The following is a 144179-nucleotide window of genomic DNA, read 5'->3' as shown; positions in this document are numbered from 1 at the left end:
TCCTTGCATCTTCACTACACTCTCATCCCCGTTCTCACTGATGCACATGTATTCCGTTTTGCTCCTGCTCACCTTCGTTCCAATGCAGGGGCGTAGCTGACACTGACTGGCAGCCTGAGTACATACCCACAGGTTTGTAAATGAAAAAATACATTGAGTACATTTGAGAAAATCATGCGGTCTTTGCATCATTCTTTCATCTCATGTTGCGAGCTGTTGAGATGTCGGACAATGATTAGGCCAAATCAGCTTAATCCGGCAGTGTATGGATAGCGGCTCGACATATTACCCTAGTCAACCGATGCAGATCTCTCTATTCTTGTTGTCTTACTGCTCATCGGCCAAAATGTTTCTCAGTAAAAGGCGTCGTGGATGACGAATAGCAAAGATGTCAACGATCTTGTCAATGTCGATCGCTCTGCCATAGTGTATTCTTCCACGTTTTCTTGATGATGTGTTCTAGAAACGGCACTAAAACTTAGCTTCGAAGCCACAAAATGCAACTTTAATGGAAAAAAATATTTTATAAATTGCTTACCTCTCTTCACGTCGAAAGGAGGAAAATTTCACTTGTTTTGACATGGCGAATTATTAACACAAGAGGAAATACTCGTAATTCGCAACTAAAAAGACGGCAGCTACACTGGCAGCTTGAACATGCTTTCTAGTGCGATCGTGTTGCGCTTGCGCAGAACTGGGTTTTCGCGCCCAAACCACATGAAGTCCATACAAGGTTATAGAAACCCTAATGTCAACGATCTTCAAATGTCGCACTGGGGTCTATGACGTTCCAATCAAGAAATATATCAAGGAGAAAACAAGCAGACCTACGCGAATTTATTCTGCCTTGGACCTTCAGACTCCTCAGTGTCGCACTAAACTCTTTCAGACAAGTTACTTTAACCGGAATCCAAAATTGTGGAACAACCTGCCAACTACAATCCGCTCTTCTACTTCAGTCAATCAGTTCAAGAATTATGTTATGCAACATTACTCCTCTGCTGTGGACGAGTATTTTGATGTCAACAACGTTATCATATGGAAGTCTATCTGCCCCAAGTGCTGCTCAACATGTGATATTTTCTGTCACAAACTTTGTTGTTTCTAATTTAATTACCATACTGTATCCAGTATACTTTGAAAAACAATGAACCTTCGTGAACTACTAGGTTTTTTGGTTTTTTTAAATCCTTTTGTATACTCACATTCTTACTTATAAACTGCTATAAATGAAATACAGTCATATAATTTTAGATATATCAAACTATTTCTTAGTTATCGGCCTTTAGTGTATGTTAGTTAATGTTATTCAACCGTTTAAACATATATCATGACTTCATTTTTCTATCTATCCGAAATTATCATAATAATAATAATAATAATAATAATAATAAGTTACATTTATATAGCGCCTTTCAAGAAACCCAGGGACGCTTTACAATTATAGACAAGGAAAAAAAGTCAATAAATAAAAAATAACAAAAAAAATTAAAAAATAATAAATAAATAAATAAATAAATAAATAAAAGTAAAAAGTCCACCAAGTAGGGGTCAGGATGTAAATCCAGTGGTGTAGCAGCCACAGTCCCACCAAAAGGTGCATGAAAACGAGTCCCACATCTCCAGCACTGCCGCCGTGACGCCGTCAGCAACATCGCTCGAACACCACGCCATGGATCCACAAAGCGAGCAGAGAACCTCCGCCATGCAAAGCGCTGGTATGTCCAAACCGCCTGCACAGCCGCCGCGACACCACCGAGCAACATTGCTCAGAACATCACGCCAAGCATTAAAGCACAGAGCGCTGGACAACCACGATGTAAAATGAGCAACGAGCTCACTGCAGTCCACAACTGGGAGCACAGGCATCACCCACGGCGAACCAAGGCCTGGAGGGAACCGACGCCCAAAACTGGGTCCGGAGCTACACCACAACCGGTGGACAAAACACTCAAACAAACATCAAACTACACAAACACACAGAAAAAATAAATAAATAAAATGAAAATAGAAAAAGAAAGAAAAATAAAAATAAAATAAAAAAGCTCTGGTGAGAAGCGGCAGCCAGAACGCGCACGACGTACTCTCAACCGGAAACGAAAAAAAAAACTTTTATCATTTATAATTCTAATGATCGATTTACATGTTATTTGTTTGTTTTTATTTTTGTTTTATTTTGTTAGGGTGCACTTAATTTGGAGCCAAGCTCTGTTGTGCTAACCCTTTCTATGTTAGTTTTATATATGCTATGGATAAAGTCATGTAAAATAATAATAATAATAATAATAATAATAATAATAATAATAATAATAATGAGGCTGAGGTGACAATCTAGTTTAAAAAAAATGTTTGAAAAATTACAGTGGCCGCTTTTCTAATATTCTTATGCGGCTATTGAAAAAATGTATGGTCCGACGGGGGGGGTCACGGACACCCCAGGACCCCTCCCCTAGCTACGTCCCTGCAATGCATACCTCCATCTCTCCAAACCCAGCTCAACCTCCTTTCTACTTTCACCACGTATCACAATATCATCCGCAAATATCATGTTCCATGGTGGCTCTTGCCTCACTTCATCTGTCATCACTATGGCAAACAAGAAAGGACTCAAAGCAGATCCTTGATGAAGTCCCACCTTCACCTTGAACCACCAACTGCCGGAGCCAAATTCCTTGGCCAACAAACATGATTCTGATTCTGATTCTGTTTGTATTGAGTAGTGGTGATGAGATGACCAAGTTTAAAGCTCATAGGCAACGGTTTTAATTTTATGCACATTTGAAACTTTATATGTTAAAAAACCCTCTGTAATTTTCTTCTGGTCCCAAGAAGTATTGTTAATAATTAATAATTAAAATAAGTTAACGCGGATTGCGGCGAATTCCTGTTCGGCTATTTTCGTGACCACTCGACGCGTGACGTCATTTAAGCCAAACAAACCGCTTGAGTTGAGTCCACTTCCGGTTACTTACATTGCCGTTCGGCTTGAGTGCAGACGTGCATGCGGGAATTTCCAAAGAAAAACCATGCCTTATTGTTGTGCAGTGAACTGTAACAACAGGACCGGTTCAGGAAGACGTTTTTACCTTTTACAGAGAGAGGAGAAGAGGCGGAGCGAGTGGGTTGGCTTTTTCCGAAAGAGGAGAAGAGGTGGAGCAAGAGGGTTGGCTTTTTCCGAAAAAGGAGAAGAGGCAGAGCAAGAGGATTGGCTTTTTCCAAAAAAGGAGAAGAGGCGGAGCGAGAGGGTTGGCTTTTTCCGAAAGAGGAGACGAGGCGGAGAGTGTGGATTGTGCGCGTGAAACAAAATCAAGCAGTCAAAGAAGAAATGGAGCAGCAACGCTCAAGCAAAAAGGAGAAGATTGGAGGTAAACATTTTTACTTTTGCTTGCAATTGACAAGTCAAGAATCCTGAGGGTTCCTGTACAATCATAGTGGAAATGAGACAAAGGGATATTTCCTCGCTTAGAGTCGGCTATAAATAGTATAATGCCGCGGATGGCAGGCTAATGTGGCCTACCGGCGCACTGTCCAGTAATCGTTACCTATATCCACTAGGGAGGGCGGTTTAATTATTCTTCAAAACGGCTCTTATTTAGTATTATGACGAAAGTAAGAATTTATCATAACTACCAGGATAAATCGTTTGGGTGCGAGTCTTGTTGAGGTCCGGCGTCACCGCGATCAGAGTCGGCCGAGTCGCTGTCCGATTCCGAGGCTGCACGGTCAAACCAGTGAGCCACATTCACCGACTGCTTCGCAACGTCCATAGGTTCATACATATATGGTTTCACCTCTCGATATTCAATTTGGAGAGTTCCTACTTCAAAATCGCTATCGCTTTCAGACATTTTACACAACCTCTCACGACCAAAGTCCGTACATGTGTGCTCGGTTCGCAATTAAACACAGAGCTGCTCCCAGTCTGTTTGGCTTAAATGACGTCACAACGACGGTCCCCTGGCGGTAAAAGTGCGCAATAAGTGAAAGAAAGAAAGCACAACTTTATTCATCACACACTTGTGAAATTTCCTTTCTGCATTTAACCCATCTGAAGCAGTGAACACACACACATACCCAGAGCAGTGGGCAGCCATGCTAACAGCGCCCGGGGAGCAGTTGGGAGTTAGGCGCCTCGCTCAAGGCCGTCCCATATTAACCTAACCACATGTCTTTGGACTGTGGGGGACATCGGAGCAAACCCACGCAGACATGAGGAGAACTTGCTGTGAGGCGACGGTGCTGCCAAGTACGATGTAAACAAACCTTCAGAAATTGGGCAAAAACCAGTATATTTTAACCGCTGTATTCAGTTTTAGGGTGCAATTTAGACACCAGGAAGACTGAATTCACTTTTTGGGTCGTTCTTCTAGACAATAAATTTGATATTCTACGTTTCACCCCCAACCCTTGCCGATGACCTTTAAAGAATGTCCTGGTTTTTCCAAGTTGTACACAAAAACAAGTTGTGAAGACAGGAAGTATGTTAATGAACTTTGTCTTGTACAGGAGCCAGATGGGAAGTGTGTCTCTCAGCAAGCTGTAGTGCAGTCTCACAGTGTAAAAACTGTCTTCTGGGTTGTTTTACAATCAGGGTACGCAAGCTAAAAATCACATTTAACACTTATTATCTTCAATATCAAAAGGCTTGACTAAATAAACTTGGTTGTTTATTGTAGCCCTGTGATGGCTCTATTTACCATGCAAAAAAACATTTGGTGATAACGTTATTTTTGGTGAATGTATGGCAATATATGTCACATTTAGCAAAATTACTCGTGTCATTTGGAAAAAGTGCTTTTTTGACCATAGGTAGCTCCAAAAGGGATGCACTTACATCATTCTTTATACCAGAAAACTAATATTTGGTTCCATATCATTGGAAACATAGTTAAGTTTTAATGTTGAATGCCAGTAAGTTTTCAGACTATTTCAGACTGTTTAGTATGTAATTGTGTCAAAAAAAAGTCCTCTCCGAGACAGCTAATTTTTCAACATAAAATAACATATCTAAAATGATTATTTTCATCCTAAAATGTGGTCAAGATATTGGGACATAAATATTAGAGACAACTAACACAAAGCTTACAGCCTTATATTTAAAAGCGCTATGGAAGTAGTGGATTCTGAATTGTCAAAAAAAAAAGTCCTCTCCGAGAATCACTTCATTTGTTTCTCCCAGCCCTGCTTAAAGCTACACTTAATTTACTTAGAAAAAAAAAAACTAAATAGTTCATGAACATGCTATAACATTAGGTGAATATTATGGACTACTAACAATTTCTTAACTGTTGGAATTTTATTTCTAAGGGACTGTTAAACATCCCCACAGTATTTACTCTTGAGGGAAATGAAATAGAGGTGGTCCACTCGTATAAATATCTTGGTATCCTGCTTGATGACACCCTGACATTCAAAGCCCACATTGAAAATCTTGTTAAGAAACTTAAACTGAAGCTGGGTTTTTTATTTAGAAATAAATTTGTTAGGCCGTTCACATTACCAATTACATGAGACTTGTATGCGATCTCCAATATGAACGGAAAACGACCCAAAAGTGTCCCGCATGCGCAAATTGACACGTAATAAGCACATCTACGTAATACGTAAACAAACAAACAAAAAAAGCGCACTCTTCATGTTTAATGATTTCTTTTTTTTGTTTGTTTGTTTAATTATCTGGTTAGTGTTAAAGTGTGAGGTCTCGTGTGTGTTTTTGTTTCTGAACTGAAATGAAAACGTGTAGCCTGGTAACGAGGGTTGACTCCTAAATGTCTCTCTAATTTCTATATAAGTGCACTACATGTTACTAGGAAGTAATGGATTTTTAAACTCTATATAGTGCACTCGAGCTTCAGTAGGCAGTCATTTGGGATACGGCCGCTGTATTACCAAACTCTTAATTCAGGCTTAATAATTTGCACATATTTATTTCGTCATATTAATAAACTTTTTCTACATTTTTATAAATATTTATTTAGATTGTTTATAGCCAGCTGAATTCTGCAACTTCTCTCAGCGCTGGCTCAAGGTGCAGAAACACCAGTGCAGTTTGCGATGGAGATGAGGCGAGACCTGGCGATGTGGTTTTTGTGGCGGCGGCGGAACTCACACAATAATCTGATTAATGTGGGCAGCAGACTAATGAGACCGAAGGTGTCAAATTACTGGAAATTTCCAGAACAATTTTATAATCTTGTAATACAGGATGGTTTAAGTTATAAATCAGTTATAGAAACTGTTTTATTTAATCAGGCTAACAGATCAACATCCAGGTCCCTACCAAATCCACCATTAGCTTGATCAATTCTATAAAAGTCTATTTAAATTCTGAAAACTGTACAAATGTTGTTGTTTTCCACCAAAGAGGCGGGATTAGCCAACGCAGAATAGTGACATTTGTCTCTTGTTGATGACGTGTAGGTCGCATGAATGCGACCTGTCCGGTCAGACTGCAGTCGCATGTGAAAATATCGGATATGCATCGGATTTAGGAGCACATATCCAAGCGGCCTGGGTCGCATGTGAAAAAATCGGATCTGTGTCGTTCAGATTGTCAATAACAAATCGGATACAGGTCGCATATGGGCAAAAAAATCGGATATGGGTCGTTTCAGGGTGCAGTCTGAACGTAGTTTTAGACTATGGAGACTTGTTGTACATGAATGCTTCAGCTCAATGCCTGAGTAAGATTGACTCTGTGTATCATGTTGCCCTGAGGTTCATCACTAATTGTAGGGCCTTGACCCATCACTGTGAACTATATTCCCGAGTCGGATGGCCGTCACTGTCTACCAGGAGGCTGACTCACTGGTATACCTTTATATACAAGACAATACTTGGACTACTGCCACCCTACATCAGTAATCTAATCACACTGAGGAACTTTGACTCTTATGGCCTGCGCTCCAATGATCATTTGCTGCTCTCTGTTCCATCCGTCCGCACAGGGAAAAAGAGCTTTTTGCTGTGTTCACACTTATACCGGTACGAAAGTGGTATAACTGTATCGATACAAAGTATACCGGTACAGTTATAATAATAATAATCTCATCTCATTATCTCTAGCCGCTTTATCCTTCTACAGGGTCGCAGGCAAGCTGGAGCCTATCCCAGCTGACTACGGGCGAAAGGCGGGGTACACCCTGGACAAGTCGCCAGGTCATCACAGGGCTGACACATAGACACAGACAACCATTCACACTCACATTCACACCTATGCTCAATTTAGAGTCACCAGTTAACCTAACCTGCATGTCTTTGGACTGTGGGGGAAACCGGAGCACCCAGAGGAAACCCACGCGGACACGGGGAGAACATGCAAACTCCGCACAGAAAGGCCCTCGCCGGACCCGGGGCTCGAACCCAGGACCTTCTTGCTGTGAGGCGACAGCGCTAACCACTACACCACTGTGCCACCCATAATAATAATAATAATAATAATAATAATAAATTTTATTTAAAGCGCCTTTCAGGGTACTCAAGGACACTTAACAATAAAAGTGTAAAGATAAAATCAAGCAATTATAAACAATTAGAAATAATAAAAAATAAGATGAATAAACGAAGCAAGACAGGAATATATAACAAGTAAACTATCAATAAAAAAAAAAACAATAAAATAGCTGGACCATTCTGACACTAAAATAATAAAACCGATTAAAAAAATATCTATTAAAAGGGAAAAGCAAGAGTAAAAAGATGGGTTTTTAATTGTGCCTTAAAAGAAGAGAGAGAGGTACACTGCCGCAATGAGAGGGGGAGAGAATTCCAGAGTTTAGGCCCAGCTACACTGAAAGCCCTGTCACCCATGGAATGAAGACGAGTAGAGGGGGTGACAAGGAGGTGTGTGTCAGTGGAGCGTAGGGTGCGTATGGGCTGGTATGGGGAGAGGAGATGAGTGAGATAAGGGGGTGCTAGATTATGCTGTGCCTTAAAGACGAGTAGGAGGATTTTTAATTGAATGCGTGACTGAACAGGAAGCCAGTGGAGTTGGTGAAGGACAGGCGTGATGTGTTGCCATGGTCTGGTGTGGGTAAGAAGTCTTGCTGCAGAGTTCTGGATATGTTGTAATCTGTTTACTGATTTGGCTGGAAGACCAGTAAGGAGGGCATTGCAATAGTCCAGTCTTGAGGTTATGAAAGCATGGATGAGAGTTTCTGCAGTGGCAAGGGTGAGAGAAGATCGGAGTTTAGAGATGGTTTTCAGATGGAAAAATGCTGTTTTTGTGACCTGTTTTATGTGGGATTCAAAAAAAAGTGATGAGTCAATAATGACACCAAGGTTCTTCACTTCAGATGAAGTGGTGGTAAAGTAGCCTGGGATGGAGAACTGAGAGTGGTTTATCTTTTTAAGGAGGGTGGGAGTGGCAATGAGTATGGCTTCTGTCTTATCATGGTTGAGTTTAAGAAAGTTACAAGTCATCCAATTGCTGATATCATGAAGGCAGGCAGCCAGGTCAGAAAGTGGGAGTGGATGTGAGGGCTTGGTGTGGATGTAAATTTGTGTATCATCAGCATAACTGTGGAAATGAAGATTATGCTGGCGGAGGATATGGCCAAGGGGGAGAGTATAAATAGTGAAGAGCAGGGGGCCAAGGACAGAACCTTGTGGTACACCATGAGCAAGGGGCAAACTATGGGACCGGAAATCACCAATAGTAACAAACTGTTCCCTACCCGTGAGATATGACCTAAACCAAGAAAGTGCAGTGCCCGTAATACCCAAAAGTGTCTCAAATCGAGTGAGCAGTGTATTATGACAAACCGTGTCAAACGCAGCTGTCAGGTCCAGTAATAAAAGAATGCTAAAATGGCCAGAGTCTGCAGCAATAAGTAGGTCATTAACCACTTTGACCAAGGCTGTTTCAGTACTATGCTTCACTCTAAAACCAGACTGAAACTCTTCCCACAAGCCACATGATGTAAGGTGGTCTTGGAGCTGCAGGGCCACTATACGCTCAAGAATCTTAGAAATAAAAGGCAAATTAGAGATGGGCCGGTAGTTTTTAAAATCATCAAAAGCAGCTCCTGGTTTCTTAAGGACTGGTGTGATGGCAGCAGTTTTCAAGGAGCAAGGGACGATGCCAGAGACAAGAGATGAGTTTATGATGTTGACAAGGAGAGGGCAAAGAGCAGGCAAACAGGCCTTCACAAGAGGGGTGGGCATGGGATCCAGGAGACAAGTGGTGGGCCTAGCCTTGGTGACTAGGTCGTAAATTGTAGTGTCATCAACAGGGGAGAAAGATGAGAGTGACATGGCAGGTGTGGTCAGAGATGGAATGTCACACTGGGTAGTTGGTAATGACTGGAGTTTCTTGTAGATGGTGCAAATTTTGTTGTCAAAAAAGTCCAGAAACTCACAGCAGAGATCATCAGTTTAGTGCACATCAGAGATCAGCAGTTTAGTGCATCTGTCCACACTAGCGAGAAATGTTTGCGGTTTTCTTTCACGGTAGTTGAAATGCGCGTGTGCGAAATGTTTCCATGGTTACCGAGTAACTTCCTTCTGAGAATATGGCGGATGAAACAACGTGTGTGTGCTTTTTGTTGTCAATGTACAGTCTGTATTTCTGATGGTCATTTATTCAGCCGAATCGTATAAAACGCGCGAGGCAGTTGAGAAAGAAACAAAGAAAATGAATCTCCCTTTCTCCCTCTTTCCTCCTCTTCCCCTCTTCCTCCCTCTTTCCCCCTCCCCCTTTCTTTGCTCCATGTAGCTCCACGGTCGTTTCATTTTTGCATGCGCATTATATTTGTATCGATACAGAGCTGCTTCATCTGTCCACACTACAGCGAAGCGCTACAGTACCGATACTGTACCGGTACAAAACCCATACATTTGTGGGTTTCGTACCGATACAGTTATACCGCTACAGTACCGGTATAGTTGCTAGTGTGGACAGGTGTTGCGGTACGAAAGTAGTTTCGTATCGGTACAAAATCCCTAGTGTGGACAGGGTAATAGTTTTCTCTGCCCCTACCACCTGGAACAAGCTGCAAAAGGACTTAAAAATAAAAGAACTTATTCCATTGAGCGATTTTAACTCCAGACTGAGAGCACTTGAGACGGTGTCCCTGATTTGTAACTGTTTTAAATGATTTTTTTTTTAAATCAGACTCCTGTAAATTGTCATTTTAATTTTGTAACCTGTGCTGCCTCTTGGCCAGGACGCCCTTGTAACAGAGATTATTAATCTCAATGGGTCTTCTTTCCTGGTAAAATAAAGGTTAAATAAAAAAAAAAATCAGCTATTTTTTGACAAGGAGTCTTTGATAACATTTTTGCTACTTTTCTTTATCTTATAGCAGATTACACAAAACTACCATACACATATGTCAAAAAATTACCTGAACTCTGTTCTTTAACTTGTCCTTCACTTAAAAACTGGTACAAGAACCAGTTTGAATCAATTTGAATTTTGGACCCCTGTGACACAAACTTTGTACCCTGATTGTACAACCCCGATTCCAAAAAAGTTGGGACAAAGTACAAATTGTAAATAAAAACGGAATGCAATAATTTACAAATCTCAAAAACTGATACTGTATTCACAATAGAACATAGACAACATATCAAATGTCAAAAGTGAGACATTTTGAAATTTCATGCCAAATATTGGCTCATTTGAAATTTCATGACAGCAACACATCTCAAAAAAGTTGGGACAGGGGCAATAAGAGGCTGGAAAAGTTAAAGGTACAAAAAAGGAACAGCTGGAGGACCAAATTGCAACTCATCTCATCTCATTATCTCTAGCCGCTTTATCCTGTTCTACAGGGTCGCAGGCAAGCTGGAGCCTATCCCAGCTGACTACGGGCGAAAGGCGGGGTACACCCTGGACAAGTCACCAGGTCATCACAGGGCTGACACAGACACAGACAACCATTCACACTCACATTCACACCTACGCTCAATTTAGAGTCACCAGTTAACCTAACCTGCATGTCTTTGGACTGTGGGGGAAACCGGAGCACCCGGAGGAAACCCACGCGGACACGGGGAGAACATGCAAACTCCGCACAGAAAGGCCCTCGCCGGCCACGGGGCTCAAACCCGGACCTTCCTGCTGTGAGGCGACAGTGCTAACCACTACACCACCGTGCCGGCCCCAAATTGCAACTCATTAGGTCATTAACATGACTGGGTATAAAAAGAGCATCTTGGAGTGGCAGCGGCTCTCAGAAGTAAAGATGGGAAGAGGATCACCAATCCCCCTAATTCTGCACCAACAAATAGTGGAGCAATATCAGAAAGGAGTTCGACAGTTAAAACTGCAAAGAGTTTGAACATATCATCATCTACAGTGCATAATATCATCAAAAGATTCAGAGAATCTGGAAGAATCTCTGTGCGTAAGGGTCAAGGCTGGAAAACCATACTGGGTGCCCGTGATCTTCGGGCCCTTAGACGGCACTGCATCACATACAGGCATGCTTCTGTATTGGAAATCACAAAATGGGCTCAGGAATATTTCCAGAGAACATTATCTGTGAACACAATTCACCGTGCCATCCGCCGTTGCCAGCTAAAACTCTATAGTTCAAAGAAGAAGCCGTATCTAAACATGATCCAGAAGCGCAGACGTCTTCTCTGGGCCAAGGCTCATTTAAAATGGACTCTGGCAAAGTGGAAAACTGTTCTGTGGTCAGACGAATCAAAATTTGAAGTTCTTTATGGAAATCAGGGACGCCGTGTCATTCGGACTAAAGAGGAGAAGGACGACCCAAGTTGTTATCAGCGCTCAGTTCAGAAGCCTGCATCTCTGATGGTATGGGGTTGCATTAGTGTGTGTAGCATGGGCAGCTTACACATCTGGAAAGACACCATCAATGCTGAAAGGTATATCCAGGTTCTAGAGCAACATATGCTCCCATCCAGACGACGTCTCTTTCAGGGAAGACCTTGCATTTTCCAACATGACAATGCCAAACCACATACTGCATCAATTACAGCATCATGGCTGCGTAGAAGAAGGGTCCGGGTACTGAACTGGCCAGCCTGCAGTCCAGATCTTTCACCCACAGAAAACATTTGGCGCATCATAAAACGGAAGATACGACAAAAAAGACCTAAGAGAGTTGAGCAACTAGAATCCTACATTAGACAAGAATGGGTTAACATTCCTATCCCTAAACTTGAGCAACTTGTCTCCTCAGTCCCCAGACGTTTACAGACTGTTGTAAAGAGAAAAGGGGATGTCTCACAGTGGGAAACATGGCCTTGTCCTAACTTTTTTTGAGATGTGTTGCTGTCATGAAATTTAAAATCACCTCATGTTTCTCTTTAAATGATACATTTTCTCAGTTTAAACATTTGATATGTCATCTATGTTCTGTTCTGAATAAAATATGGAATTTTGAAACTTCCACATCATTGCATTCTGTTTTTATTTACAATTTGTACTTTGTCCCAACTTTTTTGGAATCGGGGTTGTAAAAGAGCCCTTCTTCGATACTGAAGAAACTTCCTGAGTTTGGTCTCGGAGCTGCACTGCGTCATTCGGGGCGTGTATTGGTTTCTATATTACTCACAGCGACGGGTTTGACTGCAAGAGATGTCAGGCTGATATGATGGCGGTGATGACAGGGTGAGTTTAGTGGATGGGGAGGGCTCAGGTAACACAGCAGGCTTTAAAAAGCCTTCTCTTGCTTCATCTCACTTCTTCAGCCATGTGGATGGAGGAGGGAACGCACTGCTCCTGAGTGTTGTGGCCAAACAAAACTTCCTGCAAAGACACTCTTTCTTCTTTGCTACACAGGAAACAAACATTTTCTTCTTCTGCTCCAGGAAGACTTTACTTTAAATAGCTTTTCCTGAGGATTCTCTCTATTTATAGTGACCATGGAGAGGTGTACTGGACCCTCCCCGACCTACAAACATCCTCACCCGTTTGTTCATGAAGTAAAACTGACCACGGCTCAAAAAATTCAGGTATGAAATATATATATATTTTTTAAATGAAATTGCGAGGGTTTTAAAAATAATGTCGTGGTTGGGAGGGAGGGAGTGTTTATGTAGTAAAGGTCGGCTCGCGCGTATTCTTTGCTTCATGGAGTTCGTGCGCCACCTTTTGCGCATAATTTGCGCAGGATGCTCAAGGCCGAGGTTTCTCCTTTTAAAGTGTAATAATTGCAGATGTTTCACTAACAAACGTTCTTTCACGACGGCGATGAGGATGGCTGGATGGATGGCTGGATAGACATGGCTCGGGTGTCCGTGTTTGTGAGGCGTGTCAGTCCGAAAATGGTGCAGATGTTGTAGGAAGTCTGCGTTAATGTAGCGCATCTTGTGTGCACGCGAACATGCCTTCATGCAAGATGGATAGATAGGAAACAGTACAGTTCTCTTGGAACATTAATAATAGCAACATGTTGTTTTTGGACGACATGTCTCGCTATTGAGCAAATACAGTGCTGAGCGTAAATGAGTGCACCCCCTTTGAAAAGGACCATTTTAAACGATATCTCAGTGAACACAAACAATTTCCAAAATGTTGACAAGTTTAATATAACTTAGATTACACATTTTTCAGTTTCCCTCAAATTAGGGTGGTGCAAAAATGAGTACACCCCACAACAAAAACTCCTACATCTAGTACTTTGTATGGCCTCCATGATTTTTAATGACAGCACCAAGTCTTCTAGGCATGGAATGAACAAGTTGGCGACATTTTGCAACATCAATCTTTTTCCATTCTTCAACAACGACCTCTTTTAGTGACTGGGTACTGGATGGACAGTGATGCTCAACTTGTCTCTTCAGAATTCCCCAAAGAAAACAATTTCTTTCCACCACAAAGGTGAAGGCTACAAGAAGATCAGCAAAGCTTTACTTCTCAGTCAGAATACTGTAGCAAAAATGGAAAGATGGAACTGCAACCATCTCGCATGCCGCTTTTCCACCAAATCAGTTCCAGGGCTGGTTCGGGGCCAGTGCTTAGTTTGGAACCGGGTTTTCTGTTTCCACTGACAAAGAACTGGCTCTGAGGCCAGAAAAACCGGTTCCAGGCTAGCACCAGCTCTCTGCAGGGCCAGAGGAAAGAACTGCTTACGTCAGCGGGGGGGGGAGTTGTTAAGACCAACAACAATTGCAAGACCGCAAAAGGTCGCCATTTTTAAGCGACGAGAAGCAGCAGCTGTACAAACGCGAAGTCATCCATTATGTTGTTGCTGCTTCTTCTGTGTTGTTGCTGCGTCGATATTCATGCCAAGGTTTATGCAAACGCAGCGACGTAACTGACGTATACAGCGACATAATGACGTGGCTCCCCTTAGCACCACAAGCTATGGAAAAGCAAACTGGTTCTCAACTGGCTCGCAAGTTGAACAAGTTGTGAACCAGCACTGGCTCCGAACCAGTCCTGGAACTGATTTGGTGGAAAAGGGGTAACAGAGACGTCCAGGTCGTCCACGGAAGTTAACACCTCGACAGGAGCGTCTTCTGATGAGAAGGGTTGAAGAAAATCGGCATGCAAGTTCACTGCAGTTATCTAAAGAAGTAGAAAGCCAAACTGGGGTGACTATTTCCCGTGACACAACACGGCGTACACTGCAGAGGAATGGCGTGCATGGATGCCGTCCACGAAAGAAGCCTCTCCTAAAGCCCAGGCACAAAAAAAGAGATTTATTTGTCACATGCACACTTCAAGCACAGTGAAATTCATCCTCTGCATTTAACCCATCTGAAGCAGTGAACACACGTGCACACACCCAGAGCAGTGGGCAGCCACACACAGTGCCTGGGGAGCAGTCAGGGGTTAGGCACCTTGCTCAAGGGCACCTCAGCCCAAGGCCGCCCCATGTCAACCTAACTACATGTCTTTTTGTATTGTGAGGGAAACCAGAGGAAACCCATGCAGACATGGGGAGAACATGCAAACTCCCCGAAGAAAGGCCCTCGCTGGCCACTGGGTTCGAACCTTCTTGTTATGAGGCAACAGTGCTAACCACTACACCACCGTGCCGCCGAGAGTTTGCCAGGGCCCATGCTGACAAAGATGAAGACTACTGGGACTCTATACTCTGGAGTGATGAGACCAAGATAAATGTTTTTGGAACTGATGGCTTCAAAACTGTATGGCGTCGCAAAGGTGAGGAATACAAAGAAAAACGCCTGGTGCCTACAGTGAAACATGGTGGTGGCAGTGTCCTTATGTGGGGCTGCATGAGTGCTGCTGGTGTCGGGGACCTGCATTTCATTGATGGCATCATGAATTCACAGATGTATTGCTCTATACTGAAAGAGATGATGCTACCATCACTCCATGCCCTTGGTCGTCGTACACTTTTCCAACATGACTAAAAACACATCTAAGGCCACTGTTGGATTTCTGAAGAACAGGGTGAAAGTGATTCAATGGCCGAGTACGTCTCCTGATCTGAACCCAATCGAACACCTATGGGGAATTCTGAAGAGACCAGTTGAGCATCACTCTCCATCCAGCATCCAGTCACTAAAAGAGGTCATTGTTGAAGAATGGAAAAAGATTGATGTTGCAAAATGTCGCCAACTTGTTCATTCCATGCCTAGAAGACTTGGTGCTGCCATTAAAAATCATGGAGGCCATACAAAGTACTAGATGTAGTAGTTTTTGTTGTGGCGTGTACTCATTTTTGCACCACCCTAATTTGATGGAAACTGAAAAAATGTGTAATCTAAGTTTTTATATTATTAACCTTACTTTCATGCTATAAGTTAAACAGATGTTATATTAAACTTTGTCTTGTCAACATTTTGGAAATTGTTTGTGTTCATTGAGATATTGTTTAAAATGTTACTTTTCAAAGGGGGTGTACTCATTTACGCTAAGCACTGTAAATGCTATGTGATGTTAATAATGGCTGTATTCTAAACAACACGTCGTCTTTAGAGTTTGTTAGAACATTAAACACTGTTCATTTCAGTCAAGTTGAGCTTTCTGAGCATGACTTGGTTCAAGCATGTCATTATGAAGTATGTAGATAAGCTGGAGTTTAATTTCCCTAGCCACATTTGGATGTAAAATACAAAAAAAAGTTATCTCCACAGTATTAGTGCTCAGTCTAGGCCCATTTGGTGTAAAAAGTTTTCCTTCAGTGCTGAAGAAAATTTGTAAACCAGCCATCAAAAAAAAAGTGAAATCCTTGCTGTGTGTAAATCCACAAACATCTCCTCTTTTCTCCTTCCAGAGGATCATACTGGGCTGTGTCCTGGTCCCCGTTCGTGTAACTCTTGCCACCCTTTTCTTCCTGCTCATGTGGCCCATTGCTCGGCTCCGGCTAGCTGGTCTGTCGCAGGAGGAAAGGGTGAAACCGGTCCAAGGCTGGAGGCGATGGGTTTTTCATCCCATCATAGTACTCCTGAGTCGATCCGTGTTCTTCTCCATAGGCTTCGTCTGGATAAAAGTCAAAGGTCAGCAGGCGACCCAGAAAGAGGCACCCGTGCTGGCTGTGGCACCCCACAGTGGCTTTCTGGACATGCTGGTACTCAGTGTAGCGGGACTGCCCACAGTGGTGTCGCGCTCTGAGAACGCCAATTTGCCAGTTATCGGAGGTAAGAGATTCACCAAACACTGGGAGAGTTTATGATTTTATTTATATATGAGTGATTCCACGCTTATGGGTACTGAAATGGGGACATGAACTTATTCACCTAAAATCATTTCTTTTTTTACCATCAGGTCACAAAACATGTAATCTTTAATGAATGATATGTTAAAAGAGAACTTTAATTTTCTGAGATGTAATAAAAACATTTATATGCCAAAGTCAAGCCTATGAGTTCCAAAATGTTACATTACTTCTGTTACGATTGTCCATCTCGTGTCTGTTACAAATTAATTACAATCTAGCTCTATACCATGTTAATCTTATTGAAAGAATGTGTATGTTTATTCTACTACACATGTTTGTTAATTATATTTGCTAAAACATCACCTTCCTATGTTTCAAAAAGTAATTCTACATTGTTAAAATTGAGAATATATATGTCCACAACACTTCTGTTTACGTTCTGACTTTGGCATATAAATGTTTTTATTACATCTCAGAAAATTAGTTATCTTTTAACATATCATTCATTAAAGATTACATGTTTTGTGACCTGATGGTAAAAAAAAAAAAAGAAATGGTTTTAGGCGAATTTTTAAAAATAAGTTCATGTCCCCATTTCAGTACCCATAAGCGTGGAATCACTCATATATATGAGAATGTGTGTTCTTCCTTTCTCTCTCAGCGCTTTTGGAGTTTAACCAGTCCGTGTTGGTGAGCCGGAAGGATCCGGAGTCGAGGAGGAAGTGCGTGTCTCAAATCAAAGAAAGGCTCACTTCCAATGGTTACTGGCCTCAGGTATGACGTGAGGTCAAGTCATCCGGGAGTCCTTGACTGGCAGCAGGCACTCTTGCAATGATTTGCTGAGCTGTTTCATGTGTGTGACTATGACCACCTGTTCACACACTATCTGTGTTTCTGCAGATGCTAATGTTCCCTGAAGGAACCACCACAAATGGTCGAGTCCTCATCAAATTCAAGCCTGGTAAGTGGCGATGGTAAAGTAACGTGAGTAAAGGATATTGAGCACAACTGGAACACTGGATTCTTACTTGATTTTCATCGTCTCTTTGTCTCTCAGGTGCTTTCTTGGCCGGCGTGCCAGTTCAGCCAGTCTTGCTTCACTACCCTAATAAAATAGTAAGCAAGAAATGTAACACAATGCCATGTGTATATAATTGGGCAGTTGAAAGCCTGTCCTCTTTGAGTAGATTTCCAAGCTGGACATGCATTTGAAAAGGCCATAAAGTGATTTTTTTTTTTTTAAATCACATTTTCCAACATAAAGGGGCAAATTTAGACATGTATCTGTAGCATTTTAAACAGTAAAATGACAATGAGGTGACAAATGCACGCCTCAATAAGCAGACGTTAACAGACAAACTTCCTAAACTGGTATTAAACAGTGCATAATAAAATCATAACCATCATTTTTAAATCCACATACTTTAGCTTTTTCTTTTTATACAAGTAAATTTGTTACTTCTATCTGGATGCATGTTAATAGACTAGTTGTGGGGTATTCATTTCAAAGTCTTTTTTTTTTTTTGCAGGACACTGTGCGTTGGACTTGGAAAGGGACTTCATGGTAAGTACAGTATATAATATTTGAGAGAGATGGATAGATGTACAGTACCAGTCAAAACTTTGGACACCTTCAAATTCAATGTGAGGGGGTGTTTTTTTTTTTTTTTTTTTTCTCCTTTTTTTGGGGGGGGGGGTTAAATTCATTAGTCATGAAAGTGTTCTGGATTTTCCCGGAATTCAGGATTTTTAGATTTTCCTCCGGATTTTTTTCTGCTAATGACCCGGAAATCCGGATATTTGACAAAACTCTTGAAAATCTCCGGTTTTCCGAATGGAGTAGTGTTGCCACCTGTCCCGGTTTTTCCTGATTGTCCCGGATTTTCATGGTCTGTCCCGGAAAAAAAAAATAAAAATCCGGGACACTGAATGTCCCGGTTTTTTGTACATGATGGGCAAAATGTGTATTTCAACTTGCAAGCCAGCTGAGAACCAGTTTGCTTTTCCGTAGCTCGCTGTGCTAAGCGGAGCCACGTCATTACGTCGCTGAATACGTCACTTACGTCGCTGTATACGTCACTTACGTCGCTGTATACGTCAGTTACGGCGCCACGTTTACATAAACCTTGGCGCGAATGTCGAAGCAAAAACAACACGGAAGAAGCAACAGCAATAATAATAATGGATGACTTCCCGTTTGTACAGCTGCTGCTTCTCGGCGCTTAAAAATGGCGATCTTTCGCGGTCTTGCTATTGTTGGTCTTAACAACTCCGCCCCCCCCGCTGACGTAAGCGGTTCTTTCCTCTGGCCCAGCAGAGAGTTGGTGCTAGCCTGGAACCGGCTTGGACTGATAAAAGAAACAGACTCTCTGTTGCAGTGGTGAAGGCTGAGCTTCAAGTCAGGCTAAACTTTCAGTTGTCCTGTACTGAGTTCAAGACATTCATTGAAAATCAGCCAGGACTCACAGCAGCAGCAAAGAAAAACACCAAATATAAATGGAAGATTAGGTAAGGTTTTAGTGAATTAAATGATATAGTGTAGTACAGGGGTTTTCAAAGTGTGGGAGAGTCAGCCCCCCCTCAGAGAGCAAATAAACAGCAGCGCCCACCCTCTCAATTTTTGTTGTTGCTATACTTAATGTTCCATTCTTATTTAAAAAAATGGTTGTACACTTTTTTTATTTTACACATTTTAAACATCTGTGCTGTTTGAAAACATCTTTTTTTACACATTTAAAACATCTGTGCTTTTTAAAACATTTTTTTTTACACATTTTAAACACCTGTGCTTTTTAAAAAAATCTTGTTTTACACATTTTAAACATCTCATAGCATCATTAGCTAGCACCTCTTGGCAGACAACACACTGTGGCAGTGGAGCATCTTCAGATCCAGTCCATGAAAATCCAAACTTTTAAATAATCGTGGTCAGACTTCCTTCTTTTTTTGCTTGGCCCAGACTCTGTCTCCTCACTCACTGTAGCTTTAGGTACTAAAAATCGATCCATTTTGTCTCTGGCAAAGGCTAGCTGAAGTTCGCTAAATGTCCGTAATAATAACTTATTCTGGTTTATTTTTCCTCATGTTGCGCCCCCCCCTGAAGAACTCTGGCGCGCCCCACACTTTGAAAAGCCCTGGTGTAGTACATACTCCTGTATGTACTGTATGTGCCCAGTTATATCAGTTACATGTCCTCCTATGTATTTGTTTAGCCAAGAGCAGCAAGCAGCAGAGGCACAGGCAAAGCACACACCACACTCTAAGCAATCAGGTAAGCTGTTTGACACTACACCTTACATTGTTACATTCAGGTATTCTTAGATACAATGAAAAATTAGACTATTTATTTTTATTCCACATAAGCAAACAAACAGAACTTAATTATGTATTCCCCTTTTACCTGTGCCCACTACTGCCCCCAGGTGTCCACAACCAAAAACTGTTGGAAATAAACCAAAATAATGAAGACCTGCTATATTATGTAAAGCAATTAACTAAATAAATAACTAGCAAAAGCGTCATTTTTACTAATTAGAGCAATACAATTTCAGCGTAGAAGGACGATTTTTGTCTTGGGTTAGATGTGCGAAGGGCGCCGTTGCTTACAAGCAAAAAGGTCAATTGGATGATCGAAATGTCCAGGATTTTTGTCAGACACAGGTGGCAACCCTAGAATGGAGACATTTTATTTTTCTGATTTTTCGCGTTCCTAGATGTGGTGTAATACTTCGCATCATCCTTGCATGGGCGCAGTCCTTAAATAGCCCAAACATAGTTAATTGATTAGACAGGTGTTCTTTGTTAACGGCGTATGTGCTGGAGCTTGTTAGGCACGCGCGCCTTCGCAGGACTGACACCATTCTGCGCAAGCGCAACAATCGCACTAGAAAGCATGTTCAAGCTGCCAGTGTAGCTGCAGTCTTTTTAGTTGCGAATTACAAGCATTTCCTCTTGTTAATAATTCGCCATGTCAAAACAAGCAAAACTTTCCTCCTTCTTTTGACGTGAAGAGAGGTAAGCAATATATATATATATATATATATATATATCTCAAAGTTGCATTTTGTGGCTTCAAAGCCAAGTTTTAGTGCCGTTTCTAGAACACATCAAGAAAACGTGGAAGAAACAGCAATAATGGAAGAGCCAGTTTCTAAGCTGCCTAAAACTAGCGATGGTAATTTTATTTTTTTGTTACATAATGCACTCAGGCTGCCAGTCAGTGTGACACCCCCCCCACCCAAAAAAAAATCCTAGCTATGCCCCTGATTTACATGAGAAATTTGGTATTCATTGGTGTGTTTAAATTTACAGATAATACGAACTAATGTAAACAATTGGCTTCAACTCGCATAAATCTGAATTGGAAAGTTTTTAGTTCACTTTAGCTTCTGCAAACGCACAACTCTACTAAAAGATTGATAAACGAGGCTCAATGTCCCCAACATTGAAACCTGAAAGCTTTAGAAACTCTAACAGACCTTTACTTTTTAACAGGACTGTTTTGGGATTTTGCTGACTTTACCTTCAACTGTCTGATTTTTTTTCAAAGTAATGAACTGTGTAGCAGGAAAATCGCCGCGTTTTCTAAATGCACTCCTGAAAATTACTCATTAACTCGGGGAATTAAATGTGATATTATTGACATGTTAATCATTAATGTACATGAAAGAAAAAGGCTTGAGTTATAACTTGTTTTAGTGAAAATAAGTACTAAAAAGGCACTAGAATGCAGGGTTTTGCATGTTGTTATTAAAATATTTTCGGGCGACGCTGCCCCGCTCCCCATATTTCAGGGTTTTTTCCCTTTGCTCCACTTTCACCTCTAATTCATTAAAAGGCGCTTCATGTCTTAAAGTAATGATGGCTGTTGTTTCTCTTTACTTAGTTGAGCGGTTCTTGACATAATATGGATTATTACAGTTGTGGAATAGGGCTATTTACTGTATTTATATTTACTGTTTGATCTCAAACGCATTAAGAAGGCAAAAAAATTGCACTAATTACCTTTTGACAAGGCACCTGTTCATTGAAAAGCGTTCAAGGTGACTACCTCATGAAGCTGGTTAAGATAATGCCAACAGTGTGCAAAGCGTCAAGGTAAACACTGGATACTTTGAACAATCTAAAACGTCAAACATTTTTGTTTATTGTATAATTTCATACATGTTCCATGTGTTATTTCATAGTTTTGATGTCTTAAGTATTATTCTACAATCTAGGAAATCATCAAAATACAGAAAAGCCTAATGAATGAGTAGGGGTGTCCAAACTTTTGACTGGTACTTATTTGAAGTGTAAGCAAGTTTTTGTGGCTCCAGTAATCAAGGACTTCATACAAAACGATTAGTCCACGTCACGCTTCTTAGTGATGCTAGGGACGAATATCCACCACTGACTCCTGATAATGATGATTAATATTGTGTAATGGCTGCAGAAGAAGTTGGTTCTTATCTTGTTCTAGTAGCTAGAAACAGACTTTCTCTCCCCAGCCTCTCTCTTGTCCTTTCTCTTGAAATTAATAAGGCACAAAAAAAGCTTGTCTTGTTCCCAAAAATCAGTTCTGGAGTGTCCGTTTCTCATCTCTGAAAGCTTAACCTTTGACTGGTGCAAAGCCCTGATGTTGGAGACTCTTTCCAAATGTACCAAATTATAATCCTGTAATACACGAGAAATGTATTTATGTAGTGTGTCTGCTGTACAAGTCCCTTTCTAATTGGTTTCTGCAGAAACCATTGTGCACTAGAACGAGCGTGTTAATATAAACCTGTCAGAACTGCCGTTTTACAAAACGACTTCGGAGTAATCAGGATTTGAGAATTCAACGATGCTGTGGTCTAATTTTATAGCAATTATGATCTTGTTCTCGTGTCCCATAACCTGAGGGTTTATCAGCTGAATCAGGAGTAAATCCATGATTGATTGTACGTTGATGTTAAAGATGTCTCAGGCATTCTTTACGTTGCAGGATTGCTAGTCTCTGGTACACTGCCTCTCAGTTCTACAGCAACGTTACAGTGGAGGTATGGGCTTCTGTGACTGCCGTCTCTCTACAACCGTCATCTTGACTCCACCAAAAGCAATAAAATGCGTATTAATTCTTTCACTGTAGTTCCTACCAGTTTACACACCCTCCCAGCAGGAAAAGGAGAACCCGGAGTTATTTGCAGATAACGTTCAGAAACTCATGGCTGAGTAAGTCACATGATGCATGCAACATTTCGAGATGCTGTTTAAATATGCTGTGTATAAATGATATGCTTTTTATGGAATGGATTTTCTGATGTGCAGCATTATTAGGGGCTCGTTGCCTGAACATTTTGTTTGTTTTGTGTTTCAGAGTCCTGGGAGTTCCCGCCACAGACTATGTGATGGAGGGGCGTTTTCCTGTTACAAAGTTAGGCGGCCTCTCTCTTCCACTTGAGTCTCCTTCCAAGGAAACCCTGAAAATGCTCAAATGTCAAGGGTAAGCTGTGTTTGTGCGTGTACACCCGTATACCTAACGGGTCCTGGAAATCAAGTATTAATGTGGAATGCAGTTGCGTACTTGATATTCATATCAAACCACAAAATGGGGGGGGCTGACTTCTGTGATTTGACAATGGTATGGTTGTTGGTACTAGATCAGCTGGTTTTTCAGGTGTTTCAGAAACTGCTGATTTCCCGGGCTTTTCATACCCATCAGTCTGTAAAGGTTACACAGGACGGTGTGGAAGAACCAACAAAAACGGCTGTTGAGCATCAGTTCTGTGGACAGAAGCTCCTTTTAATGAGAATGGCCAGACTGACGGGTAACTCAAATAACCACTCTTTACAACCGTGCTGAACAGAAAAGCATCTCCGAAAGCAGAGTGTCGAACCTTGAGGCAGGTGGGTTACTGTAGGCCACGTCAGATTACATAGCAATCAGCCAAGAATAGGAATCCGAGGCGATGCTAGGCACAGAATTCATCGCTTCATTGATGAATGTCCAGTTTCTGTAAGCCTGTACCACTGTAGCTGCAGATTCTCCAATCTGTTCTTGGTTGACAGGAGTGGAACCTGCCACTAATGCTCCTTTTCCACCAAATCAGTTCCAGGGCTGGTTTGGGGCCAGTGCTTAGTTTGGAACCGGGTTTTCTGTTTCCACTGACAGAACTGGCTCTGGGGCCAGAAAAACCGGTTCCAGGCGAGCACCAACTCTCTGCTGGGCCAGAAGAAAGAACTGCTTATGTCAGCGGGGGGGTGGCAGAGTTGTTAAGACCAACAGCAATAGCAAGACCGCGAAAGGCCGCCATTTTTAAGTGACGAGAAGCAGCAGCTGTACAAATGCGAAGTCATCCATTATTGTTGTTGTTGCTTCTTTACTGTGTTGTTGCTTCGATGTTCGCGCCAAGGTTTATGCAAACGCAGCGACGTAACTGACGTATACAGCGACGTAATGACGTGGCTCCCCTTAGCACCCCGAGCTATGGAAAAGCAAACTGGTTCTCAGCTGGCTCGCAAGTTGAACGAGTTGTGAACCAGCACTGGCTCCGAACCAGCCCTGGAACTGATTTGGTGGAAAAGGGGTATCAGTGACTGGCTTCAGTGCATTGGGTTTTTGTTTTTGCGCATCATTCTCAGACGCGTCCAGGAGATCTGCAGATTCTGAAATACTCAAACCAGCTTGTCTGGCACCATCAACCATGCCAAAGTCATGATCACTGAGATCATATTTTCCCCCTCTTACGATATTTAACACTTAACTAAAGCTCTTGATCGGTAAGGAGTGGGTGGGTTTTTTGTTTGGATTTTTTTTTTTTTGTAATAAAAGGATTATCGGTTTGTAATTGCATAAATGATCAGGTCCACACATGTTCCTGTGTGTGTGCACTAATCAAATGTTTCAACATTTGTAGAACAAGACTCAATACATCAACATATGGAACATGTATGGAATTATGCGGTAAACATAAATTTTTCATATTTTAGTTTCCACGTATCCAGCGTTTCCCTTGACACTTTGTACACTATGGAGCACTTGCATGTGACGTCACAGCCGATCCAGATTGTGACAGACGCCATCGTGTCGGTCAAACGCCATATTCCGCCTTCTACTTCTACCTTTTCTTCTGGAAAACCCTACTATATACAATTCTACTACAACGGCTGCGGCTACAAGCTCTCCCTACCTGTGCACGTTTTTTATGTTTTTTGTGTGTATTTTTGCGTGTTGTTCGTCTGTACCGGACTTCAATATCCACTACAACCGTATGGACTTGCTGGACATTGGTTTCCAGCAGAAAATGACGGTTTGTAGTGATTTCCATCGCATGCACAACATTCCGGACGAGGAGAAAAAAAAAACATTCCGGGCGAGACCAGCGGGGTCTCCGTGGATTGTTATCAGAAGCAAAGCGAAGGAGGCGGCGCCGGGAGCAAAAGCGAGGCTGCAGAGCCGGCCTGTTGACTAAGCTCAGAAAACAGCCACTCAAATCTCCACTGCCAAGCCTCTACCTCTCCAACGCCAGATCCATGTAAACAACACGGACGATTTGGAATTACCTTATTCTATAATCGGCTGGTCAGTGCTATACTCAATACTTAAGTGACTTACCCATCCAGTGAGGATTATTTTCTTGTTTACAAGATGCCACATCTGAGTCGCTGACAAATCCTGAATTTCTATAAAGAAAACTGTCCAGAGATTTATAAGCACACAGTGCTTCACCACTGAACAGCGAGGGAAAGTTAATGAGGTAATATACACGTCCGGGTATTCCGCTGGCAGTTCAAAATCCGGTCGTGAAAACTCCGTCCGGTAAGCCATAAGGGTCACAAATCTGTAGATCGTTTATTTTAGACATGTATCTAGTTATCTGTTCATTAGAAAAATGAGCCGTGTAGTCCATCGGTTGAAATTGATCCATTCTGTACACAAGTGCAGCAGTATTCAGCGGTGTTTTTGACCGACAAGATGGCGGTTGTGTACTTTCCGGTCACGTGACTGCAAGATCTCTATTGGCATCATCTTAACCAGCTTCATGAGGTAGTCACCTGGAATGTGTTTCAGTTAACAGGTGCGTCTTGTCCAAAGTTAATTAATGCGATTTCTTGCTGCCTGAAGGCATTTGAGATCAAATGATTTAAAAAAAAAAATTGTCAATAGCCCTATTCCGCGATTGTAGTAATCCATATGTCAAGAACTGCTCAACTAAGCAAAGAGAAATGACATTGTTACTTTAATACACGAAACATTTAATTAGGTGTCAAAACTTTTGACTTGGATTGCCTGTTATTAGTGAACAAAATGACTGCGGTTGTTACAGTATTTCAAAACAGCTATATTTACTTTTTTTTAAGTAAAATATAATCCTAAATTTAGTACTTGGATTCTTTCAACTTGAATGAAAAATCAAACAAGTTACTGGAGTGCTTTCCAAAAATTACAGTAGCACCCATAATTGTAAGTGTGGTAGGGGATTTCATTTTTCTTTTGTTTTGTGTTGTTTTACCCTTGAAAACCTCCACTTTTGAAACAAGGCAGTGGCTATTCTTATGATGAGTTGTAAGAAATTTTCCCTATTCTTATAACATGGCGCATACGCAAATCAGTATCGCCTGTTCTTGCGCCTCACCCCGACGTCAGGGTCGTAAGAATTATGCTTACAGCATTGGGCATAAAAATATTTTTAGTGTTAGCTAGCACATATGACAAAAATTACCCATTTCAATAAAAACGAGCAAATAAAATAGAAATGGGAAGTGATGTCATTGCCTCCTGAAGGAGTTGAAAGCTTGGGTATGTCCAAGAATTTTGTGCAGTAAAAGTTTTATAACTTTTTTTTTTTTTTTTTTTTTTAATGGAATTGATTGCTGTGTAAGTGAAAATCTTCAACATAAAATAGAAATGATTTGCTACTTTTGGCTTTGCCTTTATGGGCAACATGGTTTCTTTGCCTGGTTTATTTTCTCTAAAGCTTCAGTGGCTGCCCATACTTTAAAGATACATGGCAACTATAGAAGAAATAATTTCCTTATCCATTTTATTTTGGTACCTAATGTCGGTATCTGTTTTCATAATATGGCATTTTATTATTTTTTCCTAGTAGGACATAAACAGGTTGACTTTACACCACGTAGCCCAGGCAGACTGGTCAATATGAATAAGAATATTATCAAGGACCGCTCCCACCCTGGCTTTGATCTGTTCGACCTGTTGCCCTCAGGGAGGCGCTACAGGTGCATCAGGACAAAGACAAATCGGTTAAAAAACAGCTTCTTTCCAAAAGCCATAACTGCCCTGAACTCGGATATGCTCTGACTTTATAGTCCATTTTATTTTACTAATTTATAATGTGCAGTACTTTTATAAGATGACTGTCTATGCAATACTTTTATAATGTGCAATACCACACTCCATAATGTGAAACGCAACACATTCACCTCAGGACTGTGCACCTTACACACAATACATACACCTCAAGCCTGTGCACCTTGCCTTACAATAATTCATAATGTGTAATATTTTATCTTGTGTGACTCTCTTGTGCAATAATTTATAATGTGACTGTCTCTGTGCAATACTTTGTGTAATACCTCACTCCATAATGTGTAACACAACACATACACCTCAGACTGTGCACCTTACTCCCCCCCCCACACACACACGCTGTTTGCACTGTTATTGGAGATGCTTTAATCTCGTTGTACATGTGTATAGTGACAATAAAGGCATTCTATTCTATGACAAAAATGCAAATTGTACTAGCCTGGGCCCGCCCATCCTAAGCGTGACACAACACGAGGGCCTGTTGCGAGCTTAGTCTGGCCAGGCCAAGCTATCTCCAGCTCTTCCAAGCTCCTGAAAAATCGGGAGCCAATCAACTTTGAGCATCTCCAACGGCCCTGGGTAGAGGCGTGTTCAAGGCAGTGACGTAGTAGAACTGCGACCGGAAGCCATAGATTGTTTACAGAATCTATGCCGGAAGCGCTTCATTCACTAGAAACATTACGAACATGGAGCAGCGGCAAGCCTTTGACACAGCGGTAGATGCTGTATTGAAAGCGTTCAACGGGAAGTTCTCGTTGAAAACGGAGCAAAGAGCAGCCCTGGAGGTATTTATCTTCCTGTTACTCAAGCAGTTTCCGTCGCATCACATGCGTCAGAGGAAAGAGTGATGTGATTGGTTTAAGCTTCGTCACAGCCTTTTCTGGCTTCGACCAGTAGCAAACAGGCATTTCAGGGAGGCGGGTCAACCACACCTTTGGGAAACGGTTGGGCTTAATATCTTTGCCAGACCAAATGCTCGCAGAGCTTTGAAGTCGCGTTAGCCAGACTAAAATTGTACTACTTCGGCCTTGCATCTACTTTTTTGGTGTCTTGCTATCGGTTTCCTGCACCGAGCTGCTGGTTTCTTCAGCCATTTGCACGTGCGCTACCGGAACTTGCGTTCATGTCATAAGAATGGGGAAAAGATTATTCGCCACTGCCTTGAAACAAAATGGAGAAAATGGCATATTTTTGACTATCTCAGTGTCTGTGCATCAGTTACTTTTTTTTGTAATTTTGTTTGACTCCGATGTTTACATACTGTCATTCTATCTCCTAGCTGCCAAATTTCAACCGGTCTCATTGAAATCGGTATGTGAACATGTAAAAGATGCATGTCTACAAGTTTCTCTTGCATTTCTCTCTCTCTCACTGTCCTCCATTTACTGTGTCTCTTTCTCCAGATTACATAAGGCCCAAGTGGAGACTTTGATAAACAAAATGATTGACAGGTGTCACTCAGGACAGGTATCGATCACTGCTGATCACTTGACTTCCTTGTTGGGCCTCGCAGATGGACGGACATCGGCACAAATCTTTTCCCTCTACTCCAAGGTAGTGTGTGTGGCACTGCACACGTATGCAAATATCAATTCCACAACTTGTGTGTAAAATATAATATATAAAGTAGACTTTTGTATGCCATTTACACTAATGAAATTGTGTGGGGTGTCTTTTTTTTTTTTTTTTTTTTTTTTTTAAAAAGGGTGACTCATTGGATCTGAGGCAGCTTTGTTTGAGCTTGTGTACGGCTGCAGGACTTAGGACGCCAGAGTCTCTCCTTCACACTGCATTCATGGTGTGTGTGGTTTTAAATACATGTTCAAGAGCTGTAATGGATCCTTTTGTATTGGTGACAAAAGGGCCTGTGGCTGCCGTGCTGGAATTTCTACACCTTTTATCAGGTTGCATGTAGATAATACCTTCAGAAACCACAATACCCACAATACAACCATCGCAATGGCTTAGTTATTGGCTTAACCACACAACAAATATAACTTAATATTTTTCGCTTGGAGGAACTCCACAGTCGGTGGAATTGTTTGCATTTTATCAAGTCTATAAATTTAGTCTGTTACATCTGTGTATATACAGTTCCCTCAAAGCATTGGCACAAGGCCAATCGTTTTGTTATTGCTATACACTGAAGATATTTAGTTTTGATATCAAAAGATGAATGAGACAGTAGATCAGAATTTCAGCTATCCATTTCCATCCATTATCCATAACCGCTTATCCTGTACAGGGTCGCAGGCAAGCTGGAGCCTATCCCAGCTGACTATGGGCGAGAAGCAGGGTACACCCTGGACAAGACACCAGGTCATCACAGGGCTGACACATCGAGACACACAACCATTCACACCTACGGTCAATTTAGAGCCACCAATTAACCTAACCTGCATGTCTTTGGACTGTGGGGGAAACCGGAACACCCGGAGGAAACCCACGCAGATACGGGGAGATCATGCAAACTCCACACAGAAAGGCCCTCATCGGCCACTGAGCTCGAACCCAGAACCTTCTTGCTGTGCAGCAACAGCGCTAACCACTACACCACCGTGCCACCCATTGCATATCCTTTGTGATATTTCTCCAGGCTTGTACTGCACCTTGTTTCAGGGACTTTTTTGGGGGGGGTTCTCCCTTCAGCCTCGTCTTCAGGAGATGAAATGTACGCTCACTTGAGTTATAACCTGGTGATTATCTTGTCCAATTCCATATTTCCCCCTGAATTTAACTGTATGCTAAGTCAGAATATTTCTGTACTCGTCTGAATTCACTCTGCTGCTACCATCATGAGTTACATCATTTCTAAAGATTAGTGAACCTGTTCCAGAAGCAGCTATGCAAGCCCAAGCCATGACGCTACGCCTACCATACTTGGATGATATATTCTAATGCTTTGAATCGTGAGCAGATCCTTTTTCTCCACACTTTGGCCTTTCTGTCACTTTGGTACAGAGTAATCTTGGTTCCAGAACTTTTGTAGCTCATTTCTGTGCAAAGTTCAAGCTGTCCTGATTCATACTGTGGTATCTTGTGGTATGGGCCCTGTATTTCTGCTTCTGATGCCTTTCATGGACTGATAGATTGTGAGCCCTTCACCCCTGCCCTGTGGAGGTTATTGGTGAGGTCACTCACTGTTTTTGGTGTGTGTGTGTGTGTGTGTGTGGCCTTTTTAAGTTTATTTTCTCAGCTTCAGAATGGTTTACATTTCTCCCATAGACAGCTTTCTGGTCTTCATGTTGGTTTATCCTTTTTAACAAATGCAGGCAAAACCCAGGACTCAAACCATGACTAGACATACAGAGCTGCTAATTGTTTTAACAAACTAACAGGGCGCACATGGGCAACGAGAAACACTGGTCAGTCACGTGTTGCAGTATTTTTAATCATTTGAATCATGGGTAGGTTCAAACAAAATTTGTCATGTTTTAACACCTCTAGATATAAACATCAGGAAGTGAAAGCTGAAATTCTGATCCATCATTTCATTGGTCTTTTGATCTCCTAAACTGAAGACATTGGAGTTTAGCAAAAAAAAAAAAATTGTCCTTGATGTACCAGTACTTTTAGAGGGGACTGTACATGCATCTCGATGCACATGTAAAGAGATTTCAGCCTGTCAAACTCTGCATGGATGTCAAAATCCAATCCTGTAAAGTGTTTTCCGAGGTGGTCATGCATCAGTTACCTGACTAGCTGAACATGTGTATTTTATGCTTGCTGTCAAGCAAGCAATTGGGGCCAGAATGTGTACTTGTACTGGTGTATTCATGTGCATTGTCATGTATGTAAAGATTTTGGTAACTAGCTCATGAACATGGGAGCAATGAGCCCTTTCCATTGTGATTTTGTTTGGAATAGTACATGGAGTCTTTAACAGTTGATGCTCCTCTACCAGCATTTTATTTATACCTCCAGGTGGCACAGTGGTGTAGTGGTTAGCACTGTCGCTTCACAGCAAGAAGGTTCTGGGTTCAAACCCAGTGGCTGACGGGGGCCTTTCTGTGTGGAGTTTGCATGATCTCCCCGTGTCTGTATGGGTTTCCTCCGGGTGCTCCGGTTTCCCCCACAGTCCAAAGACATGCAGGTTAGGTTAATTGGTGGCTCTAAATTGACCGTAGGTGTGAATGGTTGTCTGTGTCAGCCCTGCAATGACCTGGTGACTTGTCCAGGGTGTACCCTGCCTCTCGCCCATAGTCAGCTGGGATAGGCTCCAGCTTACCTGCAACCCTGCACAGGATAAGTGGTTATGGATAATGGATGGATGGATGGATTAGACCTCCTTCCACTGTTTTCAGTTAAATCTTCATGTGATTGTGCTCAAATTAAATCTGTGCCTTGAGTATACTGGAAAAAGTGTGTGTGTGCGTGCAGCTGTACGACAGTAATGGTGATGGTTTGCTAAGTGCAGAGGACCTCTCTGGCCTGATGGCGGCACTGGTGGGAGCTGCTCAATACAACATTGCAGAGATGTACTCGGAGTTGACTAATCGAGGACCACCAGCAGAGGGTGAGTACAAAGACATGCAACTTATCCTGTTCAAAAATCTACAAAGATTTAATGACTCCTACAAAAACCTGGAGACTTGTTCCATAAATGTTTAAACAAAAAACTTGACCATAAAAATTATGCATTTTCTTTGTTCCATAGCATGTTTGGGCTGTGGGGTCCCCCACCCAAGTTTGTTGAGTCTTCCATACCCTGTGAATGAACTGTTAATACAACCCTGATTCCAAAAAAGTTGGGACAAAGTACAAATTGTAAATAAAAACAGAATGCAATGATGTGGAAGTTTCAAAATTCCATATTTTATTCAGAATAGAACATAGATGACGTATCAAATGTTTAAACTGAGAAAATGTATCATTTAAAGAGAAAAATTAGGTGATTTTAAATTTCATGACAACACCACATCTCAAAGTTGGGACAAGGCCATGTTTACCACTGTGAGACATCCCCTTTTCTCTTTACAACAGTCTGTAAACGTCTGGGGACTGAAGAGACAAGTTGCTCAAGTTTAGGGATAGGAATGTTAACCCATTCTTGTCTAATGTAGGATTCTAGTTGCTCAACTGTCTTGGGTCTTTTTTTTGTCGTATCTTCGTTTTATGATGCGCCAAATGTTTTCTATGGGTGAAAGATCTGGACTGCAGGCTGGCCAGTTCAGGAACCGGCCCCTTCTACGCAGCCATGATGCTGTAATTGATGCAGTACGTGGTTTGGCATTGTCATGTTGGAAAATGCAAGGTCTTCCCTGAAAGAGACGTCGTCTGGATGGGAGCATATGTTGCTCTAGAACCTGGATATACCTTTCAGCATTGATGGTGTCTTTCCAGATGTGTAAGCTGCCCATGCCACATGCACTAATGCAACCCCATACCATCAGAGATGCAGGCTTCTGAACTGAGCGCTGATAACAACTTGGGTCGTCCTTCTCCTCTTTAGTCCGAATGACACGGCGTCCCTGATTTCCATAAAGAACTTCAAATTTTGATTCGTCTGACCACAGAACAGTTTTCCACTTTGCCACAGTCCATTTTAAATGAGCCTTGGCCCAGAGAAGACGTCTGCGCTTCTGGATCATGTTTAGATACGGCTTCTTCTTTGAACTGTAGAGTTTTAGCTGGCAACGGCGGATGGCACGGTGAATTGTGTTCACAGATAATGTTCTCTGGAAATATTCCTGAGCCCATTTTGTGATTTCCAATACAGAAGCATGCCTGTATGTGATGCAGTGCCGTCTAAGGGCCCGAAGATCACGGGCACCCAGTATGGTTTTCCGGCCTTGACCCTTATGCACAGAGGTTCTTCCAGATTCTCTGAATCTTTTGATATTATGCACTGTAGATGATATGTTCAAACTCTTTGCAATTTTACACTGTCTAACTCCTTTCTGATATTGCTCCACTATTTGTCGGTGCAGAATTAGGGGGATTGGTGATCCTCTTCCCATCTTTACTTCTGAGAGCCGCTGCCACTCCAAGATGCTCTTTTTATACCCAGTCATGTTAATGACCTATTGCCAATTGACCTAATGAGTTGCAATTTGGTCCTCCAGCTGTTCCTTTTTTGTACCTTTAACTTTTCCAGCCTCTTATTGCCCCTGTCCCAACTTTTTTGAGATGTGTTGCTGTCATGAAATTTCAAAATGTCTCACTTTCGACATTTGGTATGCTGTCTATGTTCTATTGTGAATACAATATCAGTTTCTGAGATTTGTAAATTATTGCATTCCGTTTTTATTTACAATTTGTACTTTGTCCCAACTTTGGAATCGGGGTTGTACATAAATTGTAACGTTTTTAGAACCAGTATCAATTTAAACGTCGGCTCTAAATTCTAGCTGGCAGTACTGTCCGAGTCGTGCTATTGTCACAAATGTAGTTATTCAACACCAATATTCTGACCAGATTTGAGAATTCGATAGCACTGTGGAACAATGTTTGATCACTTCCCCTCTCCCCTCTTAGGTGCATTGTATGACTTGCTAACAACTCACCCAACGTATCAGAAGCTCTTCAAAGAATACTTTGAGCATGAAGAACTCGGTCTCATAAAAGATGGACATCACGACGACATAAATAGAAAGACCAGTTGCAATAACAATGCCATTCATAACAGAAAAGGACTGAACAAAAAGTGATGGAAGGACTATTTCTTTCAAAGTAAATGCTGTATTTTAAGAAGACAACTTGGACATTTTATTAAGTGTACAGTGTCCACATGGCAATGGATTTTAATAAGGACTGGGTTTGTTACTTTGCGAAAAGTGTTTTGGTATACATTTAATGTTTACAGGTCTGTGTGATGGACTCTTTGTGGGTTTGTTTTAGTTTCTTTTTGTATTCATTGGAACCCAAAGTCATTAGTACACTGAAAAAAAAAAAAAAACAGTACCTTATCAGAACCTTCGTGCCTTTATTTATTATCTTTTTTACCAACTTGCTGTTTTTTTTTTTTTTAAAGTGAGCTGAAGGATTTTGTACTTGTGTGTGGGTTTTTAATGTATGTAAATTAATCGCTCTATTTGAGCCTAAGGACTTTCGTATCAAGAATACTGTCAAACTATTGCATTTTAAAATATAAATGTTGTAAATATAAATAAAACAGTTCATAAGTGATTAATTGTTCCGTCTCCGTGCTGCTTTTCCCCTTCCACTGTGTGCGTGCATGCGTGACTCCTGACCCCTCAGAACTGGGGAGTGAAATATTTTGGGGTTGTACAACTTGACTAGCAGGTGCGAGATCATTCTGCTTTAGCCCATCAAGGAGCTCAGACTGTCTGTGATCTTGAGTAGGACATTCAAGAGTAGGATGTGGTGTTCAAGTGTCCCATAACTTTTATCTGTGTGTACAGGTGGCGCTTTGAATGAAAGAAACTGATCTAGTCAGTGAGCTCACTTGTCTTTCCATGATATGCCAGAGAAAAGTATAAGCAAATTCTGGTGTATCCACTAGTGTTAAATCACTTTCTTTTGGCTGTGAAGAAATTGTTTTTAGACCATTAATACTGGGTGGAATTACAGCAAGGATGTGATTTTTCCGCGAATTCGCGGAATTCCGCTTTTTTCACCTCAAAATTAAAAAAAAAATTTCCGATTTTTCGCTCAAAAATCCGCATTCCTATCCCATTCGTTCCGACTTTCAGTAATTCCGTCATTGAGATGAAACGAGGTACGTGATTGGCCCATCGCTCTGTAACAACCAATGAACGCGCTTGTTAGATAGCTGTACGTAAGCTCGCTTCAAACAAAGAGTTGAAAGATGGCAGCCTCCGTGATCGAGCGTAAAGATGCACCTGATCATCAGTTTGGTGTGTGTGTGTGTGTGTGTGTGTTTAAAGTAAATAAACATGGGGAAGAAGAAAAAACAACCCAGCTCATTGCTTTCCCCATATTAAACCTGTGAGTGGTGATGGTGTCACTGCACGTGCGACGGAGTGACGAAGGTTGCCGTGGCAACGGGGCCTCGCGCCATCTGTTGCTTCCTGGATGCGCATGTGCACGCTATGAAGGCTGTGGTGAAAAGGTTAGCATCGGAGGCTAAACCTTCTGAGGAGAAAAGACTCTAGGAGAAATCACGGCTCTAGTTTACAAATCAAAATGGTTACTCAGTGAAAACAAAGCAAAAGCTCGAGAGAGGGGGAGCGGTGTAGAGAGAGGGGGAGTGGTGGGAGTTTAACCCGGGAAAGTGAGTCTGTGAGGCGGCAGTGATGCTTGACCCCTCCCGCCTCCTCTCACTTTACCTCAGAGTCTCTGCCAGCTTCATCAGATTCACATCACACATCACATTATCTCTAGCCGCTTTATCCTTCTACAGGGTCGCAGGCAAGCTGGAGCCTATCCCAGCTGACTACGGGCGAAAGGCGGGGTACACCCTGGACAAGTCGCCAGGTCATCACAGGGCTGACACATAGACACAGACAACCATTCACACTCACATTCACACCTACGCTCAATTTAGAGTCACCAGTTAACCTAACCTGCATGTCTTTGGACTGTGGGGGAAACCGGAGCACCCGGAGGAAACCCACGGGGAGAACATGCAAACTCCGCACAGAAAGGCCCTCGCCGGCCACGGGGCTCGAACCCAGGACCTTCTTGCTGTGAGGCGACAGCGCTAACCACTACACCACCGTGCCGCCCTCATCACAGATTATTTCACCTTTTTCACTCCAAGTTAGTTTTAATTTTCGCTCAAAACTTTTCCCACAGCATGGATGTAAGGTAATTATACACAATTTTTTGATTTGTTTATTCAATATTAAAATGTTAGTGCAAATAATACATACTTGCCAACTTTTCAAAATTCTCATGAGGGAGAAAAGTGCATGAAAGACATTTTCAGTTGGCCGAGGGTCTGATGCGCGGTTGAAATGATAAACAGTGGATCCCAATTAATTGCAAACACATTTTTTGTGAATGTTGTTTAGTGAAAAAGTGATTTTTATTCTTGCATATGAAAATCCTCAAGTGAGTGAACACTGTACAGTTCTGTATATGAGTCAATTTCACAGAAAACGTATTTTTTTTTTTTTTTTGTCCGGACGTGTTTTGTTTACATTTTGAGATTTCTAAAACCTTTTTATGGTCTCATATGATAAAACATCAGTTCTACCTTGCATTTCAAAATTTGACTACTTTGGTTTATAAATGTGCATTTTGTAGCAAATTTTAGGGTCGAAAATGAGCAAAAATGGCTGTTCCACTGAAAAGAGACCTTTTTTTCAGACATGATTCTTAATGTTGGACAAAGGTGGAATTGAAACTTTTTCATGTTCAATGACAAGACTGTGGAAACCACAATGGACATATGATGTCACAAATTGAAAATGCCATTAAGAAAAGAGATTTTTCGATTTTTTTGTTAATTTTTTTGTACCTGTCCCAGAGGTTTGTGTCAGTTCTGTTACCGTGATTAATCACATAACAAAAATAAATGCTCCCAAAAGCTATTATTGAAATTATTTGTTGCCAAGGATCTACATATTCTCACCTTTTATATGGATGGCAGAATGAACTGAATCTGAGAATATTTACTTAAAAATTTCAGTTTTGATAAGTAGTCTATGCTAGGGATGACGAAAACTAAAAAAAATCTTGACCGACCACCGAGCCTCATTAGCCGGTTAAGTGCCCTGTCACACTACGACATTCTCACCAGCGTTCGAGTAACGTGTTGCGAAACGCAGAGGAACGTCGAGAACGTTAGAAAAAAAGTTACAAGAAAGTTAGACGAGCGTCGGCAAACGTTGGGGAACGTCGAGGGATGTCGGCGAACGCTGAGGGTGAAAAATAGTTTTGGGTGTGCACAAAAATTCAGGACGTTCTATCAAAACGCTACTTACACGTTAGAGGAACGTTACACGAAAGTTTGCGGGCGTTACTCGAACGTTACTCGAAAGTCAGGACGTTCCCTGGACGCTAGGCGGACGCCGGCCCATCAGGGTCGAGTGTCCAGCGCGTGCCTAGCGCTTGGGTAACGCTTGCCTAACGCCTGTGTAACGTCCATCGAACGTCTGTCCAGCGTGTCGCCAACGTTTTTCAGCGTTCGTCAGCGTTCGCCGAGCGTTCTTAATGCTCATGTAACGCTCTTTCAACATCTTTCTAACGTCTGTCAGCGTTCTGAATTTTTCCAGCGTCTGTGTAACGTCCAGAACATTACCTGGACGCAAGGCAGACGCTACCCAAACGCTATGATAACGCTATCAAAGCGCTGTGGACGCTATGAGAACGCTAGGTTTTGCTGCTATTTTGGACCACAAATGTCGCCTGACACTGAGGGAACGTTGGCTGAGAGTTACCCAAGCGTTACAAGACATCGTTGACCTAGAAACTTAATTTGAAGAACGTCGACGTTCCCCGGCGTTTCTCAAATTTTTAAAAACGCAACCAAACGTCGAACAAAACGCTATAGTGTGACAGGGCCATAAAGTCGGTTAACCTGTGAGTTTATTACAGGGATGCAAACGGCGCGCCTTTTTCACGGCTCGTGCAGATTCGATTTTTTTTTTTTTTGGGGGGGGGGGGGGGGCGTTGGAGTGTCTGAATAATTTCATCAGAGTAAATTCTGTATTAAAATTACTACATAAGCAAATGCCGTTACAGTCCATGAAAAAGCCGTGAAAAAGTTGGCATCTGCGCCTTTAGCTTGTGTGGAGAGATATGATCTGCAATAACATGCATTGTTGGCTACAGACCGAAACACACTTTCAGAATGCACTGGCCAAGGCAGGACTAAACTCCATGTGTCTTCTAATAATAATTAAAAAAAACAGAATAGTAATTTGTAAGCTAAAAAGCCTGTGTCTACACTTTTTTCTTTAGCCGAGTGGCAGCTGTGTTCAACTGGGGCGGGACATGACTGAATGGGTGTTTCTGATTTGTCAGCTGTCTTTAACTGGGGCGGGACATGACTGAATGGGTGTTTCTGATTTGTCAGCTGTCGTCCTTACACCGCATGGCGTGCCCCAAGCGTTTACAACACAGAATTCCAGGTTCTCCGCTCCAAAATCGGCAGCTTCAAAACGATTGATTTTTTTTTTCACCGACAACCAAAAAAAATTAACCGGTTGACGTTGATTCGGTCAACCACCGGTCAAACGGTCATCGGTTAACATCCCTAGTCTATGCATGACTAATTTTTTTGTGTCAATCCTGTTACCCTGTCTAAACGGGGTGTGCAGTAACCTAATCAAATATTAGAAGTTGCCATACATAAGAAGCAAACCGGGAGACTACCAGGAGCAATAGAGTTTAATAAATAATGGTGAATGAATTCTTATGTTGCATCATGTTTGTTTGAAAAGGCACATTTAGGTATGTTCAACTTCTACAGTAATTGAAAGTAGAAATTTTGTTTTTCCTTATACAATTTTCTCTTTATTCTAATGCAGATGATTTAATTTAGAATGACATTTTTAGGTTTCATGTTTTGGCTTTTTGTCAGTTAAGAATCATTGAATTTACTATAGGGGCTCAGAGTTGCATGTTGACCATTAAATTGGCTTGAATTTGTTAATCATGACAAGTTTTTTCTTGTGTGTTTGCTTGCCATTTTAGTACAATTTTTAAGTCAGAAAACCCCAGAACCCAGGAGCTTCGGGGGGCTTCGCCCTCCCTTGTCCCCCCACCAGGGCACTGCCCTGGACCAGCTGGGGGCCTGTGGCCCCCAGACCCCCGGCTAAAATTTTCAGATAATTTCACCAGCCCTAAATCACATCCCTGTTACAGGTTTTATTTTACTTTTACAAGGTACTGCTAACATTAGAAGTGTAACAGGGTCTTCTGGGGTTGTTTTGTTTTCATTATCAAAAGAGGAAGGAGAGAGATGGATGATTTCAGGACCAGGTATGGGCCCTTGTCAATTATCTCTTCCATCTCAGATGATCTTGCATTTAGATTTGGAGAATCCTCTTGGCTCCGTTGACTCCCAGCACTTTGTTTGTGGCTGAGTTTGTTCAGCACTGCCTCTTCTTTTTTTTTTAAGTATGGATGACTTCGGAAATTGTCTCTTTCGTCAGTGAGGAGCTTTTGAGAGGCAATAGTTCATTCAAGCCAAGAAGCTGCTGTCACACTTGCACTTTAAAGGCATATTCTGGACCTTTTTTTTTTTTAAATATGAATGTATGTCCCTTTACACACTCATCCAGAAGGGTAATTGTGCACAAGGCCATCTGTCTACAGCAGAAAAAAATAAAATGACAAAACCCATCTAGAAAAATCCCAAGGGAGTCTGGAGCCAGAATCATGATGTTACCTGCGGAAGAGCCAGCAGGCTGCGAGAGCTTGCACAGTTTCAGTGCACAGCCTGTGTAGACCAAGCGTGCCCATTTCTCTCTCATTGTCCGGTCTTTTGGAAAACGATGAGTACTAATCCCATTAGTACTCATCTAGAGTGCTAATGGAGAGGGCGGCACGGTGGTGTAGTGGTTAGCGCTGTCACCTTACAGCAAGAAGGTCCGGGTTCGAGCCCCGTGGCCAGCGAGGGCCTTTCTGTGCAGAGTTTGCATGTTCTCCCCATGTCCGCGTGGGTTTCCTCCGGGTGCTCCGGTTTCCCCCACAGTCCAAAGACATGCAGGTTAGGTTAACTGGTGACTCTAAATTGACCGTAGGTGTGAGTGTGAATGGTTGTCTGTGTCTATGTGTCAGCCCTGTGATGACCTGGCGACTTGTCCAGGGTGTACCCCGCCTTTCGCCCGTAGTCAGCTGGGATAGGCTCCAGCTTGCCTGCGACCCTGTAGAACAGGATAAAGCGGCGAGAGATAATGAGATGAGATGGGGGGGAAGGAAAGGGGGGCAGCAGGAGATATATTGCACATTGTCCGGTATTGCTTATTGTTAGGCTAGGCTACTGCTCCTTCTCGTCCTCTGTCCTCCTGTTCCCCCTCCTCCCCCCCCAGAGAGGAGTTGTACAGTCTGATGGCGTGAGGGACAAAGGAGTTTTTGTGTCTGTTCGTCCTGCACTTGGGAAGGAGCATTCTGTCACTGAACAGGCTCCTCTGGTTGCTGATGACGGTGTGCAGAAGGTGACTGGCATTGTCCATGATGTTCAATAGTTTGTCCATAGACCTCTGCCACCATCACCAGAGTCCAGCTTCATGCTGACCACAGAGCCGGTCTGCCTGATCAGTTTGTCCAGCCTGGATGTGTCCTCCTTGGATGTGCTGCCCCCCAGCACACCACAGTGTAAAACAGGACACTGGCGACCACAGACTGATAGAACATCCACAGGAGTTTCCTGCAGATGTTAAAGGACCGCAGCCTCCTAAGGAAGTATAGCCTGCTCTGTCCCTTCATGTACAAGTGATTGGTGTTGCAAGTCCAGTCCAGCTTGCTGTCCAGCCACAGCCCGAGGTACTTGTAGGAATCCACAGCCTCCACCTCGACTCCCTCGATCAGAACTGGTCGTGAACTTGGTCTGGACCTCCCAAAGTCAATGACCAGCTCCTTGGTCTTCGAGGTGCTGAGCTGCAGATGGTTCCTGTTGCACCACAGAGCAAAGTCCCTCACCAGGCTCCTATACTCCTCTTCTCTGTAGTCACTGATGCACCCAACGATGGCTGTGTCATCGGCAAACTTCTGAATGTGACACAGCTCCGAGTTGTAGCAGAAGTCCGCGGTGTACAGGGTGAAGAGAAGAGGGGCCAGCACCGTGCCCTGGGGTGCTCCGGTGCTGCTAATCACAGTGTCAGACGTGATGTCCTTCAGCCTGATGTACTGCGGCCTGTCAGTGAGGTAGCTGGAGATCCAGGTGACCAGGCAGGGGTCCGCTCGCATCCTGTTCAGTTTGTCCTGAAGCAAAAGGGGGCTGGATGGTGTTGAAGGCACTCGAGAAGTCCAAGAAGAGGATCCTCACTGTGCCATTTCCCTTATCCAGATGCGAGTGGGCTCGGTGTAGCAGGTAGAGGATGGCGTCTTCCACACCAACACCTGCCCGGTACGCAACCTGCAGACAGTCCTGGGCATGTTGTACCTGGGGTCTGAGGAGGCTGAGGAAGAGCCGCTCCAATGTCTTCATCAGATGTGAAGTGAGTGCCACCGGTCGGAAGTCATTCAGCTCGCTGGGCCGATTCATTTTGGGAACTGGAACGATAGATGATGTCTTCCAGAGGGTGGGCACTCTCCCCAGCTGCAGGCTGAGGTTGAAGATGCATTGGAGTGGTTCACCCAGTTCAGCAGCGCAGGTCTTCAGTAGTCAGGGACACACCTTGTCGGGGCCTGCTGCTTTCCTGGGGTGAAGCTTCCTCAGTTGACCTCTGACCTGGTCTGCAGTAATGCATGGAGGAGTCTGTGTTGAGGAGGGGGCTGCTGTGATGACTGGGGGGAGGTGTGTTGAGGGAAGAAGGAGAGATGGCTGCAATGAGGGGGAGGGTGGTGTGTGTGTGGGCTGGTTGAAGAAGTCATTCAACTCGTTCGCCCTCTCCACTGTCCCCTCAACAACTCTGGTCTTTGTATTGTGGCCTGTGATGGTTTTCACACCTTCCCAGACCTCCCTCATGCTGTTCTCCTTCAGCTTCTGCTCCACCTTTCTCCTGTAGCTGTCCTTAGCTTCCCTCACACAGCGTTTCACCTCCTGCTGTGCTGCTTTCATCGCCTCCCTATCCCTGCTCCTGTTAACCATTTTAATAATTACGTGATAACGTTAAAATTTGCAGAAAACCACCAGGTCGTTTTCTCATAAACAAACCAGCACTGATGTAGGATTCAGAAGGAGGCGTCCTGCATATGACATCACGAAAATCAGTGTTTCCCGGGAAATTCAAATGCAGTTTTTTCAGAGGCGGACCAATTCACCTCAAATGGCTTGATTTCAACTGAATTTTTCTGGTATCGGGCAAGGTAAAAAAAAATTGCAGAGAATGCAGAATGTTACAGATATTTGACCAAAGTTTCATATAAAATAGAATTACATTGATCTTGCTCCTGAATTTACCCGTGGTATGCCCTTTAAGCACAACTGCATTTAACCCATCGGAAGCAGTGAACACACACAAGTGAGCAATGAGTGTGTACCCAGAGCAGTGGACAGCTTATGCTACAGTGCCTGGGGAGCAGTTAGGGGTGAGGTGCCTTGCTGAAGTGCCCTTGACCCCAAGGCCGCCCCATGTTAACCTAACCGCACGTCTTTGGACTGTGGGGGGGAAACTGGTGCAACCAGAGGAAACCCATGCAGACACGGGGAGAACATGCAAACTCCCTACAGAAAGGCCCCCATTGGCTGCTGGGCTCAAACCCAGAACCTTCTTGCTGTTAGGTGACAGTGCTAACCACTACACCACCATGTGGCCCAGTAAGTTCCTGGAGCCAGTGAGGGATAAGTTCAGGGTCCATGTGCAAGTCTTTTAGCTTTATACTCTTGGAGAACAAACTTATCTACAAAAAAAATGGACATGATTAGATGCCAGTCACAGAAAATGTAAGGATTTACATTTGCTGGCCACTTTATTAGGGACACCCATCCACCTGCTGTTTTATGCAGTTCTCTAATCAGCCAATCCCTTGACAGCAGCACAATGTATAAAATCCTGCAGATACACATCAAGAGCTTTGGTTAATGCTCACTTCAAACATCAGAATGGGAAAAATTGTGATCTTAAAAGTGTGACACTCACTGTGGACTGGTTTGAGTATTTCAGAAACTGCTGATCTCCTGGGGTCTTCACACACAACAGTCTCTAGAGTTTACACAGAATGGTGTGAAAAACAAAAAACACTGGGTGAGCGACAGTTCTGTGGGTGGAAACAAATGCCTTGTTGATAAGAGAGGTCAGAGGGAAATGGCCAGATTGATTCGAGCTGCCCAAAAGGGTCTGTGCCATAAACCATTATTTCATGTCCAAAATGGCGGGCGCGTTTACGAAAGTCACGTGAGTGGGAAGGGTCTATAGAGGTTTTCTCCTCTCAACCATTCACACACACATTCACACTTCTGGACAATTTAGAGTAGCCAGTTAACCTAACCGCATGTCTTTAGACTGTGGGGGAAACTGGAGCACCCGGAGGAAACCCATACAGACACAGGGAGAACATGCAAACTCCACATAGAAGGGCCCCCATCGGCCGCTGGGCTCAAACCTAGAACCTTCTTGCTGTGAGGCGACAGTGCTAACCACTACACCACCATGCTGCCCCATACTTGCCAAGCCTCCCGATCGTATTTGTTAAAAACTGGATAATCTCCTGGTTTTGGGAAATCCCTATCAAGTTAAAAATACTCCCGATTATGTCCAATCAGAATCGTATGAGAAACACTGCTGACGTCAACTGATTTTTAACCAATCAACAAACAGAACGACAGTCACTTCTGTAATGTAGGATTCACCCAGGCTGTCCAACATTTTTTACAAGCAGTCATTCATCATGGCCACGAAACCCAATACCAAACGGCAAAAATATGAATGTAAATACCAGGTTGCATGGGAGAATGAATTTTCCATGGATAAGCAAATGTTCAACCAGCCAGTTACACATTTTAAGGTAAAGATACCTTAAATCAGAATATAATGGACATTTGAGTGTGAAATTAAACTAGTCTTCCGTACCATTTCAGAAACAAACTGTACAACTTCTGAAGTGTTTAGTGAAATTTTGCATGACAGAGAATTTGTTTGGTGAGTGTATTTGAGTAGTGTGGTAGTGGTAGTGCTATTTTGAATTTATGTTTGAAAGTTTTAAGTGACGGCGGCACGGTGGTGTAGTGGTTAGCGCTGTCGCCTCACAGCAAGAAGGTTCTGGGTTCGAGCCCCGTGGCCGGCAAGGGCCTTTCTGTGCGGAGTTTGCATGTTCTCCCCGTGTCCGCGTGGGTTTCCTCCGGGTGCTCCGGTTTCCCCCACAGTCCAAAGACATGCAGGTTAGGTTAACTGGTGACTCTAAATTGAGCGTAGGTGTGAATGTGAGTGTGAATGGTTGTCTGTGTCTATGTGTCAGCCCTGTGATGACCTGGCGACTTGTCCAGGGTGTACCCCGCCTTTCGCCCGTAGTCAGCTGGGATAGGCTCCAGCTTGCCTGCGACCCTGTAGAACAGGATAAAGCGGCTAGAGATAATGAGATGAGATGAGATGAGTTTTAAGTGACAGTTTACAAGTGAATTATCTGGAAAGTGATTGATTTTGATAGTTTTGAGGTTTTAAGTGAAAGATTACTACTGAGTGTATTTTGGTCGTACTAAAATTTTGCATTTGAGTGAATTTCTTTGGAGTATATTTTGATAGTATGGTAGTATTTATAGTGCCATTTTTATATTTTGTTTGAAAACTTTCAGTCAAAGTTTGCAAATGAGCAAATTCCTTTGATGCATTCTGATAGGATTTTGATAGCATTTCTAGTGCTTTTTAAAAATTCTGTTGGAAAGTGTTTAGTGAGAGAGATGCATTTTAGTTGTACTAAGACAGTGCAGTATTTATTTGAGTTGTTACTATTTTGGTTAAATCTTATTAAAATTTTATTTAATTTACAGTTAGGTCCATAAATATTTGGACAGAGGCAACATTTTTCTAATTTTGGTTCTGTACATTACCATAATGAATTGTGAACAAAACAATTCAGATGCAGTTGAAGTTCAGACTTTCAGCTTTAATTCAGTGGGTTGAACAAAATGATTGCATAAAAATGTGAGGAACTAAATCATTTTTTAAACACAATCCCTTCATTTCAGGGGCTCAAAAGTAATTGGACAAATTCAATAATTGTAAATAAAATGTTCATTTCTAATACTTGGTTGAAAACCCTTTGTTGGCAATGACTGCCTGAAGTCTTGAACTCATGGACATCACCAGACGCTGTGTTTCCTCCTTTTTAATGCTCTGCCAGGCCTTTACTGCAGCGGTTTTCAGTTGCTGTTTGTTTGTGGGCCTTTCTGTCTGAAGTTTAGTCTTTAACAAGTGAAATGCATGCTCAATTGGGTTGAGATCAGGTGACTGACTTGGCCATTCAAGAATATTCCACTTCTTTGCTTTAATAAACTCCTGGGTTGCTTTGGCTTTATGTTTTGGGTCATTGTCCATCTGTATTATGAAACGCCGACCAATCAGTTTGGCTGCATTTGAGCACACAATATGTCTCTGAATACCTCAGAATTCATCCGGCTGCTTCTGTCCTGTGTCACATCATCAATAAACACTAGTGATCCAGTGCCACTGGCAGCCATGCATGCCCAAGCCATCACACTGCCTCCGCCGTGTTTTACAGATGATGTGGTATGCTTTGGATCATGAGCTGTACCATGCCTTCGCCATACTTTTTTCTTTCCATCATTCTGGTAGAGGTTGATCTTGGTTTCATCTGTCCAAAGAATGTTCTTCCAGAACTGTGCTGGCTTTTTTTAGATGTTTTTTAGCAAATCTAGCCTTTTTATTCTTAAGGCTTATGAGTGGCTTGCACCGTGCAGTGAACCCTCTGTATTTACTTTCATGCAGTCTTCTCTTTATGGTAGATTTGGATATTGATATGCTTACCTTCTGGAGAGTGTTGTTCACTTGGTTGGCTGTTGTGAAGGGGTTTCTCTTCACCATGGAAATTATTCTGCGATCATCCACCACCGTTGTCTTCTGTGGGCGTCCAGGTCTTTTTGCATTGATGAGTTCACCAGTGCTTTCTTTCTTTCTCAGGATGTACCAAACTGTAGATTTTGCCACTCCTAATATTGTAGCAATTTCTCGGATGGGTGTTTTCTGTTTTCGCAGCTTAAGGATGGCTTGTTTCACCTGCATGAAGAGCTCCTTTGACCGCATGTTTTCTTCACAGCAAAATCTTCCAAATGCGAGCACCACACCTCAAATCAACTCCAGGCCTTTTATCTGCTTAATTGAGAATGACATAACGAAGGAATTTCCCACACCTGCCCATGAAATACGAGTAGCCTTTGAATCAATTGTCCAATTACTTTTGGTCCCTTTAAAAACAGGGTGGCACATGTTAAGGAGCTGAAACTCCTAAACCCTTCATCCAATTTTAATGTGGATTCCCTCAAATGAAAGCTGAAAGTCTGGACTTTATGTCCATGTCCATTATATAACTATAACTTAAATATGTTTCAGTAAACAGGTAAAAAAAACTAAATTTGTGTCAGTGTCCAAATATATATGGACCTAACTGTATATATGATATTATAGTTCTCTGTATTTTTACATGAGCTTACAGGAGGAAAACACACACATCACACACATTATCTCTAGCCGCTTTATCCTTCTACAGGGTTGCAGGCAAGCTGGAGCCCATCCCAGCTGACTATGGGCGAAAGGCGGGGTACACCCTGGACAAGTCGCCAGGTCATCACAGGGCTGACACATAGACACAGACAACCATTCACACTCACATTCACACCTACGGTCAATTTAGAGTCACCAGTTAACCTAACCTGCATGTCTTTGGACTGTGGGGGAAACCGGAGCACCCGGAGGAAACCCACACGGACACGGGGAGAACATGCAAACTCCACACAGAAAGGCCCTTGCCGGCCCCGGGGCTCGAACCCAGGACCTTCTTGCTGTGAGGCGACAGCGCTAACCACTACACCACCGTGCCGCCCGGAGGAAAACACATTTGATGCAATCCAATAATACTTTCATTCACTGTGACTATTTGAATAAACTATAAACATTCTTCTAAAGCATCACTTGTGTTATTTTCTGTGGGTCTTTGTATGTATACAATATTCAGGCATGAGATTTTTCAGCTAAAAATCTGATATAAGACTTCCCTTTCATTGTTATTGTATTAAAATTCAAGACAAGAGTATTATTTCAGATTTTTCACTCTGGGCTCTCTCATGCCTGATGCATGAATCCCATAACCTATAGTAATTGATAGAACAATATCAACAATTCAAAAACTCTAATTGTATAAATTTCAAATGGTTTGCAATTAATTGGAATCCACTGTTTTTATCGTTTCAACCGCGCATCATACCCTCGTCCAATTGAAAATGTCGTTCACGCACTTTTCTCCCCCATGAGAATTTTGAAAAGTTGGCAAGTATGCTGCCCCCATAAATTTGTGGCTTAATATAATTTAAACTGTTGAATGATATAAAAATTCACCTCCTGTAGAGTTGTCGTGAAGGGGGAAACTAGCTATAGAGACCAAAACCATTTGTTGTACCAGGCTGTAAACATGTTTGTTTTTGCTGTCAAGTTGGACATTTTAACATGGGGGTCGATGGGAATTGACTTGCTTTTGGAGCCAGCCTCAAGTGGCCATTTGAGGAGCTGCAGATTTTAGCACTTCCGCATTGGCTTCACTTTTCAAGACCGGAGGTTTCCGCTTGGCTTTTTGCCAGTGTTTCTGTATTGTCACATTAAAACCAGTGTTTCTCAACCACTGGGCCATGGACCATTAGTGGGCCGTGAAGCGCCAACTAGTGAGCCATGATTTTTTTTTCAAGTTGAAGCGCTAATTTTTACTCAGAGTAGGGTACAATTGCTGGATTGCATCTGACGTCACATCTGCCTCATGAAGCTACGATCACACTACAGCTCACAATGCTTTGTGATGGGTTATCGATGAAAATGAGGCATTTTGATGGCAATGCTTGGCGATATACACGAGCTAAAAGTTGTGGTCACGCAGCAGGTGAACACTTGACTGTCACGCCTTTGCATGTTTGAGTCTGGCGCAGCTCAAGCGACCACGCTCGCTCATGGAGCGTCTTGTGCGCGTGCTTGGGACCCAGTCATTATGGGAAACACCTGATACTGATTTGAGCGCAATCAGCACGCACAGAAACAGACTCTGTTTTCACACAGATTTTGCAAAGTATTATCACTGTCACGTTTGTTTCTAGCCATGTTTATAATGCTGTTTAAATATTCTGCTTTATGATCCTGCTTTCTGTTTTGCTTTCGTTTTTGTAAATGTCACGCCTGCTAATAAACACTCTTCCTGCACTCAGATCTGTTGACCACATCTATCCTGTAGTGTCCTGATCCCCAGATTTTTAACCCAGCCAGATATAAAATGTTGTACTCATCCATGCTCTTCCAGGTTTCCATGTGTTTGTCCGTGTAGAACGATGTCTGCAGCACCAGGTAATCTGAGATGTCGGTGAACTCAACGGATGGATAATTTTCAACTCGTAGAAAAATCCTTCTTTGTTAGCGTGTAAGGATCTATCCCATTGAGTGGTTTCTATATCCACTTCTTTTGATGGCAATAAGTTCTTGTGTTAATGGACCAGACTCCACTTTTGGATCATTAATCCCTTTTGGCTGAGAACGCCCTGTATGCAGGGGCGCAGATAGGATTTTTGAACTGGGGGGGGACTGAGCTGTCAGCAAATGATTCCATTTTGTGTATGCATGTATGTGTGTGTGTATATATATATATATATATATATATATATATATATATATACACACACACACACTACCGTTCAAAAGTTTGGGGTCACTTTGAAATGTCCTTATTTTTGAAAGAAAAGCACTGTTCTTTTCAATGAAGATCACTTTAAACTAATCAGAAATCCACTCTATACATTGCTAATGTGGTAAATGACTATTCTAGCTGCAAATGTCTGGTTTTTGGTGCAATATCTCCATAGGTGTATAGAGGCCCATTTCCAGCAACTCTCACTCCAGTGTTCTAATGGTACAATGTGTTTGCTCATTGCCTCAGAAGGCTAATGGATGATTAGAAAACCCTTGTACAATCATGTTAGCACAGCTGAAAACAGTTGAGCTCTTTAGAGAAGCTATAAAACTGACCTTCCTTTGAGCAGATTGAGTTTCTGGAGCATCACATTTGTGGGGTCGATTAAATGCTCAAAATGGTCAGAAAAATGTCTTGACTATATTTTCTATTCATTTTACAACTTATGGTGGTAAATAAAAGTGTGACTTTTCATGGAAAACACAAAATTGTCTGGGTGACCCCAAACTTTTGAACGGTAGTGTGTATACATGTTATTTCACCTCCCTCACTGCCATCACCAGGAACTACCTGCAGGCCAGGACAATGATAACATTTTAACATAGCCTATGGAAATCCAAAGTTTACACATTATCATCACGCACAGAAATTGCAAAACTGCAAAACTAGTTTTAAAACCGCTAAGTTCCAACTGTTAAACATAGCGAGAGGCTGGGCTACGTGTGTGTGTAAAGTGTAAACCAGTGCATCCTGACTTTCTAACTATGCCTGTGTGTTGCGTGAGCGGCAGTCAGTCAACAACTCTTCGCAAAGTTTCCTTATGAAACAATACGCTCGCTGAAATTATGGCAGGGAATGCCAGATTAAACATTAAAACTGCCTTCTGAGCACTGTATCTACAGGCTACCACCGAAAGAAGGAGGCTACCAGAAAGGCATCTCTACTCCGTACGATTTTACTTTCACTACGACATTACTTTGAACAGACTATCAAAAAATTGCAAGGTGATATGATAAAGTAAGGCACAGTTTACTTACAGTCATTTTTTTTTTTTTTGAAAAAACGATGCAATCGTTTTCTGCCTTTTGGCACCCTTCATCATGCCGTGTTGGGGTCCTGAACTAGGAGGCGCTGTCCCCGATATGCCTGTCAAACTTGTTGTGGGTAACCATAGCAACCAAGCTCGAGCTCGCAACCTGTGCAGTCTGCGCAGTTGCAACTATGTATGTACTGCTGTGCACCTCAATAAACCGAATGGTAATTAGTCTTTTGATTTTTCCGTGAGGTTTGCCTTATGCAAAGAAAGACAGCATAGACTTTTTTTCCTCCCTATAAGTGGGGCGGACCAAACGAGGTGAATTTAAATCTGGGTGGGACGAATCCCCCCCCCCCCCCCCCCGTCCCCCCCTCTATCTGCGCCCGTGCCTGTATGCATGGTTTTATGTTGCCTTCTGGCACATCCATACAGTTTTAAATACAATACCTACAATTAAACAGTTTGTTTTCATTGCACTTATTTAATTCCTGGGCTCCCATCTGTAATAGGGAGTGATGTTGCATCTCATTAATACACTTGACAGTAGATTATTAGATTCTAACAGAATAGATGAGGCAAAATAATTGGGGATCTTTTTTAATGGGCCCCGACTCATTACAAGTATGAACAGGTGGGCCTTAAAATAGAAAAGGCTGAGAACCCTTGATTAAAACAACAACATTTATTTATGCAAATGAGGCTTCATCTAATGAAATACTATCTGAAAAATCACATACAGTGGTACCTTGGGTTACGAACTTAATTCGTTCTTTGACTCAGTTCGTGAACCGAATTAATTTTTCCCATTGAAATTAATGTAAATCCAATGAATCCGTTCACCGGCCCCAGAAATATAGTTTTTTTTGTAACTTTTTATGGGTTTGTGTGGAAAAAAATACAAAGGAATTAAAGATAACCTTAATTATAGAAAAATACAGTAATACTAAAACCATAATTGTACAGTACACTTTACCTTTGTGGTTCATAGTTGCTGGGATACATGGATGAAGAAGGAGCACTAACACTTTTCACTTTCTTGGGAGCCATAATGAGGGTTAATTTAATGCAAAAAGCAAAAAAGAAATCGTATCAACACAACACAATGACGAACAATGTTCACAGTGCGCCACCTTGAGTACAACTGATGCTGCCGCACGCCTCACGTGGTGTGGAAGCCCGCCAGTTTGTGCGTTCGTGCATCGAAGCATCGTTCGCGAATCGAAGCAAAATTTGTTCGGAAATGGTGTTCGTAGCCCGATTTGTTCGTGAATACATGGATTAAAGCAAAAAAAATGTATTTGACTGAAAATTTACGGGGGGGGGGTTATGGGTGGATTTCGATGAAATTCTACGGGGGGTTATGGATGGATTTCGATGAAATTCTACAGGGGGGGTTATGGGTGGATTTCGATGAAATTCTACAGGGGGGGTTATGGGTGGATTTCGATTAAATTCTACAGGGGGGGTTATGGGTGGATTTCGATTAAATTCTACGGGGGGTTATGGGTGGATTTCGATGAAATTCTACAGGGGGGGGTATGGGTGGATTTCGATTAAATTCTACGGGGGGTTATGGGTGGATTTCGATGAAATTCTACAGGGGGGGGTATGGGTGGATTTCGATTAAATTCTACGGGGGGTTATGGGTGGATTTCGATGAAATTCTACAGGGGTGGTTTATGGGTGGATTTCGATGAAATTCTACGGGAGGTTATGGATGGATTTCGATGAAATTCTACAGGGGGGGTTATGGGTGGATTTCGATTAAATTCTACGGGGGTTTATGGGTGGATTTCGATGAAATTCTACAGGGGGGGTTATGGGTGGATTTCGATTAAATTCTACGGGGGGTTATGGGTGGATTTCGATGAAATTCTACAGGGGGGGTTATGGATGGATTTCGATGAAATTCTGAGAATGGTTAACTTAGAACTGATAACTTTATCAATTAATTAATGGACTAACATATTCAATGTATTGTTGAGTGATTCTTCACCATTGTTCGTTTTTGAGATATTCATTTTTGTTTGCAGCTTCATAGACAATTCTTTTTTGAATTGTGCAGCAATGCCATGCGTGCACAAATATGAGGCATGAGCATTTGACAGTGACAACCTAGAGAGGGCGCTCCTGTCTTCCGAGACCGATCGCATCAAATCAACCAATGGCTGCGATACGGTCAACGGCAGGTCATGCTGCGCTATAAAAGCACAGACACATATTTTCTGTGCACAGACGCGATCAGCCATAGATGGACTGACTTCCGTTGAGGTGAGACTTGCTCCTGGTAAAGAAGAGGTGTGCTGAAGACCCCTTACATTGGCCTTGTGGCTGGCTTCCGGTTGATGGCGCGACAGCACTTTCTGTCCATTGCTTCCGTATATTATTTTTTTTGTGGCAAACCACACAGATGCAAGCGCCTGGAATGTTTAGTTTTTTGCACCATGAACTAAGCCCATGTTTACATTAGACCGTATCAGCGGATCATCAGATTAACATTTTTAAAACGATTAGCGTGCACACAGCAACACCAATACACGGATACACTCGGCTCCGCAGGCATCCTGCGCTCCAAATCACTCCGCCCTGAACAGCGAGTGCCCTCTGGAGGGTGCGCACTCCGGCCCTGCGCAGCTCACAGAGCGCGCGAGTGAAGTGCACAAGCAGTGATTCGGGACTGAGCCGCTGTGTGTGTGATCCCAGCGCATATCACTTACTACTTGCAAGTGGAAGGATGGCAAGCCTAAAGACAATCATAACTACACAATGGGCAGTATTTGCATCAGTATTTGCAGCATTTTCATACTTTTATACTCTTTAATGAAAGGTGATACAAGGCGGAAGTCCGCGCCGTTTTTCAGCAGTCGCGTCACATGACCAACGCCAGCGAATCAGGAAGGTGGATGTCACAGTGACGTTGTCCAATGAGACGCCAGCTAGAGCTCAGCACAGCGTATCCGCGTATCTCAATGTTTACACAGCACCGGACCAGACACGATCTGGATTGAATACGTGGACGCTGGCGGATTCCCGTTTCCCGGCGTTTTAATGTAAACGGACAGTGCATCCGCGAAGAAAACGAGACAGATACGGTCTAATGTAAACTTGGCCTAAATGGCTTTCCGTTTTCACCTATTTCGTACAGCCAAGCCCACCTCCACTTGTTTTTTACACCTTTATCGATGGCAGACACATCAGTGCCTTCTTTCATGTAAAGCGCATCCATGCTGCCGAAACCGAAAGCAGAATGACATGCTCCTCTGTGCTCGACGTCAATATAGAAAAAAGTTTGGATCTTCGCTTAAATTAAAATTGGGGTTTGACCTTACTTTGTGTTGAATACGACTTCAAAAACAATTCAAGATTTTATTAAGAGAAATATTGTGGCCAAATATTGTGTTAAGTTCCCTAAAAGATCGCGTGAAGTTGGCTGCTATCTACTTTGCGTTCGTTCTCATTTTCCTCCATCATTTCATAGGCCAGAAACAGATGTTTTGACGTAATTTAACTTAGTAGGCTATGATTATTATTTAACCGTAGTCTTCTAGACATGTTGACTGTTTGGGGCATTGAACGCTGGTGTATGATTTTCAGGGAATAAAGTTTAGCGCATGGCGGAACATCATTGCGCTCGCAGCCTCCAACTCCTCAAACGTCCTTTAAATTGTGATATAACGTAGGCTATAAGGCACAGTTCTAACATACCTTACACACTGGCCTAACGAAAATAATAATTGTTGGGGCGTCTGCTGATTTGTTAGCTATAAATTTAGGTCTAATTACTTCTGACAGTCTGCAAGCATTGCACCGTCGGGTCTTCAAGTCTGGCTGAAGCAGAGGAGCGGGCTTTCCGGGGTTCATTTTTTCGGGTTTTTTTTAACATGCTCTATTTCTATATATATATATATATATTCTATATTTCTATCTTAGACTTATGAACATCAATATTATTAACAAAACGTTTGAAAAACTCAGTTTCCCAGCAGACCTGTGTTGTGACGTTGCCGGATATCCGGTTATTGAACGTGTGGAAGACAAAGCGCGTGCTCAAAAAAAAAAACCATCTCTGCTTGGTCAAAATTATTTGCTCGAATCGGTGTAAACATATAAAACTCCCCGAGACACGAAACATTTTGGAATATTCCGGAGGAGTCTGTTGAAAAACCGCCGCCATGTTTCTGCAGTTTTATCTCAACGAGGACGGAGAGAGAGTTTATACACTGAAGGTGAGCCATTTTATTCATTTCTCTGTAATAATCCCTGACTGCTGTTACTATAGCAACTCGCTCTCCAGACACGTGGAGTCTTCTTGTTTGTATCTTGTCCTGATGATGACTTTGTTTTCAAGGTAGCTATAATTTATTCCCCCCCTACAGAAGGTGGATCCAGAGGGCCGCCCGACCAGCTCTGCCCACCCGGCTCGCTTCTCGCCTGACGACAAGTTCTCCAGACACCGAGTGACCGTGAAGAAGCGCTTCGGGTTACTGCTCACCCAACAGCCACGACCTGTCCTGTGAAGTGCAAAGACGACAAAAAAAAAAAGGACGTTCATTGTGGCACTCAATTATGTATTCTAATAGCAAAATGTGCAATTTTTTGTTTTGAAGAAATGCCTGACGTTGAATAAAAAGACTATTTGTAGTACGGTTTGCCTGTCTTCCTGTGGATGATGTTGGAAAGACTCGGTTACCCATGATGCACTGCGGCACGGTAAGCGAAAGGGGAGGAGTGGAGGAGGGCGCGCGCCGGAGTTCAGTTGACGCTGTCAGAGTTGACACGGAGAATGAAAAGGGATAACAGGCGCGCGACTGATTTTACAGTTTATTGTTCTAATAAAATATATATATTTTTAAATAAATTTCTCACGGACTTCCTGGAGCGCTAGGCATGAAGGTAAAAAAAAATGTAGTATATGTTTGTGTGTAAATATGAGCGTGTTTGCCGGCCGTGTGCTCGCTAATGGGGCGAACAATCACTTCAGTACTTTACTGACTCTCTCAGCAATTCCGGGATTGTATGACTAACTTTCAGGCGAGTGTAAATGAAGCGGAGGAAGAAGCCGCGGTGCTGCAGGCTGTGTTGGAGCTAGCCTGCGGGCTAAGCGGCCACTCTGCCTTTTATTCCCGTTTCAAAGAATTTACCTGCTAATGACGTCGTGCACACGCGCCATCTTCCGTATTTGTTAGTCCTCGTGCGCTGTTGTTGTGGTGGTGTTTGTTTCCTCCAAATGAATCGATGAATTAAAGCGATCGAGAGAGAGAGAGAGACCGGTCTGAGCTGGAGTGATAATTGGCTTAATGGATGCTGGCTACACGGTTAGGCTTCAGCAGGGTTTCTCGCTCACTCATACATGAGTCGGCTCTCTTTCTTTCTTTCTTTAGGAGCCGATTCATGACTCGTCTGTGAGGGAGACTAGTCATGAGTCGACTCTTTTCTTTCGGAGCCGACCCTCGGGTGAGCTTGAGAGGCTAGTCATGAGTCGACTCTTTTTTTCTTTCTTTAGGAGCCGACTCATGACTCGTATGTAGGTGAGAGACTAGTCACGAGTCGGCTCCTTTCTTTCTTTCTTTCTTTCTTTCTTTCTTTAAGAAGCCGATTCATGACTCGTATGTGAGAGAGACTAGTCGTGAGTCGGCTCCTTTCTTTCTTTAAGAAGCCGACTCATGACTCGTATGTGAAAGAGAGACTAGTCGTGAGTCGGCTCCTTTCTTTTTCTTTTTTCTTTAAGAAGCCAACTCATGACTTATAATTATGAGAGAGAGAGACTAGTCATGAGTCGACTCTTTTTCTTTCTTTAGGAGCCGACTCATGACTCATATGTAGGTGAGACTAGTCACGAGTCGACTCTTTTATTTATTTCTTTAGGAGCCGATTCATGACTCGTATGTGAGAGAGAGACTAGTCATGAGTTGGCTCCTTTCTTTCTTTTTCTTTTTTCTTTAATAAGCCAACTCATGACTTATAATTATGAGAGAGAGAGAGAGAGAGACTAGTCATGAGTCGACTCTTTTTCTTTCTTTAGGAGCCGACTCATGACTCGTATGTAGGTGAGACTAGTCACGAGTCGACTCTTTTATTTATTTCTTTAGGAGCCGATTCATGACTCGTATGTGAGAGAGAGACTAGTCATGAGTTGGCTCCTTTCTTTCTTTTTCTTTTTTCTTTAATAAGCCAACTCATGACTTATAATTATGAGAGAGAGAGAGAGAGAGAGAGAGACTAGTCATGAGTCGACTCTTTTTCTTTCTTTAGGAGCCGACTCATGACTCGTATGTAGGTGAGACTAGTCACGAGTCGACTCCTTTTATTTATTTCTTTAGGAGCCGATTCATGACTCGTATGTGAGAGACTAGTCATGAGTCGGCTCCTTTCTTTCTTTTTCTTTTTTCTTTAAGAAGCCAACTCATGACTTATAATTATGAGAGAGAGAGACTAGTCATGAGTCGACTCTTTTTCTTTCTTTAGGAGCCGACTCATGACTCGTATGTAGGTGAGACTAGTCACGAGTCGACTCTTTTATTTCTTTCTTTAGGAGCCGATTCATGACTCGTATGTGAGAGAGAGACTAGTCATGAGTCGGCTTCTTTCTTTCTTTAAGAAGCCGATTCATGACTCGTATGAGAGAGAGAGGCTAGTCATGAGTCGGCTCTTTTCTTTCTTTAGGAGTCGATTCATGACTCGTATGAGAGAGAGAGACTAGTCATGAGTCGGCTCTTTCTTTCTTGAAGCCGATTCATGACTCGTATGTGAGAGACTAGTAATGAGTCGGCTCTTTTCTTTCTTTAGGAGCCGACTTATGACACACGTGTGTGTGTGTGTGTGAGAGAGAGACTAGTCATGAGTCGGCTCTTTTCTTTCTTTCAGAGCCGACTCGCATGTATGATCCGGATTGGTTTTTTTTAAATGTCCTCATTTTATTATGGCGTTTCACTGAAGGGTTATTTAATTAAGACATTTCGCAGAGTCCCTGAAAGAGTCGGCTCCTAAGTTTGAGCCGAGCCAAATGATTCGACTCGGCGAAAAGAACCGAAATTCCCATCACTATCACACACAACACGGAGTTTGAACCGCCGCATCAGCATCGTTTACTGGACGCTGTGAACTTTCTAAACATTCAGAGTGACTTGAGACGTGGAAGAAATCCGCATTGTGTCGTGTGATTTGTTAAGTATGCGGTTTGTCCCCTTCAGGCCTGAATCTCTCACACTGCTCAGTAAACTCACGCTGATGTCTCTGCTGTAAGCTCGGCACTCTTTTGTTTTGTTGTTGCTTGTGTTTTGGTAATTGAGTTGTAACAGCCGGCAGCAGGTCTGCAACACACATCTGTCTGTCTGGTCGAATAAAATACAAATAATCCTCAAAATAAAATGACAGGTTTTCTGTGGTAGAACGGCAGTGTTTATTTCTCTGTCAGTGCGCATGCTCAGTTTCAGCCGGTTTGAACCGCTTCAGTGTAAAAGCTGAATTGTCCAGAGCAGAGCGCGGCGCGTCTGACCCGGTTCGGCCCGGTTCGCCTCACAGACACAGCCGCGCACATCCAACAGCAGCAAATTCTTACCTTTTGGCAGGGGTGGACAGGAATGAAGTACATTTACTTGAGTATTTTTTTTTTTTTTGGAAACTTATGACTTTAACTTCACTACATTGGAAAGAAAAATATCGTGTTTTTCACTCCACTGCATTAATATCAAGCTCCTCGTTGCTATGGAGCAGCTTTGAAAATGGATGTTTTTTCTTTTCTAAAACGTGGTGGTTGTTTTTCCCAGGTGACAGTTGCCCCTTTTCCACCAAAGCAGTTCCAGGGCTGGTTCGGGGCCAGTGCTTAGTTTGGAACCGGGTTTTCTGTTTCCACTGACAAAGAACTGGCTCTGGGGCCAGAAAAACCTAGCCTGGGAAATCCCATGCTGCTTTGCACAATCGTTCCGATCTGAAAAGACAGCATGGAAACTATGGTCTAAAGGCTCGCCTGAGTTAGGCTACGTTTACATTAGACCGTATCTGTCTCGTTTTCTTCGCGGATGCACTGTCCGTTTACATTAAACCGCCGGGAAACGGGAATCCGCCAGCTTCCACGTATTCAATCCAGATCGTGTCAGCTCCAGTGCTGTGTAAACATTCAGAATACGCGGATACGCTGTGCTGAGCTCTAGCTGGCGTCGTCATTGGACAACGTCACTGTGACATCCACCTTCCTGATTCGCTGGCGTTGGTCATGTGACGCGACTGCTGAAAAACGGCGCGGACTTCCGCCTTGTATCACCTTTCATTAAAGAGTATAAAAGTATGAAAATACTGCAAATACTGATGCAAATACTGCCCATTGTGTAGTTATGATGGTCTTTAGGCTTGCCATCCTTCCACTTGCAAGTGGTAAGTGATATGCGCTGGGATCACACACACAGCGGCTCAGTCCCGAATCACTGCTTGTTCGCTTCACTCGCGTGCTCTGTGAGCTGCGCAGGGCCGGAGTGCGCACCCTCCAGAGGGCACTCGCTGTTCAGGGCGGAGTGATTTGGAGCGCAGGATGCCTGCGGAGCCGAGCGTATCCGTGTATTGGCGTTGCTATGTGCACGCAAATCGTGTATTGGTGTTGCTGTGTGCACACTAATCGTTTTAAAAACGTTAATCTGATGATCCGCTGATACGGTCTAATGTAAACATGGGCTTAGGGAGCCAATCAGAGAGTGGGGAGGGGTGGAAAGACAGTGATGCGTACTACTCGACAAACGGAAGCTTGTAGTTTATTTGGGACTGTTTACGGATCACATTTAACATGGCGGCAAGCGATACGAACCAAACTTTTGATCCAGCTTTGTCTTGCACAAACAGCAGTAATCGTTCAGTGCCATTGTTTTCCTATTTTTGTTTTGCCTTCTCTTTCTCCTTCCTTCTCTTCTTCGCCTCTTCGTCGCTCTAACTCCGTCACCGGGTACAACTGCCATGATTGGCCATGGGCTACGTATACGCCAAATGATAGACATTCGCAACGTCCAATAAATGGCCGTTGACAATCGTAAACCACACCTCTCCTACGAGAAATTCAATAGGCGGATTCCAGACCATATTTCACTTGTGATATGGTCTGGTGTTAACCAGACTAAGAAAAACCGGTTCCAGGCTAGCACCAACTCTCTGCAGGGCCAGAGGAAAGAACCGCTTACGTCAGCAGGGGGGGCGGAGTTGTTAAGACCAACAACAATAACAAGACCGCGAAAGGTCGCTATTTTTAAGCAACGACAAGCAGCAGCTGTACAAACGCGAAGTCATCCATTATTATTGTTGTTGTTGCTGCTGCTGCTTCTTCTTCATGTTGTTGTTGCTACGATGTTTGCGCCAAGGTTTATACAAACGCAGCGACGTAATGATGTGGCTCTGCTTAGCACCGCGAGCTATGGAAAAGCAAACTGGTTCTCAGCTGGCTCGCAAGTTGAACGAGTTGTGAGCCAGCACCAGCACTGGAACTGATTTGGTGGAAAAGGGGTAACTGAGACAGCCTATCAGTAATCACTCTGGTCACATCACATCCACAGACCGTATAAAATCAAGCTAAATGATTTCTCCGCAGTGTTATTTAAACACGATCAGTTGATGGCAGAATGGAAGGAGGTGGTTCTTCTGGGGAACGCACACACTCATGGCCCATGAGCCCATGTTTCAGTTTTCTAAAAGGATTAAAGATTCGTTTCGTTTTAAATGTTTGCTTTGTTTGCCGAAAATGAACCGCATCACGGCCTACAAAAACTTCCCATCCAAAGCGCGGAAACGTATCGTGGTAGATAAACCATTTTATTCCAAGAGAAAGCTTACAACGCAGTTGTGTGCGCTTTTAAAGCTAGCAGTAACGTTGCAGTAGCTATGCAGTCTGGTTAGTCAAATGACTTTCTACGGATTTGCCCGCCAAGTTGCCGTAGCCTTGTCCACGGTTAACGTTTACACATAGCTAGTTAACTTGGACACTGTTAGTCAGCATGTAAAAACGGAGTTACGCTAACATGAATAGAGTTAACTTATCTAGGCCAATTTATGCTGACAACGCAGTCCTCGCAGACGGCGTCTGCGTAGCCCCCCCACCTTCGCAGACGCTCTGCGCGCACCTCCCAAAAATTGTGACCACTGCAGACAGCCTCGCAGACAGCGTCGCAGACAAGAGGGCTCCGATTGGTCCACTCTACATCCGCTGTACACGCACTTCCGCTTCCCTACTTTCCCGGTTTGGTTTGTTTTCACGACCGCCATTTTTAAAAACACGAGCCAAGATGGAGCAGCACGAAGAGCGGTTGATCGAGGAAGTACGGACATCTATACGACTCCAGCTCTAGTCATTATAAGTAACCGGAGGATAAACACTCCACTAACCACACCCACTAACTACTCCTAGCGATTTCGCGACTTCGCGCCCCCTTGCGTTGTGGCGGTGAATAACATCGCGCACGCTTATTACTCCCCGCTCAACGATAAATTACAACTGTCTGCGAAAAGCTATCTGCGAAAGCCTTGTCGCAAGAGCATGCAGAGGCCTTCTGAAGTCCTTTCAGAAATATGTTTTAGCATAATCTTGCCAAATAAAGAGAATGTAGAAATCGTTCCTTTTTAGTAACGTGAGCTGCCTCATATGATTTCGAGTTTGAAAAGATTTTCCTAGCATGGCAGGTGGAGCGTTACTGACTAGCTAGCTTAACGTTAAACCACCGTGATGCACAGCATGCGTTCATTTTGTGAATTCACATTTCTGTCTTTGGTAACGGCGTTAGGTTTTGTAAGCCTTGTGGCAATAATACAACGATGCGTTGACAGAAAATGTACTTTTAATACTTAAGTATTTTTAAAAGCAAGTATTTCAGTACTCAAGTAAAAATTGGAACGTACAACTTTCACTTGTATCAGAGTAACATTTGACTAGTGGGATCTGTGCTTTCACTTAAAGTGCCATTCCACCATTGGATGTATTCTTTGGCATAAAATACAATATATTTTGACAACATGTATAAATGGTATCACTAGACAGAGAAATCTTTTAGCTTCAAAATGATATATCAAACATAATTTTTTGACGACAAGTATATTAATTTTGCGACCAAAGTCACCTACCCTTTTAATTTCCGCGCGTGATGTCATCGGCAGGTTCCCCTTCTTGTGTACCGTGGCACATGTTATCAGCAATGGCGGATAGAACGCGATAAAAATAATACCAATAAATCTAGCTAATACCAATAAATCTAGCTAACTGAAAGATATTAACTCAAAATTTTTCGCAATTTTTTTGGCCCCCATATACGAGGAGAAATGACTCTCTCACTTTGGGGGTTTCCTGGTCTAAAAATAGACCGACACGTGGTACACAAGAAGGGGAACCTGCCGATGACATCACGTTTCACTACCGCGCGGAAATTAAAAGGGTAGGTGACTTTGGTCGCAAAATTAATATACTTGTCGTTGTCAAAAAATTATGTTTGATATATCATTTAGAAGCTAAAAGATTTCTCTGTCTAGTCATGTTGTCATAAAATATATTGTATTTTATGCCAAAGAATACATCCAATGGTGGAATGGCACTTTAAGTAATGAAGTTGGGTACTTTGTCCACCTCTGCCTTTTGGTTGGTGAGAAGACTGTCTCGGTTTCTGACCCAAAATGAACCAGTAATTCAATTATTTATTCCATAATGTCCTTACTAATGATGTCCCACTTTTCTTGTCTTCTCTCTCCCCCCTTCTTATTTCCTTTTCATCTCTTTTCTGTCCAAACACAACACATCCTCTGTCACATCAGCATACAGATTTTAAATCCACAGAATCGCTTTAAATTTACTTCCGATAAAAGCAGGTCTGATGAGGATACCAAGCTAGCTCCCAAAAGGTCTCCAGAACAAGAAGTATAACACAAAGCGCCAACCGTTTTCCCAGAAATATATCAAACTAGCAACATATGTGTATCCTGTTTCCTGACTTTACAACAAAAGCCATTTTTTGAAACAGACTGTGTGTATTTTTCCATTTGAAAACCTGATAGCGTCTCCCAATCCCAAATCGTCCACCTTGTGAATGTATCGAGCACTTTACTGAAGGCATTCCTACCTCTCGGAAACAATCTCGACTCCAAATCCATTTGAAAACCAGATACACGTTATCTATCTCACACCGCAGCCTTTAGTGTTGAGACCTAATTCACTGTACCTCTGCGGAGACTGGTTCACTTGTAACTCCTAGTCCTCAGCTGATCCATAGCATAGATAGAGTTAATAGGACTGTGTATACATAGCATTCATCCATTGTTGAGAAATTATATCTAAAATAAATAAATAACTCTGCCCATACACATCAAACTCCGATTCAATGGAGACTTGTCGCACAGTTTCTGTTCTCACTCTCACGATTAGCTGAGATTTGAAAGGTCGTCGATTTCCATCCAAACTGTCACCCTGGCGGATCCCCAGCAGCCCCGGGAAGCCATGGCGTCCTCAGTGCGCTTCACTGTGACGCCGACCAAAGCTGAGGATGTCCCAGGCCTGTCAGATGCATCGCCTGATACTGGCTCGCGCGACAGTGGTCAAGTACGCTTCGGCTCAAGAGAGAGTGTCAGCAACAGCGAAGACACGCCGGACCGAAGCCACCACGAACATGGTAAGGAAGGAAAATGGTCAGGTCTGCAAATGGCTAGAATTTGTAGTTGATGTCAGAAGGGGTGGGTGGGTGGGTGGAAGCAGTGGTTCTCTTATGCTTAAAAAATGTTACCGACATGTGCCACGTCCATATATCCCTTTATTGAGACCCGTTACTGCAAATTAATACAAATAATTTTTCGACTGATCCTATGATGATCTCTGAAGGATGAACATGCTCCCATTCATGAGGCATGAAGGCTCACTGACTGGTGTGATAAGTATGAAAATTATATAAATTCCCAGTCAGTGGATTGAAGATTTTTGGACCAATGTCTTAGACAGCACTCCTCACCACTACCACCATGAAAAAACCCAACTGAGGGAACATATTTTGGAAAGATGGTGTTCATTCCTCCAGAAGAGTTCTGAAGGTGGCTTCTGATTGCCCAACACCTTATTGATTTACATTACAACCCCAGCTCAAAAGAAGTTGGGACACTCTTGACCTTTTTCCACCAAATCAGTTCCAGGGCTGGTTCGGGGCCAGTGCTTAGTTTGGAACCGGGCTTTCTGTTTCCACTGACAAAGAACTGGCTCTGGGGCCAGAAAAACCGGTTCCAGGCTAGCACCAACTCTCTGCAGGGCCAGAGGAAAGAACCGCTTACGTCAGTGGGGGGGGGCGGAGTTGTTAAGACCAACAACAATAACAAGACCGCGAAAGATCACCATTTTTAAGCTACGAGAAGCAGCAACTGTACAAACGCGAAGTCATCCATTATTATTATTGTTGTTGTTGCTGCTGCTTCTTCTGTGTTGTTTTTGCTTCGATATTCGTGCCAAGGTTTATGCAAACGCAGCGACGTAACTGACGTATACAGCAACGTAATGACGTGGCTTCCCTTAGCACCCCGAGCTATGGAAAAGCAAACTGGTTCTCAGCTGGCTCGCAAGTTGAACGAGTTGTGAACCAGCACCAGCCCTGGAACTGATTTGGTGGAAAAGGAGGATGTGTGAACTGTAAATAAAAACGGAATGCGATAATTTGCAAATCATGGAAACCTTATATTTCATTGGAAATAGTACAAGGACAACACATCAAATGTTGAAACTGAGAAATTTTGTGGGTTTTTAAAAATATATGCTCAATTTGATGTGAAAAACACATTTCAAAAATGTTGGGACAGGGGCATGTTTACCACTGTGTTGCATCACCTCTACTTTTAACAACACTGTAAACATTTGGGAACTGAGGAGACCAATTGCTGTAGTTTTGAAAGAGGCATGTTTTCCCCATTCTTGCCTGATATACAATTTCAGTTGCTCAACAGTTTGGGGTCTCCTTAGTCGTATTTTGCGCTTCATAATGCGCCAAATGTTTTAAATGGAAGACAGGTCTGGACTGCAGGCAGGCCAGTTTAGCACCCAGACTCTTTTTACACCATGCAGTTTTAATAGGTGCAGAAAGTGGTTTGGCTTTGTCTTTCTGAAAGAAGGAAGGCATGAACTTTTTTTTTGAGTATTTTGTGGCCCCTGTCCCAACTTTTCTGAAACGTGTTGCTGACATCAAATGGAAAATGAGCATGTATTTTTCAAAAACACAATAACATTTCTCAGTTTCAACATTTGATATGTTGTCTCGGGTGGCACGGTGGTGTAGTGGTTAGCGCTGTCGCCTCACAGCAAGAAGGTCCGGGTTTGAGCCCCGTGGCCGGCGAGGGCCTTTCTGTGTGGAGTTTGCATGTTCTCCCCGTGTCCGCGTGGGTTTCCTCCGGGTGCTCCGGTTTCCCCCACAGTCCAAAGACATGCAGGTTAGGTTAACTGGTGACTCTAAATTGAGCGTAGGTGTGAATGTGAGTGTGAATGGTTGTCTGTGTCTATGTGTTAGCCCTGTGATGACCTGGCGACTTGTCCAGGGTGTACCCCGCCTTTCGCCCGTAGTCAGCTGGGATAGGCTCCAGCTTGCCTGCGACCCTGTATAGGATAAGTGGCGATGGATGGATGGATGGATGGATGGATGGATGGATGGATGGATATGTTATCTTTGTACTATTTTCACTGAAGTATAGTGTTTCCATGATTTGCAGATCATCACATTTTGTTTTTATTTATGTTTTACACAGTGTCCCAACTTTCTTGGAATCAGGATTGTACATCATATTACATTACAGGCATTTAGCAGACGCTCTTATCCAGAGCGATGTACAATGAGGGCACACATACCCAGGGCCTGGGGAATAGTTGGGGTTAGGTGCTTTGCTCAAGGGCCATCCAGCCATGGATTTTCCTGCCGGTCTAGGGAATTGAACCGGTGACCTTCTGGTCTCAAGCTGCTTCTCTAACCATTAACCATGGCTGCCTAACATACTGATACTCTTTTTTTTTTTTTTTTTTTTTTTTTAACTTTAATTTGTCAGCATCTGTAGCCTCCAGTTTGTGCTTTGATCAACAGTGTGAAGGGATTTTTGCTTTATTTTGAATGGAGGTAGTCCTACTAGAAACTGGGGTGTGTTCTCAAAAGTGCAGTTGGAAACATGAAACTTGATTTTGTGAAAATGAGCACACTGAAGAGTTAGTTTTCATGTCCTCGTGTCATGCCAAACATGCACAGTAAAACCAAACCGAACAAAAACAGCCTGTCTTCCTGTAATTGTGAGTTTGAATCCCATGGATGCCATAGCCATCTGTGACTGAGAATCCAGAAGAACATTGTTAACGCTGCTGTTTAGGCGAGACAGATGCCATTCCTCTGCCCATGTCAATCATAACAACAGGAGGCAACGACTGTAGTTGTCCGTGAGCTTGTGTCTTCCACCATTTTTGAACTTCAGTCCGCAAAGCAGGTGTATTTGTAGGTTGGCTAAAATTTAACTCCGGGAAGTTGATATCTCTGAATGTCTGCGACATGCAGTCTGTGAAAGTTTTTGAAACAAATGCCGTTTCGTTGCTGGACAGCACTAGCTTTGTATTATTTAATATTTTATATGTTATATAGTTTGTATTATTCCAGTCATGGTTTCAGTTCAAAGCTTACACCACACGGCTGTCTCATCTCATTATCTCCAGCCGCTTTATCCTGTTCTACAGGGTCGCAGGCAAGCTGGAGCCTATCCCAGCTGACTATGGGCGAAAGGCGGGGTACACCCTGGACAAGTCGCCAGGTCATCACAGGGCTGACACATAGACACAGACAACCATTCACACTCTCATTCACACCTACGGTCAATTTAGAGTCACCAGTTAACCTAACCTGCATGTCTTTGGACTGTGGGGGAAACCGGAGCACCCGGAGGAAACCCACGCGGACACGAGGAGAACATGCAAACTCCACACAGAAAGGCCCTCGCCGGCCACGGGGCTCGAACCCGGACCTTCTTGCTGTGAGGCAACAGCGCTAACCACTACACCACCGTGCCGCCCATCAAATGATTGGTTTTAATTGGTATTACTCAGAATTGAAACGTACTGTGACTTGAATTCAGTCTTTACACTGATGTCTATGACGTAGCAAATTGGTCACATGTTACAGCTGTAATAAATGTAATTTGGCTTTTATACACAGGAGAACACAAACAATTTACTCTTGCACAACGCATGGCGCAACTGGCTCGAAACCCAAATCCCTGGAGTCGTGACTTATCTATGCCAGTTGTTCTTTTCTTTTGAAAAACACTAGCCATTTCATCATAGCTGTCCAGCCGAGATGGAACGTGCGGTGACTTAAAACAGGAAGCTTTGAGGAAAAAGCTGACACAGAATTCCGATACATTTACGTCCGAGCATATAAGCACAACACGCGGTTGTTCCCACACAAGCAGATCTCTCTCTTCATTTCCAAATATAGATCATGTGTGAATGCAGAGAAGTGTTCGTGGGTGAAAAGGAGAGATGGAGGGACAGTTGGAAGAGGAGGATTGCTATTTTCACAGCTGGAATGCTCGGTTTTCTTCATTACCATTAGTTGTAGATATGCACAGTTTAAAATTTGTCGGTGCACTGTTTCATCTGTGAATGTTTTCAAAACCGAAGGACTTTGTTTTCTAGTTCACAATGTTCTTATTCGGATAAGTACACACTAGTAAACTTGGTGTTTACATCAGTTGATCAATCGAGCGCTTGTTATGTAACCACCACATTGATTAGTAAAACTACTACTACTTGCACATTGATTTTCTTGTGTCTGACAGAATAATTAAAAAATATCTTGCTTCCTCATAAGGAAGACTGTTTGATGTTCAAGGATGGAGAGGGTTTGTTTGTTTGGTTGGTTTTGACCGAATGCGAATGGTGGCAGAGCAGCCAACCAAACGAAGCCAAGTGTGCCAGTATTTTAATCCTAAGGGGCGTTCACACGACACAGATTTGCATCGATGCTGCACCGATGTATTTTGTTGCGATATATCTTACAGCGGTGTAAATTTTGTGCCGCGTTCACACGTCACAACCCTGCTTACTAGAGAGAAGCGTGTTAGCACCGGTGCAGCCCCACTTGCGTTCACACGGCAGTTTTTGCGACCGTGCTATACGATAGTAATAATGCGGAAATGAAATATGCGCATGCGTGAAAATGTACTTCCTTTTCCCGGTTGTCATGGCATCACCAAGCGCCGGGAAAACAACGTGGATGAAGACACCAGTGTTGCCAGATACTGCTGACGTTTTCCAGCCCAAAATATGTTCAAATCTGCCAAAATGCACTTAAAACCGCCCAATCTGGCAACACTGGAAGACACGCAGTTCTGTTGTTGTTGATATTCGCCATTTTGGAAGCGCAAAATACCAGGATGCAAATTATGCAATGCCCGTATGTAATCAACTCTCCTGACGCGTAGCGAGTCTACCCCGTAGCGTTCAGACGTCCCATTTTATATCGGCGCTGCCCCGCAAACTAGCATTTACTCCGGAGTAAATTTCTTAAACCACCTCCCGAGCAGGGTTAGATTTGCACCGGTTTAAGCAGCTTTCAGGGGCTACACCGCTATAACTTTGTACCGTGTGAACGCTCTACCGGGGCAGCCCCGCTGCTACACCGGAGTAAAAGTTGCCGTGTGAACACCCCTGTAGTGACCATACATTGGTTCTATTTAGTGCCCTGAAACAAGGTTTCTCAAAACTTTACAGTCCGGATCCCCTGAAAAATCTCAAAACAGATTTATTTTACAAACAAATGATTCGTGAAAATATATCTGAACATTCCACCTACAGAACCCATTTTTATTGAAATTGTTAGTTTCCACCACAATTATAAATTATCAAACAAATTCATGAGCAGTCTAGCTACGCTTCAGAGACCAGTCATGTAACGAGTCACTGGCGTCACAATACTGGTCTCATGATTTGATTTTCCCATTATATATTTTTTTTGGGGGGGGGGAAGAAAATTTTATTGCAAAAAAATGTAACATTTGTTTTCCTGTTTTAAAAAAAAATCAACGTAAATATTCAGTTTGTTAAATAAAAAAATCTTTTTCATTTTCTTAATAACCAACGATAATTATTTAGCCACATTTGTAAAGATTGCAGGAAAATATAATAGCCTTTAAGCGAAAATATTCCTTTTATTAAAACACGCTAATAACAAATGGGCCTTTTCTTAATAACCACTTGTGAGCATTTGTGAAGGCTGTAGTTGGCTTAAACAGCAAACACCTCCCTCCATTTGCTTCTCTTTTCTTTATCTTTCAGCAGTCTGTAAAAAGAGAGCACTGGTTTCTTGTTAAATCTGTTTGTATAGTCAATCACCTCTTTCCCATTGTAGAGATGGGTTTTTTTTTGTGTGTTTTGATGCATTAGAGCTGTGTTACTTACGCTTAGAGTGAAGTTACGTGTAATCCTTCTGTTGTGTGTTATTGAGCCCACTGCTGTTTAAACAATACAGTTGTATCTAGAAAAAAATAAGAGACAACACAGCCTGATAGTAATCATGATAATTTTTTCTTTCATCAGTGCAAATCGTCATAAATTTGTATCGCAATTTATCATCACGCAGTATATCGTTACAGGCGGTCCTAGTTTGAGAACCATGGTCCTGAAATACTCTAACAATGTAGAGAGAATGTTGAGTACAAGCAGCGAAATACAAAAGACAACTAAAGAGACTCCGACGTAGTGTAGTACACATTAACAGGGGTCATTTTGGATAAGACCATTTTTATGTTTTGGCCACATTTGTGCTTTCAGTCTGCACAGACAAGCACGAGCAGTAGAATACTGGGAATCAGTGTTGTAGTCGAGTCACTAAACCTCGAGTCCGAGTCCAGTCTCGAGTCCCCAGTGTTCAAGTCCAAGTAATTTCAGAAAATTTCAAGTCGAATCCGAGTCTAGTCCATTACTGATCCAAGTTGAGTCGGACACAAGCCCCGCCCACTATCAATAACACGACAGAGGGTTAACACTCGCTAATTCATCGGTCAGCAAGCCCCGCTACCAACAGAACAATGAACACAGCGTGTCATTTCCTTCCCTGGGTGGAGTCTTGGCAAATGACGATTGAAGTTCGAGGTTGTCCCCGTCGTCTCCTCGATAGTTCTTCTACATATGGAACACACAGCAGTGCATTCTTTCCCACTGCACAAGAAGTCTGTAGAAGCAAAGAGGACAATCCTAGCGGCTTCTCTCCAGGCATTTTAGCACCGTTACCGTTAGTTTGTTCCTGAACATGACGTATGAACAGGTGAATGTGCGTTCTCTTGCACGAAATTAGTATAAAAAAATGAATGTCGATATAAATATCTTATGCCAAGTTATTATGGAGGGCGGCACGGTGGTGTAGTGGTTAGCGCTGTCGCCTCACAGCAAGAAGGTCCGGGTTCGAGCCCCGTGGCCGGCAAGGGCCTTTCTATGCAGAGTTTGCATGTTCTCCCTGTGTCCGCGTGGGTTTCCTCCGGGTGCTCCGGTTTCCCCCACAGTCCAAAGACCAGTGATTCATTTTGCCCTGTGTCATGCGTATTTTACGCAATTTTAAAATAAATGACGCAGATGTTTTGCTTGTCGTGCGTATTTTTGACGCAAGGTCGCACTCGGAACATCCTCGAGCTACATCCCTTCGCTCTGTATCCTGAATGAAGAGAAGTAACTACGCTATATTTTTCTCGTTCAACATGACTGAACTGTTGTTATAATGCTTCATTTATCGACTACTATAGTCTTTTTTACTTGGCGGGCCTATATTTAGCTTCGTTTAATTCCGTCAGCAACGTGTCGGCAATTTCATTAGCTGGAAAGCTTCGGCATATGCAAATCCTTTCCAGCCTCGATTTGAAGCAAGTGAAAATAGCTCTCTCGTACTAATCGATACAATTTGTTTGCCAAAGCATTTCTTTGCGGTAATAAAAGATCGATCTAAATTTGTTTCTACTTACCAAACATATGAATAGCGCCTATCAAATGGGAAATTCAGTTAAAGTTTTGCTATGGTATTCAGTAAAAAGGTTTAGAAATTTAGGAAATATGAATTAATAGTAGAAAATTTTTCATTGGATGATATAAAAAGACTGACCAATCGAGATCGAGTTAACAGAAACTCTAGGCGGAAGTAGCATCGGTCAACGATAAGGAGTGTTTACATTAACAACGCTACTGCAGTACATTTGAAAACGCATTTAATGTGAAAATCATGCCAAATAAATGCATGAAAGTGCAAAGCAAATTGATTTCTTTGTGGGGTCCGGGAGCAAGTACGTCAAGCACAGACTCGAGTACGATTGACGATGATACAGCGGACAAGACTGAAACTGAGAGTGAGACTCAAAGTGATGCTGGGAAACCTGGGGTAACAAAGTTGAAAATAAAACGTAAATTCAACAGGAAATGGATGGCAACCTACACGTGGCTCAGGTATGAAAGTGATGAGATGGGGGGATATATGTACTGTCACCTGTGCACTGATGATAACAAGCGAAATGCAGAAACAGACTAACCATTGAAAAGCAACATCACTTGATGAACATAAAAACAAGCATCCTTACTAAGTCAGACATGATTGAGATGAGTCTGGATCACTTGAAAAAAAACAAGCAAAGAAGAATTTTCTCAGTGAAGAAATGTTACAGTAGCTAAACCATAAACATGATAAATGTCATTATTAATTGTGAAAAAGTTAATCTTGTCTGATGTCACAAAAGTCAAGTGCCAAAGATATTGACAGGTTTTTTTTTTTGTTTTATTTGAATTCTAGTCAAAACAGCCATAATAACTATTCTGTTTAATTCCATACTTTTTTCTTTTTTTTATTCTGAAAATTGTTATTATTATTGTTTGCTTAGATGAATAGCTCACACAATTGTTCACATGTTGGAATTAAATGATTTAAGTGTGAACAGTGATAACTATTGTGTTTTTTGTTTTCAAAGTGTGTATTGTAATTTTGACTCACTTTGGAAATTTTTGACTCACTGATTTAATATGTGGTGAGTCAGTTTGACTCATAGTCATTAGGAGCAAAATGAATCACTGAAAGACATGCAGGTTAGGTTAACTGGTGACTCTAAATTGACCGTAGGTGTGAATGTGAGTGTGAATGGTTGTCTGTGTCTATTGCCGCTTTTCCACTACAAACGCGGCTGAGCCGTGCCGTGCCGAGTCGTGCTGAGTCGAGCTGAGCGGGGCTGTTGGAGTTGCATTTCGACTACAACCGCGCTGAACCGTGCTGGCTGGAAGTGGGTGGATACATTGGGTGGAGTTAGCGAAAGTGGGTGGACGTCACGTGATGTCGTTAAGCAGCGCAAACAGTGACATCAGTGACAGTGGCGGAACAAGTCAGAGCCGGGCCGGGGGCGGGGCAAATGACCGGGCCCTTTATTAAAGCTTATCATAACATCATTTTAGGCTACAAAATGTCCGCAACTGCGGTGTTTACCAATTTCAACACTACCGGGTGCAACTATGTTATTTAGTACATCAAGTCCTTCAAACGAACATGTAACTCAGAAACAAAAAACATTAGGATACTGTACATGGCTCATAATAAAACATCAATAGCCTATACTGCGCACATTATTTGAAGGGCATACGAATGAGCGCTCAGAGTGGTGACAGGAAGAGTCAGAAATAAAAGGAGGGCGGTGCAAACCTCACTGAATGCACTGTGTTTACCAATTTCAACACTACGGGGTGCAACTATGCTATTTTGTACATTAAGTCCTTCAAACGAACATGTAACTCAGAAACAAAAAAAAAAACATTAGGATACTGCACATGGCTCATAATAAAACATCAATAGCCTACTGCGCGCATTATTTGAAGGGCATACGAATGAGCGCTCAGAGTGGTGGCAGGAAGAGTCAGAAATAAAAGGAGGGCGGTGCAAACCTCACTGAATGCACTGTGTTTACCAATTTCAACACTCCGGGGTGCAACTATGTTATTTTGTACATTAAGTCCTTCAAACGAACATGTAACTCAGAAACAAAAAAACATTAGGCGACATACTGTACATGGCTCATAATAAAACATCAATAGCCTACTGCGCGCATTATTTGAAGGGCATACGGCGAGCCTTGCGCTCCGCGAACTTGTGCACGATGCTCTGTATGTCACTGATTCAGTGAGCTTTTAAGCGGTAGTCTCACGACCCGAATAGTAAACAATAAACATGGAGGACATGGAGTCGTTAGTGTTGCTGGTCTTGGTGCTGTGGCTTGTTGTCACCGACAACGCGGACAGATACTGGCAAGAGCGTATAGATGAGGCGAGGCGCATAAGGCTTCAGAAATTCTCGTAATTCATAATTATTCTCCTTCCGGGTTTGCGGTGTTTACAGATCCCAGCGTGCTCGCGGGGCGTGTGTGGGCATGTGAGGACACTCCTCCTCACCAATCAGTGCACAGGGGAGTGTCTGCTCACGCCCCCAACCTCAGTCAGCACGGTTTGGCTCGCTTCAGCCCCACTCCAAAACGGTGCGAGTTTTAGGGGCTAAGCAGGGCTGAAACGAGCTGAGTCGTGCTGGTTTTTGGTAGTCGAAACGCGAGCCGTGTCGGGCTGAAGTGAGCTGAAGCGAGCTGAAGTGAGCTGAAAAAGGGTAGTGGAAAAGGGCCATATGTGTCAGCCCTGTGATGACCTGGCGACTTGTCCAGGGTGTACCCCGCCTTTCGCCCGTAGTCAGCTGGGATAGGCTCCAGCTTGCCTGCGACCCTGTAGAACAGGATAAAGCGGCTAGAGATAATGAGATGAGAAGTTATTATGGCATGTTACAAAAAAAAAGGAAGAAAAAAAAATCAGAGTCCTCGTCTCCAGTTTACAAGTCCGAATGCAGTTAATGCACGAGTCGGAGTCATCAGTGCTCAAGTCATGAGTCCTTAAAATTAGGGCACGAGTCGGACTCGAGTCCTACAAGCCTGCTGGAAATGTACACTCATTGTGGAATTTTGATTGATATAACAACCATACACTAGCGCTTTTATTTATTTATTTATTTATTTGAATAAGCGGAGTATTTATCCACACTAGACTGCCAAAATTCCATGTTTGAATTAATTATTATGGAGACTGGATTCAAATAGGTGTGGTTTTCATGGTTAAAAAACAAAACATAGTATTGGCATGGATAGGAAGGCAAAGCAGAGAAGAAAATTAGCATTTTTCGAGTTTGTCGGTGTCGGCCTCGGTTGTTCTGAAGGTGATATTTATTTTGTGAGCCTGCTGTATCTGTAACCGGAGAGCATTTTCTCCGCAGCAGCCTTACGATAGCAGAAATAGAAGTTGGCTCTCACTGTAGCTTGCTGACTTCAGCAGTCGCGCAAAAAAAAAAAAAAATTACTGCTTTAGTATTAATTAACTTTTTTCCCCAAATTACTTGATGGAGGAACAATAAGTGCTTAAATTAAAAAAAATGCAAATTTTTTTTTTTAAATTTAAAAAATGATGCGTCTGTTAAAAATCAATTCATATTTACATATGAATGCACATTGTTGTTTCTTATCAGAGTTGTCGCAGTGCTGATACCGAAGAAGCCTTAATGTGCAAATACGCAAGCAAACCACAAAGTATTATTGTATTATTTGACTCAAATTCTAGAGATTTCATATAAACCATGGCATCAACCTGATCCAAAAATGAATACCTTAATTTAACCCTCATCCTACCATGCTATTTTACACCTTAATCTTACCATGTGGGGTCCGTTTGGACCCCAATACTTTTCTTTAAAGCTTATAAAGACAAAATCACCAGATAAGTTTTGTTCAGAACATCTTGTATTAATAACAGCAATACACTAAAGGGCCCAAGGCATAAAGAACACACTTAACCTTCATCCTACCAGCCAATTTTACATACACAAACTACCAGGCGGGGTCCGTATGGACCCCAGGAGGGAATACCTTGAAATCCATGCAGTAAGAACCAATTCAATGCAGCAAACAGACACAACTTTATTGAAGAACAAAATCCACTTGATGTATTATAAATGCAATAACATTGCAATAATATTGCAATAACTAGCATACATGTAGCAAATTATAGCGCCACAAAAAAAATTGGCATTATATACATGATTTTTGCAGCTCATGCAGCTGTAAAACATTCTGGATTACAACTTAGGTCTTTTCTTACAGAATTTAAAACAAAAAAGTAATTGTCAAATAATTTAGGGCTTTTGTTTTGCAGCCTGTGCTTATTGCAGCAGTGGGGTCCACACGGACCCCAAGAAGGAATGCCTTGGTAGTTTCATTATGGAACATAAAAGAAATAAAAGAAGTTAACTTTCAGTGTGCTATTCAATTATAAAATGAAAGACAGATAAACTTTACTCTGGGGTCCGGTTGGACCCCAGTAACAAATTAATTATACCTTCACAATGCAAAAAGCTGATCTTCCGATGCTTTAGTGTTTTAATTAAGACATAAATTCCGACAAATTCATAAAACGGTGAGGCAGTATGTCACATATTTTTAAAATGGCAAACAAACATATAGGTGCGGGGTCCAGATGGACCCCACTTGGTAGGATGAAGGTTAACACAAAAATAAATACACTTGAATTCCTTTTTAAAGGAATAAAGCAGACCTAGGTTTCATTCACGTAATACATCACGTGATTTTCCTCAGAAATACTGATGCTTGCTTGCTTGACTGCGCATGAATGTGTGTTCACACACACACAAAGGTACAAGGTGCGAGTAGAAAAAAGCAGCAGCACATAGAGGAAACGGATTTTGATGTATACAGAGTGTTTACTGATTAGGGTGTGTGTGGGAAGGGAAGTGAGAGCAGTAATGCTGACACAGTCACTGAATATGGTGAAATTGACGCGTGACAGTTCAGCTACTGTGGTATCGTTCTCTCTCGCACACGCACTCGTGCATGTGCGCACAAACCCGGAATCATACCATACAGTAGGGCCACAGAGAAATCTTCTGTCTTATTTCTTTTACATCACACATGTATAATCTCTCTGTCTCCCGCTTCTGTTTCTCACTCAGATGGAAATTCTAAGATCTCCAGCGTGTACATCAATAACAGTCACAACATTGATGACGATGATTTCTATGACCGAAACCTGGCACTGTTCGAGGTATGTGCCGCATCACACTAACTATATTCACTACATTAACACACACACACACTGTACTGTAAGCGCCGAAGGACTCTATCCACCAGCGAGTGCTATATTTTTAAAGGAACAGTCCACCGTACTTCCATAATGAAATATGCTCTTATCTGAATTGAGACGAGCTGCTCCGTACCTCTCCGAGCTTTGCGCGACCTCCCAGTCAGTCAGACGCAGTCAGACGCGCTGTCACTCCTGTTAGCAATGTAGCTAGGCTCAGTATGGCCAATGGTATTTTTTGGGGCTGTAGTTAGATGCGACCAAACTCTTCCGCGTTTTTCCTGTTTACATAGGTTTATATGACCAGTGACATGAAACAAGTTCAGTTACACAAATTGAAACGTAGCGATTTTCTATGCTATGGAAAGTGCGCACTATAATGACAGGCGTACTAACACCTCCTGCGTGCTTCGGCAGCGCATTGATATCTGAGCTCCGTATCAATGCGCTGCCGAAGCGCGCAGAAGGTGTTAGTACGCCTGTCATTATAGTGCGCACTTTCCATAGCATAGAAAATCGCCACGTTTCAATTTGTGTAACTGAACTTGTTTCGTATCACTGGTCATATAAACCTCTGTAAACAGGAAAAACGCGGAAGAGTTTGGTCGCATCTAACTACAGCCCCCAAAAATACCATTGGCCATACTGAGCCTAGCTACATTGCTAACAGGAGTGACAGCGCGTCGGACTGCGTCTGACTGACTGGGAGGTCGCGCAAAGCTCGGAGAGGTACGGAGCAGCTCGTCTCAATTCAGATAAGAGCATATTTCATTATGGAAGTACGGTGGACTGTTCCTTTAAGGACAAAATTGCATTTTTCATCAGTAACTTAAAAAAATGGTTGATTCTAATTTATTCCACAGCGCTGCTGAATTCTCAAGTCGTCGACTCGTTTTCTGTACGGCTCCAGAGAGTAGTTGCAAGGTTTATATTCATGCGCTCAGTAATTTACTGCACTAATAGCCTCATTTCTGAAAAAAAACCCAAAAGGGGTGTTCACACGGCAACTTTTACTCTGGTGTAGCACCGGGTCTGCCCCGGTAGAGCGTTCACATGGTACAAAGTTATACCAGTGTAGCCCCTGAAAGCTGCTTAAACCGGTGCAAATCTAACCCTGCTCGGGAGGTGGTTTAAGAAATTTACTCCGGAGTAAATGCTAGTTTGCGGGGCAGCACCGATATAAAATGGGCCGTCTGAACGCTACGGGGTAGACTCGCTACGCGTGAGGAGAGTTGATTACATACGGGCATTGCATAATTTGCATCCTGGTATTTTGCGCTTCCAAAATGGCGAATATCAACAACAACAGAACTGCGTGTCTTCCAGTGTTGCCAGATTGGGCGGTTTTAAGTGCATTTTGGCGGATTTGAACATATTTTGGACTGGAAAACGTCAGCAGTATCTGGCAACACTGGTGTCTTCATCCACGTTGTTTTCCCGGCGCTTGGTGATGCCATGACAACCGGGAAAAGGAAGTACATTTTCACGCATGCGCATATTTCATTTCCGCATTATTACTATCGTATAGCACGGTCGCAAAAACTGCCGTGTGAACGCAAGTGGGGCTGCACCGGTGCTAACACGCTTCTCTCTGGTAAGCAGGTTTGTGACGTGTGAACGCGCCACAAAATTTACACCGCTGTCAGATATATCGCAACAAAATACATCGGTGCAGCATCGATGCAAATATGTGCCGTGTGAACACCCCTATAGGCTGGGACTTGTACAGCAGATGCTGTGAAATTGTTGGCATGGTGAAGTTTTCTGAAAGGAGAGGTTTATTTATCGTCCAGACTGACGAAGGCGGACTCTTACAGTAATGCTTTTATGGCTGAGGACTACAGCTGACTTGCTAACTTTAGGACTGCAGTTGTCGTGAACAGTTTTGCACTCAAGTTTCCATCAATGAAGAGTTTCTATCCTCAACGAAACTGACTTCATGTTAAAACTGTTCATGTTTTCGGGTAATTCCGCGCCAGATTTAGAAAAATGTTCGCCACTGACCATCTCAGATTTGCTTCATACTTTCTGGAAATATCGTCAGTGTGCTCAGTAAATAGTGTACAAAATTTTAGGCTTGTACCTTCATTAGTTTGAGATATAGGGGCTTTAAAAAAGGGGCGTGGCCCCGATTTCACTGTTGAAACGCGTGCTACAGAAAACGGCCCTAACTTCCATAAGGGTTGTTTTACAATCAGGGTCCGCAAGCTAAAAATCACATTTAACACTTATTATCTTCAATATCAAAAGGCTTGACTAAATAAACTTGGTTGTTTATTGTAGCCCTGTGATGGCTCTATTTACCATGCAAAAAAAATATTGGTGATGACGTTATTTTTGGTGAATGTATGGCAATATATGTCATATTTAGCAAAATTACTCATGTCATTTGGAAAAAGTGCTTTTTTGACCACAGGTAGCTCCAAAAGGGATGCACTTACATCATTCTTTATACCAGAAAACACATATTTGGTTCCATATCATTGGAAACATAGTTAAGTTTTAATGTTGAATGCCAGTAAGTTTTCAGACTATTTTGATCAGATTAGTATGTAATTGTGTCCAAAAAAAAAAGTCCTCTCCGAGACAGCTAATTTTTCAATATAAAATAATTAGTGCTGTCAAGCGATTAAAATATTTAATCGCGATTAATGTCGCGACTGTCATAGTTAACTTGCAATTAATCGCAATTTAATCGCACATTTTTGTCACATGAAAAACCATTGTAATTCTCTTACCAGCATAAAAAAGTGAATGGGCTTGCTTTGTACCAATTTTTTTTTTTATTGCATAACATAACACGTCTTGTCACAGCCACTGACATCCATAACTTCCATATTAGATGAGAAAACCAAGGGATGAAAAATAAAGTGCATATCACTGTGAAAATAAAAAAATGTTTTATTTTACTCTTCATTAGTTTCTTTTGAAGAGAAGTATTTGCCATAAAAGAAGAAAAAAACAGATAAAAATAAAAACATTCATCATACGTTCAAAAACGTTCATCATAGTGTGGCGCTGTATTCTCTAATTCTCACTGCTTATAACTCTACACCTACCCGGTGGAGATGAGCTGGGAAACTGAAGACTGAAGGAACAGTATTGAAAAGTATTTTTCCAGTCTCACCTGTGGAAGGTAATCCTATGTGATCTCGTTTGGACGGTAAACCTGTTGGTACAGTTAAACGCAGCACATGAACGAGGCATCTTTATTCTCGGCTACTGTCTAGACGCTATACCAGAGACGGTTGAAGAATCTCCACTTTGCCCCATCCAATATGGCGGCGAGGATGTTTATATGTCTATGCCTTTCTCCATCACTCACACGTACTCTTATTGAAGCAGCGCGCGACAAGCCTCAACAGGAACTACGGGTGACTCGCAGGGCCAAATTAGAATTTGCGTTAACGGCACTATTTTTTTTTAATCGCGTTAAATTGAGATCGCGTTAACGCGTTAACTTTGACAGCACTAAAAATAACATATCTAAAATGATTATTTTCATCCTAAAATGTGGTCAAGATATTGGGACATAAATATTAGAGACAACTAACACAAAGCTTACAGCCTTATATTTAAAAGCACTATGGAAGTAGTGGATTCTGAATTGTCAAAAAAAAAAAATGTCCTCTCCGAGAATCACTTCATTTGTTTCTCCCATCTTATAGCAGATTACACAAAACTACCATACACGCGTCAAAAAATGACCTGAACTCTGTTCTTTAACTTGTCCTTCACTTAAAAACTGGTACAAGAACCGGTTTGAATCAATCTGAATTTTGGACCCCTGTGACACAAACTTTGTACCCTGATTGTAAAACAACCCATAAGTCATTACTTTTAAACTATTCATGCAAGATGCATGAAATTTTCAAGGACTGTTCTTCAGTGCCAGACGCCTTTAAATACTAAAATAGAAAGTTCATAATTCAATATTTGCCGAGTTATGGCTTGCTGAAAATCATAAAAAAATGTGCTTTGGAGCAAATTTGACGCCCCATACCTCCACATTAAAGCACACTAGATCTTTCTAATTTTCTTATTTATTACTCATGTTATAGTACTCTTTCGGCAACTCGGTATGTGTTCAAAAGAAATCAAACTTTCTGATTTATTAGGCTTTAAAAAAAAAAAAAACATTTTGTGCCTATAATGCCGAATACGATTGACAAGTGAGATGAAGCTAAGGTGCGTGAAATAGATGCGAGTGTGAAGAACAAGTTCAGATGGGACTGGTTGGATAATAAAGTTACGCTAGCCCCGGAAGATAGCAAGCATGGATCGGTGTCGGTAACCACTGGTGAATTCGTGAAAAAGCTCGATGTTCCCGGTAAAGCTCTTTGTACGGTGTGTGACGATGTAATATTTTACGGATCAAAAGGATCAAAGGCTCTACAGAGTCATGCCGGATCAGTGAAACACCGTAAGAAAACATTTTTGCTGAAGAGCAGTTACTCCATATCAAGTGCTTTTAAGCATACTTCAAGTTCAGCTACACCCGCGGAGCCGGGCATGAGTAACCCGCTGGCGACCGGTACTGCTGCAATCACCACCACAGGCTCAGCTTCAGCGACTTCGTCCGTGAAGCCCGTCGTGCCGATATCAGACAGGCAGTGGCGGCTGGTAGTCTTTCAAACAGGGGAGGCTGGTCGGTTATGATATTTCCAGATTTTAAAAGAAAAAAGAAAAAAACATCAATTTTGCCCATACTCTTGCCTCTGATCTGGCTGATTGTTGGCAGGGTCACAAACTGTGAAATAACAGGTTCTTTTGGCCCATTAGCCTACTGTCCAATATACATGATGGTGGTGTTGTGGGGGTTATCTCGTCTCGTCTTCTTCCGCTTTATCCGGGACCGGGTCGCGGAGGCAGCAGTCTAAGCAGGGAAGCCCAAACTTCCCTTTCCCCAGACACCTCGGCCAGCTCCTCGGGAAGAACACCGAGGCGTTCCCAGGCCAGCCGAGAGACATAGTCCCTCCAGCGTGTCCTGGGTCTTCCCCGGGGCCTCCTCCCGGGGGGACATGCCTGGAACACCTCCCCAGGGAGGCGTCCAGGAGGCATCCGAAAAAGATGCCCGAGCCACCTCAGCTGATTCCTCTCGATGTGGAGCAGCAGCGGCTCTACTCCGAGCTCCTCCCGAGTGACTGTGCTTCTCACCCTATCTCTAAGGGAGCGCCCAGCCACCCTGCGAAGGAAACTCATTTCGGCCGCTTGTATCCGCAATCTTGTCCTTTCGGTCATTACCCAAAGCTCATGACCATAGGTGAGAGTCGGAACGTAGATCGACCGGTAAATTGAGAGCTTCGCCTTTTGGCTCAGCTCCTTCTTCACCACAACGGACCGGTAAAGCGACCGCATCACTGCGGAGGCTGCACCGATCCGCCTGTCGATCTCACACTCCATCCTTCCCTCACTCGTGAACAAGATCCCGAGATACTTAAACTCCTCCACTTGAGGCAGAACTTCTCCACCAACCTGGAGAGGGCAAGCCACCCTTTTCCGGTCGAGAGCCATGGCCTCGGACTTGGAGGTGCTGATTCTCATCCCAGCCGCTTCACACTCGACTGCAAACCGCCCCAGTGCATGCTGAAGGTCCTGGTTTGAAGAAGCCAACAGGACAACATCATCCGCAAAAAGCAGAGATGAAATCCTGTGGTTCCCAAACAGGATTCCTTCTGGCCCCTGGCTGCGCCTAGAAATTCTGTCCATAAAAATTATGAACAGAACCGGTGACAAAGGGCAGCCCTGCCGGAGTCCAACATGCACTGGGAACAGGTCTGACTTACTGCCGGCAATGCGAACCAGACTCCTGCTCCGTTCGTACAGGGACCGGACAGCCCTTAGCAAAGGGGGCTCACCAAAACCCCTATGGAGAAAAATCCGAGGACCGTGACGTCGCCCGGGATGACGCAGCCGGGGCCCCACCCTGGAGCCAGGCCCGGGGTTGGGGCTCGTATGCGAGCGCTTGGTGGCCGGGCCTTTGCCCATGGGGCCCGGCCGGGCTCAGCCCGAAGAGGTGACGTGGGCCCGACCTCCTGTGGGTTCACCACCCACAGAGGTAGCAGTAGGGGACTGGTGCAATGTGGATTGGGTGGCAGTCGAAGGCAGGGGCCTCGACGACCTGATCCCCGGACACAGCGGCTGGCTGTTGGGACATGTGGGGGTTATATTTTAACATTTTATATTTTAAAATTGTGGCATGTTGTTTAAAAATTGATCATTATTGAAAGCAGCTCTTTGTCAGGAACCTCAGCAGTAACAGCAGAGTGTTCTGGAATAGGCACAAGCACTGACCTTGGGGAGCCAAACATAGAGCTGGGTGCGACACATTTCATTCAATGACACTTTCCCTATATTTTACTTATTTTGACTGAGAAATGTTTTATTGACAATTTTGATAACCCTTCACTTTTATTCCAGGTCTGTAGTGTGAAATGTTCTCGGCTATGTTTTTGCTTAAAAATGTTTTCCAAATTGTAGCTGTGTTTAATTCATATCCAGAAAAATATAGATTCCAATATAATATACTCAGCATAAACATTTTAAATAGAGTCTATATTTTTGGTCCATCCATGACATATTACTAAAGTAGCCTATTTACTGTTGTTGATGTGGGTCACTTGCTGTTAGCCAATTCACTTTCTCGTACCAGGAGAGCTGAAAGGAACGAGTATTATTCCCTACCTTTTTCACCAAGTCAATCTGAGGCGTTGGTCTACCCTGCTCTTTAATTTTAATTTTTTCCTCGAAAGGAAGACTGGCAAATGGCTTCGCCAAAATTAAATCAGCAATGCTTGGCATCCGTGCGCAGCTTTCTTGCTAGCTGACTAGCCCCCTCAAGTTCAAGTTCAGCCACTCAAACGAAATTTCTGGAACTAAGATAGCAAACTTGACAACACTATATTTACACTTTATTTACAATGAAAATATATACAAACTAAAAAAGCTGGTAGAAACAGTATGTAATGAATGAAATCGAAATGTAAGCCGATCTCTTACAATACACCACAGCACTTGCGAATCCGCATGGGACTGAACTGAAATTCACCGCTGCCTGTCTATTAGTTGAAACGAGCTGTCAATCAAAGAAAATATCCGGCCGCTTTCACCAATCAGCAGTCTCCTCGCGGAAAGCTTTGCCATGTCCCTCCCACTGTGAGGCTCGGAGTCCGTGGGCGGGCATTTTCGCAGTATTTGTCCAATAATCGTCTTGCATTTTGAGATTGAAAAGTGCATAGCTCCCAAATGCCAGTGAAGTGCACTGAGGCTGGGCTGCATCGCGCTGTCACGAGGGGGAAAAACTCGCGCACTCATTAGGCGAACTGGGGAAAGTCATAACGGAATGATTTCGCACTGTAGTTGGGTTGAGCACATATATTTTTATGATTCTGGATCTGAAATAGCAATGTTATAACTTTGCTATTTCAGATCCAGAATTTTTAGAGGAGGCTGAGCCTCCCTCGTTGTCTTAGAGCAGGGGTGCCCACAATATTTTGATTCGCGATCTACTTTTAAAATGACCATGTTAATATGATCTACTCGGACTAGGTTGTTACCACTACTAGGCCTACTATGACTACTAGTACTGCTACTACTACTACTAATAATAATAATAACAATAATGACACTTGTTTTGATTTATAAACATTCATATGCAATTTGTTTAATAATATGCAAACATGCATACAAAAAGGTGACTAAAATTTACATTCAAATTATGTTAAATGCATAAGCTTTGTACTCCTAAACGTATTTTTGTTCAAATCACTGTTAACTTTTATAAACCGCAAACTACTAATATGTAAACATGAAACAAGCCCACTGTAAAAAAAAAAAAAAAAAAATGGGCTATGTTTAGAAAAAAAAGTTAAATGCATCCAGACAGGCATTGTAAACCCCAAAACATTTTTGTTCACATCAGTTGACTTTTGTATAGCCTGCTAGACAGAGATTTGACATTTACAACAATTTTATATAAAAACATTTTTCCTTCTTTTATATTTTTTCCTTCTTTTCTTTCTTTTTTTTTACCATGGAACTTAGCAACAGCACAACTTTAATACATAGCATACTGATGTAGGCCCTAAATCAGATCTTAATCCGATGATGATCGGCACTGGAGGGAGTCAGAGAGGGCTGCATAGTCCGGACAGTAGCTGCTGGTAGCGAGCCTCAAGCAGGCCTCGAGATGATCGTCGGACATACTGGAGCGGCATTTGGACTTGATGATCTTCATATGCGAAAAGGCCGACTCGCACAAATAAGTGGAGCCGAACAATGCGGTTAAGGAGGTGGCGCATTGCCGCATGTTCGGGTACTTCGCCTGCGTGAGTAAATTCCAAAACGTCCCATGCGCCCTGGACTTCAACTCGATGTCAGACTGCAGCATCAGCATCTCGTCTTGCACGGCAGACGTGTTCAGCTGAAACAGTGCCGCAACTTTTGAGGCGAGGGAATCCACCTCAGTATCTTCCCCGAATGGGTGGCACATGAATGTAGCTAGTGGCTCGAGCAAAGCAAAGTCTTGAAATCGCTTCTCAAACTCTGACTGGAGAATTTCAATCTGCTGAGTGTAGCGCGCACTGTTAAGTTGCGCAAACGCCCTCCCTTGCGTCTCCAGCTCCGAGGCGAGGTTTCGGAAGTTTCCTAAATCACTGCGCTGCATCTTTGAAACCAGCAGTTTCATTTTGCTGGTTGTCATGGTAACCTAATGTAACAATTTTTTTGACGCAGCGCTTGGCTGACATTTCGCTTCAGGGAAAAAGCAAATTTGTTTACATGTAAAAATGACCACGACATTTTTTTTTTTACATTTCATAACAAATATATTAATATTTACATATCAATCATGAGATCTACCATCCCTGCCTTCGAGATCTACCGGTCGATCGCGATCGACGTAGTGGGCACCCAGGTCTTAGAGCAATCGCTCATGCAGACAGGGTGTCTCACCAGCAGGTATAAGTCAAAACTTTTTGTTTGAAACATTTCATTTATGGGTCTATTGTTCCAAAACCTAAAAGGTTGCATTGAATATGCTGAAAAAGTCAAACAAGGTGGGATATGATATTTAAGAAAGAACATTTGTCATGATACAAAAGTTTCAGTTGATGGCATGTTGAATTCGGATATCAACTTCGAGAAAAATACTTCTATTTCATTGCTAAAATTAATGGGTTTTGGGTGTTTAAATCGCCAAAATCCATCAGCTTCGCCCCCTGGTCCCTCACCGAGACGTTGCCCCTGGACCCCCGCTAGTTTTCAGATTTTTTTTCTCAACATGCACTCTCATCCCTGAGGAATAAAACGCTTCAAGATGCGCTTTTATGGAAAAGTACTTCACTTTGAGGTGGTAAAATGAACTCTGCTTTGTGTCTTGTTGCATCACACCACCCTGCCATTGATTATTTTCCTGAAAACACATTTATCTTGAGTTGTTCCTTCCTTGCTGAAAGCAAAGGAGTTAAATCAAAGAGTGTACGAAGTCAACTCAATACATGCTTTGAGCATCCATGGTTCACTATTTAATAGTTATACGGCACTGGTGTAGTTTTCAAAACTGAAAGTCGTTAATTAATGACATGGGTTTATCGTACTTGACAGCATTTTAGTCATTTTCGTGCATTTTAAAGTGGATGAATAGCCCATTGTAATTTCATTTAGTGTGTGTTTGTTTTTTTCTTATCTTCAGGACAAAGATAAGGGGCAAAAATCACACTAGGATTTAAACCCACCCCCCCAAAACCAGCTTCATGTTGCTATTATAGACACAGCTACCACTATGTTGTGTGTTTTTGTCGATTTAGCTGTAAACACAACCCTCTTTTCATGTTTGACCTCATGCTTATCGACATATTATAAACTAAAATCAGCTGTTGATTGTGAGCTCAGACTTTTGGAACAAAATCCATTAATGTATTTGGCAAAATTCATTAGTACAGGATGGTTATTGGTTTGTGTTTTTCATGGAGCAAATGGTGCAGGGTATTTTTTATTTTTTTTGCTACATTATAGGCCATTGAGTGAGTGTTGAGAATGACTAGTTGCTCAGAACTCTGTGTAGCTGCATTTCACAGCACATTTTTATCTTTAATGGCAGTTTTAGTTCAAGTCAAGGTCAAGGCAGTGAAGTGCCTCTCTCTCTCTCTCTCTCTCTCTAGGAAGAGATGGACACTCGGCCAAAAGTTTCCTCCCTTCTCTCGCGTCTGGTCAACTACACGAACCTCACACAGGGTGCCCGAGAGCACGAGGAGGCTGAAAGCATTGGAGAGAAGCGCAAATCTAGCAAGGTATAACACACATTTTGTCCAGTTGATGCGCACGCACACACACTACACTTTACGCACAACGTGATGATGCAGGTCGATGATTTTCATTGTGTGTGAATGATAAATCTTGCCCATCTTGCAACTTAACCCTCCCATCTGCTCATGTTTTTTTTTTTTTTTCCCCTTAAAAACTACAATTTATATCGCAATATCACCCAAATATAGAAGACATGACCGTATATTTAGCTTATTTATCATGTGGATAAATATACCCGTCTGCACGTTTTTACTTCCTAAACTAACAAACAAAAGTCAGATGTTATCCTGGAATCTTAGGATTACACACATTTTCAAGCGAACATTGAAACGTTGTAAGTTAACATCAACATAGCCAGGCGTTAAATATGGTAGCTAAGATAACCCAAATGTATAGCACGTTAGTCGGATAGTTAAGTGAATTAATACAACGTGCCACTGATCTACTCGTAGAAGGAATTTGGAACAGTGTGTCCTATAGCCAGTATCTCACTGGGCTGCGACAGCCGGCGACTAGTTGGAGACACAACAATTAGGGTAAAATATGCGAATTAGCGACAATTTTCACTTGGAATCACACTGAATTGATATTCGCATATTTTACCGCAATTGTTGTGTCTCCAACTAGTCACAGGCCAGTGAGATACTGACTGAACTCGCACTTCCTGTCTCACGGAAACTGACTTGAGAAGGGTTCACGACAGCTTTGCGACATCAGCGACGCGTTTACGGCTATTTTGAGAGAAATTTTGTCACACGAATTTTTTGAACATGTTCAAAATTTCAGCGACGAAGGAGCGACACTTTGCGACTCATGCGAGGAAATTGAGAAGCCCCGCAAATGACGTTCGCAATTGTTCGCAAGCTGTCGCAGCCCAGTGAGATACTACCCTATCTGGAGTGCAGCAGGCTTGATTCAGAACTGGCGAGCTACACTTATTTTTGAACAGTGTTATATCTCATCAGTTTTATGGACAGATGAAATAAATGTTGGACACCACCTTCAGCATCCGCGTCCTCCTGAGTCAAATAATCTGCTTGGTCTGTGTACCTGAGCTAGTAATTTCTCCACCACTCATGCCTAATCCCAAGAAATTGGTCCAAAATGGCCTGCCATAAATTAATTATCAGTAGCCCAGAAGGAGAAGATTTTTTTTTTTAACTCATAGCTGCCTGATGGCCAAGTACAATAGAGGGCCCAAAGTATATGGACACCTAACCTTCATCCCATATATGCCCATTATCAAAACCATGGGCATTAACATGGAGTTGGTTCTCTTTTGCTTCTATAAAAGCCTCCACTGTTCTGGGAAATCTTTCCTCTAGATTTTGGAGCTGGACTGTGGGGATTTGTGTTCTTTCAGCCACAAGAGCAGGAGCAGTAGTGAGAACAGGCACTGGTATCAAGTGGTATTTATTGGTGTTGAGGTGAGGGCTCGGGTCACTTGCAGTTTCCCCTTCCATTTTACTGGGGGGGGGGGAGAGACCACCATCAACCCTCCTGCCATACACGCACACATTTTAAGGTCTGAAAAAGAAAAAAAAACTGATGTTGCAGGCACTAGGACCATGCGGAAAGTGCACCTGCTCAAAAACAGGAGAGGGTGCAGGCACTAGGACCATGCAGAAACATCCCCCACTCAAGCTGTGCTTTCCTCTCGGGCGCTCAAAAATGATTCAAACGATTTGATTCAAATAATAATTAGCAATGTCAGAACCCCCCAGGCAGCAAAAGATGGAGGACATACCTTTTTTTTTTTTTAAATATATACGGTAAGTGTGTGAGTGATGTCTTCAGACAACACTCTATATTAAGTTAGCTAATGTTGTGTTACGAATATTCATAGAGATCATGTTGGAATATATCTCTTCAAGTTAGCTAGGCATAGAAAATGACTTTTTTTTTTACGTTATTTCAAATGAGCACAGTCAGTCTATTACTGTACTTCATTCAACACATAAAGTAGTGATAGGCAGTGGAGAGGTGAGTGAAAACACATTACAGAAAGAAGAAATAAGCTCTCCGACTCTCTAATTAGAATTATAAATCAATTAGACCTATAAATGGTTCATATGCCATCTTAATCTCCAAACCACTACAGTATAACGCTTTCATTCATGAAAGTATTTTTATTTGGAAATAATTTCTCGTGTCTGTAACTCAGCAGGGAGCAGGTGAGCGAATTACAAATTACAGAATCGAGCAATAAGGTACAAGAGTGTACTATGTGGTACAGATGCCACATAGTACACTCTTGGAAGTATTGCGAGTACTAGTTGAGGCACAGACGATGACGTCAAAGCTAGAATCGGGAAAGCCAGAGCAGCCTTTAATATCTTGCAGAAGGTTTGGAAAGCGAGGGACATCACAACATCAGCCAAATTGCGTATCTTCAACACCAATGTCAAAGCGGTGTTGCTGTATGGCTCAGAAACTTGGAGGACTACAAGGGCTATGCTGGGGAAAGTACAAGCATTTATTAGAACCAGGGCTTTGAACCAGAATTTTTTTCCTATTGGTTCGTTCCGAACAGAAACAGAATTTTAACGTTTCCGGTTTTGGGTTCCACCATTAAATAGACGTTCCCGAACCGGTTAGACCAAAAAAATTTCGTTCCCGGAACGGTTAATTACGTTCCCTGTCAGCTGTTTAACAAATGGCTATAAAATTATGTCTCTGTCTCATCCAGCTTAAGCCAAATGTAGGCTAATTCTATTACAACCTTCATTAAAGAAGACAAGAAATAATTCAAAACAATTATTATTTCAAATGTTGGCGATTTGGATTCTCAGTATGTCTTCCCATCTACACAAACAGAAAAAGTGCCAAAAATGAAAGATAATTCGTTTAGTGTGTTACCAAAGGCTAGTCAGGCCCTGTGCATTGATAGGCTAACAGAGGTTCACGTCATTTAATGTTCGCGAGCCTCTCATTAACGTGGACAAATATATTGATATCGTGTTTGAAATTGACGTTTTTGAATAACGATAGACTGCAATATTTACCTCTTATTTAAGATGTGGAGACGTGATAGTAGTCCACTCTCCCGCTCTCTACATTCAGTCAGCGAACGTCACACGGGAAGTGAACCCCAGCGGGTCATAGAAACTTGCGCAGGAGAAGAATGACTTTTTTATTTGTAGGCTACAGAAACTTTGAGGAACGAAATAAAAACCGGTATTAACCGGTTACCATTATTTTTAATAAGCGTTTCTGTTCCGGAACATAAAAAATAATGAAGTTTCTGGTTTCGTTTCTGTTCCATGTGAAATAGAAAAAGTTCCTGGTTTTCGTTCCTTGAACCGGTTCAAAGCCCTGATTAGTAGATGTTTAAGAAGGATACTTAGGATTTGGTGGCCCGAAAAGATCAGGAACGAGGATCTTTGGAAGAAGACTAATCAGGAACCGGTCGGAAGACTGATATGTAGAAGGAAATGGACTTGGATTGGTCACACGCTGAGGAAGCCGAAAGCTCACATTACCAAACAGGCTCTTACGTGGAACCCGTTGGGAAAGCGCCAGTGTGGTAGACCTAGGAATACATGGAGGCGAAGTGTAGAGGCGGAAATGTGGAAGGAAGGACACAGCCGGGGAAAGCTAGAAAAGATGGCCCAATATCGCAGACGATGGAGGCTTGTAGTCGATGGCCTATGCTCTGTGAGTGAGCAATAAGTAAGTAAGTAATGTGGTACAGATAGGGGACAAATTAAAACCAAAATGAAGCGTCTTCGTAGTGAGGCCACCATGAGTCTCCGGAATATCTTCAGTGCTCCTTGCCAAGTCTGTGAACAAGAAGCCTTTATTTATCACACGTACACTCGAGCACAGACTTAAAGTGCATATTCTGGACCAATTTAGTGTTGGTTTTTTTTTTATATGAAAGTATGTCCCTTTACACACACATCCAGAAGGGTAATTTTGCACAAGGCCATCTGTCTACAGCAGAAAAAAATAAAATAAAACGCGTCTGGAAAAATCCCAAGGGAGTCTGGAGCCAGATTCATGACATCACCTGCGGAAGCGCCAGCAGGCTGCGCGAGCTTTGCACAGTTTCAGTGCACAGCCTGTGTAGACCAAGCGCTCCCATTTCTCTCTCATTGTCCGGTCTTTTGGGAAACGATGAGTACTAATCCCATCAAGATTGGTGTTGCTACACCCTCCTACGATACATCTGTTAACCATTTTAATAATTACACGATAACGTTGAAGAAATTTGCAGAAAACCACCAGGTCGTTTCCTCATAAACAAACCAGCGCTGACGTAGGATTCAGAGGGAGGCGTCCCGCACGCGACGTCACGAAAATCAGTGTTTGCCGGGAAATTCAAATGCCAAGTTTTTTCAGAGGCGGACCAATTCACCTCAAATGGCTTGATTTCAACTGAATTTTTCTGGTATTGCGCAAGGTAAAAAAAAATTGCAGAGAATGCAGAATATGACAGATATTTGACCAAAGTTTAATATACAGGGAGTGCAGAATTATTAGGCAAGTTGTATTTTTGAGGATTAGTTTTATTATTGAAAAACAACTATGTTCTTGATGAACCCAAAAGACTCATTTCGATTTTTCGATTTTTTATTTTTTATTTCGATTTTTTTTTTTTCGAACATGTATAAAAATGTATGTAACTATTTATACATACAAAAGAAAGAAAATGAAAAAAGTGACAAAAAAAGAATAAATAAAATAATATAAAGAGCTAATACATTACAATACACCGCACATTGTTCGAAAAAGGAGTGGGAAGAAGTACAATACTTTTTTTAATTTCCCACCCCTTTTTAACTACCCCGAAATCCAAACTACATTAATACACTTATAAAAATATATACCACATATACACTTCATGATTATCCATATAAATATATAATTACAAAAATAAATATATACTACATACCATATCCATATACATATATATACATATACACATAACTATCTATATAAATATATAATTACAAAAAAAAAATATCTACTACATACTTATCCCTGTAAATATGAAGATATCTATCCCCATAAATAAATATATACCATATACTAAGCTAGTTCTAATATAACAATCAACCCTATTCTATTTATCCCTCATCATCCTCCATTAACATATTTCCTCTGCAATATACTTGTTTAAAAATATTTTTTTGTACCTTTTTTTAAACAGATTTATATTTGCACTTTGTTTTATTTCTGTCTCCAGTCTGTTCCATAAAGTCACCCCACAGCTCGATACGCACATGCTTTTCATATTTGTTCGAACCTTTGGTTTTTTAAAATTTAGTTCTCCCCTTAGATTATATCCCCCCTCTCTCTCACTGAACATTCCTTGTATATTTTTTGGCAATAGATTATTTCTTGCTTTGTACATTATTTGTGCTGTTCTGAATTTGACCAGATCCATAAATTTCAACATGTGTGATTTTATGAATAGTGGGTTTGTGTGATCTCTGTATCCTGTTTTGTTTATTGTCCTTATTGCTCTTTTCTGTATTGTACATATCGGCTGCAGAGTGGTTTTGTAGGTGTTTCCCCAGACTTCGACACAATAAGTCAGATATGGCAAAAATAATGAGTAATATAGAGTATGCAAAGATTTACAATCAAGAATATATTTTGTTTTCCACAGAATTGCCGAGCACTTTGCCAGTTTTGCTCGTACGTATCCTACATGAGGTTTCCAGCAGACTTTAGGATCCAAAATCACACCAAGAAATTTAATTTCCTGTACCATTTCTATCTTAGTATTGTCTATTATCAATTCTACATTACAATCTATTTTATGTCTCCCAAACAACATAATCTTTGTTTTGCTTAGATTTAATGATAATTTATTTTTGTCAAACCATAGTTTTAGTTTATTTATTTCAGTTGTGATTATCTCTAAAGTCTGCTGCAAATTCTCACCGGAACAAAAAATATTGGTGTCATCTGCAAACAAAACAAATTTCAATTCTTGCGAAATTGTACATATGTCATTGATGTATATTATGAATAATTTCGGACCTAATATTGACCCCTGTGGTACCCCGCATGTAATGTTCATGAAATCAGATTTATGGTCACCTATCTGCACAAACTGTTGCCTGTTTCTTAGATAGCTCGACAGCCAGCTCCACCCAACTCCCCTAACACCACACTTTTCTAGTTTACTTAATAATATACTATGATCAATAGTATCGAATGCTTTTTTTAGGTCCACAAATACTCCAATTGCTATTTTTTTATTGTCTATACATTTTGTGATTTCCTCTATTAGTTCCATTAGTGCCATCGATGTTGATCTGTCCGTTCTGAATCCATATTGACTGTCTGTAAGGAGGTTGTGTTTTTCAATGAATTTGTCCAGTCTATCTGAAAAAAGTTTTTCGAGTATTTTGGAGAATTGGGGGAGTAAAGAAACAGGCCTGTAGTTTGTGAAATGGTGTCTATCTCCGGTTTTAAACAATGGTATCACTTTTGCAATTTTCATTTTGTCTGGAAATGTACCTGATTGAAAAGATAAATTGCAGATGTGGGTGAGTGGTTTCACAATTCCCTCAATAACTGTCTTTACTGTTAACATGTCTATATCATTCCAGTCTGCAGAAGTTTTGTTTTTACATTTTCTTACAATTTGGATAATTTCTTCCTCATCAGTTGCAGTTAGAAAAATTGTACTTGGATTTCTGTCCCCCATATCTTCTATGTCCCCACATTGTGTTGTTTCGGGTTCCTTTATTTTTGCCGCTAAATCTGGTCCCACATTTACAAAGAATTGATTAAAACCATTCACCACATCCTCCATATTATTTATGGTCTTATCATTTACAGTGTAGTACTCTGGGTAATTTGTAGTTTTGGATCCATTTCTCACAATACCATTCAATACAGTCCATATACCTTTAATATTGTTTTTATTTTTCTCCACTAATTTATTATAATAGTCTTTCTTACATATCCTCATAATATTAGTTAATTTATTTTTATATTTTTTATATTTTTCCTCTGCCTCTATAGTTCGATGCTTTAAGAATTGTCTGTATAATATATTTTTCTTTTTGCAGGCATTTTGTAGCCCCTTGGTGACCCACGGACTATTTGTATATTTATGTATATTACTGTATTTCTTTATAGGACAATTTTTATTATATAGTTCATTGAATATTATTAAAAATTCCTCATATGCTTTATCAACATCTTTTTCTTTATAAACTACATTCCAGTCCTGTATTATTAAGTCATTTTTTAGTGCAATCATGGTTTCTTCAGTTTTCATTCTTATATATTTATAATTTTTATTATCCTTTTTCTTGCTATAATTACAGTAATATACATTAAAAATAGGTAGGTGGTCACTGATGTCTGTTAATAGTAGACCGCTCTCTATATTATTTTCCAGGATATTAGTAAATATATTATCTATTAAAGTGGTGCTGTGAGAAGTGATCCTGCTTGGTCTGGTAATAGTTGGGTACAGTCCCATACTTAACATTGAATTAATGAACTCTTCTGTCATTTTATGTTTCTTATGATTTAAGAGGTCGATGTTAAAATCACCACAGATGTACATGACCTTCTGAGTTGATTTTATAAACATACTTTCCATCCAATCTATAAAAACTTCTATGCTTGATCCAGGAGATCTGTATATACAGCTCACCATTATATTTTTCATTTTTTCACAGCATATTTCTATTGTAATACACTCCATCCAATCATCAACAGCTACCGTCATTTTATTATTAATTTTGTATTCCAAACTATTATCAACATATATTGCCACTCCCCCTCCTCTTTTGTTCTTTCTATTGATATAATTTAATTCATACCCGTTCAGCTCAAAATCTACTCCCATCTCATCGTTGATCCAAGTTTCTGATATGGCTATTATATTGAATGGAGTATTGAACTGACTGAGATATTCCTTCATTTTATGGAAATTGGCATACAGACTTCTGATATTGAAATGAATAATTGATATCTTATTTCCGTCTCTGATCTTTGCATTGTATTGATATTCAGTGTAATACCGGCAGCTGATATTGATGTTGCTGAAAAGATTATTTTCCGGATCAATATTATTTTCCATATCTTGTATTTTGTGCTCAGTATAATGGAAAGTGTCCAGTTCTTGTGTCCAGTGTCCAGTGTCCAGTCCTTGTGTCATGATTGTAAATTGCTTTGATTGGCTCCCTCAGAATTTGTCCAGTTCCCCAATATCTCGGATGACCAAGATCTTGGCCTCTTCTGGAGATCCCCTCAACTTGATGAAAATCTTGCAGTTTTGTGTCCAAGTGTTTTGGATTTTCCCCTGTTTCCTTAGTAGTCTCGCCTTTTTTGCAATGTCTGCATTTTTTTTTGTTAAGTGCTCATTTAAAAACACATCTGAGCCTTTCAGTTTCTTCCCTTGTTTTAACAATTGCATCTTATGCTTTCTGTTGGCAAATCGCATTATTACAGCTGGTTTTACTCATTATTACTCTACATTTACTATATTACTCATAAATATCAAAGCTGAGTATTTTTGGAAGTTGGAGTAGGGCTTTCTTAGTTTTAGCTATCTTAGGAGGATATCTGTGTGTGCAGGTGACTATAACTGTGCATAATTATTAGGCAACTTAAAAAACAAACATATACCCATTTCACTCATTTATTTTCACCAGGGAAACCAATATAACAACTCAACATTCACTAATATACATTGCTGGCATTCAAAAACAAAAAAAACCACAAATCAGTGACTAATATAGCCGCCTTTCTTTACAAGGACACTCAAAAGCCTGCCATCCATGGATTCGGTCAGTGTTTTGATCTGTTTGCGATCAACATTGCGTGCAGCAGCAACCACAGCCTCCCAGACACTGTTCAGAGATGTGTACTGTTTCCCCTCCTTGTAGATCTCACATTTGATGAGGGACCACAGGTTTTCTATGGGGTTCAGATCAGGTGAACAAGGAGGCCACGTCATTAATCTTTCTTCCTTTAGACCCTTTCTGGCCAGCCATGCTGTGGAGTACTTGGATGTGTGTGATGGAGCATTGTCCTGCATGAAAATCATGTTTTTCTTGAAGGATGCTGACTTCTTCCTGTACCACTGCTTGAAGAAGGTGTCTTCCAAAAACTGACAATAGGACTGGGAGTTGAGCTTGACGCCATCCTCAACCCGAAAAGGTCCCACAAGCTCATCTTTGATGATACCAGCCCATACCGGTACCCCACCTCCACCTTGCTGGCGTCTGAGTCGGACTGGAGCTCTCTGCCCTTTGCTGATCCAGCCACGAGCCCATCCATCTGGCCCATCAAGACTCACTCATTTCATCTGTCCATAAGACCTGAGAAAAATCAGTCTTGTGATGCTTCTTGGCCCAGTCTTGACGTTTCATCTTGTGTGTCTTGTTCAGTGGTGGTCGTTTTTCAGCCTTTGTTACCTTGGCCGTGTCCCTGAGTATTGCACACCTTGTGCTTTTTGACACTCCAGTGATGTTGCAGCTCTGAACTATGGCAAAACTGGTGGCGAGTGGCATCTTGGCAGCTTCACGCTTGACTTTCCTCAGTTCACGGGCAGTTAGTTTGCGCCTTTTTTTTTTTCAACGTGCTTCTTGCGACCCTGTTGACTATTTTGAATGAAGCGCTTGATTGTTCGATGGTCACGCTTCAAAAGCTGGGCAATTTTAAGAGTGCTCCATCCCTTTGCAATATATGTCACTATTTTTGACTTTTCTGAGTCCGTCAAATCCCTCTTCTGACCCATTTTGCCAAAGGAAAGGAAGTTGCCTAATAATTTTGCACACCTGATATAGGGTGTTGATGTCATTAGACCACACCCCTTTTCATTACAGAGATGCACATCACCTGGTATGCTTAATTGGTAGGAGGCTTTCAAGCCTATGCAGCTTGGAGTAGGCCAACATGCCTAGAGAGGGTAATGTGTTCAACATACTCATTTGCCTAATAATTCTGCACTCCCTGTAAAATAGGAGAATTACATTGATCTTGCTCCTGAATTTACCCATGATGTGCACTTTAAAGCATACAGTGAAATTCCTCCTCTGCATTTAACCCATTTTAAGCAATGAGCGCACACACACCCAGAGCTATGCTACAGCGCCCAGGGAGCACTTGGGGCTTAAGTGCCTTGCTCAAGGGCACTTCAGTGCGACCTTCAGGCCATGGCTGCCCCATGTTAACCAAACCGCATGTCTTTGAACTGTGGGGGAAACGGAGCACCCAGAGGAAACCCACACAAACTCCACACACAGAGGCCCCTGTCGGCCACTGTGCTCAAACCCAGAACCTTCTTGCTGTGAAACGAGAGTGCTAACCACTACACCACAGTGCCACCCCTGTATTGGAGGGATGAACTTTTCCTCCAAGATATTCCCTCATTTATATACAACCTTTATTTAATCAGGTAATTTAATTGAGATCAAGACTTCTTTTGCAAGAGAGACTGGAGTACAGCAGATACACCTCAGGTCGGGGTATCTGGAAAAACTTCAGCCCTTTGGAAGATTTGTGCCTGTACTTTGTCCTCGCCCACCTTTGAAATCAAAATTTCGCCCGAATAGAACACTACCAGGTTAACTGCTGAAACTGCGTCTCGGCAGCACAGGACTTCCCACAGGGTCAGTGGCTTTGATCCAACTTGGATTAAAAAAAAAAAAAAAAAGAGTTGTATTGTAAAAATTGTTCTAAAATAAATGTGAGGACTTGAATACGACTCCTTTACCTGTTTGTTCAAGCCCAAATGCTTTGTAATAGGAGCTGCAGGGAGGAGTCCTGCAGGTGACCGTCCCCATCCAGCAAAATCGCCCCCCAAGCCAGTAAACTTGGAGGAAACGCTGACTTGAGTTGTTCCATGCCGTCCTTGACAAACCATGTTTTCATGGACCTCTTTTTGTGCACGGGGCGTTGTCATGATGAAGCAGGTTTGGACCAGTGAAGCGCAATTTATATTTAAAAATATAATAAGCCATTCTAGACAACTGTGTGCTTCCAACTTTGTAGCGACAGTTTGGTGAAGGCTCACGTATGGGTGCGATGGTAAGGTGTCCACATAGTTTTGATCATAGTTCAGCAACTGTACTCCTTATTGACTTTGGCAAAACAAATGTCTTCATTTTGCATCTTTAAATTGACCGTAACTGTAATACAAGCTCCTCTTTGCGAATCGACTGCCTGCTGCACTACACACATCAGCAGCGAGACGATATAGTTGATGGTAGAGCTTTTTTTTTTAAATATCCTCCTCCCAAACAAAGTTTGGTGTGGTATATTGACCCTTCCCACTCACGTGACCTTCGTAAACGCGACCGCCATTTTGGACATGAAGTGAACTTCGGTTCGAATCGGTTTGAATGCGAGGAAGACGACAAACGAAAAACATAAAAGAAAAAGGAGCGAGATGCAGAAAACACCTTCACTATCCAGCGACGTAGGGCATTTACAGGGCGAGCAGAGGGAGAGGTATTTGCAAAAATTGAGGTTAGCAGGCTTAGAGAACGACGTTTACCTGCAACAATAATACCTAACACACATTTAAGTATCCGTCGTAAAGACGTGAAACTCGTCGAGTGACGAGTGTGTTCATTGATAAGCTAACACAATCTAAAAGTAGGCATACCATCACACTGCCCGGGCGCTGTGTACAGTTTACCTTCTGTGGTTTGTGCACTCACTATTTGCCATTACTTTCTCCAACCGTTGTTACAGATTACAGGGAACGGCCTGGATTTAAGAGACAAATACATGTTCCTCTTGTTTTGAACACTTATTTGTAGGACATTGCCTCTGATCTGTCCTACAGTCTACCAACAGCAAAGGAACACAACGTTAGCTAATGTCGTTAGCTAATAGCTACTACAGAAGAACAAAGAGGTTACAATGGGTTATTTTAGCCTATTTGGTTACACACTCGCCGCCACAGAATGTTAACAGCAATGTAATGCCTTTTCTGGCTAATTTTATTCGTCTTACCTCCAACAAAGTGGTCACTACACAAGCGCTGGTATGCCGAGGGCTGCCAATCTTTCCTGTTAATGGCCGCTATCCATCTTCTCCGTCGGTCAGCATCTGTCGGGATCCGATAAAATGATAAATCTTGCCTTGTGTGTTGATGGTTACTACATCCAGGTGCACAACAATATAGTGGCATGATGGAAGTCTTGCTGAAAATAAACACTTTCTTTGATGGCTATATTCCTTTCGATGCTTCGCCGTCGTTCCTCGTTGTTGGCTGTGGTAGACTACTAGTAGTTCATTTCCAAAATGGCAGCCGCATTTGTCGTGACGTCACGTGGGATGGGTCAATAGCAGTGTTTCGCAAAGTGTGGTCCGCGAGAGACCTCAAGTGGTCCGCGAGGTGATCTACAAATGTAGTCAGCGTTTTCAAGATAAGCTAGCGTATGCTTTGTAACATTATTAGAAAGTTAAATTTATCCAATCTTGTTGTTTTTTTTTTAAAGATTTTTTTTGGGCTTTTTTCACCGTTATTATTGGATAGGACAGTGCAGAGACAGGAAACGAGCGGGAGAGAGAGAGACTGGGAGGGACCGGGAAATGACCTCGGGCCGGAATCGAACCCGGGTCCCCGGATCCACGGCACGGCGCCCCATCCACCCGAGCCACGACGCCCCATCCAATCTTGTTTTTAACGGCAATCAAACGAGCCTGTAACTTCATCATTATTATTATTTAAAAAGCGTTCTGCATCTGAATTTGCACCACATAAAACTTGTATTGTGCACGTGCTCTTATTCCGCCTCTCGTCTCTCGGCAACAGTCACCTCACAAATCTCTGCCTCACAGGCAAACAGGCAGGCAGACCTGAAAACAAGCAAACGAAAATTCTGAACATACAATAGGCTAATCCTAACTAGCTCGTGTTCGTGGCGATTTTTTTAATTTACTGAAAGTGAAACAACAAGGATGGAGAAGTGGCTGACAGGTTCAGTTAAGAGGAAAAAACCTGACACTACCGACACAAGCATCAATAAGGAGAAAACGCAAAGAAAAGAAGATTCAGTTAGCACCGAGTCCCCAACACAGGAAGAACCATATTTAGTTAACCATAATTTTTTCAATTAAAAACACCTAATAGTACACATCTCTGTATGGTCTGTGTGTGTGGTGGGGGGGGGCGGGTGTTGACAGGTGGTCTCTGAAATTTTTTTTTGGGACAAAGTGGTCCTTGGTCTGAAAAAGTTTGAGAAACACTGGTATATAGAAACGGGTTCTGTCCATCCGGCTGTCCACCCAGTCACGTTTTCGTTTCCGGGCCATACCTTTAAAACTACTGAAGATATCTTCATGAAACTTTGTATACATATCAAGCAACATGTGAACTGGTGCCTTTTGCTATTTTGGATTTTTGGAAGGAAAAAAACAAACATATTTTTCAAATTTTTACATAAAAAATAGATTTTGACTTAGTTTTAAGAGCAATGTTGGTTTCCGGAGCATATATCCAAAACTATTCATGATACGGATTTGAAACATGGTATACATGTTAACAAGGTGATGCAGATGTGGCTTTTCATACTAAGAAATTTTGAGAAATTTTAATTTTTCATGTTTCCATGGAAACAATTTCAGACTTAGTCTCTCCGGTTAGTCTTAGGGGTAGGTTTTGTTTCCGGAGCAGAACTTGAAAACTGAGTGGTACGGTCTTGAAAGTTGGTGTACATGTTGATTAAGTAATGTATATGTGCCTTTTGATACTAAGAAATGTGAGAGATTTTAATTTTTCGCTCACCTGGACCAAAGGTCCGGTGGGTTTATGCCATGGGCTGCTGAGGTCAGTGTAAAGAGGTAGGGTGGGTTTCCTGCAGCAAAACTTGAAAAATGTGACCAATAATATCTTGAAACTTGGTATATAGGGCGGGGGATATAGATGACTCTGTCTTCTTGTTTTATTAGGCTAGATTATTAAATGACAAACTTCTCAGAATCAGCTGATAAATGTGATATTTTGTTCACTCCTGATTCTTTACTGACCAGTGCCGCTCATTTTGCCAATAATGCATTTTACCCTCCTTAAAGTAAAAAAAAAAAAAAGTCTCTTGTCTATACATGACCCCATAGTCTCCTCAGATGGGCACATTCATGGGCGTATACCTGCCTTGCCTGCAAAACATATTCGGCGTCATCCTCTTTCTCCGGCTCACCTGGGTCGTGGGCACAGCTGGAGTTCTGCAGGCGCTGTGTATCGTCTTCATCTGCTGCTGCTGCGTGAGTTAAAGCCACATCCTGTACTCATTTACTAGTTTTATTGGCAAGAGACTTTGAGGTGCTTAGATTGGTCACCGTGTCCAAAAATAAAGCACAAGTTGCTTATTAACTCCCCTGATCTAATCTCTCTCATGCCTCTCTCTCTCTCTCTCTCTTAGACCATGCTGACTGCTATCTCAATGAGTGCTATTGCCACTAATGGGGTGGTACCAGGTACAGAAGTTCCTCCCAATAATTATTAGTTCTCACATAATGTACATACACGTAATGAAACATGTTCATTCTTATTGTGGTTTTGTAGTAATGATCCTGGTTTTGAACAAAAGCCTTGAAAGTTTCAGAACAGTGCAAGGTTCCTCGCTGTCCTTCAGACAAGGGCGCAGGGTAGGATACGCGAAGTAGTAATAGGTGAAAGCACATGTTTTCTTTTTCCTGTTCAAATAAAGTGCTCGTGCACTTTGGCAGAGGCCAGGTTGTTGCAATTCCTTTGTATTAACTTGTTGAAGGAAGATGATGAACTACTTACTTGACAAAAATGTAGCTCAGCACCTTCGCTTTAGAGAAACACATCTAGCGCCACCGTAACCTCCCTGTATGATTGACTATGGAAGCCCTGAACCACAAGGTGTGGAAATTTTTTAATTGCCAAGTCATTATTTTGACTGTCCTTGTTTTGACTTAATATCTTGGGTTTTTGTTTTTTCAACTTGGTTGTTATTTTGACGTCTATCTTGTTATTTTTACTTCCTACCTGATTATTTTGACTAAGTAGCCCATTATTTTTCCTACTAAGTCAAAATAACCGGACTTAATAAATGACAATAAAGACAGCAATTAAAAAATATATATATCTCAGAGAGTAGGTCAAATGATAAGGTCGTAAGTCAGGATAATGACAGCAGTTGAAGAATATTTTTACACAAACTTCTTGAGTCAAAATAACTTTGTCAGTTAAACTAAAGAGACAAAGTGTCAAAATAATAACACAGCAATTGAAAAAAATGTTCACAGCTTGTGATATAGGGCTTCCGTAGATGAGACGTTATTGGCTTACAGTGGTGCTTGAAAGTTTGTGAACCCTTTAGAATTTTCTATATTTCTGTATAAATATGACCTAAAACATCATCAGATTTTCACCCAAGTCCTAAAAGTCGATAAAGAGAACCCAGTTAAACAAATGAGACAAAAATATTATACTTGGTCATTTATTTATTGAGGAAAATGATCCAATATTACATATCTGTGAGTGGCAAAAGTATGTGAACCTCTAGGATTACCAGTTAATTTGAAGGTGAAATTAGAGTCAGGTGATTTCAATCAATGGGACGACAATCAGGTGTGAGTGGGCACCCTGTTTTATTTAAAGAACAGGGATCTATCGAAGTCTGATCTTCACAACACATTTGTGGAAGTGTATCATGGCACGAACAAAAGAGATTTCTGAGGATCTCAGAAAAAGAGTTGTTGATGCTCATCAGGCTGGAAAAGGTTACAAAACCATCTCTAAAGAGTTTGGACTCCACCAATCCACAGTCAGACAGATTGTGTACAAATGGAGGAAATTCAAGACCATTGTTACCCTCCCCAGGAGTGGTCGACCAACAAAGACCACTCCAAGAGCAAGGCGTGTAATAGTCAGCGAGGTCACAAAGGACCCCAGGGTAACTTCTAAGCAACTGAAGGCCTCTCTCACTTTGGCTAATGTTAATGTTCATGAGTCCACCATCAGGAGAACACTGAACAACAATGGTGTGCATGGCAGGGTTGCAAGGAGAAAGCCACTGCTCTCCAAAAAGAACATTGCTGCTCGTCTGCAGTTTGCTAAAGATCACATGGACAAGCCAGAAGGCTGTTGGGAAAATGTTTTGTGGACGGATGAGACTAAAATAGAACTTTTTGGTTTAAATGAGAAGCGTTACGTTTGGAGAAAGGAAAACACTGCATTCCAGCATAAGAACCTTATCCCATCTGTGAAACATGGTGGTGGGAGTATCATGGTTTGGGCCTGTTTTGCTGCATCTGGGTCAGGACATCTGTTCATGAACTGAATCTCAAGAGAAGGTGGGTCATGCAGCAAGACAACGACCCTAAGCACACAAGTCGTTCTACCAAAGAATGGTTAAAGAAGAATAAAGTTAATGTTTTGGAATGGCCAAGTCAAAGTCCTGACCTTAATCCAATGGAAATGTTGTGGAAGGACCTGAAGCGAGCAGTTCATGTGAGGAAACCCACCAACATCCCAGAGTTGAAGCTGTTCTGTACGGAGGAACGGGCTAAAATACCTCCAAGCCGGTGTGCAGGACTGATCAACAGTTACCGCAAACGTTTAGTTGCAGTTATTGCTGCACAAGGGGGTCACACCAGATACTGAAAGCAAAGGTTCACATACTTTTGCCACTCACAGATATGTAATATTGGATCATTTTCCTCAATAAATAAATGACCAAGTATAATATTTTTGTCTCATTTGTTTAACCGGGTTCTCTTTATCTACTTTTAGGACCTGTGTGAAAATCTGATGATGTTTTAGGTCATATTTATGCAGAAATATAGAAAATTCTAAAGGGTTCACAAACTTTCAAGCACCACTGTATTATAAATAATATAATCAAAGGTCTCAGGGTTGGGCAAGTGATTTAAATTTATTATCTAGCTTACTTGGGCAAGTGCCTCAATGTGCTGTCCTGTCCCATGCCTCCAACCATCTGACATGAAATGCAAAATATTACAGATTAAAAAATATACACGTAATAACTGCTATTTGTACTGCGAGTTGACCTGGGGTAGCGTGTCCACCTCTCGATCATGAGTTCTACTCACGGTCGGGTCATACCAAAGACCATCATAAAAATGGTACCTACTGCCGTCTGGCAAGGCACGCTGCAATCCAGACCCGAGTGGGGAGTCAGACTCTCGCGGTTACCAGAGAACTCGCCCCCCACTGTAGCCCTAGCTATGGAATAGGCGAGAGGCCGAGGGCTACGGAAACGGAGATCGGCGCCGCCACATGGCGTGGGAAGGACTTTAACTGCTATTTGCAACTATATGTGTCTGCCCAACTGGGTGCCTCTGAGACATTTCCTCAGAAAGTTCCTCACTGAACTCCCCACAGTGTTGCAATTCAATCCATCATCAAAGAATTACCAGTGAAAAGAGTCTGATTTAAGTCGTAATAGCGCCATGTGTCTTTTAGTTGCAAACTGTGATCAAAATAGCTCGAGTTCCAGATTAGTGTTGGAATGTTTTAACAAGTTTGTGTAACCAGAAGATCTTGTAGAGCAGCAACAGAAGCTACCTAACCTTATAGTGTTCTCCTTTCTACCTTTTATTCTGGCAGTACATTCTAACACTGTTATAGAATTACAGTAGACAAACTAACGTAGATGTACTAATTCCCCCTCTCTCTGTCTGTCCCTCTGTTTCTCTCTCTCTCTCTCTCCCTCTCTTTAGCTGGGGGTTCGTATTTTATGATCTCACGTTCGTTGGGCCCAGAGTTTGGGGGTGCAGTCGGTTTGTGTTTTTACCTCGGCACCACCTTTGCTGGGTCCATGTACATCCTCGGAGCCATCGAGATCTTGCTGGTGCGGGCGTCTTCCTCACACTGCTCATCATTTGAGAAAACATTCTGAAAACTCACGATTAGTGTTTAATTTAGGGTTTTCCAACTATTCCTATGTGCCAATAATCAGTTTCTAGCACAATATTGTTCCAAATATAGTCACTACTTCCGTTTTCCTACCACCGCTGCATGCAGTGTCTGAATGTGGTCAAATTTGAGGATCTGACCGAATAAATAGCGCTATGAGAAAGTTTCAACAGTCATTCTGTCGGACTTTTCCGAAGTCCTGAGGAAAGAATGAATTTCGTTTGGCACAGAAAACCAAAATTGCATGAAAGCATTGTAAACCATAATCAAAGAATCGTCAGTTACTGTGATATGAACCTAAAATTGGCACAGAATTAATATATACATTATTTAATCGTATAGTGGATTTTTACTTTCTGATATAATCCATAACAGTTTGTAATTGTGAAAGTGTGAATATGTTATGTTGTAAGGTGTTTGTGTTCCTATAATGTATTTTTTTTTTCTCTCCCTCTCTTCCTCTCTCACAGATGTATATAGCGCCATCAGCTGCCATCTTTTACTCCCATCAGCCAGAGGGCGAAACAGCAGCCATGTTGAATAACATGCGCATCTACGGCTCCATTTGCTTGCTTCTGATGTCACTTCTGGTCTTTGTGGGAGTGAAATACGTCAACAAATTGGCGTCGCTGTTTCTGGCCTGCGTCATCATTTCTATCCTCTCCATCTATACTGGTGCTCTGGTCTCTGCCTTCAGTCCACCTTCTTTCCCGTGAGTGCCAACTGACAGGCATATGATGATAATTGGTAACGTAATGTATTATGATAGTATATTATACTATCATACAAAATATAATACAGATATCAGTGTTCTCCACGGGCGCTTTTAAAGTGGCGCACCGCCACATTATAATTCTGGCCCACCGCCCTTCCCTTGGCTAAAAATTAAAAAAAAAAAGTAACTTCATCAGTATACACCAAATAAATCTGTGGTTGGTTGAAGAGAGCAACTGGACTTGCTTGGCGATTCTTGAAAACGTTTCGCCTCTCCTCCGAAAGGCTTCCTCAGTTCTGTCTGACTACTAGGGAGTATCCAGTATTTATTCTCTCATGGATCATCATAGAATCCGGATCAGAATGCTGATGGCTGCATTGTAGGTGGCTGATAAGATGTCATAGACACCCACCTCTGTTCAGCGATGGTCGTTCCAGGTTGACAAAAATGAACGATCCACTCTGGCTAAGATGTCTGCCAGTTTTCTGGAAGTCCTCTCATACTCCCGCACCAGTCGAAGGGAACTCATCCCAAAGTGCGTAGAGACATATCTGTGAAGAAACTCAGTCGTCCAGGTACATAGTAATCTGTGGTTGGTTGAAGAGAGCAACTGGACTTGCTTGACGATTCTTGAAAACGTTTCGCCTCTCCTCCGAAAGGCTTCCTCAGTTCTGTCTGACTACTAGGGAGTATCCAGTATTTATTCTCTCATGGATCATCATGGAATACGTCAAGCAAGTCCAGTTGCTCTCTTCAACCAACCACAGATTACTATGTACCTGGACGACTGAGTTTCTTCACAGATACACCAAATAAATCGTATTCGCTTTATTTTAATTTTGTAACTATTTAACACGCAGAAGACCATTAAACGAATGCATCCGGGGCTACCTGAAGTGGCCATGCGATTGCAATAGAAAACCATCCGGCCGGCTGCATACAGATTGTGACCCAGAGCTGTGCAGATTGAGGTCGATCCCTGCGTTACACTACACCGCACCACGTTACACTATACTGACACACAGTAACGCTGGAAGCTACAAGCTGCAGCTACACCGCACCACGTTACACTATACTGACACACAGTAACGCTGGAAGCTACAAGCTGCAGCTACACCGCACCACGTTACACTATACTGACACACAGTAACGCTGGAAGCTACAAGCTGCAGCTAGCCAGCAGCTAAATAACTTTGTGGGTGTTTGTAACGTTATTATGCAAAGGTATCTATCGTCTTTTCTGACCATACACAGTTCCAGTAATCATATAACAGCGCGCACACGGACATTAGTTAAGTTCAGGTCTTTTATTTGACGTGTCTGTGATTACGTAGGCGAGAGCTGCGTTTTCCTGTTGCTTCAGTGGTTGTTTACTGCAGGACTTCTGGGAACTACGGAGGCCGGGGTGGCTTTGTAGTGCCAGTCTCGGGCACGCACACCAGCTCGTGCATGGATTGGAGTGGTTTCACCCAATTAACATATAAATTATGTGTCTTGTAAAAAATATGTGCATTTATTGTAATTGGGTATTTTGTTTATGCATGGAAGTTCATTTATTTTTCACACACAAAAAAATATATATAATTAATTCAGGGAGGCGCATCAGTCTCAACTGAAATGTCAAATGAGTCTCACATTGACAATAAAGATATGTACAGTAAGTGTGTTAATTTTTTTGTAAAATGATTTTAACAATGATTTAGCATTTTCCTATCCATTTATTGGCCAGTTTCACTGTCAAAAAAGCCCAAAGTCCATCAGCTTCGTCCCCCTGACCCCCTAACAGGGCTCCGCCCCTGGACCCCGTTGGGGGCCTAGGCGGCCCCCAAACCCCTGCCACCACCTTTTGTTTTTAAAAAGTGGAGAACACTGAGAGGCGGCACGGTGGTGTAGTGGTTAGCGCTGTCGCCTCACAGCAAGAAGGTCCTGGGTTCGAGCCCCGTGGCCGGCGAGGGCCTTTCTGTGTGGAGTTTGCATGTTCTCCCCGTGTCCGCGTGGGTTTCCTCCGGGTGCTCCGGTTTCCCCCACAGTCCAAAGACATGCAGGTTAGGTTAACTGGTGACTCTAAATTGAGCGTAGGTGTGAATGTGAGTGTGAATGGTTGTCTGTGTCTATGTGTCAGCCCTGTGATGACCTGGCGACTTGTCCAGGGTGTACCCCGCCTTTCGCCCGTAGTCAGCTGGGATAGGCTCCAGCTTGCCTGCGACCCTGTAGAACAGGATAAAGCGGCTACAGGTAATGAGATGAGATGAGAACACTGAGATGATATGAGCAGTTCAAAATACAGCCACTAAATTATATATGGGTTTGAGACAACATAAAATGACTTAATTTAAGCCAGCCTTATTAAGAAATGTGGGGAATAAACCTGTCACCCCCAAGCATGATCCATCCATCCATTATCTGTAGCCGCTTATCCCAGCTGACTATGGGCGAGACAAACAACCATTCACACTCACATTCACACCTACGGTCAATTTAGAGTCACCAGTTAACCTAACCTGCATGTCTTTGGACTGTGGGGGAAACTGGAGCACCCGGAGGAAACCCACGCGGACACGGGGAGAACATGCAAACTCCGCACAGAAAGGCCCTCGCCGGCCACGGGGCTCGAACCCAGAACCTTCTTGCTGTGAGGCGACAGCGCTAACCACTACACCACCGTGCCGCCCACCCAACCATTACTACAGAATCTCAGGGTGTATTCAGACCAGGATAGTTCGATAGTTCACTTGCTTTGGTCCGAACCAAATGTTTTTTTTTATTTTTTCATTTTGGTGCGGTTCGCTTTCACACTGTACATTTTAGTAAGCGGACCAAAATCTGTCAACAAAGCCACGCGCCCTGAGGTCGTTCAGCTATTGGTCAGAGACGACACGCGCACAAAGCGTTCAGTTCAAAAGTCGTCATGGAGGCTTTCCGTGCTGTTATTCTTTTTAATGTCATCAAAGCTATATGTTTTTTCCAGTTTTTACTGTTTTCACAATTGTGCGATTACTATGCTGTTGAACAAGTAATTTATCTATGACGACGACAAAGGGCAAGGCGGCTACGGAGGATAGCGCTGATGAGCGCACATCATGTTGTGACAGTTCTGGCTCTTCACGCAATAGATGAATTTCTTTTTTGCGTCGCTAGTACCGCCACTTTTTGAAAGAATGTCCCTGATTTTAATGTAGGTCTGACGGAGTTTCTTCACTTTTAGCCGACATTGTTCTGGGGAGCGCGTGAACCCCTTCTCCTTCATTTTCTCACTGAATACAGCAAACACGTCGGCATTTTTGTGTGTTCTCTCCAAAAGCTCAGATATGTGGACATCTGCCCATATATCCACAAGGGTGCGCGTTTCTTCCTCGGCCCACGTTTGCCCCCTACTCATTTTTTGTACTCTGTAGTCTAGCCTACCACTGGTCTGAATGACTGAACGACTGTTGTAAGGTTCCCTTGACAACTGAAACAGTGTTTGCACTTTGCGGTGGAGTGTCAAGACTCTGTTTCCCATAATGCTCGGCAAACGACGGAAGCTCCTGAGGTACAAAAAAGCAAAATTGTCGGATTAGGTCCGGTCTGCTTTCACGCCTCAAAGATCCGCACCAGGGTTCCTTTGGTCCGGACCGAGTCCGACCTTGCAGCTCGGTCTCGGTCCGCTTGTTTGGTCCGGACCAGAGTTCGGTGGTTTGTATTCAGACCAACCCAAAAGGTCCGGACCAAGGGAAATTTGGTTCGTTTGGTCGTTTGGTCCGGACCAAACAACGTAGGTGTGAATACGCCATTAAATGACCACTTTATCCTGGAGAGTGTTCGGGTGAATTCGTGTTACCTTATCTTGGGAAACGCAGCACGAAGCAGGACTACACCGTGGATAAAACGGCAGTCGATTACAGAACACCGGGCACACACATTCACACACTCGTCTACACTTCAGGGCAATTAAGCATCAACAGTCCACCTACAGGCATTTTATTTTGTGGAGGAAACCGAAGAACCTGAGCCTGGAAGAAACCAAGGAGAATGTGCAAAACCCCACAGACAGAAACCTGCGACCAAGACTGAGCAAGTGATGCATGTTATGATGAAGCAAAGCTTTACCAGACTTGCCTTCAGTCTTCAGTGTAGTCTGACATCATTGGGAGCGTCAATGTACCAGAACACTGTGGAATAGCAGACGGTTGTTTTCTTTCCCGGAGACATGTTCAGTATGGGTTTGTTGACTTGATTTCAATAACAAGGTCATAAGCAAAGGCCGCACAAACTCCCAGCAGTGTCAAGTATAAAGATGCTTCACATAAATACTTTCTCATGTCTAACTGCTTTGATTCACAGTTATTTGTGCTCCTAGAAGTCATTTCTGTGTTTAAGTCGCACTCTTCTGTCATCACGTCTCCCCTCAGAGTGTGCATGCTGGGGAACCGGAGCATCTCTTGGCATGAGCTTCGTGATGATCTGTGTGCGAAAACTATTCTGATCGATTACAACGTTAGTGAAAGCTTCAACAGCACAGAAGCCCCTCCTATTACTCCATTAATGGTGAAGAAGACAACAGATCTCTGGTCGCGTTTTTGTTATTCATCGGATCCGAACGCAGAGTGTGACAAGTATTTCACTCACAACAACGTCACGAAGATTGAGGGAATACCTGGACTTGCTAGTGGACTTATTGCAGGTATTACACACTCACATGTAGCATGTTATACTGTTTATGGCAACATTTATACCACAGCTTTGTTAAATTCTTTGATATGATTGATCAGAAAGTGCGTGTTCGTTTTCTATAACCGCATCCCTGATGATAGATTTGACAGGAGGTTTATGTTAATGCGCTTGTTGTAATATTTTGTCATTATTATTTGATACTGGTTTACCTCTGTCCGTCCGTCCGTATCTCCATCCGACCGAAACACCCTTTTTCTCAGCAACCACAAATCATAGCCACTTGGTACCAAACTTCAGCCTGGGGTTCTATACCGTGTATACCGTTTTCAAGTCTGTCGCACATCGACTTCCTGTTTACCGGCTGAATGTATTTACGAAACATGTAGTGGATTTACAAAATTTTCCTAACACTTTTCTCAGCAACTACAAATCACAACCGCTTGATGTTTGGTACCGATCTTGAGCTTGGGGTTCTGTACCATTATATACCGTTTTCAAGTCTGTCGCACATCGACTTCCTGTTTACCAACTGAACGTATTTACGAAACGTGTAGGGTGGATTTACAAAATTTTCTTAACACTTTTCTCAGCGGGCGGCATGGTGGTGTAGTGGTTAGCACTGTCGCCTCACAGCAAGAAGGTCCTGGGTTCGAGCCCCGTGGCCGGCGAGGGCCTTTCTGTGCGGAGTTTGCATGTTCTCCCCGTGTCCGCGTGGGTTTCCTCCGGGTGCTCCGGTTTCCCCCACAGTCCAAAGACATGCAGGTTAGGTTAACTGGTGACTCTAAATTGAGCGTAGGTGTGAATGTGAGTGTGAATGGTTGTCTGTGTCTATGTGTCAGCCCTGTGATGACCTGGCGACTTGTCCAGGGTGTACCCCGCCTTTCGCCCGTAGTCAGCTGGGATAGGCTCCAGCTTGCCTGCGACCCTGTAGAACAGGATAAAGCGGCTACAGATAATGAGATGAGACTTTTCTCAGCAACTACAAATCACAACCGCTTGATGTTTGGTACCGATCTTGAGCTTGGGGTTCTATACCGTGTGTACCATTTTAAGGTCTGTCCCACACTGACTTCCTGTTTACCGACTGAATGTATTTACGAAACGTGTAGGGTGGATTTACAAAATTTTCCTAACACTTTTCTCAGCAACTACAAATCACAACTGCTTGATATTTGGTACCGATCTTCAGCTTGGGGTTCTATACCGTGTGTACCATTTTCAAGTCTGTCGCACATCAACTTCCAGTTTACCGACTGAATGCATTTACAGAACACACAGGGTGGGTTTTGACGCCATTTCAAGAAGCAAAATGCTATTTCAAAATGACAGTTTACCAGGATGCTATTTGAAGTCCCTGGGGAGAACACGGCTCTTTACTTACTTGTTTCAGGGTGATTAGATTAGATTAGATGAGATTAGATTAGATTAGATTAGATTAGATTCACTTTATTCATCCCACATCGGGGAAATTCACGTGTTACAGTAGCAAGAAAATGTCAAACAGATAACAAATAAAACTGAAATAAAAATTAGACAAACGAAGGATTAAATACAGAGGGCTATTTGCATTATCTACCGTGAAAAAGTATAGAAAAATTGCTTTATTGAGAGGCTCGGAAAAATTGCACATTACAGGTAGACTCTGTATATACACACACACACACACACACACACACACATATATATATATATATATATATATATATATATATATATATATATATATATAATTTATATAAGTATGCATAAAAATAGTTTAGGGCCTATATTATTGCACATAATAATTGTGTTATGATTCCTTCAATTGCTTGCATTCTGGTAGGAGCGGGGGTATACGTAAGTGAGCAGTAGCTCACAGTTGATCTTATTTCTACAGAAACAATAAATTCTCAGAAATGTGTCTAGCGGACACTCCACGTAATCTTAATCACATAACAAACGGATTGTAAAAGTGTCGCTTTCATTAAGTTGTGTAACACTCTGCAACAGGAGAGATTTCACTGCAGAGGGCTTCTGTTTCTCAGTCACATGTCACCTTGTATATATTATAGTTGCTATAACGTAAGCGATGATGAGAACTAGCGATAGGAAAATAATCAACTTGGGAATGATGAGTTACTCTGCTTTGCATCGCACAACCCCATCGTAGATCATTTTATCATGAAAGCATGCCCCCATGTGTTTTCTACCTGAGATATTTAATGGCAGAAAATCAACATTTCCATTTGTAAGATTCCGTCTTCTGCTTGTAGTCGCCTAAAAGAAGTAAAACATTCTGAAATGGTGTTTAGAGCAAAAGGCTCGAAATAAATTCCTGTGATTTACGACCTACTTTATTTTCGCAATTTCCCATTCAAGTATTTAACCCTTTCACAACCGGCACCATCTCCCAACTGTTCAATTCATTTACATTTTATTTGTCTAGATCTTTTAGGGATAGGCGTCGTCACAAAGCTGTCGAGCAAGCCCAAAGTTAACCCCTTCCTGAGATGAGATGGCATGACATGAAGAAAACTCAGGGGAGTCCTTCCTCCTCTGGGTGATATGGGGGAGCGGGAATATAAATTATACTCTCTGTAGTCAGCACAGATATTAAACAGGAAAGCGTTTTTTGAATTCAGCAGAGTTGCATAACCATTCAGTATATGTGCCCGAATCCAGGGACACATGTCGGCCCGGGGACATTTTGAGTTATTGACAGATTCAGAAAGTACAGTTTCTAAGCTTTCCAATGATGCCTTCCATGTGGAGATCTGACAATATTTGAAGAATGTGTGGCCTTTTGAAAGTGTATACTTCTTAAAACAGAAAAAAGTTTTCAAAGTTTTCCATCTCGGCTACTCTGGGTGCAGGGCGGGCACATAATGGTGCTCATCTGCATGACATTAAGGAAAGCCCTACCCCCTACTAGCTAGCACGATGCTACTTTCATGTAAACAAAGATCACCACGTCAATTTTCCTTCCATGCAAAGTATGCCCTACACAATTATGAAGTACAAAAATAAGTCCTAAAGTATACTTTAACGTTTTGTGGTTGAAAAATTACTCCCACCGTAAGAAAGAAAGAAAGCACGATGATGACACAACTAACACAACACTAGTTTCATGTAAAGCCTCGGTCACAACCGGCCGTACCGTGCTCCTATGGCCGGTCTACATGCAAAAAACGGAAGAAACACACGGAGGGCGTGCATGAAATGCATGAGAGCGCGCGTGTGATGTGCTGATTTTCGAGCCGCAGACCGGCCGCAGAGGTTCTTTGTCATGTCAAACAAACTCTACGGGCGCTTACGTTTTTTTCAGGTTGCAAGACAAACTTACGGCCAACGCGCGTCTTTCTCCATGAACAAAAAAAAAAAACGCAGCGATTTGGGAAATGCCAAAAATCACACGGCCAAAAAATCGTACGTCCGGTTGTGACCTAGGCTTAACCAAACCACAACACTCTCCGTTACATGCAAAAATAACCACACAGCCTTAGATTAATAAACTTACCCCATCAGAAAGAGAAACGGCGCCTTGCACACACCAATGCCTCCGATGGAATGTAATCCTAGCTTCCTTTTGGTTGTTTTTTTTTTTGCTAGAAATGGTGATCTCCGATGTAAATACCGTGTGTCTGTTTGCTTCGCGGTGTTTCAGCTCCTCTGCGCTCTGTTTAGCTTGCTCATTCCATAGTGAAATTACACGCCTGTATGCAGCTTAAGTAGCCATGAGCTCAGCTCGTATCATACAGCTGATTCGCGAAAAAAAACAAACAAAAGACTTAAATCATCATGTGAATGGCCCATATGGTAATTTACCCACACCCCCCAGCAGGCTAGCCTAGTAAACTAGACCCACCCGCCTAGCGGCCAAAAATATTTTTGCCTAGCGAGTGGGTCTAGCCTCGCACCATATAAACAAAAACACCCTGGGCATCAAATCGTGCCCGCCAATCATAACGCAAGGTTTTTGTTTGGATTCTTTGGGCGGGCTTTTGCAGGAGTGACAACAAAGCTGCGCGACGCTGGAGAAAGCGCAGCAGGAAAGATGGCTACGGGCTAGTGAACAGCGCGCGTTTGACTCCGCTTTGGAATCAGTTTTAGAAGAATTAGACTTGGAGTTTTCGTTGAAACATGAGCAGGAAGAGGCTCTCCGCTCATTCCTTTTCAAGAAGGACGTTTTCGCTGTTTTGCCGACCGGCTATGGCAAAAGTCTGATCTACCAGCTGGCTCCACTGGTAGCCAAAAGGATGGGGCTAGTTTGTGCAGTACGAAGAATTAATAAACAGCTTTGAAACATTACTTTTTGATTGTTTCTTATTTTCCCGTTATTTTAAATTTAAGGGAAATTATTTCACCAAACACCACTAAATAAAAACTCTTAAAAACAGTTTAAGCAAACCCTTGAAAAACAATGTGTATGTGGTACAGACTCCAAACTTGTGGTCATTATCTCCAAACTTCTTAATATCTAGAACCTGCTGTTTATTAATTAATACGCATTTTGAAAAATTATTTATTTCAAGGTCTCCCCCACTGCTTTGTCGCTCTGACTACGTCACAGTCACTGTTGCGCTGATTGGTCAGAGCGTTGGCCTATACGCACAGAGACAGTTTGAAAGACAGCGGTTTGTTCCTCCTACCCGCTTCGGAAATGTCTATGGATTGAGGCCAGACTCGATATTCACATTTAGTCTGGCTTGCCAGGCTACCAGCAGGCTACAGTCCTGACAAAAACGAGACAATTTGCAACAAAAAATGTATGCTTTTCCAACAAAACAATCTATTATCTGAAATACTGATTGCATTCTTCAAGATCTCAACTTGCACATGATGGAAAAAAAGCAAAAAAAAATGCTTCTTTTGCGATTATCTCGGATTCGTTTCGGCCGACACGCGTCCCTGGATTCGGTGAGGCGTCACATACGTGAACAGTGTTCCCTGTCTTCTCTCCTTCTAGAGAACATTTGGAGCTCATACCTCAGTAAAGGAGATCTTCTGGAGCAAGGTTCAAACCCCACCCCCAGCTCAGTCTCCACATCCACCAGCCACAAATTTCCTTACATCTTTGTCGAAATCACCACATCCTTTACACTGTTGGTGGGAATCTTCTTCCCGTCTGTGACAGGTGTGTAGCTCTCGCTGCCTTTCTCGAAAAGGCCATGTTTGATCATTTCTTGAAATGTATACATTTTCTACTTCTCTCTCTCAGGTATCATGGCAGGCTCAAATCGTTCAGGGGATCTGAAGGATGCCCAGCGCTCTATTCCTATTGGAACTATTCTCGCCATTCTCACAACTTCTCTCGTCTGTATCCTTAAACATGCACTTAGTCGCGCACATGCACTCTGGTTCCTATTGCTAGTTTGAGACTGAGTTGGTTTTGCATGATTGAAACATTTTTCCTGAGCATGTGTGGCAGATCTGAGCAGCGTGGTGCTGTTTGGGGCCTGTGTGGAGGGAGTGCTTCTCCGAGACAAGTCAGCTTTCTTTCCTCCTCGTTGTTTTCTGCCTTTGTTATTTGTCCATTCATGCATACATTAACCCACACACCCATTTTTGCTTTCTTGTATTATTTAGGTTCTTCCTTCCTTTATTCCGTCCTCCCTTCCTTTCCCGCCACTTTTTTTTTTTTTTTTTATGCCTCCACGTCGGCAACATGCGTCCATCTGGTTCTCGTGAACGTGGCATTTCAAGAACGCCTTCAGTTTGGTAGAAATATTCAATTGGACTCAAAGACGAACTGATTAGATTTTGGTGGTCAAACGTATAGTTGACTGTGACCTCATGTTCTTGTGAATGCGATATATCAGGAGCTCCTGATCGATCTGGTTCTACTAATTTGGTTGCTTTTTGCTTGCTTTTTAAAAAAAAAAAAAATCCTTCTGTCCCTCTACCTATCCAGCCATCCATCCGTCCATCATTCCACATGCATGCAGTTTTATTTAGTTTCTTCATTCAAATTTAATTCCTTTTCTTTTTTCCTTCTTTGCCTCTTCATTCGCAGCTCTGGTTGAATTTCTTTTATGTTGTTTTCCCTGCAGGTTTGGAGACTCCGTGAAAGGGAACTTGGTTGTAGGCACCCTTGCGTGGCCCTCCCCCTGGGTCATCGTGATTGGATCTTTTTTCTCGACGTGTGGCGCGGGCCTTCAGTCACTGACCGGGGCCCCGAGGTTGCTGCAGGCCATCGCGAAAGATAACATCATACCCTTCCTCAGAGTAAGTTCTGTGTGCGAGTGTGTCCGTGTGACTTGGTCAAAATGATCCTGACTGACATTACAGCATGATTTATTTGGCTTATTTATTTACCAACCATTTGATTATTATTAATATTACAGTGTTCGTACAGGTCCTTAAAGTCCATAAAAGTCCTAAAAAAATGAATTTGTAAAATTAGGTACTTAATTATCCATAAAATTGATGAAAATCTGTTAAAGTCAATAAAAGTCCTTAAAAATCAGGGTTTTTTTCGTCTCCCTTCTAATAACACATTTTTGATTTCCGAAAACGCTGTTCCCGCTGCCCCGATTCGCGCAAACGACCCTGTTTCACAGGCGACCTGCACTAGCGGTCAGGGGCTGAACAAAGTGTATAGTGGCGACCCCTGGTGTCTGCTTTTGAGAATAGCCCGGAACCACGTGGCGCTGTTCGGGATCAGTCCCGAACAGGGTCACGTGACTACTTCGTATCAGCTCGGTCGCCCGCCATTGATGCGTATTAATGGAAACATGGATTAACAAAACATACGACTTTAAATCTGTCTATAAGATGTATAGAAACATGCAGACTCATTAGAAAATTTATTCCATAACATAAGAATAGCAAGGGGGGGTTCTGGGCCACCCTGTGTCAATTTAAAGGCGTCGTGCGGTAATTTCAGCAATCAGGCTATATCATGTGTCAAAATGTCGGGTTTGGTGGGTTATTCAAGCCCCTCGGTTTCCCGCGATCTCAGTGGCACGATGCGCCCGCTACAAGCATTTAAAGTTGACGCGCACAGCCAGATTTAGGCAGCCAGCCGTTAACTAGGTCAACTTATGGGTGACGTCATACCAGTAACCTCCCTTGGGTGATGCTGGCATAATTCTACAGTTTCCACAACTGCACCTGGAAAACATGCGTTAAAAATAAATTTTGTTTGTTTATAATGTCTGCTTTCCAGCTTCCCAAGCCACCTTTATTAGCTTTTTAAAAACATTTTCACAAAACTCCAATTAAACCTCCATGATCTTGCAATATTATGTACAACACCCCATGTCGCTTTTAATAGGTCTAAGATCATCATGGGAGAGCAAAATAGATCTATAGGATAGAAACCAAAAGGCTAAATTTGGACTTGTGTCCAAATTTTACAGTGATTTATGCCACAGAGCTGCCTTTAACTAATAATTATCACTTATTACTGACGATTGTACGTTTACTAAACAATACAATACAAAGCTCAATACTCCCAGCCTATAACATACTGAATATCAAGTTAAAATCAACCGCAATAAAAGGAAAATGATGAAAACTGGAATATCAAGGGGTCTACTGTATCAGAAGGCCCACTGCATTTCGCGAGATCGCAAGCTGTCAAGTTGCTAGAATTCAATCTTTCTAGCTATACTTTCACCCCCTACAGCTATCAGTATTACACATAATCATAGATTAATCACACAGCATTCTAATTCAAGTGAAAATGGTCTTTAAAAGTACACATAAGTAGTGATTTAGTCAGAGAAACCAACCAAAACAAGTCTTCAAGTCGCCGGTCTTCATTCTCGTCTTCGTTTCTGTCGTCAGAACTGTCCTCGTTTTCTTCTGAAGATGAGCGCTCAGGTTCAGATCTGTAAGGCTGGATACCACCAGGACATTCAGCTGTCAAAATCTCTACTTGTGGGCCATTTTCTTCTTCTGTATCGGTAAAATCAAAGCTAATTTCCTCAGCATCGCTCCTATTTTCTGGTGTGTCCGCCGTTGCAACTGCACCGAGTGGTTACTGGTATGACGTCACGCAACTGTTCCATTGACCGAGGGGGGGCGCTGCGAACGCGGGAAATTTCAAGTGATGGGCATGACCAAATAAGGACCGATTACAACCGCGGGAAGCTTTTGAAAAATTGACAGTCAATTTATTTCGAATCTCGAAAGCATTCTGGTGCAGAATAATGCGACTTTTATCGCCACTGCGTGACGCCTTTAATACTTTTAGTTTCAGTTGTTCCTGAACAAAATGAAAATCTTGTGAAATAAATTTTACTCTAAATGGAATGTTCTTTATATATTTTTTTATTTTTAGCCACTAACCATTTCCTCACCCACCGTTGAGGTTTTCTTAAAATCGTTTTAAATATCAGACATATCAGGAATTGCTGCACTTGTTGCAAGATTTGGTCAAGAAAAGTCCTTTAAGAGTCATAAAGAAAACAAGCAGACGAAGTGTGGGAAAATAAGCAAGTGATTGTTACAATAGGCAATTTCACACCAGTGATGTTCAGTTTTGGTCATTGGGTCCTTAAAAAAATGAAAATTGGTCCTTAAAAGTCATTAAAAAAGAAGGCTGAAAAACTGTGGGAACCCTGTATTAACATTAGAACTTGTGAACCGGAGTGATCCGTCTTCAAGGCGAAAACTTACTCATGCTAAACAGTTTAGGAGACCTGGATGATCAACACTGTTACGGACGATTCGTTCTGTCTGCAGGTGTTTGGTCACGGGAAAGTGAATGGAGAGCCGACATGGGCTCTGCTGCTGACTGCGTTCATCGCCGAACTGGGCATCCTCATCGCGTCACTGGATTTAGTCGCCCCTATTCTTTCCATGTACGTATGGATCCGTATGTGTATACACAGACAATATACAGTACAGTATTATTGTGTCTTCATCATTACACGACATTGCTGCTGAATTCTCAGATCTGATTAGTCTGAAGGTGATTGATTTTCTATAGCAGTAGCTCTGACAGTAGTAGTAGCTGTAATCCAAGTCACAGGTTTATATTAGCACATTTGTTCTAACACGTTATTGCTTCTATAGTAACCGCTACTTCACAGGGAATTGAATGATGGAAAACCCTGTTGTTATTTAGCACGGAACAGTTGATAGACGTTACTCTGGTGAGATTTTTCCGTAAGAAGACGTTTAACATTTATAATGGGAGACTTCGGTCAGTATCAGCGTTTTAAAGCAGATACGCAAAACCTTTATTTTTAAATACATTTCTGAGTGGATAGTATCTCCATCCTTGACTCTTGTATGCTGCATAAATGGGAATAAATATATCTTTGAGAGTTAAAATCGACCACAAAGTTGGCATTCGAGCTGCCCCGCTGAGCCAGCCAGCCCTGAGTGCGTGACGTCACTGCAGGAACTGGTTTTAAGGCCGATGCCTTTGACAGCTATGGACCAAAGTCATATCAATAAAAATTGATGGTGAAAGTAAGAAATGCCGTTACCAACTTGCTCAACTAAGACTGATTTGACTTCACTGATTGTGGGTTGACTCTCATTAAAACAGGATGGGTGTTATAACTTATGCAACATACATGTACATGCATGCATTTTCACTGATAAAACGTAAACGGCTAATTAAATAATCAGATGAACTGAGACAATCACATTCTGAAGCAAATTAAATAATCTTATACCACTAACTTAAACACACAATACAGTTACATGTATTAATCTAAATGCAGGTAAACAACGAGTTTTGTTGTTTTGTATCCAAATGAGAGTCGGAGCTTACCCGTCTGTGTTCTCGCTTCCTGAAGGCCGATCTTGTGGCCGATTGTTTTGAAACAATCTGACTTTCAGTTGTTCGTTCAGTTCTCCATTCATTCACTTCTTCCATGTAAGTGCGAGATGGCAGCAATATCCAGTTTAGAAATCAGACGGCTGCTCCACTCATTCAGTTTTCTTCATACTGTGTACTCCGCCATTACTGCTCGGCTCAGGCAATTACTAAAACCCGGGACGGAACAGGACGTCACCGGTTTTAGCAACAACCGTGGGGAGGTCACTACCCGAGCGATGTGTCACGTCCTGTTCCGTCCCGGGTTTTACCAACAACCCTCAGCTCACTCCGGGAGGACCGGTGCAACTGAACTTTTCCTTTTTAAAAAAATCAATAAATAAAATAAATACTTTCATTTTCTTGTTTTCTTTTCCTTTAATTGTTGGTACTGCACCCTCTTTCAATACGGGCTTATAGCCAACACTCCTCAACAGATCAGAGGTCTCGTACGAGTCTTCAGTAAAATGTGCAGAGCAGAGGAGAGACCACTTCGTAGCCGCCCAATGTGCCCGTGAACTTCTCACAAAACGCGTCCAAATCTTTGCAGTTTGAACATTCTTGGGCCATGAATGCAACGTAAATCCACCTTCTGTCGTGTTGCTGGCGGGTGCAGCAACACATCTACGTGGCATGGCGATAAATTAGCTCAAAATGGAGGATCGGAGTTGCAGTCAGCTCTGTGTTTTAGTCTAGCAGAAATGGCGATGAGACCGATAGACTTCCTGCTGTGACGTTACAGATGTCAAGGTCATTCACTCAGACCGCTACCTATATGAATCACTTGAATCATAAAAATTACTATATTAGATTTATTGTTAACGCTTAAAACTGTTCCTGTGCCATTCTTAAGGTCTCAAGGCATTTATAAACAAAAGTGAGGCCATGGCTCTGCGTATCTGCTTTAAGGTAAACCTGTTAAGTTTTGGGGTGTAGGGAAAGTCTTCAGGACAGGAGGACTTTGTTCTTCCTCAGTCTAGCCACATTTGTTTTCAGCATGCCCTGTCATGCTTTATTCCTTATTCACCACAACTGGCCTTGGTAATATTGATATTGCAAAAACTTGCAACGTACAAACTGTTTTATGGTGAACATTTGAGCTCACAATTGACTTTTCTCCCTGCAGGTTTTTCCTGATGTGTTATCTGTTTGTGAATCTGGCATGTGCTCTTCAGACTTTGCTGAGGACCCCCAACTGGAGACCTCGTTTCTCCTATTATCACTGGTACACACACCTGCATCTAACACGCACGCAGACACACACTCTTTCTCCATGGTGCCTGTTTAATATTTGCTGTTTGAGCTATCTGACCTTTTAAAGTTCTCTCTCTCTCTCTCTCTCTCACTCTCTCACTCTCAGGACACTCTCGTTTTTGGGGATGGTCATTTGCCTGGCGCTAATGTTCATTTCATCGTGGTACTATGCAATCGTTGCCATGGTGATCGCTGGCATGATTTATAAGTACATTGAGTATCACGGGTACGTTGCCATGAGAACCAGAGTCCTGGTGTGTGTTCATGCATTGGCAAGTGCTGGAAAAAAACACAGGGACAAAAAAGAAGGGAAAAAAAGATGGTCATTTAATCAGCTCACAGGAATACTATTTACAGTTGGCTTCGATGGAAAATTTGGCATAGCAAATCACACCTCATCACAACATGGTCAAAACCAAATACTGTAGATCCATACCAAAACTGTCAAAATGGTCCATCCTTTTATGCCTACTTTATTAACCTATACTGTTGATGTCGAATGGACGAATAGCATTCTGCGTATACAAGTATACAGTACCAATCAAAAGTTTGGACACGCCTACTCATAGTTTTTTCTGTATTTTGACTATTTTCTGCATTGTAGAACAATACTGAAGATATCAGAACTATGAAATAACATCTGGAACATAAATATATGTTATTTACCAGCTGGGAGGTCCGTATGGTGAAATACCGTGACCGAGGTCTTGAAAGTACTGAGCGAGACCCTCTGGGCTGAGGTCAGTATTCAGGGCCGAGGTCACGGTATTTCACCGTACGGACCGATCTTAAGCTGGTAAATAATATATTTATTTTTTCTTTACCAAATTCTAACAGAAAACGAGAGCGCCCGAAAGGGAAAACCGAGCCGAGCCGCCATTTTGAATCCTCATTCACGGCTGTAATGCAAATGGCTTCCTCCTCGGTATACAAGTGCACTTCCATGGCAGGAAAAAAACTACATTTTGCCGCCTATGTAGTCCCCTATTTATACAAAATTGAGTCATTCAGGATTCAGACATGTTTTTGCTCGGCGTTAGCAAGTTACTGAAATGTTTTCTTTTATTTCTTCTTCCTCAGGGTAGTAAAACTCGCTTTCGCTGTGAACACTGCCGTTATCGCTATCCATGCTGTAAAATTAATGCTATTCTCCTGAGAAATGCTGGCAAAAATGTATAAGATTTTTGATAATCTTATAAATAAATCTTGTAAAAAAAAAAAAAGATGAATGTTGACAAAAATTGCTACTATGTTGTTATTGTGAACGAGCGAGTCGCCAGGGGTCCGTACCATAGGATACAGACCCGCTCGCCAGCCAATCAGAGCGCAGGATTTGGACCGTGAAAAAAAATAAATGGAATTATGTGGTTTAAAAAAAAAAAAAGGTTCACATTTTAGTTTCTTCAAAGTAGCCACTGTTTACCTTGACGCTTTGCACATGTGCCTCGTCATAATAAATAATAAAAATACAGTAAATTCCACAACTGTAGGAATCCATATTATGTCAAGAACCGCTCAGCTAAGTAAAGAGAAACGACAGGCATCATTACTTTAAGACGTGAAGTGTCTTTTAGTTCATAAAAATGAAAGAAAAGCAGTTAAACTAGGTGTCCAAACTTTTGAGTGGTATTAACTTTTATTACTGTAGTTTACTATTGACGAGGCACCTGTTAATTGAAACGCATTCCTGGTGACTACCTCATGAAGCTGGTTAAGATAATGCCAATAGTGTGCAAAGCAGCATCAAGGTAAACATGAGCATCTACTTTCAAGGATCTGAAATATGAAATGTGTTTTGTTTTGTAACACTTTTTTTTTTTTTTTTTGTTGTTGTTTACCGCGTAATTCCATACATGTTCCATTTCATAGTTTTGATGTCTTCAGTATTGTTCTGCAATGTAGAAAAGAGTCAAAATACAGCAAAACCTTTCAGTGAGTAGGGGTGTACAAACTTTTGACTGGTACTGTAAATGCCATTAATGGTTTCCCTTCTCCACTTTATATTTGTTGCTGTTTTGATGATGGAACCTAAAGCTAATTTTCTTTTGCGTTTTGGAAATTCACTGGTGTGTGTGTGTGTGTGCAGGGCAGAGAAAGAGTGGGGAGATGGAATTCGAGGTCTCTCTCTAAGCGCAGCCCGCTTTGCATTGCTCAGACTGGAGGAGGGGCCACCACACACCAAGAACTGGAGGTGTATACTCTCATTCACACAGATCTTTATGGAAAAATCTACTTGAGCATACAAATTCATTCTTTCATTGTGTGCGTGTGTGCTTAGGCCTCAGCTACTGGTCTTGCTGAAGCTAGATGAAGACGCTCACGTCAAATCTCCACGCCTTCTGACATTTGCTTCTCAGCTGAAGGCTGGGAAAGGTTTAACTATCGTGGGGACAGTCATTACCGGAAACTTCCTTTACACTTACGGAGAGTCGCTTGCCGCTGAACAGGTTCTGCCTTCATTTGTTCCACCTGTTTACCAAACTATTTATCTGTCTGTCTGTCTGTCTATTCAAGCAATTGCATAACTTTCTAGTCAAGTGTCAAATGCAAGCACCTGTTCATGGATATATTTGTACTTCTATTGACATTGAATTTTACTCCATCTTTTACAACCCCGATTCCAAAAAAGTTGGGACAAAGTACAAATTGTAAATAAAAACGGAATGCAATGATGCGGAAGTTTCAAAATTCCATATTTTATTCAGAATAGAACATAGATGACATATCAAATGTTTAAACTGAGAAAATGTATCATTTAAAGAGAAAAATTCGGTGATTTTAAATTTCATGACAACAACACATCTCAAAAAAGTTGGGACAAGGCCATGTTTCCCACTGTGAGACATCCCCTTTTCTCTTTACAACAGTCTGTAAATGTCTGGGGACTGAGGAGACAAGTTGCTCAAGTTTAGGGATAGGAATGTTAACCCATTCTTGTCGAATGTAGGATTCTAGTTGCTCAACTGTCTTAGGTCTTTTTTGTCGTATCTTCCGTTTTATGATGCGCCAAATGTTTTCTATGGGTGAAAGATCTGGACTGCAGGCTGGCCAGTTCAGTACCCGGACCCTTCTTCTACGCAGCCATAATGCTGTAATTGATGCAGTCTGTGGTTTGGCATTGTCATGTTGGAAAATGCAAGGTCTTCCCTGAAAGAGACGTCGTCTGGATGGGAGCATATGTTGCTCTAGAACCTAGATATACCTTTCAGCATTGATGGTGTCTTTCCAGATGTGTAAGCTGCCCATGCCACACGCACTAATGCAACCCCATACCATCAGAGATGCAGGCTTCTGAACTGAGCGCTGATGATAACTCGGGTCGTCCTTCTCCTCTTTAGTCCGAATGACACGGCGTCCCTGATTTCCATAAAGAACTTCAAATTTTGATTCGTCTGACCACAGAACAGTTTTCCACTTTGCCACAGTCCATTTTAAATGAGCCTTGGCCCAGAGAAGACGTTTGCACTTCTGGATCATGTTTAGATACGGCTTCTTCTTTGAACTATAGAGTTTTAGCTGGCAACGGCGGATGGCACGGTGAATTGTGTTCACAGATAATGTTCTCTGGAAATATTCCTGAGCCCATTTTGTGATTTCCAATACAGAAGCATGCCTGTATGCGATGCAGTGCCGTCTAAGGGCCCGAAGATCACGGGCACCCAGTATGGTTTTCCGGCCTTGACCCTTATGCACAGAGATTCTTCCAGATTCTCTGAATCTTTTGATGATATTATGCACTGTAGATGATGATATGTTCAAACTCTTTGCAATTTTACACTGTCAAACTCCTTTCTGATATTGCTCCACTATTTGTCGGCGCAGAATTAGGGGGATTGGTGATCCTCTTCCCATCTTTACTTCTGAGAGCCGCTGTCACTCCAAGATGCTCTTTTTATACCCAGTCATGTTAATGACCTATTGCCAATTGACCTAATGAGTTGCAGTTTGGTCCTCCAGCTGTTCCTTTTTTGTACCTTTAACTTTTCCAGCCTCTTATTGCCCCTGTCCCAACTTTTTTGAGATGTGTTGCTGTCCTGAAATTTCAAATGAGCCAATATTTGGCATGAAATTTCAAAATGTCTCACTTTCGACATTTGATATGTTGTCTATGTTCTATTGTGAATACAATATCAGTTTTTGAGATTTGTAAATTATTACATTCCGTTTTTATTTATAATTTGTACTTTGTCCCAACTTTTTTGGAATCGGGGTTGTAATTCAAGCATACATACTGTATACTCATCAAGCAATCACTGATCCATCCCTCTGTCTATCAGGTTACCCGTGAAATGAATAGTCAAAATACAGAAAAACCTATCAATGAGGATGGGGTGTACAAACTTATGACTGGTACTGTAAATGCCATTCATGTTTTCCATTCTCCACTTTATATTTGTGAATTCAGTAAAAGTGATGTACATGGAGTAAATATTCTTTTGGTGGCAGGGATTTCTTTATTTCTTTGCTTTAATGGCGTTTTAGTGTTTTGTTATCACTTTGCAGGAAGTGTAGAAGTTTGCCTCTCCCGTGCTCTCCTGAAGAAATTCCCGCTGTAGTTGTTTTTATTGTCCTTTAATGCTATGTTTGTCCAATTAAGTGTATTTTAAAAATTGTTACTTCTTTAAATATGAAGTGTAATGTAATACACAAATGAATTATTTTGTCCGGGTTTATTTTTGTTGTCATCGCTGAATCTGTCACAACAGCTTCGACACATTCTTTGCTGCTGTTTATCATCATTGAGTAACATGAATAAAAATAACACTGTCCGGAATTAGTTAAAGTTAGTTGTGCGTATGTTTTGTTTTTCATTACTGTATAGACCCCTTTCACATGACGTCACCGCGAGATTTTGTTAGGCGCCATATTGGAAGACCAAGTACATGCACTCACAATATAAAACAAAGTACGAGCGAGAGTAAAGTGACACGATGGATGATAATTCTGGTTATGTGAGTACATTACCAGCTGCAGAAAGGGCACGGTATGTGGAGAAACTCGCTGTGATTGATGGGTTTGACCCATATGATAAGACTCGGGGCAAGGGAGAATGGAAACATAAGGAGGACCGGACACCAATTCTGCCATCTGTTTGCTACCCAGACATTGTAAACCATTTGTTGTTTACACCCAGTGCCTACACTCAGTGTTCGAACTATGCCGATATTTTCGGGGGGTCCCTTTTTTTCCCTTGGGGTGTGTGTGTGCTTGCGCTTGTCTCAGAGCGCGGATCTCAAACACATGAGAAGCCTATCTTACGCACATATCACGCGGACTCCACACCTCCACACACGCATCGCGTCTGAAGTCATAACTCATCAGGGGAAATCGTGTCCACATTGGCATGTTCAAAAAACAACCTCACGTCAACAATGATACCACACGCAAGGAAAAAAAAACAGTCAGGCTACTCAACAACCAACCTGGCAGCAGCGAGCAAGCCCCAAACCATCCTAAATTATTATTATTATTAAATTGTAGAAGTCTGTGAGGCTTACTCCTCATACAGTTATCAACTTGGGGCCACTTTAGCATGTTTTAAATCTGAATTTCTTGCGTTTGCTTACCTCAGAGTGTCCGCAGATCATGCACAGACTTATCCATTATATCCACAGTTTTTTGCCAAGTCTCACACAGGTTTCTTTCAAGTCTACTGTTGGGCCAATAAATCATAAATAAAACAGCTCAGATTTGTTTAAGTCGTTTGCCACTGCACTTTATTCTCGTGGGTTCACATACCGCTGCCGTTATTTCCCCCTAATCACGAGTTTGTTGGTCTTCCAAAATGGCGCAGGGTCTGTTTACTTCCGGTTTTGGGTGACGTCAGTGAAAGGGGTCTCTACCTACTTTTGCAGCCCCCTGTATACGTGTGTGTGTGTGTGTTTAACTTTAACTAATTCCGGACAGTGTTATTTTTATTCATGTCACTCAATGATGATAAACAGCAGCAAAGAATGTGTCAAAGCTGTTGTGACAGATTCAGCGATAACAACAAAAATAAACCCGGACAAACACACGCACACGTATACAGGGGGCTGCAAAAGTAGGTATACAGTAATGAAAAACAAAACATGCACACAAAACATTATTTTATTGATCCTACAAACATATTAATAATAACATATCAATAATAAACATATTAATCCCTCAAATGTTCAAACCGTTTGCCCCCGGCATTCACACACTCCACTAGTCAAGTGTGAACACCCATGCACACTCTGGCACAAAGGTCTTTATCAGCATCAGTTTCCTGGCAGACCTCCCGTATGAACTGAATCATGGCATCAACAGAACGTGGCTCGCGTGCGAAAACCCTATCTTTTACACATCCCCAGAAAAAGTAGTCCATCGGGGTGAGATCCAGCGAACGTGGTGGCCAGTCAACGGCTCAATGTCTAATCCATCTGTGTCTAATCCACCTGTTGGGAAATTCTTTGTCAAGTCGCGCACGCACATTGAGAGCGAAGTGCTGTGGCGCCCCATCCTGCTGAAAGTAGAAGTCGTCCTGCTGCTGTTGTTCACGTATAATCCTTACTGTATACCTACTTTTGCCGCCCCCGTGTGTGTGTGTGTAATATATATATATATATATGCAAAAGTTTGGGCACCCCTGGTCAAAATTGCTGTTCCCGTGAACAGTTAAGCAAGTTGAAGATGAAATGATCTCCAAAAGGCATAAAGTTAAAGATGACTCATTCCCTTTCTATTTTAAGAAAAAACAATTTTTTATTTTCATCTTCTACATTTTCATAATGACAAAAAAGGAAAAGGACCCGAAGCAAAAGTTTGGGCACCCTGCATGGTCAGTACTTAGTACCACCCCCTTTGGCAAGTATCACAGCTTGTAAACACTTTTTTTGTAGCCAGCTAATAATCTTTCAGTTCTTACCTGGGGCATTTTCACACATTCGTTCTTGCAAAAGGCTTCCAGTTCTACAAGTTTCCTGGGCTGTCTTGCATGCCCTGCTCTTCTGAGATCTATCCACAGATTTTCAATGATGTTTAGGTCAGGGGACTAACTGTGAGGGCCCGGGCAAAACCTTCAGCTTGTGCCTCTTGTGGTATTCCATTGTAGATTTTGAGGTGTGTTTTGGATCATCGTCTTATTGTAGGAGCCATCCTCTTTTTAACTTCAACTTTTTTACAGATGGTGTGATGTTTGCTTCCAGAATTTGCTGGTATTTATTTGAATCCATGCTTCCCTCGACCAATGAAATGTGCCCTGTGCCACTGGCTGCAACACAACCCCAAAGCATGACCGATCCACACCCAGGCTTCAGAGTTGGAGAGGTGTTCTTTTCCTGGAATTTGGCACCCTTTTTTCTCCAAAAAGTTCTATTTTGATTTCATCAGTCCACAGGACTTGTTTCCAGAATGTATCAGGCTTATTTAGATGTTCGTTTGCAAACTTCAGACACTGAATTTTGTGGCTAGGATGCAGGAAAGGTTTTCTTCTGATGACTCTCCCATGAAGGTCATATTTGTTCAGGTGTCGCTGCATAGTAGAACAGTGCACCACCACTCCAGGGTCTGCTAAATCTTTCTGAAGGTCTTTTGCAGTCAAACAGGGGGTTTTATTTGCCTTTCTAGCAATCCAACGAGCAGTTCTTTCAGAAAGTTTTCTTCATCTTCCAGACCTCACTTTGATCTCCACTGTTTCTGTTAACTGCCATTTCTTAATAACATTACGATCTGAGGAAACAGCTACCTGAAAACACTTTGCTATGTTCTTGTAGCCTTCTCCTGCTTTGTGAGCATCAATTATTTTATTATTCAGAATGCGAGGGAGTTGCTTAGAGGAGCCCATGGCTGTTGATTTTCGGGACAAGTTTGAGGAGTCAGAGAATTTATACAGCTTTGAAATCTGCATCATCTGATCTTTCCTAACGAAGAATTTGAACAAGCCACAGCTCAACAAGCTAATTAAGGTCTGGAACCTTGGGAAAAGTTACCTGAGAACTCAAATGTACTGGGGTGCCCAAACTTTCGCATGGTGTTCCTTTTCTTTTTTCACTCTCCAATTGTACAAAACAAAAATAATACACATCTTGCAGAAAACGCTGAAAAGAAATGTCGTCTTTACCTTTATGCCTTTTGGTGATCAGTTCATCTTCTGCTCACTTAACTATTCACAGTAACAGACATTTTCAGTAAGGGTGCCCAAACTTGTTGTTGATTATTTAGTGTTGGAAGATATGGGTTCACATCTTTAGATTAAAAATACTAGTTGAGAAATTATGTTTAATTTGTAACACAGAAAATGTTGACCACTTTCAGGCAGTTGGAATTACTTTCACAACAAGGCACGGTTTATAACACTTTATTGCTTTTATCTACTTTACTTTCAGCTGAAAATTTCACCTTTTTCAGTCCATACCTCCCTTTTCTCACTGTTTTCTCCCTTCTTCTCTCTCTCTCTCTCTCTCTCTCTCTCTCTCTCTCTCTCTCTCTCAGACACTGAAGCATCTAATGGAAAAGGAGCGGGTGAAGGGATTTGTGCAGTGCATCGTGGCCCAAAAGCCACGTGAAGGCATCAGTCACATGATCCAGTCAAGCGGTCTGGGAGGTATGCGGCCAAACACGGTGGTAATGGGTTGGCCACACACCTGGAGACAGAGTGAAGACCCGCAAAGCTGGAAGACCTTCATCAGTGAGTGGAGAAGAGAGAGCCGGTGTGGATGGCGGTTATAGACCAGTTCATTTCTGCCTTGATCCATAATATAAATAAAAATGCTTTGGAGTTGAAACTTTTTAGGGATCGACCGATATGTTTTTTTCAGGACCGATACCGATTATTATGGAATTGGGATGCCGATAACCGATACGTGCAACCGATAAATGTAAACATTATATAATTCACATGAAATTAAACATAGCACACACTGACACAGACCTTCATATCCATGAAATGTATGTTTAATTGTAAAATTGAACATGAAATTTTGTGCAGGGAGATGCCAGCAGCATTTGTACAATAAAGTCAAACATTAGTTAGAATAAAATGAGAAATAAAATAATCATAAAATATTCACCAATAAAAAAAAAAAATCACTCCCTACTATATTACAGCTCACCATTTTCAGTGGAAAATAAATGAAAATACACTCTGGATTCTTTTACACTAAGAACTAAGTAAGACTTACCAACTTCAAGTAGTTTTTAAATAACAAATCAAGTGTAGGGAGCTGCCTGCAGCATTTTTTAAAAAGTAAAATCAAACATACAGTAAGCTATCACTCCCTATTATGTAACAACTTAACAAGTAACCACCTACATTCTAATGCTTTTAATGCCCAAGCCTAATATTCCCAATTTAGGATTATATTGTAGTGAAGGAAACATTACATGTAGTTTCAGCGAGACTAGCTGGTTGTAGGCTAATTCAAGTGCTTCCTTCCGTAAGCTAAGTTTGCCTGGCTACACAGATGCAAATGGACAATTTTAACGAGTCGTAGATGAAGAATGTAAACATATAATGATGATGTGCTTTTGCAACTTGTGTGTTTGTGACTTATTGCGGCAAAAGCAGCGTGTCCTTACCTTGAAGTGGGATCTGCTTCTGCCCGAGTGCCCGTACGGCCGCCTTGAAACAGTTCACAGCGTTTAGCTACGCATGTTGATTGGCTGTATCCCTTGTGCCGCTTCTGCCCGAGTGCCCGTACGGCCGCCTTGAAACAGTTCACAGCGTTTAGCTACACGTGTCGATTGGCTATATCTCTTTTGCCAAACAAATCAGATGTGGTGGGCGGGACCATGTTCTTGAACTCAGAGAGGCGAGTGCAGGAAAGGACGTGCAGTGACAGTCGCGTTAGGAACGAAATGGCTGCAAAAAGGCATGTTATCGGCATATCGGTGGAAATTATGGCCGATACCGATAACCCTAAAAATGCAGAATATCGGCCCGATATATTGGCCAGGCCGATTATCGGTCAACCCATAAAACTTTTGATTGAAAAATGAACAGTTGAATGTTGGGATGCGATGAAGATGCTCGAGGTTACCACCGTCCGGAGGCCTGAATTCAAAATGAGTCAAAATAAGAGAAAGTCCAATAAAAGATTTCGTACAACTGCATTTTAAACAGACCAAGTAAAAGCGGTGGGTTTGTGCTTAAATGCATACATGTCAACCTATACGGAATGTCCGTATTTTATACGGATTTGATTCAATAAACGTAGTATACGGGCGTACAAATAAAGTTATACGGATTCTTTAAAAAAACTTCAATATTTTTATTTAGAGCTATAATCAATTCCCACGATGATAAGAGCGCATAACATTTACAAACGTACTGTACACCACAAAGCACAAACAGCCAGTAAAGAGTCTTATGAAATCGCGCGTTATCTTGTGGTAGCGAGACTTCGTTCCACTTCTGATCATGCGCACACCGCATTGCAAGAATCCCACCAACCGGGAAGTAACATTTTGTTTGAAACGCGTATTTCCAACTGAGCGACTTTCACTAGCGACTGAAAAGATTCTGAACGGGCACTCCGGCAAGATCAACACAGACACTTGCTGTGACATGCAGCCTAGTGAGGTATTGGTGCAGACTGCTAAAAAAAAGCTGTCATGGAGTACAATTCAGAACATTAGAGTGACACTTTGTGTTTTTGTCAAACATTGGAGCTTTGTATTCATTCTGAAGGTTTATTGTTATTAATATTGAATAAAAAGTAACTTGGATATATCATTGTTAATTATCATTCAAATTTTAGGTAAATTATTTTAATTTGCGTCTTATACGGATTTTATAAGGGAAATATGGATTTTGGAGGTTGGTTATACAGGTTTGATTGACCAAAGGTTGACGTGTATGTAAATGTTAAATATTGAAATGAAATCGAGCCAGCCAAGTTGCTGTATTCAGTAATTGTGGTGTTAGCATATTTATTCTGTGGAGTCGTACTGTTTATTGATCGCCTGCAAAATTGCATTTTACGGTCAGAATGATTTTAATTGGTTACTTATGGAGATATGAATGCAGACGAGAAATGTACTATATTAGGCAGCTGTAAGAGATATTAGGTATAATAGCTCATTAACTGATGGCCTCATGCAAGCTGCTTTAAATTTGTCCCAGGCTGCTGGTTAAATAAATCAGCCTACATTTGTAAATAATCTGAAACAATGCTGCCCCCTAGCACAAGGCAGTGTATTATTTCTGAATTCTAGTTTCTTTGAATCTGAATTCACTACCGTTCAAAAGTTTGGGGTCACCCAGGCAATTTTGTGTTTTCCATGAAAAGTCACACTTTTATTTCCCACCATAAGTTGTAAAATGAATAGAAAATCTAGTCAAGGCATTTTTCTGGCCATTTTGAGCATTTAATCGACCCCACAAATGTGACGCTCCAGAAACTCAATCTGCTCAAAGGAAGGTCAGTTTTATAGCTTCTCTAAAGAGCTCAACTGTTTTCAGCTGTGCTAACATGATTGTACAAGGGTTTTCTAATCATCCATTAGCCTTCTGAGGCAATGAGCAAACACATTGTACCATTAGAACACTGGAGTGAGAGTTGCTGGAAATGGGCCTCTATACACCTATGGAGATATTGCACCAAAAACCACACATTTGCAGCTAGAATAGTCATTTACCACATTAGCAATGTATAGAGTGGATTTCTGATTAGTTTAAAGTGATCTTCATTGAAAAGAACAGTGCTTTTCTTTCAAAAATAAGGACATTTCAAAGTGACCCCAAACTTTTGAACGGTAGTGTATGTACTGTGTGTAACACACACACTCTGCTTTTCAGACACCGTGCGCTTGACGACAGCAGCCCACCTCGCTCTACTGGTGCCCAAGAACATCTCTCTCTTTCCCACGAACAGTGAGCCAAATACAGACGGTTACATCGATGTGTGGTGGATCGTGCATGACGGAGGCATGCTCATGCTGCTGCCCTTCCTACTGCGGCAACACAAGGTGACAGACATAGTAGAGTACAGTTTAATAAACACCATTCAGTTTAATTTAGCTCAGTTTGTTTAAGTCTTAACAGAGTGTGTGCGTGTGTGTGTTAGGTTTGGCGTAAGTGCGGGATGCGTATCTTCACTGTGGCTCAGATGGAGGATAACTCCATTCAGATGAAAAAGGACCTGGCCACCTTCCTCTACCACCTGCGCATAGAGGCTGAAGTCGAGGTTGTAGAGATGGTATGGAAAATATCTCGTATAGTATAATAATATAACATTCATTTATATACAGTGGTGCTTGAAAGTTTGTGAACCCTTTAGAATTTTCTATATTTCTGCATAAATATGACCTAAAACATCATCAGATTTTCACACAAGTCCTAAAAGTAGATAAAGAGAACCCAGTTAAACAAATTAGATAAAAATATTATACTTGGTCATTTATTTATTGAGGAAAATGATCCAATATTACATATCTGTGAGTGGCAAAAGTATGTGACCCTCTAGGATTAGCAGTTAATTTGAAGGTGAAATTAGAGTCAGGTGTTTTCAATCAATGGGATGACAATCAGGTGTGAGTGGGCACCCTGTTTTATTTAAAGAACAGGGATCTATCAAAGTCTGATCTTCACAACACATGTTTGTGGAAGTGTATCATGGCACGAACAAAGGAGATTTCTGAGGACCTCAGAAAAAGCGTTGTTGATGCTCATCAGGCTGGAAAAGGTTACAAAACCATCTCTAAAGAGTTTGGACTCCACCAATCCACAGTCAGACAGATTGTGTACAAATGGAGGAAATTCAAGACCATTGTTACTCTCCACAGGAGTGGTCGACCAACAAAGATCACTCCAAGAGCAAGGCGTGTAATAGTCGGCGAGGTGACAAAGGTACCCCAGGGTAACTTCTAAGCAACTGAAGGCCTCTCTCACATTGGTTAATGTTCATAAGTCCACCATCAAGAGAACATTGAACAACAATGGTGTGCATGGCAGGGTTGCAAGGAGAAAGCCACTGCTCTCCAAAAAGAACATTGCTGCTCATCTGCAGTTTGCTAAAGATCACGTGGACAAGCCAGAAGGCTATTGGAAAAATGTTTTGTGGACGTATGAGTCCAAAATAGAACTTTTTGGTTTAAATGAGAAACGTTATGTTTGGAGAAAGGAAAACACTGCATTCCAGCATAAGAACCTTATCCCATCTGTGAAACATGGTGGTGGTAGTATCATGGTTTGGGCCTGTTTTGCTGCATCTGGGCCAGGACGGCTTGCCATCATTGATGGAACAATGAATTCTGAATTATACCAGCGAATTCTAAAGGAAAATGTCAGGACATCTGTCCACGAACTGAATCTCAAGAGAAGGTGGGTCATGCAGCAAGACAACGACCCTAAGCACACAAGTCGTTCTACCAAAGAATGGTTAAAGAAGAATAAAGTTAATGTTTTGGAATGGCCAAGTCAAAGTCCTGACCTTAATCCAGTTGAAATGTTGTGGAAGGACCTGAAGCGAGCAGTTCATGTGAGGAAACCCACCAACATCCCAGAGTTGAAGCTGTTCTGTACGGAGGAATGGACTAAAATTCCTCCAAACCGGTGTGCAGGACTGATCAACAGTTACCGCAAACGTTTAGTTGCAGTTATTGCTGCACAAGGGGGTCACACCAGATACTGAAAGCAAAGGTTCACATACTTTTGCCACTCACAGATATGTAATATTGGATCATTTTCCTCAGTAAATAAATGACCAAGTATAATATTTTGTCTCATTTGTTTAACTGGGTTCTCTTTATCTACTTTTAGGACTTGTGTGAAAATCTGATGATGTTTTCGGTCATATTTATGCAGAAATATAGAAAATTCTAAAGGGTTCACAAACTTTCAAGCACCACTGTAAATATTATATACGAGCGGGTTACCCGGGCATTGCTCGGGTTTTGCAAAATTCTGGGTTGCCCCCAGACTTCCATGTCAAATTTGGTGAAGAGCTGTCAAGAAATGATGCTAACCCAAGACAAACAAAAATCCAAACATCCACCACCCAGGGGCCCACCGGGGAACCCCCGGGGCCCAGATATGGAATTTCTGAGTTCTGCCAAATTGTGGCTACCTTCTGTACCTACGTGCCAAGCTGAGTGAAAATCTGTCGAGAGTTTGTGTTGATAAATGTAACGTGAAAGGCATTGAGGGAGTGGGTGGGTGGATGGATGGATGGATGGATGGATGTTGTGTCCCCTGAAGCCCGTACATGAATTTTGTTTATATCTGCAAAATTCCGGGTCATCCCCGGGACCTACTTGCCAAATTTGGTGAAAATCCGTCGAGAAATGGCGGCGTTAGCTCAAGACAAACAAACAAACTTTGCCACTTATTACTGTATATTGATGGTGTGTATATAACAATATAGTTTTTTTCCTGTTTTTTTTTGTTTTAATTTGAATTTCTTTTTGATTTATATTATAGTTGTTTGCTGTATATTATTTATCTTCTACAAATGAAATACTTTCAATGAAAAATATATTGATTTAGATGTAGATTTTTTTCCATTGATAGCCTACACCTGTAGTAATCTAGCAATCTCTCTCTCTCTCTCAGCATGACAGTGATATCAGTGCGTATACATATGAGAGAACTCTGATGATGGAACAGCGATCTCAAATGCTCCGCCAGATGCGCCTCTCCAAATCGGACCGAGATAGAGAGGTGTGTGTGTTGTATTCTACTGAATCATATATGACCAGGGCCAGATTAACATGGCCAGGGGCCCCTAGGCTACAAGTTGCTGTAGCCGCCCCCCCCCCCCCCCCCCCCCGGCCACCACCACCTTCTTATCCCATCTACCTGTAAAGAACTGTCTATTTTCTACATTTTAAAGTTTTTTGTTTTGTTTTATAAAGCTCAAAATGAAATTTTATAAAGCTCAATAGAGCTTTGTCACGTTGGGCTTTTTGCCGTTGCGCCTTGCGCTTTTGAGCACCGCTCTCGTATTTTCTGTCACACATGTTCACTGTTCAACTGTGGAGTGACGTCTGCCGTTTATATATGGAAGGCGGATTTGCCTCACCCAATCAGCGTCCGTTCTTTTAAATATTCATTTTGAGCCAATGAATATGAAGGGATTTTTTTTCTTTTGACCAATTGGGGGCCCCCCTGCGAGGCGGGGGGCGTGGGGGCCCCTAGGCTGAAGCCAGTGCGGTGATCCGGGCGTGTATATGACCAAACTTAGAAACCTAGTTAATCATACCTGTTTACATACATGAAAATCCCTCACCTTTCAGCGAAATTCGCCGTTTTGAAACCAAAATGAGTGACCTACGTGAATCATGTAGATCCGATGAGAAAAAAAAAAGTGTGTGTGTGTGGGGGGGTTGATATTGACCCAAAAGGCAAGGAGGTCGCTTCGCACCCATAGACAGTTCGTGCCGGTTTGCGCCTCCTCCTCCTCCTGCTTTGATATTGACGCCATAGCGACGAGTGCATCTCACTGCGAAGGGCAAGCAGCATCATTTCGCGCCTCTTCTCCTGCTGGCCAGAGCGTGCACACATCAGTCAGAGTGCAGACCAGACCGCTGGAAGCTGGATTGAGTCATCGTACTGAATTTCCTACTTTTTTCAAACTTTCCTGATTTGCCATCAAAACAAACAAAACTTCCGTCTTGATTACGTCAGCATTCGAAAGAGGGCGCGCGCGTCCCTGCTGAAAGAAATCAAATTAAAAGTCTCAAATTTGATTTAATAAAAGACAGCAGCAAAGAAGAAAGTATTCAGCCTTGATTTAAAAAGAACTGAAAGCTGCAGGTACTTCCATATCTTGGCAGGCTGAGTGGTATGCTGAGGCACCTCTTGCCAGCAGACCAGGATATCCAGAGGGAACTTGTGCGGTTCAGTGTTGACCTGACCATCCCCAGCTTCAAGGAGGGAGAGAGCATCGTGGAGTGGTGGGGTCATGTCTTCGACAAACCAGACAAGTGCCCCTCCCTGGGTGCACTGGTTAAGTGTTGCCTCTCCATCTTTCATGGACCTAGAGTCGAGTCCTCATTTAGGCTACGTTTACATTACATCGAATCAGCGGATCATCAGATTAACATTCTTAAAACGATTCACGTTTACACTAAAACCATTCGCCGTGCACACAGCAACGCCAATATGCGGATACGCTCGGCTCCGCAGGCATCCTGCGCTCCAAATCACTCCGCCCTGAACAGCGAGTGCCCTCTGGAGGGTGCGCACTCCGGCCCTGCGCAGCTCACAGAGCGCGCGAGTGAAGTGCACGAGCAGTGATTCGGGACTGAGCCGCTGTGTGTGTGATCCCAGCGCATATCACTTACCACTTGCAAGTGGAAGGACGGCAAGCCTAAAGACAATCATAACTACACAATGGGCAGTATTTGCATCAGTATTTGCAGTATTTTCATACTTTTATACTCTTTAATGAAAGGTGATACAAGGCGGAAGTCCGCGCCGTTTTTCAGCAGTCGCGTCACATGACCAACGCCAGCGAATCAGGAAGGTGGATGTCACAGTGACGTTGTCCAATGACGACGCCAGCTAGAGCTCAGCACAGCGTATCCGCGTATCTCAATGTTTACACAGCACCGGAGCTGACACGATCTGGATTGAATACGTGGACGCTGGCGGATTCCCGTTTCCCGGCGTTTCCAGGCGTTTTAATGTAAACGGACAGTGCATCCGCGAAGAAAACGAGACAGATACGGTCTAGTGTAAACGTAGCCTAAGTCTGATGAATGATGTAATTGATCAAAGGAGTGGCAACATGAATGTGGAAACATTTAATGCAATACAGACGGTCAAGTACACGCTGATGTCCAGGGGGAAGACAGCTATGCAGCTCTTTAGAAGGGAGGACGTGAAGTTTGGGGAAGTGGACAGAACATTAACTCTGCAGCAGCCACATACAAACACCAGCAGAGGGTGAACAAGGAGGAAAAGCAGCAGCAGCAGAGCAAGTATGGCTCTCAAGCAACTTGCAGTGCTCAGCAGGCCAAGAAACAGACTGCTGAAGGAGAGAAGCGGGCAAGGCTGAAACATGTGGCAACTCGGCGAAAGCGGGCCATGGAGACACTGGTGGTCCAGGCAAATAAAAGGAAAAAATGATCACTATTCCTTGTGTTCCACTTTCTTCGTTCTATTATTCACATTTTTTTTCCAGGGCATAATTTCACTATAACTGCATGTATTTGTACTGTATGTCCTTGTGCAAATGTCAATACAGTATACTTAGTAAGGAGGCTATAATATTTATTCTGGGGGAGGACCCCCCCCCCAAACAAAATAAAACAACACCAGAGGCCACGTCACCACTCGCGCGCCCTTCTCACCTTTTTCACCCCCGACCAGTTTTCATGCCTGTGTTTAATAAGAACTGTCATTCGTGCAGTTTTGATGAGTTTTTAAATTTAGTTGTTGTTAGTTTGTTCTATTTTTCATTGTGTGTGTGTGCAGGAAAGATTTTAGCAAGGGTGTGTGTTTTAGGTATTAGTCTTTTTTCTCCAGGAGTTAATACAGTATCAACTGCAGCCCCATACAGAGAGAAGCAGTAAAAAAAAGACAGAGGGAGTGAAAGGTGAGGGCAAGACCGAGGAAAACTGTGAGAGTGTCAGGTAGAAGAAGAAGAAGGGAAGGGTCTCACGAACGGATTGCTGGGAATGGAGTGCGCGTGTTTGTGAAAATGTGAAACTAAGATTAGATTGTGTGTAGGCACAGCTGGTAAAGGACAGGAACTCAACGCTGCGCTTGACGAGCATCGGCTCCGATGATGACGACGAAACCGACGGAGGTGGTGGGACAGAAAAAGGGGGCGGCGGCATCTCTGAGCACAGGCGTGTCCACATGACCTGGACTAAAGACAAAGCACTGGAACTGCGTGCACAAGCGCACATTCCCTCTGGCTGCAGCACACCCGAGGGCTTCAGAGACATGCTCAGTATCCGGCCGTGAGTTTTACACACGTTTACATCCATCCATCCACCCACCCATCCGTTCACTGTCTGTCCATACCATAATGACGACGTGTGCTTTTGTTTTTGCATTTTTAATAAAATTTCAATGGTTTTTATGAGTACGTATGATCTCATTACTGCAGGAATCATTCCAACGTGCGGCGCATGCACACAGCAGTCAAACTCAACGAGGTCATTGTAAATAAATCCCATGATGCCCGGCTGGTGCTACTCAACATGCCAGGACCGCCCAAGAACCCGGAAGGAGACGAAAACTGTATCCTGTCTCTTACACCAGTGTTAAACAGTTATGCAGACAGCTATCGAGCAGCGCACAAGTGAATGGGAGTTTTTGCATCTGAAAATTTTTCACTTGACAGTAACCGTATAAATCCGACATAAGTATTATGTCCTTACACTCTCTTAATTCTTCGTCGGCACATGAAATAATCCTCGAAAGTGCAAAGTTGTGATTCAGAACATTCATTCTCATCTCATCTCATTATCTGTAGCCGCTTTATCCTGTTCTACAGGGTCGCAGGCAAGCTGGAGCCTATCCCAGCTGACTACGGGCGAAAGGCGGGGTACACCCTGGACAAGTCGCCAGGTCATCACAGGGCTGACACATAGACACAGACAACCATTCACACTCACATTCACACCTACGGTCAATTTAGAGTCACCAGTTAACCTAACCTGCATGTCTTTGGACTGTGGGGGAAACCGGAGCACCCGGAGGAAACCCACGCGGACACGGGGAGAACATGCAAACTCCACACAGAAAGGCCCTCGCCGGCCCCGGGGCTCGAACCCGGACCTTCTTGCTGTGAGGCGACAGCGCTAACCACTACACCACCGCGCCGCCCTGATTCAGAACAATAAGAAGAAAATTCTACCAAGAAATAAAAAAAAGACTTAGCCTTATCCATTTAAGTATTGATAGATGAAAGTCTTCCGGATTTACCCGGAAATCCGGATATTTGACAAAACTCTTGAAAATCTCCGGTTTTCCGAATGGAGAAATTTATTTTTCGGATTTTTCGCATTCCTAGACGCAGCGTAATACTTCACGTCGTCCTTGCCTGGGCGCAGTCCTTAAATAGGCCAAACATAGTTCATTGATTAAAGACAGGTGTTCTTTGTTAACGGCGTGCATGCCGGAGCTCGTTAGGCGCACGCGCCCAAGGCGCGCCTTCAGGTGCACGTGCTAAGGCGCGCAGGACTGGCACCGTTCTGCGCAAGCGCAATACAATCGCACTAGAAAGCATGTTCAAGCTGCCAGTGTAGCTGCAGTCTTTTTAGCTGCGAATTATGAGTATTTCCTCTTGTGTTAATAATTCGCCATGTCAAAACAAGCAAAACTTTCCTCCTTCTTTCGGCGTGAAGAGAGGTAAGCAATTTATTATATATTTTTTCCATCAAAGTTGCATTTTGTGGCTTCGAAGCTAAGTTTTAGCGCCGTTTCTAGAACACAACATCAAGAAAACGTGGAAGAAACAGCAATAATGGAAGAGCCGGTTTCTAAGCGACCTAAAACTAGCAGTGGTAAAACTACGGCCCTGATTTACATGAGAAATTTGGTCTTCATTGGTGTGTTTAAATTTACAGACAATAAGAACTAATGTAAACAATTGGCTTCAACTCGCATAAATATGAATTGGAAATTTTTGAGTTCACTTTAGCTTCTGCAAACGCACAACTCTACTAAAAGATTGATAAACGAGGCTCAATGTCCCCAACATTGAAACCTGAAAGCTTTAGAAACTCTAACAGACCTTTACTTTTTAACAGGACTGTTTTGGGATTTTGCTGACTTTACCTTCAACTGTCTGATTTTTTTCAAAGTAATGAACTGTGTAGCAGGAAAATCACCGCGTTTTCTAAATGCACTCCTGAAAATTACTCATTAACTAGGGGAATTAAATGTGATATTTTTGACATGTTAATCATTAATGTACATGAAAGAAAAGGGCTTAAAAGTTATAACTTGTTTTAGTGAAAATAAGTACTAAAATGCAGGGTTTTGCGTGTTATTAATTTTTTCGGGGGATGTAGCCCCCCCCCATCTTAGTTTGACTTTCAAAAGTTCAGGATTTTTTTCTTTGCTCCACTTTCATCTCTAAGTATTTCTAAGACAAATACATTAATATCAATAATTGTGAAATGCATAAAAAATAGAAAACAAGAAAAAAAAATGAATGCAATAATATATTAATAAATAAAATCAATACTGTGTTGTTAGTAAGCTTTTAAAGGGGAACTGAAGGCAAATTTTTTTATCATCAAAATTGTCTCATTTTATTAAATATCGGAACGCATTTCTGACCGCTATTTTGTCGCTGCTATAGCAAGTTCTGAGTGTTTGAAATACACAATGTAATATATCAGTCCGTATGTCAAAGCAACTGCCGTAAACGAGATTCGCTGAGGCCTGTGCGAGACTTCATAGGACGGAAGTAAAATGTACAGCGCAAATCAAAGCGACCAACGTCGTCAAAAGACGCGCGCGCCCTCTTTCGAATGCTGACGTGATCAAGCCGGAAGTTTTCCCTGCGTCCGAAATCGCTCCCTGCTCCCTATATAGCGTGGATGCCATTTTGTAGCGCTGTCCGAAACCTTAGTGAGGATTATGTGGGAAATGCGCTCAGTATAATATGGATTTATCACAAAAATACATGCATGTGTTTATTTTGAAAACCCACCAGCCGCCTGATCTGGCACGTTTTAATTGCGCGACAGTAATGACGTAAATACCAACGCGACGGACTCGTCCTTATCCTGTCGTCTTTCCAGCTCTTCTCTACTCCACGTTGGTTCGAAGTCGTGTGGAATAATCTCCATCACTGATGTATGGAATCAATTTTGTGCCAAAATGTTCATACAATACTTTTGAAATATCAAACAAAAACAACAAATCAAAATACAAAAAAAAAAAGTCCATTTTTTTAGACTGCCAAACAAATTATTTGTGTAATCGTGCAAAATATCAGTCTATTACTCTTCAGAAACCTTTTATTTTTGTTCCGCGTCTTTCTCAGTTCTGTTTGACGTAATTTATTTTGGTTGCGATTCCAGCTTTCTCGTTTGCGCTCCCTGACTTTTTGCTTGCAGTTTTGGCACAAACTTCACCAGTGTTCGTACAGGTCCTTAAAGTCCATAAAAGTCCTAAAAAAATGAATTTGTAAAATTAGGTACCGTATTTTCTGGACTATAAGCCGCTATTTTTTTCCTAGGTTTTGAACCATGCGGCTTATACAAAGGTGCGGCTATTCTGTGGATTTTTCTTCCACCGCTAGGGGCGCTCTAACCGGAAGTAGAATCAAAAATAAGATAGACGAAAAATCAATGCAAAGAAGAATTAGCAGATCTTTAGCAGATCTTTAGCAGATAGAATACACACGACAAATTACTAACTGGTAATTATTTTCAAATCCTCGCCCCTTCATCATGGAAACCACATGAAGAAGTTCGTATGATGCAAGTTTTAAGTTGAAGGCCATCGAGCTTGCTATCCAGGAAGGAAACCGCGCTGCTGCACGCAAGCTTAGCGTCAATGAATCTATGGTGAGACGTTGGAGATGATTAAAGTGACTTGTGGTTTCAAACACAGGAGAAATGAAGGTAAATAAATACCGGTTATTTTCTCTTGGTTCTGTTCCGTTTTAATCAGCAAAGTTGCTGCCGTGTTAAAAGGCACTGTTCGGAAAGAATCTGTTCAGGTACATACATGTACATTTACAGTACAAAATCGTTCTGTACATGCAGTAAATATCTAATTTTTCAACATAGATATCTGCGGCTTATAGCCCAGTGTGGCTTGTATATCTTTTTTTTTTTATTTTTTTTAAAAATAGAGCGGATGCGGCTTATATACAGGTGCGCTCTATAGTCCAGAAAATACGGTACTTAATTATCCATAAAATTGATGAAAATCTGTTAAAGTCAATAAAAGTCCTTAAAAATCAGGGGGTTTTTTTCGTCTCCCTTCTAATAACACATTTTTGATTTCCGAAAACGCTGTTCCCGCTGCCCCGATTCGCGCAAACGACCCTGTTTCACAGGCGACCTGCACTAGCGGTCAGGGGCTGAACAAAGTGTATAGTGGCGACCCCTGGTGTCTGCTTTTGAGAATAGCCCGGAACCATGTGGCGCTGTTCGGGATCAGTCCCGAACAGGGTCACGTGACTGCTTCGTATCAGCTCGGTCGCCCGCCATTGATGCGTATTAATGGAAACATGGATTAACAAAACATATGACTTTCAATCTGTCTATAAGATGTATAGAAACATGCAGACTCATTAGAAAATTTATTCCATAACATAAGAATAGCAAGGGGGGGGTTCTGGGCCACCCTGTGTCAATTTAATACTTTTAGTTTCAGTTGTTCCTGAACAAAATGAAAATCTTGTGAAATAAATTTTACTCTAATTGGAATGTTCTTTATATTTTTTATTTTTAGCCACTAACCATTTCCTCACCCACCGTTGAGGTTTTCTTAAAATCGTTTTAAATATCAGACATATCAGGAATTGCTGCACTTGTTGCAAGATTTGGTCAAGAAAAGTCCTTTAAGAGTCATAAAGAAAACAAGCAGACGAAGTGTGGGAAAACAAGCAAGTGATTGTTACAACAGGCAATTTCACACCAGTGATGTTCAGTTTTGGTCATTGGGTCCTTAAAAAAATGAAAATTGGTCATTAAAAGTCATTAAAAAAGAAGCCTGAAAAACTGTGGGAACCCTGTTCCCGTGTGGGTGGGCTGTCCAGGAATGCATTCCCATTGGCTAACTTGTGTTTGACTGACAGCTACGCTCAGCCATTCCCTACTCGGATTCTGGCGGACTGTTTGACGAGTGACTGATCCATTGACGGTAAACAAGGATCGAGTGGACTTCAGTGGCGACTATGATACTGAATTAATTCAACAAAGTGTCAGTACAGGACAAATGTGCTGTACGTGTTGCAGTAGTGCACATTATGCAGGCGTGTTTAACGTTAGCAAGACAGCTATTATATTGGGTAGTGGAGCTAAGGCTAACATTTGACTTGCCACGAAACACCTGCATAATGTGCACTACTGCAACACGTACAACACATCTGTCCCGCACTTACACTTTGTTGAATTAATTCAGTATCATAGTCGCCACTGAAGTCCACTCGATCCTTGTTTACCGTCAATGGATCGGTCACTCGTCAAACAGTCCGCCAGAATCCGAGTAGGGAATGGCTGAGCGTAGCTGTCAGTCAAACACAAGTTAGCCAATGGGAATGCATTCCTGGACAGCCCACCCACACGGGAAGTTTGTGCCAGAACTGCAAGCAGAAAGTCAGGGAGCGCAAACGAGAAAGCTGGAATCGCAACCAAAATAAATTACATCAAACAAAACTGAGAAAGACGCGGAACAAAATAAAAGGTTTCTGAAGAGTAATAGACTGAGATTTTGCACGATTACACGAATAATTTGTTTGCCAGTCTAAAAAAATTTACTTTTTTTTGTATTTTGTCGTTTTTGTCTGATATTTCGAAAGTATTGTATGAACATTTTGGCATAAAATTGATTCCATCACTGATGAAGCTGGCAAATCTCGAAATTCATCTAAATTGGAACGATATGGCGATCCGGCCGCTGTGTAAACAGTTTTCAAAATGGCGGCGCTGACACGCCACGTTCGAAGTCTCGCACAAGTCTCATGAAGATCGCGCGGATAAGCGCCGCCTGCCGTGGACCAAACGAACTACATTCAGCGTGGCTAAAAACCGAAAAGGCCGATAAGTGTAATATAATATGCCAGTACGAGTCACGATATGAGGTTAATAAAGCGGAAAACGTAATTGAATAAGACGTTAATTAAGAAATAAAGCACGTTTAAAAATGTCTTGAGTTCCCCTTTAATGTTTTTTAGAATTGCGTGCGTTATTTATCATCACCTTCTGAATGCTCCATTCTGATTGATCTGAAGACCTGCATCATTGTTTTGTACTCTTCACTCAATTGTTTGCTGTGCTGATTATCCCTGACTGAAAAACTCAGATATGGAATTTTTGGAGGTTCTCACCGACGGCTTGGAGCGCGTCCTGTTGGTCAGGGGTGGAGGAAGTGAGGTCATCACTATTTATTCTTGATTGCCAGTAAAAGTCATTCAGCTAATTATTAACTAAACTGTCGAGCAGAACGCAGTGTGGATGATACGTCATTGGCTGTGTCTCAAAAACGCGCCGCCTACTTCATCAAGCCCCACCCACCGTCCACATCAGCCTGTGTTCGCCAGCACCAGTTCTTCAGCACTTGTCACCATTTCCATGGGAAAGACACGATGGTTATGAGCGTGTGTAGAAGCGCTATGTGTCGGACCAATCGACGAGAAACACACACACATTACACAACGGGACAGTGAGTGTGTGCGTTATGGATTGACTCAGGGGTTGTTCTAGTTCTAGTCGATGGACCTTGAATGTGTGTGTAATGTGTGGTATTGTTAGGACTGTTTCAATGTTCCCGATTGGATGATTATTGTTAAGACGTTGTTCAAGGCAGGCTCAGCCCCCTCTGTGTTTGTGATTGATGAGTGACGAGCGTGGAAGGACTGAGAATTCAGGACGACAGTTTTTCCTAGCAATATGACACAGGCGTCGTTGCACATCCCGTCAGTGTTTCAGCATGCTATCTTAGTGTGTCATTTATTAATGTTGCATGTTAGTGTGTACGAGCGAGGGCGAGATCCATTTAAGATCCCTTTCCTGGAATACGCGCTTAATTAGTTTTGATTTTTATATTTCCTTTGAGTAGCCAGAATGGGCTTTCAGCCTTTCCATTGACATTCCTGCACTCTTAGAGTAATTGTACTGTATTTATGGTCCTTGCTGTTTTTACGTGTGCAGATCACCTGCCCCTCGCAGCGCTTTCAAAGTAGGTTTGAAGACAAAAAAAGTTGTTCTTCGCAGATTGTCTGTATAATTTTTTTTAACGTGCAGAGATGTTTTCTCTGTGCTCCTCATGTCTTTGGTTGTATTTTTAAAGCAAAGACTAGTTTTTGTTATTTCTAGCTGCTGCTGTTGTTTTTTTACATTCCATTAATATTTCAAAATAAAACGGTGCAAGTTGATCAGTGGGAAATAAACTGATTTTGGAAGGATGTTGGCCTGGTGTGTTTAATTAGCTTACCATTACACATCCACTTCATGTTCATACTCTGATTGATGAGAAAGAAATAAACTTTTCATGTCATATCTTTCATACATGTAAAATGCTTGGTAATGTGAAGAAAAACTAAAAGGTAGCCAACTGTGGGTGGTAAAAAGAACAACTGGACTTGCTTGAAGATTCTTGAAGACGTTTCACCTCTCATCCGAAAGGCTTCTTCAGTTCTGTCTGGCTAA

General features: G+C 42.1%; 3 protein-coding genes across 9 annotated transcripts; all 3 read left to right on the top strand.

Moving 5' to 3' along the window:
• The first annotated feature begins 12540 nt into the window (after positions 1-12540).
• lpcat4 (lysophosphatidylcholine acyltransferase 4) lies at positions 12541-33955 on the top strand. Of its 3 annotated transcripts, XM_060916980.1 has the most exons (13): positions 12541-12930; positions 16167-16530; positions 17212-17324; positions 17451-17511; positions 17608-17666; positions 18080-18114; positions 22516-22570; positions 22660-22742; positions 22888-23013; positions 28245-28395; positions 28547-28639; positions 31222-31357; positions 33319-33955. In XM_060916980.1, the coding sequence occupies exons 1-13, from the start codon at positions 12841-12843 to the stop codon at positions 33489-33491; spliced, it is 1539 nt and encodes a 512-aa protein (XP_060772963.1). In that variant the 5' UTR covers positions 12541-12840; the 3' UTR covers positions 33492-33955. The 3 variants fall into 3 exon arrangements, with proteins under 3 accessions (XP_060772963.1, XP_060772965.1, XP_060772964.1); XM_060916982.1 differs by lacking the exon at positions 33319-33955 and having other exon boundaries at positions 31259-31354; XM_060916981.1 differs by lacking the exons at positions 28245-28395; positions 28547-28639; positions 31222-31357; positions 33319-33955 and adding an exon at positions 24501-28112.
• A 19306-nt stretch (positions 33956-53261) lies between these two features.
• On the top strand, positions 53262-53898 carry nop10 (NOP10 ribonucleoprotein homolog (yeast)). Its single transcript, XM_060916979.1, has 2 exons — positions 53262-53475; positions 53626-53898. Exons 1-2 carry the CDS (start codon positions 53422-53424, stop codon positions 53764-53766), a joined length of 195 nt encoding a protein of 64 aa, XP_060772962.1. The 5' UTR covers positions 53262-53421; the 3' UTR covers positions 53767-53898.
• Positions 53899-53990: 92 nt separating this feature from the next.
• On the top strand, positions 53991-143935 carry LOC132883396 (solute carrier family 12 member 6-like). Of its 5 annotated transcripts, none has more exons than XM_060916977.1 (25): positions 53991-54142; positions 61019-61869; positions 74266-74357; positions 84554-84682; positions 98751-98897; positions 99056-99110; positions 102348-102478; positions 103014-103255; positions 107650-107921; positions 112857-113024; positions 113109-113207; positions 113319-113376; positions 113941-114115; positions 116582-116700; positions 118795-118893; positions 119029-119148; positions 121009-121113; positions 121201-121369; positions 127377-127572; positions 130684-130853; positions 130952-131083; positions 133438-133545; positions 136567-136796; positions 136946-137079; positions 142834-143935. In XM_060916977.1, exons 2-25 carry the CDS (start codon positions 61698-61700, stop codon positions 142923-142925), a joined length of 3414 nt encoding a protein of 1137 aa, XP_060772960.1. In that variant the 5' UTR covers positions 53991-54142; positions 61019-61697; the 3' UTR covers positions 142926-143935. The 5 variants fall into 5 exon arrangements, with proteins under 5 accessions (XP_060772960.1, XP_060772956.1, XP_060772961.1 ...); XM_060916973.1 differs by having other exon boundaries at positions 136561-136796; XM_060916975.1 differs by lacking the exon at positions 53991-54142 and adding an exon at positions 55901-56412 and having other exon boundaries at positions 136561-136796.
• The last annotated feature ends 244 nt before the right edge of the window (positions 143936-144179 follow it).

This window comes from Neoarius graeffei, chromosome 3, assembly GCF_027579695.1.
Source record: "Neoarius graeffei isolate fNeoGra1 chromosome 3, fNeoGra1.pri, whole genome shotgun sequence".
In the NCBI taxonomy this organism is placed as follows: domain Eukaryota; kingdom Metazoa; phylum Chordata; class Actinopteri; order Siluriformes; family Ariidae; genus Neoarius; species Neoarius graeffei.
This window is presented reverse-complemented; position numbering and strand designations above follow the sequence as displayed.

What these genes read in the sequence shown, in the direction of transcription:
- lpcat4 (XM_060916980.1), top strand. Translation starts at nt 12,841, where the DNA reads ATGGAGAGGTGTACTGGACCCTCCCCGACCTACAAACATCCTCACCCG. An exon ending in CAATTTGCCAGTTATCGGAG is followed by an intron (nt 16,531 to 17,211) that starts GTAAGAGATTCA and finishes TTTCTCTCTCAG; the next exon opens with CGCTTTTGGAGTTTAACCAG. An exon ending in TCCTTCACACTGCATTCATG is followed by an intron (nt 28,640 to 31,221) that starts GTGTGTGTGGTT and finishes GTGTGCGTGCAG; the next exon opens with CTGTACGACAGTAATGGTGA.
- nop10 (XM_060916979.1), top strand. Translation starts at nt 53,422, where the DNA reads ATGTTTCTGCAGTTTTATCTCAACGAGGACGGAGAGAGAGTTTATACA. An exon ending in AGAGAGTTTATACACTGAAG is followed by an intron (nt 53,476 to 53,625) that starts GTGAGCCATTTT and finishes CCCCCCCTACAG; the next exon opens with AAGGTGGATCCAGAGGGCCG.
- LOC132883396 (XM_060916973.1), top strand. Translation starts at nt 61,698, where the DNA reads ATGGCGTCCTCAGTGCGCTTCACTGTGACGCCGACCAAAGCTGAGGAT. An exon ending in CTTCTTCCCGTCTGTGACAG is followed by an intron (nt 113,025 to 113,108) that starts GTGTGTAGCTCT and finishes TCTCTCTCTCAG; the next exon opens with GTATCATGGCAGGCTCAAAT. An exon ending in AAGCTGGAAGACCTTCATCA is followed by an intron (nt 127,573 to 130,683) that starts GTGAGTGGAGAA and finishes TCTGCTTTTCAG; the next exon opens with ACACCGTGCGCTTGACGACA.